The sequence below is a fragment of the Amblyraja radiata genome, chromosome 9 (genome assembly GCF_010909765.2).
Source record: "Amblyraja radiata isolate CabotCenter1 chromosome 9, sAmbRad1.1.pri, whole genome shotgun sequence".
Lineage (NCBI taxonomy): Eukaryota > Metazoa > Chordata > Chondrichthyes > Rajiformes > Rajidae > Amblyraja > Amblyraja radiata.
The window spans coordinates 15,143,367-15,282,708 of NC_045964.1; the positions used below are offsets into that span (position 1 = coordinate 15,143,367).

Genomic DNA, 139,342 nt, shown 5'->3' on the forward strand with positions numbered 1-139,342 from the left:
CTAGGCAGTATACAAGGAGTCGCTCACCTAGGCAGTACACAAGGAGTCGCTCACCTAGGCAGTACACAAGGAGTCGCTCACCTAGGCAGTACACAAGGAGTCGCCATGTTTCTGGCACTGACAGAGTTACAAAAAGTTAATCGATGAGTCTAGATTTCCTGGCAGTGGCCAACTAGGCATGCGGCTGCACGTGGCAGCAGGCAACCTCACGCCTGTTTACGGAGTATCATATTTACGTATCTCTGGAGAGAAGGAAAAGGTGACGTTTCAGGTCGAGACCCTTCTTCAGATCTGGCAGACTCTGAAGAAGGGTTTCAAACCGAAACGTCACCCATTCCTTCTCTCCAGAGATGCTGCCTGTCCCGCTGAGTTACTCCAGCTTTTTGTGTCCATCTTCGGTTTAAACCAGCATCTGCAGTTCCATACCGTTAGTCTTCTTTTTAAATTTAAAAAAAAATATTTTTATTATAAGTGATGTACAATAATATAAGATGAATAACATATTACATTTCATGTACAACTTCTTATTTTCAATTTAATAGTAGAAAAAAAAATTAAGGAAAGTAAGAAATATAGAGAGAGAGAATATTATATAGCTCGAAAAAGAAAAGAAGGTGATGTGCACTAAGCAAAAAGAAAAAGAATAGAAGAGAAAAGAGAAGAAAAAAAATAAAAATAAATTGAAAGGGATAAGCCTCCTTCATGTATTTACCAACCTCTCACCCGTTTCTGAAACACTTAATTTCTAAGGTTGTGTTGCACCACATGCTTGTAATAAGTCGATAAATGGAGACCAAATCTTTAGGAATTGGTCTGATTTGCCTGATAGGACGAATCTCATATCTTCAAGGTGTAACATTTCCGACATGTTTGAAATCCACATTTTATTGTCTTCTTGAGTGAATCTCACATCTGCATGTTGGATTTCAGTGATTTGTTTGAAAAGTCGCTTCAAACATCAACATTACCCAGTATCTCGCCATTTAAAAAAATCTATTTTTCTTTTTTTTAATAATATTTTTATCAGAAGCAAACACATATTATAAACATTTCATGTATATCAGTCGTACATTATTAATATTATCAATTGTGGATTGATTCTGCTTCTAGTTTTTTTAATATAGATTTTTCTATTTTTCTTGCTTTGCACGTTATCGTGGATGATCTCATTCACCACATGATATCCCATGTCACATTGTCAGCCAGTCGCTTACCTTTTCTCCATCCTCCTCCTTACTCGTAATTACACCTGCTTGTGTCATCTTGGAAATACAGTGTTTAGCCCCCCCCCCACCCTCACCCCCCTCCAACCCCCCAAGAGAAGTTGTCAATAAAATGTGAACTGCTAGGGCTCAGTCATGGTCGCTGTGCAACCCGCACTAGTCACAACATGCCAACGTGAGGAAAATATGTTATTACCACTTTTCCCTTTCCATCTGATAACCAATTCTCATGCTTCAACCTTGTTGACCCACCTCCTACAAGCAGCCTCAGTGAAAGACTTCTAAAAGTGTCAATACTGTATGCCACATCATGGTTTCCCACTGATCTCCATCCACAAATCTGCACCAAAGGCCAACACATTTTCTTTTCATTACTCCATGGAGATTTTACTCCAATCTGTTATTGCTTTCATGGGGCTTTAAAAAACCAAACCAATCCATCATTTCCCTGTGCATTTTCCCAGTGCCTGAGAGGCTCCTGTTGTGAAATATATCACCAATTTGACTGCAGGGTAGCAAATGCCTTATTTCCGAGGTTTGCTGATGATCGAAAGGCAGGCAGGCAGGTTGTGATCAAGATACACAGAGGCTTCGAGCCCTGAGTGTGGGTGAGAACATAGCAGTGAGAACATAGCAGAGAGAGCCAGTCTCCCCCCCCCCCCCCCCCCCCCCACCGGACATTCTTTTCCCCAGAAAAATTGCACTACTACTACTGTATGTACGTATATATATTTATTGCTCATTATTCTATGTCCGCTCTTCTGGGTGAGATGCTAACTGTTGTCTCTGTACTGTACACTGCACAATGACAATAAAGATTGAATCTGAATCTGAATCTGAAAAGGTGGAAAAATGTGAGGTGGTGGCCTTCTGTTTTATCATTTAAAAACTAGGAGTTGCTAAGCTGCTTAGATCTAGTTTTATTATTGTCACGTGCACTGAGGTACAGTAAAAAGCTTCATTTTGCATGCAAACCAACAGGTCAGGCAATACAGGTCCACCACTGATTTTCCGGCACCCTTGGTTCCAGAGCCTTGCCGGATTGTTCATTTTGCCAGACCAAGAGGCCATGTAATAATAATTCAACAATACACCTCTGACCCACTAATTATACCCCTCCCATCTCTCTTAAGCACCATGGACAGCACTCTTACCATCATTCATAGTTTGACTGTCACTTGGACCTTGCTTTGAAGCCAGAGTTTGGGTTAAATGTAAGCAAAATGAGCTAAGAATCGCACAATCAGGGATCACCGCCAGCAACTGTGGATGTAAACAAGTTTTGGGACGGAGGCACACGTTCTGAAAGACCGCTCGCCGTATGCGGCACCACCTGTGGCTGCCCAGTGAACGACTGGCAGCCGTGGGAATTTCAAGTACTTTCTTGGAATTTTATCCGGATTCAAGGAGGTTCCAAACCATCAATTGCAGGAAAAATGTTGGTGGGCCTGAAAATTACATACAGTAAATACAATCAAGTATAGATAGACAAAAAGAGAAGATACAGAATGCAGAATATAGTTCCCAGCATTGTGCCACATCAGTTAGAAACGTATGGCATCTCTGTGTGGTATCTCAGCTGCACGGAGGCGGAGAGGAGAGCACTTCAGCACGTCGTCCACAGAGCGCAGAAGATCATTGGGACACCGCTACCAGACTTGGATGGCATCTACCACACACGGTGCCTCAGGAAGGCCATCAGCATCCATAAAGACTCCTCACACCCTTGTAATGGACTGTTCGAACTACTTCCCTCTGGCAGACGTTACAAGGCCTTCTACGCCCGAACCTCCGGACTCAGGAACAGCTTCATTCCCAGAGTTATAGCGGCTCTGAACCGGCCCTGCTGAGTGCCCCCCATCCCCCCTGGACTGTCTCCCTCGGATGGTCACGTCGCACAAACACATCTGCACATTGGTCTGTTTGAACTGTTTTACTGTTGTGATGTTCTTTTTACAAACCATGTTTCTCGGGGTATCTAAATCTAAATGTAATTAGTTATTTAAGTTATGACATCGGATGGAAGCTGCAAACCTAAATCTCGGTGCACTTATGTGCAATGACAATAAAATATATTATTATTATTAGAAAATAGGTGCAGGAGTTGGCCATTCGGCCCTTCAAGCCATTCAATATGACCATGGCTGATCATCCAAAATCAGTACCCCGTTCCTGCTTTCTCCCCATATCCCTTGATTCCGTTTGCCCAAAGAGCTTTATTTAACAATTTAGTTCCAAAGACTCTTTGTTCCATAGACAAAGACCTATGTCCGCAATGGGGTAGAGGTGAATCAGACACTCCTCTAACTAATGGAAGGACCATTCAGAAGCCTGATAACATAGAAGATGCTACTGAGTCTGGTAGTGTGCACTTTCAAGCTTCTGTCCCTTTTGCCCAACGGGTTCAGAGAAAAGGGATGAGTGGGGTGGACATTCCTTTGATTAGCTTCTTTTCCAAGGCAGCATGAAGTGTAGATGAAGTGGTGGGGAGTCTAGTCTATGTGATGGACTGGGCTACATTTATTGTGGTCTTGGGCAGAGATGTTCCTCATCCAAAATGTGATGCAACGCGATTGATTGTATGCTTTCTAAGGTGCATCTGTAGAGATTTGTAAGAGTCATTGGAGACATAGTCATAGAGTGATACAGTGTGGAAACCGGCCCTTCGGCCCAACTTGCCCATACCGGCCAACATGTCCCAGCTACACTTGTCCCACCTGCCCGCGTTTGGTTCATATCCCTCCAAACCTATTCTATACATGTACCTGTCTAACTGTTTCTTAAATATCAGTATAGTCCATGCCTCAACTACCTCCTCTGGCAGCTTGTTCCATACACCCACCACCCTTTGTGTGAAAAGGTTACCCCACAGAGTCCTATTAAATCTTTTCCCTTTCACCTTAAACCTATGTCCTCTGGTCCTCGATTCACCGACTCTGGCAAAAGACTCTGCATCTACCCGATCTATTCCTCTCATGATTTTATACATTTCAATAAGATCACCCCTCATCCTCCTGCGCTCCAAGGAATAGAGTCCCAGCCTACTCAACCTCTTTCTACAGCTCAGACCTTCTAGCCCTGGCAACAACCTTATAAATCTTCACCGCACCCTTTCAAGCTGGACAATATCTTCCCTATAACATGGTGCCCAGAACCGAACACGAAACTCTAAATGGGGCCTAACCAAGGTCTTATACAACTGCAACATGACCTCCCAACTTCTATACTCAATACTCTGACTGATGAAAGGCAATGTGCCAAATGCCTTTTTGACCACCTTATCTACCTGCGACTCCACCTTCAAGGAACCAAGCACGTGCATTCCTAGATCCCTCTGCTCTAAAACTCTCCTCACAACCATCTTTACTATCTGCAAACTTGCTGATCTTGTCGTGTATGTTCTCATCCAAATCATTGATATAGATGACAAACAGTAATGGGCCCAGCACCAAACCCTGAGGCACACCACTATTCCAGGGCCTCCAGTCCGAGAGGCAATCTTCCACCATCACCCTCTGCTTCCTTCCATGAAGACAAATTTCTATCCATTCTGCTATTTCTCCTTGGATCCCATACGATCTAACCTTCCAGAGCTGCCTTCCATGCGGAACCTTGTCGAATGCTTTGCTGATGTTCATATATACACCATTTACAGCTCTGCCCTCATCGACCTTTTTGATCACGTCTTCAAAAATCTCAATGATGCCGAATTACCTCCATCTCCTGAAGTAATAGAGGTGTTGGCGTGCCTTCTTGGTTGTTGCTTCAATGTGGATGATCCACTAAAGATCATTGGCAATCTTCACACCAAGGAACTTGAACTCTCAGCCATTTCCACATTGGCACCTTTGATGTTGATTCGGGGTTGTCCTCCACCTCTCTTCTTGAAATCCATAACTAATTCCTTCATCTTTGGTCTGACATGGTTTGTTCCTTCCCACTGAGAGTAGGGAAGATTCAAACAAGGGGACATGACTTGAGAATTAAGGGACAGAAGTTTAGGGGTAACATGAGGGGGAACTTCTTTACTCAGAGAGTGGTGGCTGTGTGGAATGAGCTTCCAGTGAAGGTGGTGGAGGCAGGTTCGTTTTTATCATTTAAAAATAAATTGGATAGTTATATGGACGGGAAAGGAATGGAGGGTTATGGTCTGAGCGCAGGTATATGGGACTAGGGGAGAATACGTGTTCGGCACGGTCTAGAAGGGTCGAGATGGTCTGTTTCCGTGCTGTAATTGTTATATGGTTATCTTGCTGACATTGAGGGGAAGGTTGTTGTCTTGATACAGTGTTAATAAGTTCTCTATCTTCTTCCTGCATGTCATCTTGTCATTGTTTGTGGTCCAGCCCAGCACAGTGGTGTTATCTGCAACCTTGTTAGAGCCAAATGGGACCACACAGTTGTAGGTGTATAGGGGGTATAGTTGGGGATTGAGAATGCATCATCGTGGGGCATGGATATCGAAAATTATTATTCATGATATTGTAGCAGAATTGGGCCATTCGGCCCATCAAGCCTACTCTGCCATTCAATCATGGCTGATCCATCTTTCCCTCCTAACCCCATTCTTCTGCCTTCTCCCCATCGCCCTTCAGCCCATCTATCCTAGCCCACCATTCACTGATTATGGCTAATCTCCACCTTGACTCCAGTAACCTACCCTCGTTCCATACACCATGGTGCCCCCCACCACTCAGATCATCTCACCCTTTCACCTCCACACACCTGAGAGGGGGTGGGTTCCAGCTGGTCAGTCTGTTTTAGCACGGGCTGGCCCTACTTTTAAAATCATGCTACTGTTCTGGACCTGCCCAGAAGAGAAATGAGCAGGTCAGGCAGCATCTCATGAGAACATGGATAGGTGACATTTTGGGTTTCATCACCTATCCATGTTCTCCAGAGATGCTGGCTGACCTGCTAAGTTACTCCAGCACTATGTGTCCTTTTGTTTATTAACCAGCATCTGTAGTTGTTTGTACGGAAGAACAATTAGTTGCTCTACATCAACCCTTTTAATTCCTATTTGCAATTTAAATGCAATTGATCTTCCCTCTACAAAGAACCCTAAGCCACAAAGAAGCATTTGGTACACATTGACATCCTTGTGAAAATATAACTCCTGTTACACCATGCTTCTTCTGTTTACCCATGTGGTTTATTCTTCTAATTGGAAGTAGCCGAAGGAACATTTGATGAAGCAGATCTGGGCAGGAGCTGATGGCTGCAAGGATTAACCTGAAATAGATTGCTGTAAATATTTGAATTTGCTTTGCTCACTGCCAGTAAACGAGCAGAGCCGTCAGGCTGGAAAACGAGGGCATGGGTCTCTTTACTGGCGATGTCCACACGGCCACTGCTCAGCAGAGTCCCCTAGTGGCAGGAAGGTCCAGAGCTGAGAGTTCCCAGTGGGGAAGAGGTCCATCTGGTGGAAGAACGACCAATGCACTTTAAAGGCGAGTACGAGCCCAGTCCTGATTTCTGCTGGTGACTGCACTTGATTGTGCCCTCTTCTGGGAGAGCGAAAAATTGACTGGATTTTGCATCGGCTAAGCCGTGCCCCAGACGCGGGAGATCAGAGGCAACCAGAGATCCCAAGGCCGGGAATGAACAGAGAGAAGCCAGTGAACACACAGCCCGTGATAAAAAAACAGCGAAAACAAAGCGAGAGAAAGAATCAGATCCCAAGGACCACTGAAGAACCCGAGTAAACTTGCAAGATCAAACCAGAGGAAAACTAGAGAGTTTACAGCCCAGTAAATAAAACAAAGAAAACCAGGGCACCCATAGCCCAGCAAAGGACCAGAAGCAACTAATGTGCTCAGAGTCTAGCCAGCGGCTAAAAACAAATCCAGTGAATCCAGAGCTCAGCAAAGAGTCAAAGGGACCTAGTGGGAATCCTTCAGCGCAGAGTGCAGCAAAACTCAAAAAGAACCAACGGAAGCCAGTGAGAGATTGTGAATCCGTCTGGAGATGTGTGTGTGTGTGTGTGGGGGGGGGGGGGGGGGGGGGTGTTAGTGTAAAACCACAATAATAAATATCAAGATTACAAACATGCACAATTTTCTGCTCGGTGAACCTTTGAGTGATCGGCCGTATAACCCCTGGGGAACGAGAAGGAACAGAGAAAGAAAGGTGTAGGAATGAACTGCAGATGCTGGTTTATAGGGGGGTGTGCACGTAAGGTCACTGGGTCATAGGGCTTGACGCACGGAGCTGCTCAATCCATCTGGAGGACATCCGTAACTTCCGGTATATGTTATTAATGCAAGAAACGCGTACTTTCCTACATGTTAAAAACCGCCAAAATGTTGAATTTTTGCGCTGTAAAAAAATTGTGGAAGTCGGGGTAAGTGTGAGAGACATGTACCCAACTTTAGAATTCCAAAAGTGAAGCGAAATGAAGGTAAAGAGAAGAGAGAGGCGAAGGGACAACAACAGCTAAAGTGCTTGGTAAACATTGGCCGTGCAGATATCGGAATTGAAAATATTGGGAATTATCGCGTTTGCTCACTGCATTTCATCAACAGTAAGGCATTATTTGTGTTTTTTCTTGATTCCTTTGGTATCTAAAAAGTCTCAGAAGTGATAAATCTGGCTGTAAATTTTTCTTCAGATGCGTTTTCATTTTGTATGTAAAAACCCACTTGAGAACCATGGACGATTTAAAAAATTTACAGCCAGATTTATCACTTCTGAAACTTTTTAGATGCCAAAGGAATCATGAAAAAACACAAATAATGCCTTAGTTGATGAAATGCAGTGAGCAAACGGCCAATGTTCGCTAAGCACTCTGGCTGTTGTTGTCCCTTCAGCTCTCGCTTCTATCTACCGTCATTTCTCCTCACTTTTGGAATTCTGAAGTATGCTAAATGTCTCTCCCGCTTATCCCGATTTCCATAATTACTTACAGCGCAAAAATTGACAATTTCAGCGGGTTTTAACGGACCCGCTACGCTGGAAACAATGGCAAGTGCCTACCTGCAGTTCATCGCTTGTACTCCACTTGGAGTAGCGTGGCAACAGTACGGGTCATGGGTCGTGACCCGACTGCCGTGAAACCTCCCTATACCGACGATAGACACCAAATGCTGGAGTAACTCAGGGGGTCGGGCATCTCTGGAGAAAAGGAATAGGTGACGTTTCAGGTCGGGACCCTTCTGTTATATTGCTACAATTGAAACTGGGTTGTGACATGCAAATTAAATGCATGACATAGTTAAGACATCTGATTTAGATAGCGCGAACAGTTGCAGAATGAGAAGCCTGTTTTAATAGAAGCAACCAATAAAACAGAACTACGATACTAAGTGCTGTCTTAGTTCTTTATCTTGTACATAGACTTCAAGGAAACACAAAAAATTCCACCTTCTTCAGAAAGGTGTTATCTTTGTCTACCTTCTTCAGAAAGGTGCTTCTAGGTAGCGTGCAAGTCCCTGCCTCATCTCAAGCTCCTTGGGGAACAGCCAGGAGGTGGCGGCAGAGCCTAGGGCAGGTTGAACACAGACCCAAGGCTGTTTTCTGATCGTTCAGGAACCATGGGTCTTACTCATTAGAAACCTGTTTACAGGATCCTTGCATAACCTCGGAGCGCCTCGCTTGAGTTCACAGCTAAAAAAACAAACAGACCACAGATCCGTGATGTAATTCAAGAAATATGGCAGGTGATTTAGGCATGGCAAGATCCCACTAAATATTGAGCCCGTCACCTAAATGCCCCATGACCCCCCCCCCCCCCCAAAAAAAAACCTCTTGCAATGAGCCACATGCCATATTGCATAGGCACCGAGTTTGAAATTGGTGATAAAACCTGGCGCCTCTTGCATGCCGACTCAGTAAACTATTTCTGAACACTTTGCTAATCTGGGATGTGCTTAGGTATGACAATACTTTATTGAACTGTATGTAAGAAAATAATTTCACTGCGTTTGCACATGTGGCAAATAAAAGCTCCATTGAAGATTCACGCCAGGAGTGTGATGGAAAATAGTCCTCTTACCTGGATGAAAGAAACTCTGTCACACAAGCCTCATCCATGGCATCCCCCCACTATTTATTCCACAGCAAAAAAAGAGTGACTGGGGGAACTCAGCAGGCCAGGCAGCATCTGTGGAGGGAAATGGTCTGTCAGCATTTCATCCAAACTGCTGAGACTTCATCCAGTCTAGAGCAAGGATTTCGACCAAAATGTTGATTGTCCATTTCCCTCCACAGATGCTGCCCGACCTGCTGAGTTCTTCCAGCCGTTCTCTTTCGCTACAGGCTATAGTGTCTTCACTCTGCAGTCTCTTGTGCCTCAGGCCAAGTGTTTGAACAACTCTCCCAATGTACTGGATCAGTTTTTTGATATTCCGATGGCAAGTCTTTGAGAGATGGCAGGTTTACATCAAATGTGACCAGAGGACTTCCGTTTCAAGTGTGTTGTGTCACCTGGAACTCATTGTCAACTTGACTAGAAAATAACACTCCTGCCTCATCACAAAGGGACACAAATATAAAATAAATTGGCTTTTTTAAACAATGCATTCCACAGTCCCAAACCATTTGGAATCGATGAAGCATGTACAAAGCAGACCAATGTGGGGATATTGAAATTCCGGTCATAAAGCAACTCTACGGCATTGGAATTGTTCTGAGTGGCGGGACATATTTCAGGGGCAGCTGTGCTGTCTATTGTTTTATTCACAAATCCTGCTATTTGAGTGATTTGGTTGGACAGCACAAAAATGGGTACATCAGATATGCCTATCACCTTATCTATGTCAACCAAGTTCTCTACCTGGTCCATATCCCTTTAAACCATTCCTATAATATAATATAATCCCATTAGAGTGTTTGCTCTTTTCTTATTTTTATGCTCAACCCATAATGTCTCAGTAAAGGGCCTGTCCCACGAGCATGCGACTCCATGCGGCAAACGCGACCTAACGCGGTCGCTTGAGCCGTACAGCCTCGCGGGGCCAGTCCCACTTCGATCGCGGGAGACATCGGTGGTGGGGAAGATACTGGAGTCAATTATAAAAGATGTAATAGCGGCGCATTTGGATAGCAGTAACAGGATCGGTCCGAGTCAGCATGGATTTATGAAGGGGAAATCATGCTAGACTACTTTTCTGCAAATTTTTTGAGGATGTAACTAAGAAAATGGACATGGGAGAGCCAGTGGATGTAGTGTACCTGGACTTTCAGAAAGCCTTTGATAAGGTCCCTCATAAGAGATTAGTGGGCAAAATTAGAGCACATGGCATTGGGCACTGACATGAATAGAAAATTGAGTGGCAGACAGGAAACAAAGAGCAGGGATTTACGGGTCCGTTTAATAGCAGGCAGTGACTAGTGGGGTACCCGCAAGGCTCGGTGCTGGAACCGCAGCTATTTACCATATACATTAATGATTTAGATGAAAGGATTAAAAGTAACTAACAAATTTGCAGACGTCACAAAGCTGGGTGGCAGTGTGAACTGTGAGGAGGATGCTATGAGAGTGCAGGGTGACCTGGACAGGTTGGGTGAGTGGCCAGATGCAGTTTAATGTGGATAAATGTGAGATTTTCCACTTTGTTGGCAAGATCAGGAAGGCAGATTATTATCTGAATGGTGTCAAGTTAGGAAAAGGGGAAATACAACGAGATCTGGGTGTCCTTGCACATTAGTCACGGAAAGTAAGCATGCAGTCTCAAAAAGGCAGCCAGCATCATCATGGACCCAACACCCTGGCCACATCTTGAAAGAAGGTATAGACTGATTCCTGGGATGTCAGGACTTTCATATGAAGAAAGACTGGATAGACTCGGCTTCGTACTCGCTAGAATTTAGAAGATTGAGGGGGGATCGTATAGAAACTTACAAAATTATTAAGGGGTTGGACAGGCTAAATGCAGGAAGATTGTTCCCGATGTTGGGGAAGTCCAGAACAAGGGGTCACAGTTTAAGGATAAGGGGGAAATCTTTTAGGACCGAGATGAGGAAAACATTTTTCACACAGAGAGTGGTGAATCTCTGGAATTCTCTGCCACAGAAGGTAGTTGAGGCCAGTTCATTGGCTATATTTAAGAGGGAGTTAGATGTGGCCCTTGTGGCTAAAGGGATCAGGGGGTATGGAGAGAAGACAGGGATGGGATACTGAGTTGGATGATCAGCCATGATCATATTGAATGGCGGTGCAGGCTCGAAGGGCCGAATGGCCTACTCCTGCACCTATTTTCTATGTTTCTATAGGAGTCTGAAAACTGCAACATCCAGATACAGCTACAGCTTCTTCCCAACAACAATCAGTATTGAACACCACGAACTCCAACTAAACTCCGAATCTTCTTCTTCTTGCGTATGGCGTGCACAGCCTAAAGTTGTAGGACAACTTGTTCTATTTGATCTTATTTGATTGTGCACGCCAGGTTGATTGCATTGGTTGAAAAGGGCGGACCACGTGAAGGTTGCAATCTCCCACCCCAAACCCCGAATAATTATCTGCCTTGATTGCATTAGGGATTTCAGGATTTGTTTTTGCACTATATTGTTTTTTAAAATGTATTAAATGTCTTAATTTGTTTATATATTATCTATTGAATACTGTATTTACAAACCTTTGATTGTGCTGCAAATAAGAATTTCATTGTTCTGTTTCGGTACAATAACACACTTGGCTCTTGGAGGTTATTGCTGGGAGTAGACGTCAGAGGGAGAGTGCCACTGAGCACCAACGCTCACTAACAGGGTTACAATGTGGAGACATGTTGCATGTGCCAGTCCTGCAGTGTCCTGAATGCAAGGAATGAAGAGATGATCTAATTGCAGTGTTTACCAAGATTGGATGTTTTACTGACAAACTAGTTGGACTATTTCCTCCCACCATCCTTTCAGGCAGCACAACTCACTGATGTAACCTCCAGTTCCTTTGCTATCTATCAAATCAGTTTTCTTTGTTCACTAAACATTTTGGCACTGAAATCAGTTTGTCTTTTTGAAGTCGTCTTTCTTCTGTTGTCTCGGTCCTTCCCAAAGCTTTTATTCTCTCCACAACTCTAGTGACTGCCTTCTGCACCTCGATTCAAATGCTTTGTATTGTGATGGCTGGAAGCAGACATGACCCCAGCTGGGGTTGAAGCAATTTTATTAAGTTTCAGCATAACTGGTTTGCTTTTGTATTCTGTGCCTCTATTAGTAAAACCATGGATTCCACATGCCTTTTCCATCAACCGTCTCCAGCTGTACGGCCACCTTCAAAGGTTTGTGAGTCATGTTCCGACACCTCTTTTTTAAGATTGTACCATTTGGTTCATATTGTCCCTCCTCAGCTTTCACCGCAAAACTTACAACACCGTATGATTGTTAGTTGCCTCGTGCCTTTCTGAAGTCTAATAGCTTTCATACTCTAAGCCTTGAAATTATGCATATTTCCAAACTTAAGTATTGATGTATATAATAATAAGTAGGAAGGCGAGTAAAACTTCCTTACAGCATGAAAGCTATTGCTCAAAACTACTTATTGCCCCTTAGACAATCTACAGTGCTCTGTTCAGTTTTGATACAGTGTCCCGACCTGAAACATCCTTCTGCCTCCACAGATGCTTTTTTGCCTGCTGAGTTCCTCCAGCAGTTTGGTTTTTGCTCAAGATTACAGCATCCAGTCTTGAGTCTCCACACTGTTCTCAACCTATGGGTCCAATCTTGTTCCTCTGTCGGTGAGCAAGAGGGACGTCGGTGAAAGTGGATGGCCGTCGGAGAGCCATCGCCCGCATGAGTGCCGGTGACCGCACCACTGAGAACGAGGAGGATCTGGATGTAAAGCTCTAGGTGGAGCATCACTCAGCACGGACCTGATGTGAGGGAGTCTGCAGAGAATAAAGAGGGACTGAGGTGTGGGGGTTAAGAGAAGGAAGAGGGGCTATATTGAAAACTTTTGTAACTTTGTCACCGCCTTTTACGCGGCAATTCTTACATGTACTGTATGCAAACAAACAATCTCACTGTACCAAGCACATGTGACAATAAAATATCAATCAATCAATCCTGCATTACTCTGCAGGGGACCGATTGCAATTCATAATTACATATTAAATAACATGACATGCCCACATTTATAAAATGGGATTCAAAGTTGGAAACACCCCTTTGTTGCTTCCCATGTTATTATCATGACTACCTCTTCAAAAGTATAAAGTTTTGAAACGCTTTGAAATTCTTGTGGTCATGACAGTCTTTACATAACTGGAAGCCTTCCTCTTTTCATGGTAGTGAACAGCTATAATGTTCCTATTCATCTTTGGATACAATTACTGATGCCTTATGTAATGGGCTATTATAAATGTTATTTATACGATTTTTATTAGAATCTCATACACCAATTCTGACTGCCATCTAATTCCCATCACTAAACTGTTTAGTATTCACCCTACGCTCTGTTTAAAGCTCTCAAGAGTTGCAACCTATACTGTGGCACAGAGAAGCAGCTGTAGAGTTGTTGTCTTACAGCGCCAAAGAGCCAGCTTCGATCCTGGCTACAGGTGCTGTCCGTACGGAGTTTGTACGTTCTCCCTGTGACCGCGTGGGCTTTCCCCGAGTGCTCCAGTTTTCTCAAGCACACCAAACTCGTACAGGTTTGTAAGTTAATTGGCTTTAGTAAAAATTGTAAATTGTCCCTAGTGTGTAAGATAGTGCTAGTGTATGGGAATCGCTGATCGGAGCGGACTTGGTGGGATGAAGGGCCCAGTTCCGCACTGTATCGCCAAACTAAACTAAATAGTAATTTTCTCTCCTGGGAAGCTGCAAGATAAATCTTTAATTTCTCAGTTCAGGACCGTCCAAGAGGATTGGTCAAACCAACTCCATTGGAGAATGTTGGATAGAAAGTGATTTTAACAGGAAAAGTGATATCAATAGGAAGCAAAACTTTAAGTTAGGAGACAGTAACAGGTAAAAAAAGTTGATGTGCTTGGATAGAGTCAACAAATAGCAAAACTATCTGAAAAAGTGGTTTAATAGATTGTAATATCGTGCATATATATTTGTGTAAAAAACACAAGATGAGAGGAATAGATCAGGTAAATGCAGTCTTTTGCCCAGAGTAGGGGAATCTAGAATCATAGGACAAAGGTTTAAGGTGAAGGGGGAAAGATTTAATTGGAACCTGAGGGGTAACCTTTTTTTTTTACTCAAAGGATAGTGGGCGTATGGAACGAGCTGCTGGAGGAGGTAGTTGAGGCAGGTACAATTGCGACGTTTAAGAAACATTTAGACAGGTAGATGGATAAGATAGGTTTAAACTTTAGAGGGGTATTAGACTAAGTGGGACCCGTTGGGTCCCAGTCACATGGGAAGCCTGGTCCCCCCCCCCCCCCCCCAATGCAACCCGTTCCCCCAAAGCAATGTTTCACCACTCTGGGGAGGGGGTGTGTGGGGAGGAGTGTGGGAGAGGCGGAGTGTGTGGAGTGGGGGGTGTGGGGGAATGGGCTGTGGGTGAGGGGGGGTAGGGGGAGGGGGAACCTTCAAAATCTTCATAACGTTTGTACTATTTCACTAATCAGAACAAAACTTATTTGACTTGCAGCAGAGGAGAATGGCGAGTAAGGTGGCAAAAAATCGTAGTGCTATGGGGGATCGTTTTTGCGCAAATTTAATTACAACACAGACAGGAAGTGGTCAAGATGAGAGTTTTAGTAATATACTAGACCAAGTGCAGACCCGTTGGGTCTGCTCCCCCAACGCAGCCGTTCCCTACCCGTAGCCCCCACGGGAGACGTGGTCCTCCAACTCAAGCGGCTCAGGAATCAGCAGTGCGGCTGTTTTTAAATGCCGTCTTTGAGGCGAGATGCGGGCGCCAGCAGCAGTTATGGTCGCTGGCCAGCAGGAGGCGACAAAATGAGTGAGTGGGGTGGGGGGGGGGGGGAGAAGGATTTTATTAAAAATATGTACATAAACACGACGAAATTTAATGAGGAGTGGATACTTGGAATGAAAAGTGAAATCTCTACCGAAATGGAAAAAAACTCGGCGTTTCTGGGTCTGACGTTGGCGTAGCAACGAATCAAAGGCTGGCAGCCACGTCAGAAACACCCACAGCCAGCCAGACACAGTTTTAATATTATATAGGTATTAGACCAAGGGGGACCCGTTGGGTCCCGTCCCCTCAACGTGCGGTGGGGGGGGGGCTTCAGCATCACACACACTACCCCTCCCTCGATATGATATTATTATTCATTCGCTCCTTTTACCCCATCTCCCACCCTATCCGCTCACGCATAACCCCCACTTGCGCAGGCGCAGCTAGAGGGGGGGGGGGGGTAGGGGGTGGAGAGGGAGGGGGTGGAGAGGGAGGGGCGGGCGTGGCATCACAGGGTAGGGCTTTTCCACTGCGCTTGCCCGCGGTCGCACTGCGATAACGACCGCCGCTGCCATGTTGTAGAACTTGAAGGTCAGCAGAGCGCGCAGCACGGCTTGATCACATGTTCAACGGCTTCAATTCAGAGCCCGGGGGGGAGGGCGGCTGGGCCACGTAACTCGCAGCTCGTGGCTGCTGGTTGAAAACTCTGCGCAGCTGGCCGCGTGGAACAAAGGCATTGTTACATCATCAGCTCACTTCAGCACGTTAGATTTTAAAAATGTCAGATTGGTGAACAATTTTAGTAAAAACCTCGGGAAATAATGAATCAAATTTTCAGATGGGATTTTTGAAATCATGAGGTAAATCTCTGCCGGAATATGTAAAAATTTCACCGTTATCGCATCGGATTTTCGAGGAGATGTGAATCAGAGTTCAAGCAAGTAAAGATCCTCACAAGTAAACATCCAAGATCAGAGTTTTATAATATACTAGACCAAGTGCAGACCCGTTGGGTCTGTTCCTCCAACGTGTGGTTGCAGGGGAGCTGGGGAGAAATGTTTTCACATGCAAAAACACACACACACGCACACACAGAGCTTTTATAGATATATATATGTGATATAGATAGATGAATGAGCCAAACACAGGCAATTGGGACCAGTGTGATGGGGCATGCTGGTCGGCATGGTAAAGTTAGGCTGAAGGGCCTGTTTCCACACTGTTCAAGTTCAAGTGAGTTTATTGTCATGTGTCCCTGTATAGGACAATGAAATTCTTGCTTTGCTTAAGCACACAGAAAAATAGTAGGCATTTACTACAAAACAGATAAATGTGTCCATATACCATGATATAAATATATACACCCATGAATAAATAAACTGGTAAAGTGCAAATAACAGAAAGTGGTTATTAATAATCAGAGTTTTGTCCGAGCCAGGTTTAATAGCCTGATGGCTGTGGGGAAGTAGCTATTCCTGAACCTGGTTGTTGCAGTCTTCAGGCTCCTGTACCTTCTACCTGAAGGTAGCAGGGAGATGAGTGTGTGGCCAGGATGGTGTGGGTCTTTGATGATACTGCCAGCCTTTTTGAGGCAGCGACTGCGATAAGTCCCCTCGATGGAAGGAAGGTCAGAGCCGATGATGGACTGGGCAGTGTTTACTACTTTTTGTAGTCTTTTCCTCTCCAGGGCGCTCAAATTGCCGAACCAAGCCACGATGCAACCGGTCAGTATGCTCTCGACTGTGCACCTGTAGAAGTTAGAGAATCTTCCTTGACAATCCGACTCTCCGTAATCTTCTCAGGAAGTACAGGCGCTGATGAGCTTTTTTGATAATTGCGTTAGTGTTCTCGAACCAGGAAAGATCTTCAGAGATGTGCACGCCCAGGAATTTGAAGTTCTTGACCCTTTCAACCATCGACCCGTTGATATAAATGGGGCTGTGGGTCCCCCTCCTACTCCTTCCAAAGTCCACAATCAGTTCCTTGGTTTTGCTGGTGTTGAGGGCCAGGTTATTGCTCTGGCACCATATGGACAGTTGCTCGATCTTGGATGAGGAAGTCGAGGATCCAGTTGCAGAGGGATGCGCAGAGACCCAGTTCTGTGAGTTTGGTAACCAGTTTGGAGGGGATGATTGTGTTAAATGCCGAGCTGTAATCAATGAATAACAGCCTGACATACGAGTTTTTGTCGTCCAAGTGGTCCAGTGCGGAGTGGAGGGCCAGCGAGATCGCATCCACCGTTGATCTGTTGTGGCGGTAAGTGAACTGCAGTGGGTCCAGGTTTTTGTTGAGGTAGGAGTTGATTTGCTCCATGATCAACATCTCAAAGCACTTCATCACCACCGGCGTTAGTGCCACTGGTCGATAGTCATTGAGGCACGTCACCTTACTCTTCTTGGGCACCGGTATGATTGATGCCCTTTTAAAGCAGGTGGGGACCTCAGACCTCAGAAGTGAGAGGTTGAAAATGTCCGTAAAAACTCCCGCCAGTTGGTCCGCACAGGTTTTTAGAACACGACCGGGTATACCATCAGGACCAGGTGCTTTTCGGGGGTTCACCCCTCTGAAGGATTTCCTGACATCGGCCTCTGTGACAGACTGAAATACCATCACAGCGAATGGGGGATCGGGAAGGCACATCAGTATTTTCCCTGTCAAAGCGTGCGTAAAACGCATTGAGCTCGTCAGGGAGTGATGTTACACCGACATTCGAGCTGCCTCCTGGTTTCGCCTTGTAGGAGGTGATTGCATTCAGGCCCCGCCAAAGACGCCGAACATCTGTCTCATCCTCCAGTTTGGAGCAGAAGTCCCTTTTGGCCTTTTTGATGGCCTTACCAAGGTCGTATCTGGTCTTCATGTAGGCCACTGTATCATTGGAGGTGAATGCCCTGTGTCTGGACTTCAGGAGAGTGCGGATCTCAAAGTTCATCCAAGATTTCTGATTGGGAAACCCTCGGAAGGTTTTTGTAGGGATGCAGTCCTCCACACATTTCTTTATGAAGTCTGTAACGACTGTGGCGTATTTGTTCAAGTCCGTTGCCGAGTCCTTGAACATTGCCCAGTCTACAGACTCCAAACAGTCCTGTAGTTGTTCTTCTGCCCCCCCCCGACCAGCTCTGTGCTGTCCTCACTTCTGGGGGTGCGCTCTTCAATTGCTGCCTGTAGGCAGGAAGAAGCAGCACCGCAGTATGGTCGGACTTACCGAAGTGAGGGCGAGGGATAGAACGATAGGCATTCTTAATGGTGGTGTAGCAGTGGTCGAGGGTGTTAGGTCCTCTGGTGCAGCAGGAGACATGTTGGTGGAAGTTGGGGAGTGATTTCTTGAGGTTCGCCTTATTGAAGTCCCCAACAATGGTGGTAAATGCCTCGGGGTAAGACGTCTGGTGTTTGTTGACCACGGCGTGCAGCTCCTCCAGTGCCAGACGGACGTCTGCCTGGGGTGGGATGTAGACCGCGGTCAGGATAACGGAGGTGAATTCTCTCGGGAGGTAGAAGGGACGGCACTTCACCGCCAGATGTTCGAGGTGTGGAGAGCAGGAGTTGGACAGGACTGCCACGTCGGAACACCACGCAGAGTTGACCATGAGGCAGACGCTCCCTCCTCTCCCTTTCCCAGATGCCAAGGTACGGTCCATACGGTGGATGGAGAACCCTTCAGGCTGGACCGCTGAGTCTGGGGAGCTGGGGGTGAGCCATGTCTCTGTGAAACAGAACACACAGCATTCCCTCAGCTCCCTTTGATAAAGCAGTCTTGCCCTTAAGTCCTCCACTTTGTTTTCAAGGGACTGCACATTAGCCAGTAGGATAGTAGGGAGAGGGGGCCGAAGGCCCCTGCGCTTCATTCTGACCTGAAGTCCTGCCCAACGGCCACGTTTCCGGACACAATGGAGGCTTCCCTTTTGTTTCCAGCTACTGTACTTGCTGTTTCTGCGGACCTGCGCTGGAACGGGGATTCCCTCACAGACGGCACCTCCAGCTCCGTTGTTCCTGGGAGATCCAGCCCGTCGGCTCTGGGGGTCATCCCGGGGTTTCAAGGTGCAGTACCTGTGATCCACAGTCGGGTCGGGAGTTCCACAGCCAGCGTTGGAAAGTTTAAAGTCCGGGTCTCCCACAGCTGCGGGAGATCGCAAAATTGCGAGAGCCTTGAGGTGCTCAAGCAGCTTGTCCGAAACGGCACCGATTTCCTGATCCAGGTAAGTTGTTGGAAGTTGTAGTTGAGCCTTTTCTTTTCCGGAGCTCCACAAAAGTCGCCGCAGGCAGGCGCCATCTTGGCTCTATGACTATCCAACAATTGAGATTATTCAAAGTTAAGGTTCGTCAAATTGGCTACATTGCTACTATCCATAGCCAGAGCATCACCAGCGTTGGTCTCTCTTCTCCCACAACCGTGCATCTGGTTTCCCCAAGGACATAATGTTGTGCCCCTCCAGTGTTATTTACATACCTGTATATCCATCTCCCTCCACAGATGCAGCCCGACCATCGAGTTCCTTGAGCAGTTTGGTTTTTTTAAACTCAAAATTGCAGCATTTGCAGTCTGTTGTATTGGCATTTAGCAGGATCTGGATCTGATCAGTAGGGTCTTATTCATAGAAACTCAATGTGCAGATGCAGCAAACAATAGATTAATGACTGGAACCATGTCTTCCTTACAAGTATGCTTGCCTTCATAGGTTGGGGCATTGAATATAAGGATCAGAAAGTCATAATGCAGGTTTATAGGACTTTGTTAGGCTGCATTTAGAGTGTGTGTGCAGTTCTGGTCACCACATTAACAGAGGTATGTAAAAGCTTCGAGAGGGTGCAAAAGAGGTTAACCAGAATGCTGCCTGGATTAGAGAGTATTAGCTGTAAGGAGAGGTTGGACAAGCTTGGATGGGTTGTTTTCTCTCTGGAGTGTAGGGAAGACTTGGTAAAAGAATATAATATTAGGAGAGACATGTTTAGCATAGACGGCCACGATCATGTTCCCAGGTTAGAAATGTCAAAGATTAGAGGACGAATTGTGCTGGGCAAGGTTTTTTTTAAAAACTGAGTTTTGAGTGGCTGCAATGCGCTGCCAGGGGTGGTTGTTGAGGCAGATTCAATGGTGGCATTTAAGAGTCTTTTAAATGTGCAAATGGATATGCAGGGAATGGATTGAGTGTGGGCAGAGAAGATTGGTTTAACTTGGCATTGTGTTTGGCATGGACACAGTTGGTGAATGGTCTGTTCTTGAACTATACTATTCTATATATTAAATAGATCTCACCGGTTAACCTTGGCGGGGCTACATCTGGAGCACTGTTCAGCTTTGCTCTCTTGAGTCGGGGAAGAGTAAACGGCCTTCGAGGGAAAGCAATAAAGGCTCAAATGGTTGTTTTCTGGGGTGGTGGTGTTGGCAGATGTCCTATGAAGAGAGATGAGCCTATATTCACTATAGTTGGAGGAATAAGAGATTATTTAATTGTCATATATGGTTTAAAGATCTCAACAGACTATATACTCAGATACATAACTTCTCTGCCCAGAGACTAGAGGTCAGTGCATCTGAATTTTAGCCACTTGGGACCAAGAGAACATTTTCTCCCCCATTCAAAGGATAGTGAATTACTGGAATCCAGGTACTCTCTCTGCCCCCAGGGTGCTGTAGGTATTCAGAATGAAAGATTGATAACAGGTTTGAATAACCCGAGCATCAATGGGATAGCAAGATAACATGCAGGTGGATTAAACATGTTGCTCATACAGTCAGTCAGCCTTTCCCTGCCCTCAATTTTGTGTTATTAAATATTCAAGGGACTCAAGCACCAGACATTTACTGTACTGTTTTGAACTTTAAACTTAATTTAAAATTTGAACTTAAATCCATGGAATCATTTCTGTACTTGAGACTATTTGGGAAAAATGGATTTGTATTTAGGTTCTTTGAAAAAGCTTATCGGTTAATATTACTTCCCTGTTCTTATCTTGTAGCAATGCAAATTTGCTGTTCGAAATAATTAACCATTTGCTTCCTAAAGTTACTGTTGCTTCAATCTCTTTCACGTCGTTCACTCCAGTTTGCAAGGTGTACGTGACGAATCTCATCTTTCCCCAGATTCTATGTCAACTAATTACTGACTTTTGCAAACAAATATGGTTTCTGGCAAACTCAATGAGCATTGTTAATCACAGTTTAGTTGAATGAAGGTGGTTGGGAGGAAAGTATGTAAATATAGGAAGCAGTGGCTTGGCTGGGTAGCCTCTAACCACCTGGATAGTCAGGTTGACCAAGTCTCAGGGGAGACTAATCATGCAGAGAAACAGGACCACTTCCAAATGATGGCCAACGACCAATACTTATCTTACAATTCCACATGCCCGAAGATAGAGGGATCTGGTCATTTTGAGCTGTTTGAGTGGCCACTTTGCACATATTATTTCCTCCATTCTGTTACAACCAAGAGTTTAAAGAATGTCATGACAAAACAACATGAAATTAAAAAGGTATTGAAAATATACAGCTCAGAGAGAGAACTCTTCAAAAGTAACCAGAAATAACTGAGTAAGGACTTAACCAAGTGGGGAAGGGGGTAAATGCCAAGAGTGAGATATGCTTTACCTAGAAGATGCACTATAATAACTTACCAAGGCTCCTTAGATAGCACCCCTCAAATCCTTAGTAGCTGGCATCACCACCAGTATAGTCAGGCGAAGCAGGCTCACGACAATCTCACCATCCAAGTCACACAGCATCCCAGCTTGCACATATAATAGTAAGATTAAACGAGAACTTACCAGTTTGAAGTTTGATCGTTATTTTATGAGGAGTAACGTTGAGGGATTACGTGAAGAACCCTGCCAGGACGCATGCGTGTCATTCTTCAAAGCAGCGGTGTGAAATCACAGATAACTAATGACTAAACATAGTAAGATTAGAGAAGATATACCAGTTGAGTATATGATCAAGGGTGGGAGCGGAGGGCACGTAATCCCTCAACGTTACTCCTCATAAAATAACGATCAAACTTCAAACTGGTAAGTTCTCGTTTAATCTTACTATTTTACTTCGGAGTCACGTGAGTGACGTGAAGATTTTAAAGCTCTGTGATTTCATGCCGTGGAAACGAGTCCATGCATCACATCTGCCTTGATTATGGGGAGAATAGTGTTAACATCATTAGACATCAATACGATATTGAAAACCCAACGATAAATATATTAACACCAAATTATAGCCCCTATTTATGGGGTAAATTATATTACAGAACTTAAAATTGTTTCTGCAAATGTTCCAGGTTCAATGACTGGTTTGTTATAAAATCGTTGGAAAGTTTTCTCCGTTGACCATCCTGCTGTCTTGAGGATTTGGTCATAGGAACATCCAACTTCATAGCTGCCGATGTAGCTGCAGCCCTGGTGGAGTGAGATTTAAAATGCTAGTGTCTACTCCAGCCTTTATTAGAACCTGTTTTAGCCATCTAGAGATGGTCTGGACTGTCACTGTTTTGAGTGGCTGTTTGTAGCTGATTAAAAGTGACATTTCTTTCCCTCTGATGATCTTAGTATACTCCATATATAATAGTAAGTGTGTTACAATACAGAGACGATCATCTGTCGGGTAGGCCCTGAATTCTGTATTTAGGCCTGCTGACCCGTCTGTTCTGTTTGACTAATTTATTGATGTGAAAAGTTAAATTTCCAGATGAAATAGTCATGTTGTCCAGCCTTAGTTTCTGTAGTGACTGGACCCTTTGTGCTGTGGCCAAGGCCATCAGCATGACTGTTTTCATAGTCAGTTTCTGTAGGGACAGAGCTGTAGCTGGAGACCAGTTTCTTAACATGGTCAGTACAATGCTCACATCCCATATTTGGGAATACCTGGTTCTTGGGGGATTAACATTAAAATGCCCCTCATGAGTTTGGTTACCAGGGTGTGTCCCAACAGAATGCCACTCTGTTCCTTGCCACAGGTATGTTGACAGAGCACTTCTGGCGCAGTTGATGGCACTATGACTGAGCCTCTCATCGTAATGGAGGCTTGCCAGGAATTCCAGAACAGACGGGATGTTCATAGATCTGTGGGTGATGTTTATTGTTGTGACAGTACATCCCATTTCTTGATGACACCAAGTACTGTTTTTTGGTGGACTGTCTGTGGGCCGCTGAAATAATATCCACTGTTCGGTCCGTCAGTCCCAGGTGTAGTAGAGGTGCCTTCAAACTCTACAAATTAATAGGTTTATATACTTATGACATGGGTAACTTCCCCTTGTTGCGGGATGAACCAGTAAATTAGGTCTATGATGGATGGTGATGCATGGTTCTAATACCATGTCGAGTATCACTGGGACCCATGTTTGAGTAGGCCAATCGGGTACTATCAAAATACCAGACGCGGAGTCTTGCTGTATATTCCTAAATACCCGACTGATGAGGCAGAAAGAAGGGAATGCATAAATAAACAATCCCCCAATGCAGCGAAAATGCATCTGTTGCCACTGCCCCAGGTTCTGGTTCCCATGAACATAATTCGATAGCTGGTGTGAGCCTGGATGCGAATAGGTCGATATCTGGTGTTCCATACCGTGCTGTAATTTCAGCAAATACATTTTTATCCAACATCCATTCAGTGTTTTCATTGAATTTGCGTGACCTGTTGTCTGCCACTAAATTTAGTTTACCTGGTAAGTAGGTAGCTATATCCAAATATCTCTCTCTGGATACACTATTGCCAAATTGTGTTGGCCAGATTGTCACATAATGTCGATTTGTTTCCACCCATATGGTTGATATATGCTACCACAGTGGTGTTGTCAATTTGTAGTCTAACATGCTGGTGATACAACCCAGAACAATATGACTTAAGGCCATGGAAGGCACTTAACATTCCCAGGTAGTTTATGCCCAGTGTTTGTAATAATGATGCCTCCTGTGCATTCCATCTCCCCCACAGCGGGAGATGGAATTGGTAGCACCCCATCCAAGTCCACTGGCATCAGTTTGTAGTTCCAGAGACGGGTAGCTGATAATATTTGGATAGGAACAATGCCTAATGTTATCTTTCCACCATTTTAGTTCCATTATGGCCTCTGTTGGTAGCTTCATTGGTCTGTCAAAATGACCACCATAATTCTTGAGTGCTCGTATTTTAGCCCTCTGTAATTTTTGATAATGTAAAGGTCCGATTTGTGTGGCTGGAAACGCAGCCACTATTATGCCAATTATTCTTGCTACCAGTCTGATGGATGGTTTTGTGATGTCAATGATTTTGCTGCAAGCCTCCATTAAGGCTGTAACCTTTTATTTCGGCAAAGTCACTGACATGTGAACTGAGTTAAGGGTGAACCCCAGATGATCCATTGTGTGAAATAACATCCGTGGTCACCTCTAATGGGTACTGTATAGTAAGCATCTTTTAAAACGATGCTTGCCATGTAGTAACCTAGGAAATCAATTGCTTAGCAGTAACAAAGGTTTCCATTTAGTAATGAATATATAGTACGAAAGTATTCAAATTAGTCAAATCTATGATGATGCGGCAACCACCATCTTGTTTACGATAAAGATTTTGGACACGGATTCCTGTGATACGTGTTGGGTTTCCTCCATTACTCCTTTTTTATATGGCCACTGTAGTTCAGCATGCGCTTTTGATTTTTCTTTGCCTGTAAGCACGAACATTTGGTTCGGTACATGCTGAACTGGAGGATTATGTTTTTGTATAAATTCTATGGTATAACCCTATACTTCTGAAAATATAAGTGTCGGTAGTCAATTTATTCCATGCGTCCAGATAGAATTGTAATCTCCCACCAACCTCGTAAGGAACCAGACCCACCTACCTCCATGGTTACTATTGGTAGGTTTGTTACTTTTTCGGCATCCTCCGTGGACGTTGAGGCGCCGGTGTCTGGATCTGTAGTTGGGTCGGTGTTGAGGGTTAGCGCATTCCCCAGGAAGGCCGGTCTGGGCCATGGCCTAAAAAGACCGATGTTGAGTGCTCCTGGCCTTTGAGCTTTCACCAGTTTGTCTTGGCCGACTGGTGGTGCGCAGGGGTGCTTTTTCTGGCCGAAGTAGTTTTTAGATGTTGCTTTAATGAGCCCCAGGGTTTTACCCTCTTCGTCAAGTTCTTTTATCTGTTGTGATAAGTTGCCTCCAAATAGTAATATTGGTGGTTTGGAGGTTCCAGGTTTGCATAGGCCTGCAAATTAGGGTCTAAAGCCGGTTGGATGGCACTTCTTCCTAATGCTGTTTACTCGTATTGGTAGTTGCAAAATAAAGCCAGTGCATCCTGGTGATCTTGTGTCATGTCTTTTGTTTATTGTGCGGGCAAAAACCGTAATTCCCGCTGTTAGGACTTTCAGAACTTTCTGTAGTTTCAAGTCCCTGGCTCTGATTGAGGCTCCGACATGTTTTCAAATACACTGGTTGACACTGGGAACATTCAGTGTTTTGCAGTTCCCTGGTGATAAGTGTCTTGCTGTGGTGTCCAATAATGCCTGTCCTTATAGCTGGTTGAATGACAAGTAGTTGATACTTGCAGCTATTTTAGGTTCCAGGTTTTGGCCAGTTTGGTCGGGTTGAATAAACTGGGACACCATATCCAATAGGTTTTCTTGCACCCCATGTGCACTAGGGGTATGTTCTGCACCCCTCTTCAGGGTAAGCCCAGAATTGACCCCCTGTACTCCACTCTGATGAGGGAGAAACACTGTGCAGCCCTACAAGAGGTGCTGCTGTAGGACTTACTAGCTGCCCACTGTGACTAGTCTCCATCTCCCGGAGCCTGTCACTTTGGAGTATTTGCTCCAACTGGCTCCAACGCTCTCGGGCACTGGCCACTCGCGGCTGCTCTAGTTCCTGCAGCCGCTCCAACCGGCTCCAATGCTCACGGGCACTGGCCGTCGCGGCTGCTCTTGTTCCCCGCTCCCAGCCGCTCCAAACGGCTCCAATGCGCACGGGCACTGGCCGCTCGCGGCTGCTCTTGAAGCCGCTCCAACCGGCCCCAATGCTCACGGGTACTGGCCGCTCGTGGCTATTCAGAGTCGGACTCATCGGAGTCAACGACTGTTAGTTTTTTGCTTCGCTCTACCGCCCGGGGGAGCGAAGTCGGGCACAGCTGTTCCCATTACGGGAGATTGGCGTGCCGTTGGCTGCTGCTGCTGGCTGCCCGCAACTCCGCGGTTCTCCCCCGCCAGCTTTTTCGCAGCCTTCGTGGATCTGGTCCATGTCTCCACCTGTAAGGTAAGTGGAAGGAACGCAGAGTCTCCTTACCTGCTGTTCCCGGCTTTCAAATTCTGCCGCTAAGGGGAACGTCGTTCCCCCTGCTGTGACTCGTTGCAATGCGTGTAGCGATATGACACGCATGCGTCCTGGCGGGGTTCTTCACGTAGTCACTCACGTGACTCCGAAGTAAAATCACATTTTCATTGTTGCTTGGAAAGGTTGGAAGTCACAGCCAAGAATGTTGAGGGAGTATATTCACCAGATAGATCACAACACTTTAAAGCACCGTTGCAAATGTATTTTGTAAACATTAATGTTACTTTAATTTTAAAAAAGCTTAATGTCAGAGTGGTTTTATGTGGAGGGGGCCTTGATTCGGAGTAAAATCTACTGAGTAATAGTACTTGGGCAATGGTGTCACCAGAAAGTGGTTGGTATGGTTCCAAATGGAGCAGCAAGGGAATGGAGTAACAGGCAACAGCTTGATGCTATAAGGTATTAAGGAAATGTGATACTGTCCCTTAAGCTTGTACAGTTTGGCTTGATCAGGAAGTTGGGGAAATACTTTGGGGATGGGAATAAGGGAGATGCATTGACAAGGCACTGAGAATGATCCAACAGACAGGCATCTTGGATTTATCTGACATCAGACCTTGAGTAGAGGGGACTTAATTAAAAGCAGGATACACTTAACCCCCCAAATGGAAGAATTTAAGAGCTCTGGACAACCAAACGTGCAAGAAACAGATGTCACATCTGCTATGGTTACTAAGGAAATTGCCAGGAAATGAACTGGGGGGGGGGGGGGGAGTCTTCCTGTTCAAGGAAGGTAAAATCCTGTAGAGAGGAGAAAGCCACCAGTCAACCAAAAATAAAGTAAAATAAACAGCTGAAGAGAAAGGGTGCTTCAAAACATGGCAAGGAATGAGGCGTCAACTGTACAGAGTAAAGGTTGGGGAAAATAGAATCTCAACAGCAATGGTGTAGGAAGAAATCTAATGGTGGGATTCAGTGTGTTTTTCTATCTTAATTCAAGAAGGCAGTGGCACCAAAAGGGCTCAAACAGGCTAAAATGAATGCTGGTCAATGAGATTTTCTTGGCTGGAAGCATCCTAGTAATTTAATGCAACAGAGAAGAAAATTGCAAAAGTGAATGGAGTAGCTGAGTGAGTGGCCTGCAAATACCACAAGACATACATGCATGTTCCCTGCCCTCTATTGGGGAACGAGTTGGAGAAAATGTTGTCGGTAATAGTGTGGTGAAAACCGGATGAAGCCACTAATCTATTTCCAATTCCTATATCACTCCTTTCTGTATATTTCTCAAAATAATACTAATTTCAGTATGTTGTATGAGAAACTTTGAAGCTTAAAATAAAAGAGAGAATAAGCTGGAAGCACCGAGGCAGCATCTGTGAAGAGGGCAACTGTTTCAGGTTGATGTCCTTTCGTCAGAACTGGGAGAGAAACAGGTCAGATTTTGGTTGCAAAATGGTTGGGGGATGGTTAGAAAGGATAAAGGAAATGTCTCCGATATGTAAATGCTGCTAATGGGGATAAATTGCAGAGGTCATCTGATTGATGGGTTAATGGGAGCAGCCAGAATCTGAGCGAGAACATAAACAAAAGCTAAGAAATTATATCAGTTAGAGTACGAACATGAGGGAACGTAAAACTTGTGAAATGCAAGGCCATGCCAGGCAAGTTAGGTTGTGCCAAGTGAAAAAAAGTCTATATCAAAGATGAATGATTTACAGCAGAGATGACCAGTCTGACAAAGAACAAGTTACTTGAAATTGTAGATATTGATCGAAGTCCAGAAGGCTACAACATGCTTGGATGGAAGTTGATGTGCTGTCCCTAAAACCTTCCACGTGCCTCCTTGTGAGTGCAGGAGGCCAAATTCAGAATGCTATTGGACAGAGGTAATGGGATTGGGAATTGGAATGGTGACCTTACAGGTGGCAGCATGGTAGTCAAGAAAACTGTGGTGACTGTAGGCTTACAATAGATGTTTGTGGCTAATCTATCCTGAGATGGAGATATCCAGAAAAGGAAACATTAAAGTTGGAAAACCAATGATCACTTTGTAGAACCAAAGGAAAAGGTGAAGGGAGTTCAGGAGTGAGGAAAGCTGTTTACATCATTGGATGGACAAATTGTTTTGCGCACAGGCCTTGGCTAAACATCTTCATTGGTATTTGCAGGCATCTATCAAACTCCCAAAGTTTGAAAATTAAAAGTAGTGGTGAGATAGCTGCAGCAGTCCAAAGCTTTGCAATGAATGTTTGATGCTAGACCACCCCATGAGATGGAGAAACGCAGAATGGGAAGAGAAGAGTGAAATGCACCACATAAAGAGAGCATGTGGAACTAGGCAGCAAATGGAATGAATCTGAAATGTAATGAGTCTGTAGAAGGGTCTCGACCCGAAACGTCACCCATTCCTTCTATCCAGAGATGCTGCCTGAGTTACTCCAGCATTTTAAGTCTATCTTCGGTTTTATACCAGCATTGGCAGTTCGTTCCTATACGTAATGAAATACAAGTCCTATTTAAGTGCAGGAATATGTAGTCATAGATGTACTAGGTGTTAAGGAAAGGGACTGAATAGGACCAAGTCAGAGATAGTCCAACAGAAAGGTCAGACTCCCGAATTCCTGTGGCTACATTTTAGATTTGGATAAAGTGATTAGAGTTAGAAAAGTTATTTCATGCTAGAACAGGCTCAGCCAGCTGAATATGTATATCGATGGAGGGAACTGTTTACACCTCCATTTAAGGAAGAAGTGGAAGGCCCCACATCAAACTCCTGCTCAATTCCCCAAGCGGGGCTGCTAAGTCATATCCACTGTTCATGTTGCCAAAAAAGACCGTTTCTGTGTTGCTTCTTTCCATCTTGATTCTATCCTTTCTCCTAATTCAATTCACATCCATGCCTGATATTTTCCAGTTTGCATTTCCCTGGTACCTCATCTTTATCATGACAGCCAGACCCCCTACACATCCAACTCTCCCCAGCATATGCTGAACCCACTACACCTTCCTTCAATGGAGGCATAACCAATATTCATTCATGTGGACGAACGTGCTCACATATTAAACTACTACTCCTTTAACTCCAACTACCTTATTAATCAAAGCTATTCCCTCGTGGACATGGAGCCCACAATACACCTTTTTGTTGGATATAAAACAGTTTCAGTCCTTTTCATTTCCTTTTCCTCAACTCCTTCTGGTGCATCGATGGCTGTGTAGCTCCCTGCACTCAAATGTCATTACTTTTTCTTCCAATTTCCTCCAGCTCTCGCCTTCATGTAGTCCATCTCCAATTTCCCCTCTGGATTTCTCCTTCTCATGGGATGAGCTAATGATAAATAAACATTGCAAAACTAGTCTCCCACAGCTATACCTTCGTAGTTTTCAAATTGAAAACAAATTTCTGGCAAAACAGCACTGAAAATGTTAAGGCCCTTGTGAAAAACAATTTTGTACATATAAGCACAATTCCCCACCACAGATCCCACTCCAAACATCCCTCCCAGCCGTCCCCCCCCCCCCAACTGAATCTACAAATGTATTGGTCGCTTAATACTAAATTGGGCCCTGGGGGGGGGGGGGGGGGAAGAGAAAAATCAATCTACGTTTTCTTCAGTTTGAACCTAGACCCATTGTGCTTCTTCTGCATTTTGTTGTATTCTGAAAAGTTGTTTCCGAGTCATCAGGCAATGGATCAAAACCTATCCAGACACTAGAGCAAAATTTAGGATCACAGCTTACTGCACTATTAAAGTGATGTTGCATTGGGGGAAGTGCTATCTTTCATACTGTAGGTTGTTAAACCAAGGTCTTATTCATTCATAGCTTACAGGCAGCGCTTAACTGCTCCTTAACCTAGTGGCTAGATAGAACACCCTATATGATAGGCACGAGTCAACTGTAACTGTTGAGTTTAACTAGGTAAGGACGAGGGGCTTCTTTGCCCAAAAAGTGGTAACCTGGTTGCTTCAGTCACCATTACTAGCTTCTTGTTGTAGATTTAATGACCCAAGTTTAAATTCTCCAGCTGTAATGGTTCAGTGGTTCTTAATGGTCATGTACAGAGGTACTGTGAAATTATTTTTTAGCATACAGTTCAAAGTATTGCCATACCAAGCACAATCCCCAATTAGTACAAAATGTATAGAAATAATTCACTGTGAATGCAAGTCACCAGGTTATGGCACAATTTTCGAAGTCCAGTCCAGTCCGTGCACTTGCTCTTCTGGAGTGGCACCTGATCTAGGCGAGCCCCAGGCTGCTGCAGGGCCTCCAGCCATCACCTCCATCCAGATCATCCAGTGAACCATTATCCCTCTCCTTACCCGGTCACCTTTAGCTTTGTGCACCTCCCTGCAACCAACCTATAAGGCCCGACCCTGGTTCACTCTCTTACTGGCTCTTGCTCTCACGTCTGCCTCGCAGGCTCCATCCTGTTCAGCCATGCAGTAGGTGGATTTGAACCTTCATCTCAATGTTTGCACCCCTGGCTACCAACTAAATTACTTAGCCAATAAGCTGCCCTTTCAGGTTAATCTTTGTACCCTTGCATCCATACCTCAATGAACTCCGTACCCAAGCTGATTATGAGGTCTCCTTCCACTGCTTTCACCTCTATGCCCAAGGAACGGTCACTCCTCCCTCAAACAGATCCTTTCTCACTTCTCCAGTACTCTCCTTCTACTTGGGACAGCCCCTTCTGGTCTCTGACCTTCTCATTGCTATTTGCTAACATGACAGACAGTTTTGACTTCTCTGTTCCAACCGTATCCCATCTGAACAAGCAACACTCTACTCACTTCACACCAATCTCAACTTTGTCCTCAAACTTGCAGATAAGGGTAATGCTGTTTTAATCTGGTGCATTTGCAAAGAAAAGGTAGCAGCTCTTGGACACTTCTTCATACCATCCCCTGGACCATGAGCTATAAACACCATCCCCTGGACTGTTAGAGATCTTGCTGCATCAGATCTCTCCTCCCCAGCCTTCAACATTATAATGCCCCAGCCCAGTATTGCCCACTTACATCAAGATCCACCAACAGGGTTGTCTAAGTAGATCCTTTTTTTTGGCCTACTCTTGCATCAAATTTCTCTTCATATGTTGATTCCATCCAGTCTCCCCTTCCTACCTGCATCCAGAGCACCTCTCATGTCTAACAAATATTCACGACTTTCAATTCACTGGTCCCAACCTCACCCTGGACATTCAGACTCCATGCATCTCCATCCCCATTACAAAAAAAAATGCACTCTGTATCCAAAACACTATATTCTGCACTCTCTCTTTTGCACTACATGTCATACCTACGTATTTCCTTGGAAAGCAGCTTTTCATTGCCTAAGTAAACATGGCAATAGTAAACCAATAGCAAACTTGGAAGATCTAGGCTCTCCCACTTCTTTCTGGAACAGATCCAACCAGTTCCCCTTCCAGAACACTCACCTGCCAGGTAAAACCTGTTCTTACCCTCAATAACTTCAATTTGATTTCTCCCACTATTGAAATGAAAGGTGCAGTCAGTCATGGGCACTCGTGTGACAGCAAACACAAACAACATCACCTCATACTCTGCTTGGATAGCCTAGAGCCCAATTGTATTAACACCGAATGTTACCATTCCAGGTGACACATTTCACCCCCACTCCTTGCTGGGGTTCCTTTGCCACTCCCACCAGTAACCCAGGGTGGCCCTGCCCTTTTCAATCTCTTCACACATACCCTCTCCACCCTGTTACCAAGACTCAATCTCCACAGGAGGCTCCATTCATCAATCACTCACATACCCACACCCACAATCTGGGTTTCTTCTTCTAAGGCTCACCTTTCCTATCCCCTTTTCCATCTGCCCATCATCACCCCCCCCCCCCCCCCCCCCCCCACCAATCTGATTCCACCCATCACTTACCTGCCTCTGCCTTACCCCACCCCGCTTTATACTGGCCATCTTCCACGTACTCAGTTCTGATGCAAGGGTTTGACATGAAATCTTGGCTATCCCTTTGCCTCTGGAAATGCTGCTTGACCTGCAAAATTCCTCCAGCATTTTTTTCTTTGCTCCAAGCCGCCCTTTCTGTTGGCCATGAGAACTCCCAGAGCTTTATTCAGAGATTGGGGCAACTTGATTGAAATGTACCCCACAAATGAGCATTCAATAAAGTGCTTCATAGTCTTCCAGACTGCTCCCAATTTGAGGCAGTCACCTAGCAAAGCATTTTCAAATTCTTATTAATATCTCCTCAAACCCATCTCTTATTGTTTGTTCATTTAGCATGTGCCATTATCTCTAATGCCATTTATTTATCGGGTTGAAGTCCTTTTGTTACCTCAACTCAAGCATTGTTCAAAACCTGCTTTGCCAGTTCCACCCACCCTCATTCTGACTGACATAATATGCATTTTCTGTCTTTCATTTCAAAAGTACTTTCAATGGCTACAAAGTGCTTTGAGATGTTGTAAAAGACTACGAAATTGCTGGCTATTCTCCTGGTGCTTTACTGTCTTGGTATCTGGCCATTGGCGACACCAAGGTCATGCTGTGTTGGCTAAATCTGTGTACAGAGGCTGATGTTCATTTTTAAACCAAAGAATAACCAGAGCTTGGGCTTTCTGGCAAATCTCAATCAAAACCAGTAATGCTGAATGATGGTAGAAGCATCAGTGACGATGAACCTTAATGGTGAATGATAGGCCAACACTTCTTTTAAAGACCAAAACTAAGAAACTATGGTTCCCCCGAGAAACATCTTTAATTCTATTGGCCATGGGCCTAACACTTCAAACATTATTAAACCTTTCAAGTGAAAACATCAGAACATCAGTAGAGAAAGAACTATTTTTAAAAAAAGTCTCTTCAAACATAGCTATCAAACAAATCATATATTAATTTTTCTTCCTCAAAAGTCAATACATTTTTGAAATTTAATTCCAACAAGCAATTTTCTTTGAAATAATAATTAAATGAGAGGAAAGAGAAGAGAGAGAAAGAGAAAGAATTTGGAATGATATCCGAATTCAGATGTAAACATTTTAGTGCTGGCATTCACTGACTGCCAGCTTGGAAATTGGGCAAGGGTCGTGTGAGAAATAAATTGATTTGGAATATAAGTGCAATATTTCTTGTCGCTGTTTTTAATTCATGGAAATTGTGAAATGGGCCAGCGATAATTTGGGAAACAGGACTCGTTGTTAGTGGTGATGGAGGATGAGGATGAGAAAAGTGACTCGAGTGTTGTTATGACAGTCGAATTGGTTAGTGCAGGAACCAGCACTGTTTCCCAGGAGCCAGTTTTCGGTCGGTCACTGTCCTTTGGTATCCAGTCAACGTGATTGAACGGGTCATAAAAACTCATCTAATCTATGTACATAAGGCAAAGGTAAGAGTATCTGTTGTCCACCAGGATGGCTTTGTGGAATTATAACTCCAGTCAAAATCCATTCATTCGGGTTTCTTTCAGTTGCTGCGTGTGTTTGTTTTATAAGCCTGAGTTCTCTTGAAATCTGGGAAGTGCTATGAACTATTGCGGGTTTTTCAGAGTTCGCCCATGACGGAAGTCATAAACGTGTCTGCAAATGAAGACTAGATCTGGATCTGTGTTCTCTGGAACTTTGCGATGAGAAGGTGTGGAGTATTCTTCAGAAGGAGGAACCACTGGCCTGTGATCAGGAGACCCTTCCTCTTGCCATTTCGCCAAGGCACAGAATCTGTGGAAAAGCCAGATTGAGAACATGAATGAGAGCGACACAAGCCCTTGGGTTTCGTTACACCAGCAACATCCTGTACTGGATCCTATGCATCTCAGGGCCCCCAGCAGCAAGCAAATTTCCAGAGAATTACGTATTTTCATTCAATGCAACTTAAAACAATGATTATTATGCAAGCCTTGTTCAGACCCTATCTTCAGCACCATTGCTCAGAAAGATACATTCATCTTGGAGTAGGTACAGAAAAGATTAATCAGAATGTTACATGGGCAAAGATTTGGGGATGGAGGACAAAGACACGATCTATGTTTAATTTTAGTTTAAAGATGCAGTATGGAAACGTGCTCTTCAGTTTACTGAGTCCACACCGACCATTGGTCACTTGTTCACACTAGTTCTATGTTAATCCCACTCTCTCAACCACTTCCTACACACTAGGGGCAATTTTACAGAGGCCAATTAACCTACCAATCCGCACATCTTTGGAGCGTGGTAGGAAATACACGCAATCAAGGAGTGCATGTGCAAACTCCACCCAGACAGCATCCAAGGTCAAGATTAAACCTGGGTCTCAGACACTGAAGAAGCAGCTCAACCAGTTGAACCACTGTGCTATCTTATTCCAGGATTTTAAATGGCAAAATACTGTAGGAGACATGGAGAGATACTTCCATCAGGAAACAATTGAGTAAAATAAGTTTTGTCCTTCATACAAGGAATAGGTTACTCGGGAGAAAAATCTGAAACATCTTTCTCACATAAAGGGAATGGAAATTTGAAATATTCATTTCCCTCAAAAAGACACCCAAGTTGGGAAACAATCACAAAATTATTTTGCTTTGTTGGATAAGGTTAGCAAGTAGTAGTTAGATCAATCTTGATATGACTGAAGAGTAGAGCAGGTTCAAGGAACAGATTGGCCCACTTCTCTTGCCATGTAAAAGCATAGTAGAGGGTAAAAAAGAGAAAAACCAAAAGAAAACACAGGATGCCCACGAATCATTCTTTGCATTTGGAATCCCATCTGCTCATCTTACTACTATCCTCTTGCTCCCACGTTTCTTTCACCCATATGATTTTATCCAACTTCAAAGCATGAATACAACACAATTCAACCAATCTAGAAATGCACAGATCTGTATTCTAACACAGTCTGAAGGGTCTCGACCCGAAACATCACCCATTCCTTCTCTCCAGAGATGCTGCCTGCCCCACTGAGTTACTCCAGCATTTTGTGTCTTTCTTAGATTTAAACCAGCATCTGCAGTTCCTGCCTGCACCATCTTGGTGGACCCGTTGCCCCAGAATTCATTTTGTATTTATTTGCTGTCATTTTACATTTAAGGATCTACTTTAAGTACCTTCTCCAATCACTCTCGTCTTTCCATGGGCTGTAGAACTAGAAAGTCCAGAGCCACTTACCTACAGTACTCTGAGAATGTCAGCACATAGCATTTCTCCTCAATGCAGGCCACACTGTTCTCATCTTGGTGCCGGGATGCAAAGATCTCATTCTGCAGGGGGGGGGGGGGGGGGGGGGGGGGGGGGAGAAGCACACTAATTAATAAACCTGAAGAAAAGGCAATATATTCAGTCGCAGTGAACCAGATTCAGGAATAGTTTCTTCCCCACGATCATCAGATAACTAAACTGTGCTCCCATGTGCTACATGTGATCCTGATCTTATCACTTACCTTAATGCTGACCATGCACTTTTTCTGTAACATTGAAATGCTGCAACACTATATTCTGCACTCTGCATATTTCGCTATCTGTTGTGTTTGTATATGGGTTGATTATAGTCAAGTGATTCGACTGCATAGCATACAAAGCTTTTTACTATCTCAATATACGTGACAATAATAAATCAATAATAAACCAATAACATTGTCTACGGGGCAAGATGACACAACAACTTCAAGGGAGTTTATGGTTTCCCAGCTAACACGGCGGATGTTCAATAATTGTTCTTATCAACAAAGAAATCCCTCCTTTGCCACACAAGGGCCGCAAGGCACGTTCTCAATTGATATTTCAAATAAATGGATATAGTTTTATTTGGCATTCAAGGGCTGAGCTTTCTTTGTTATTAAAATTTTAATGAGCTATTTAGAGGTTCTCTTTTATGAAAAGTTAAGTAATCAAGGCTCTACTCAAGCACTTAGAAGAATGAAAATGGGATCTCACCTAAATGTACAAAAATTGAATTATCTATCGTGGAGGCATGATTGTGGAGTACAATTGAGACAGATCGATAGATTTTTTAAATATTAAGAGTTTCAAAGATCAAGGCGAGAAAATGGCTCATTGGGGTTAAATTTCGTATTCCTGTTTTTTCCTCAGACCAGACAATATTTATTGCCCATTTATTTGTTTCTAATTACACCTGACCATCATTCGCAACAAACTCAGGTTTTCAGCAGGTCCTGCCTCCAAATTGAATGGCATTACTATTCTCCAAATCAGTGACTTGGACAAAAATATAGATGCGTGGTTCGTATGTTTTACAAAACCACGTATTACAAAGATATGTGGAAATGCGGACACTGAGGAAGACTAAAGTATGCTGTAGAATATAGACTGGTTATAGATATGGGCGGAGAAATATCAGCTGGAGATTAAGTTTGAGGTGTTGAGCTTTGGGAAGTCGTATACAAGGAGAAAGTATACAGTTAATAGCAGGATCCTTAAAGACATTAATGTATAGAAGTCATGTTACAGCTTTATAAAACGGGATAGGTCATATTTGGAGTATTGTGCATAGTTCTGGCTGCCCCATTTTGGAATGGATGTGGAGGCTTTGAAGAGGGCACAGAAAGGTTTATCAGAATGCTGCCTAGAGTAGTAGGCATTAGATACAAGGAGAAGTTGGACACACTTGGACCGTTTTTTTTAGTGTTGCAGGCCGAGGATAGACCTGCTGAAAATGTATAAAATTATAACAGTCATGACAGGGTAGACAGTCAGATCTTTTTCTCAGGGTGGAAATGTCAAATGCTGGAGGGTACAGTAAAATAGTGATGTTTGAGTGTTTTAGATAGGCACATAATTATGCAAAGAGTGGAGGGATACGGAGCATATGTAGGCAGAAGGGATTAATTTAAGTAGATATAATGTTTGGCAAAGACATTGCGGACCAAAGAGCTGGTTCCTGTGCTGTAATGGACCAAGCCTCGGCCAAGCCCACCAGCAGGCCAGGCTTGCCCACCGCGGACAGAGGACTCATTCACCGAGGACGGAGGATCCTCTTGGTAGGTTCGGCTCGCCCACCACGGACTCAGAACTGAGCCTGCGAGACCCGGCGGGGTGCCACCTGCCGCCATGTGCGGTGGTGGGCAAAAGATAGGACTGTTCAGTTAACTTTTGTAACTTTGTCGGCACCAAAAACATTGCAACTCTTACCTAGTGTAAGTCTGCTGTATAATTTTACCTGGTTGTATGCAAAACAAAGCATTTTGCTGTACCTAGGTACATGTGACAATTATGTATAATTGAATCATTCATTTAAATTGAAAAGTATCATTGAAACATTTAATAATGTGGCAAAAATGTTTTCCTTAGTTTGGTGCTTGTCTACCACAGGCTCTGCTGCATAACCGTATGTGACTGTTGCATTCACTAAACAGAGTATTAAGATGAGGCCCGTGACTTTTTGCTCTCATTCAGACTGCCTAGCACCAGGAAGAAAGGTGACTCTCCCAATTCTTATGTAGACATTAATTGCTTGTCTGCTTTATACTCAAACCTGCGTCACTCAAACATGGTTATTTTTATGGCCTATAACACTCTTAATTCATTACAATGTTGAGCACCTTTCGTGGATATCTTCCTCTAATTTCATCTTCGTCGTTTCATTAAACATCGTTAAACAACTTCGTCATTTCATTAAACATTGAATAAAATTGCAATGAAACAAAAAGCAATGACCACTACAAGAAAGCCAAGATGAATCTCAATAAAGTACAGATAGTCAAAGCAACACAGGACACAGATGCTAGTAAGAGATTAATGCGGTTAGAGGTAGAGGCCAGGAAATGGAATCAGGTTATGTGGTCAAGATACACTGTAAATGGACAGAGCAAGAGGCAAGGGGAGTGGGTGAGGAAAGGATTGCCTACAAATTGTGTAAGCAAGGATGATGATGCTCACCTCACAGTGAATGCTGGGGTTTCTGCCCCCCTGAATGTGCTCAGGCCTGTAGTACCAGTAAAGGCTCATCATGAGTTCCCCTAGAAGAAAGCAACATTTTAATGAGCGTCGACTCAGGTGAAGGCTCCACTAACAATTCAAACTTGCACAATGCCCATGTTATCTTAAGGCATCTCCAGGGAATTGCTGAGCTCCCCAGCAATCGTCTGCATAAAATGTTTGCTGCTGACCAGTTATCTAGAGATTAAACCAAATTCCACAATATGCATCAGGGATTTGAATTTAATTATCTATAAGCAGCCAAACACTCAGCTCAAATGTCTCGTATCACTTTGTGAAAGAAATTTGACATTATTGCCTGCTCATCACTCTAGTCCTGGTTCATGTTAGAAAGCCAAAACCTCTAGCCTTTTATCATTCCAGTGTTATCCCCATTCTACCACATTGAGGTAACTCAAGCTGTGCAATAAATTTCAGCCTTGCCAATGACAAGTAGATTCCCAAAATATACAAACCAGAAAACTAATTAGTCTCAAATTCAGCACGAATTGAAGAAAACATTTCCATTTAAATCACAGGAGCAAAAATTATTATTTATATATTGAAAAACAAGGAGGATGCTTTGTGTATGCAGTCCACTATATAATTTTTCATATGTCATCTGCACTCCAGTAACCTTTGCAGATGAATCTTGCACAATGCGAATCTGGATGGTTGAGGCAGCGGAGATCAGATAGATGTTGACACAAGTAAGGGTCTGCTCCCCAGATGTAACACCACTGCAAGTGTTGCTGCAGTTCATAAATCAGTACACCACACTACATCTGCAATTCATAACTTCACTTGATCTCAATAGGATGCAATAACTGACATGGAGTCTATTTTAATAAAAAGGCTAGCAGTGTCATTTTCAAACTAATCCATTGACCACTATTAGAAAAATATGGAAACAATCATTGGGATGAAACTAGAATGAGCTCATCCATAACACTGTTCTATGGGAGAACTCCCTATTAATACCCAACTGTCTTGAGATCTCTATACACCTTTAGTTATGGCACATCCATTCCCAACGGCTTGTCATTTGTGTGCTGCTCTTATTACTTACTAGGCCAAGTGGGAACCGTTAGGCCCCGTTCCCCCAACGCAATATTCCACCACTCACCCATAGCCCCTTACTGCGCAGGCGCGGCTGATGGGTTCCCGTTGTGACGCCAGATCCCCATTGTGATGCGAGTCACGGCAACCCTCCCCCAACTGCGCCTCGCCATCCCTCTTCCTACCCCTTTCCTCCTCCATTCCCCCTCATCCCCCAGCACTCCCTCCCCCTCCCTCTTCTTTCCCCTCTCACCTTTCCCTCCCTCTCCTTTCCCCTACCCTCAGTCACTTCCTCCATAACCCCTCCCCCCTCCATAACCCCTCTCCCATCCCTACCCCCTCCACCTCTCTGCTCTCCCTCTCCTCACCCCGCATTGTGGGGGGGGGGGGGGGGGGTATCCCACCCCCCCCCCCACAATGTAAATCGTGATGTTTTTTCGTAAATGAAACCTCTCCCCCATCCTAGCCCCCCCCCCCCCCCCCACAAAGAAAAGCGCAATTGTTTTGTAGTAAATGAAACCTCTCCCCAAAGAATGATTCCGTTTTTTTTATAATCGTGATTTTTATGTAAATGAGATTCAGGATCCCATTGTGACGTCATACGCTGCTAACAGGCAGTGCAGGTGGAAATGACTTTTGTCAAAGTGGTTTTTGTAAAGTTTAAAATGTGAATAACTTGTAAAATATACCATCAATCTGAACGAAACTTGCCACAGCACACAAACGGACAATGGTGAGTAAGGTGGACAAAAAACTGTAGCGCTATCATGTAACGATTTGTTGTAATTTCAGGATCACACACGCATACAAACAAACAAGATGAGTTTTAGTAATATATAGATTTTCTGTCATCTGCTCAGCAAAGTTAACAATAGACTGGTATTAATATTTATGGCTAAAGTAGACCTGGAGCAGAACCAATTAGATATACAAATAATTTTTTTGTTATTGAGGTGCTCCATGTTAAATCAGGAATGTAAAATCAAAATAACTGGAGCTGCATCCAGAATGCGTTTGTAATGCTCATGTAATAGCTAAAACCACCATCAACTGCTTCATATTGCCATTAACAAAATTTGACATGGAGCCACTTGAATGGGATGTCACCAGAATCTTGCTCTTGAAGAGCATCTTTCAACAAAAAGGGATTGAAAGCTTTATGGAGGGAATCACAGAACTTCATAGCAGATATCGGACTCTCCAATCGTTGTGTGAAAGGAACTGGGAATGCACAGGTGGCCAGCACTTGAAGAGCACAGAGATCTGAAGGTTTGGAAAAGGCGAGATTGCAAGCATGGGTATAATATCCCTCAGTCCAAATGAAGTGCCAGCAGAGTGCCTGTACAAGTCTGTGAGCACATTAATAATGGAAAGCAGACTTAAGAGTTTACAGCAATTTACTAACAAAACTTCTACTGTACAGCAATTCATTGTGAAGCATCTAAATCTTAAGAGATCAGCAAAATCTAACGTTCAATCCTTAAACCAGTCTCAAGGTCACTGATCTTTCTTTAACAGATAGCGATTAGAAAGAGAATAAAATGAAAGTAGAAGATCAAATCACTATGGTAGTGGCAATTAGAAAAGCAGTTGCGCCTCACATCTTTGAGAATAGATAATGAGTAAAACGCACTACCATTTGGTGATCCCACCTTTACATTCTTGGCCATAGTAATGTTGATGGCAGTCATTTTATAAAACTGCTTTGTGGAAACCCATCTAGTCATGGTTAGTCAAAGGGGAATAGAATACCTCATTAACTCATTCTGCAAAGTAGTACACTGGGAACTTAATAAAATAAAAAGTTCCAGTGTATTAAGCTAAAAAATATTTCCATTTGGCTACATCCTTTGCAACTTGATCAGGTGGAAATCTTCAGAGAAGTGGAATATATTAAATACACACAAAATACTGGAGTAACTCAAGAGGACAGGCGGCATCTCTGAATAGAAGGAATGGGTGACATTTCTGGTCGAGACCCTTCTTCTGACTTGACACGAAACATCACTCATTCCTTCTATGCAGTCATGCTGCCTGTCCCACTGAGTTGCGCCAGCAATTTGTGTCTATCTTCGGTGTTAATCAGCATCTGCAGTTCCTTCCTACACATTAAATACTCATCTTTGCAGAAGACTTGCCTCACTAAATGCGGCAATTTTAGATCGCAGTACATCATACGCTGTTTTGTGAAGCACATGTGGTAGAGATCCATTCCACCATTTGTGATCCAGTCCATGTTTTGTGGTACATCACCATTTAATCATTTCTGCTTGACATCCACTTGTAATCCAATCCCAAGTTTTGTGACAGGTGCCTCAATTATCTGCTCTATAGATTATGACAATAACACTAATTGCATTTGATTCATTTTGATTTCACAACCTGTGCCAGACCCGTGCATAAACAGTGAACCCACTCCATGCAATTGGGTGTACAGAGCCTTCAGCTTCAGCTCTCCCATGTTTTGTCGTAAACACATCCAATTAACTTCAATGCAGTCTGTGATTGATGTGGTGAGTATCCTTGCTGACATATTCAGGAGGCGGTACAAGTAGAAACACATGGCTAACTAAGGTGATGATAAAAACAGCACACAGGCACAATGTGTTGCAACATCATTGAACAGAAATATACCTGCTGTCCTTTATTTATCGCAAACCAGAGTTTTCTAAAAAAGGAGAAAAATATCACCCGTTTTATTTTAGAAAGGAACTTTCAACCGGATTCTACAAGAAAATACAGCTAAAGATTAAACAAGCCATGATTTTATTTTGTTGTGAAGCTGGATCTCAAGAGTTAACTATCCCTGCTCTTGTTTCATGTTCTTGTGTTGAAATCTCACTCCAACTATTTAGGTTGGCAATCCTCTGCAGTATGATGGCACTGCAGCATCTAAATTGCTGCCCCTCAGTTAATGCACTGAACAACTAGGAGCTCCCTTTTTATCTGGGCGCATATTCATCCTTGAACATGAGATTATCTGGCCGTTGTGCTGGCTTTTCTGGGAACATGCAAAATAACTCTTGCATTTGCCATACTAGTGAATGTGCTTTAGAAGTGCTTTATTAACTGTGAAGCACTTTACAGATATCCCACGGGTGTGAAAAACCACTGTAAACATTTTGCTGAACTAGGACCACACTGACTTCCGCCCTGTGGGCTTCTCTCAGCCAACGGCAACTCCAGAGCAGACTGGCTAATTTCCCCAAAAAGACCAGGATATTTATTACACAATTCACAACCATTGAGCCAAAGCCTGTACTGTGGAGAATTCTTCAAAGCCACAAGCACATACAGCTGAACAAAACCTGTATGCTGCAAGGAGACAGGACTAATATTGGACTAAATTAGACAGGTGTGATTAGCACTCGGTGCCCGATTCACTAGGGTGCTTTAGTCACCTGCTTCCTCTCCGTAAGTTAGAAACATAAAGACCTCTATTATTGATGTAGCCAACCAGAAATAACTCAGTCACAAAAGACTGCTATTAAGAGTGCCAAAAAACGCGAAGATTAAAATCTACCACGTTTTAAAGAAGAGCTACATCTACCTTTTGATTCAGCGTGAAAATGTATTAACTGGATGGTATTGAGCCCTCAACACCAGAAAGACAGCATCAAGAACTGACATTTCAAGCAGCGATGTTTAGGAGCTCTTCCAAATAAATTATTAAGAAATATACTATCGTAGAGACCCATGATCATTACATATCACGGAATAAAAATGAGGAGACGAGATTGCTTCGCCAGTTCACCCTTTCATCGACTGAATAATGTCACGTGCCACATTTGAAGATGCGGCAAGGAAAAGATCAGGCTCGGAGCTGAAGTTCCTGGACCCCACAACGTTTTTGAACAATTTGTTGACTGTTGAGGTCTGAAGGCAGCAGTCACCGACGAAGCAAATTAGGAGCACAGGAACTTGTTTTTCAAACACCATAACTGAGCTGGCACTGCCGATTACCTTACACTTGCTCCAGAAGTCACCAGGTCAAACAAGCAGACCAGGAACAGTGGTGTGACAACAACAGCAGCCTCAGTTAACTGGATTGTTTAGATTTACAAATCCATACCAATGGAGGGACTATTACTTCGTTAGCACTGGCTAGTCCCTCCTTGTACAGCTGCCTATCCAGAAAGTAATGGAGAGTAGAAAAGATCCCAGACTGAACACACTTCTCTACAAAACAAAAATTAAAGTTGTCAATAGAAATCCTTAACCTTAGGTTAAAATGTTTCTGCGTGAATTGAGAGTAAAATGCTGAGGTTATAATGGCATCTTGCAAGTATTTCACTGGTTACATCATCATAAAACAGACACAATGGGAAACCAATTTAGCGCACTTTTCTCCTGCATTTTCAGAGGATAATCAGGTGCCGCCACATACCCATGCTTAATGCCACCTCTTTCGGTTATTTCATTATTGGACTTTAGTTTCTTTTGCACTACAATCTCTGCACCATTCTGCTATTATGCATTTGTTGTATGATGTATCTATCATTACCATTTGTATGCTGCTTTATGCAAACAAGGATTTTTGTTGCACCTTGGCAAGTTGGTGTAAATTATAATAAACTAAACTGAATTGTATGGCAATACAAAATACATAGTTGAGGGAAAGTTGGATAATCATGAAATCAGAGGATGCGGTGGAGTGTAAGCAGAGACTTGAATGGAATATACACCAATTGGGGAAAATGAATTAATTCTGTGTTGTAAATTCTAAGCAGTTCTATGCAAAGACTGGATCCAGCAGCACTCAGCTCACTAGCTGAACACTGAGACACGTAGGGAGATTTACAATGCCCTGGGTAATGAGTGCTTAATGTTACCAATTGAACAGTAGAGAGTACCACTTAACATCACAGTGGCAGATGTGTGAAATATTTATGACTAAGCCTCAAATTATGGAAGGACTGCAGATTTGCCAGCTATTTGAACACAACTCACTGGATGTTAGATTTGGGCTTGGCTACCTGATTTGAGTAAATACAATCTAGATGAACTTTAATGAGGTGGGAAGAAAGGTTTTCTTCAACCTATGTAGCTGCGATAATATGGAATGTATAGCCTGAACAAATGATGGAAATAGACTCAATACTAACTTTCAAAAGGGAATTAGATACATACTTGAAGAGAACAGATTTACCGGGGTGCAAACAAGTGAGACCAGCTGCATCGATGATTCCACCCCCCCCCCCCCCAAAAGAATTGCCACAGGCACAAAAAACAAGTGGTCTCCTCCTACCTTGTAAAGCTCTATGCTAGAGAGTGAAGACATAACTTTTATACTGAAACAAAAGATTAGAATACCTGCGTCTGCTCCTGCTGTCTTACATTACAGCCTATTGTCACAGTGCCACGATGGCATAGAGGGAAGAAACGGAGGGCTGAAATTAAGCCACACAAATCCGAGGATTTGACTCACGATGCCAAGTTTTTGGAACTGTACCAAGTCAAGTTTTTGGAACTGTACCAAGCCAAGAACTGAAGTGTTTTCCCCGACTCCTGCTTTTGGCAGAGGGTGTTCCTGGTGATTCAACTGAACATTTGAAGTTCAGACAGATGATAAATCAGCTGAGCAATGGAGTAAATGAATTTCTATAGCAAGCTCCTGCACTGGACTTGGAGCACAAAAAAGGGGGTCTTATTTCCTTACGGCTGCCTACCACCGACCATCATCAATCATTGGGATACTTCACAGGCCATCTGCCTTGCGCAACTCCCCTGACATCTTATTATGAGCACAATAAGCCTCCCAAGCAATAAACATCACTTCTCAACTCCCCAGCCAGCACTAAGTGACCGTAGAACCGGAGAGCTCTCAACTCTCCATTCCTATTAGCAAAGCGGAAGGCCATTTTTAAGGATTGCAATAAGCCAAAGCTAGAAAGGAGGACAGGCACAGGAACTGAATGCAATTCACTCCCACACCGCCTCTGTCCAGGTCAGTTCTGTGGGAACTCCGGAACCAGTTGTGTAGCAAACAGTGCAATGCTGTCTACAATGCTGGACCCCTGTAAACACATACAAACTGCTCGCAGCCACGGCTACTCGCCCTCAGCTGATTTTGCATTGATGATGATTTCCTCATTCTCAGGATCACTGGGAAGCGAATGTGGCATGAGATTCCCAACTCACGCTGAAGAACAATCACATCCCTACAGAGCCATCCTTGCAACAGAAGATGTGAACAGAAATAGCACATTTCAGAACAAATGAGATAAGGCAAGGCCAGCAGCATACTCAAGGATGAGTTGAAGTTGCACCCTGGCCACTCCCACTCCCTCTTTTCCCATCGGGCAAAAGGTATAGAAGTGTGAAAACACACACCTCCAGATTCAGGGACAGTTTCTTCCCAGCTGTTATCAGGCAACTGAATCATCCTACCTCAACTAGAGAGCAGTCTTGAATTACTATCTACCTCATCGGAGACCCTCGGACTATCGTTCATCAGTTTACTGGCTTTATCTTGCACTAAACATTATTCCCTTATCATGTATCTGTACACTGCGAATGGCTCGATTGTAATCAAGTATTGTCTTTCCGCTGACCGGTTAGCACACAACAAAAGCTTTTTACTGTACTTTGGTACACATGACAATAAACTAAACTAAAATGCACAACAAAAGCAGGATTTCATTTTAATCCACAGTTATCTGAGTGGTCAAGCACAAAAATCTAGCCTATCACACCATTGCAGAACAAGGAGTGCCACTCATTGGAAAAAAATGTGAGAAGCTACAATATATATAGAGGACAGAACATGTCATTGATAGAACTCATCTTTATGGCCAAAATCTATAGCAGCTTTAGGTTGCCCAGATTCTTCTGTCCAAAAATAAGAGGCCCAAAGTCTCCTTGCATCCCATGCTTTAGTTTTATAGATCAAATTGCTGACCTGATGTAGGATCCTCCCAGAGTGCAGAAACCTTGGCAACATATGGAATTGACTTCTTCCTAGGTCCCGACTTCAATAAGACAGTGTCCCGAACCTTGACCACTTCTCCGTCTCTTTGTACTGCTGGATAGCACTTGCGAATCAGGGGCTGCACTTCACCCTGTAGAGAAAAAAGACGTCAGAGAATCAACTGCAAGAAGCATGAATGGGAAAAAGCTCATTGACCCATTCCAATGATGCAAACTGAAGGTAGCATCATAGAGTTTGTAAAAACAAATCTAGTTGGAGGCATGCTAATTGGCACTAACAGTGCTCCATATTAGAAACTACTATATTTTCCATTGAGAATTAAACCAAGCACTCTCATTCATATTCTCGAACAAATACCAAAAACAAACACTATTTAAAGGAGCTGGAAAGTTCTTCCTGTGGAGCTGCAATAGATTCTGCCAACAACTCAAAAACAGATTATATGGACAAGATCACTTTGCTACTTTTGGGATATTGCTGTACAATTTTCACTGTATTCAGATTTGAGCAGTGGCTACAATTCAAACACACTTCATTAGCTAAGGTAGTCAAAAGTTAAGGGATCTTAACTTTGAGGGAGGTGCTTTATAAAATGCATGTTGTTTTGTAAATGTCATAAGATTCAAGATCAATTCAAGATCAAGCTCAATTCTGCATGGAAAATAATGCTGCATTCTCTGGTATTCAGTCTACCATAAGAACATATCAATATTGATATCCCCATTTTTCTCTTGTCAATGTGCAGAGTACAGCTACACAAAGCTTGCTGATAGTAAGCAAGTCTCAGGGTCAACCAGATTAATTCAGAATAGCACTTCCAACCTCACCACATTGTGGCTTTCTAAATGACCCCACCGTCTCCTACCAAAGGACTAATTTATGCAAAGTACTTTTCTACCCTACAAAATCTCACCTTAACTGTGTTGGCAGAATGTGCGATGGCAAAAGGGGCCTCCCCAGCTAATTGCAGTGCGATCCTTGACGACCAGATTCATTTATAGCGCTTCTTTAATTGCTCCGTAAACTGTCCGAGAGCATTTTATAGGGAGATTTATCAAACAAAAACTAAATTAAGCGACAAAAAGATACAGGCACAGATGATAACATTTAGCAAAATAACTACGTGTTACGTGGTGATTTAGAGCAGGGATTTAGAGGGGAAATTACAGATTTAAGGGCCTGTCCCACTGTACGAGGTAAATCAAGAGTTCTCCCGAGTTTTCCCCTGATTCGAACTCGGAGAATGTCCATAGCGGGTCCGTAGGAGTTTGTGAATGTCCCGTAGTGGCTCGTACGAGTAACGGTAGGTACTCGGGAAATCTGGTAAACCCGTGACTTTTTTTCAACACTGTGAAAAATGTCCACGAGTAAATTTTTAAAAACTTTTTACTCATACGAGCCGCTACGAGACATCCACGGACGCTACGGACATTCTCCGAGTTCGAATCAGGGAAACTAGGGAGAACTCTTGAATTACCTCGTACAGTGGGACAGGCCCTTTAAAGCATTAACGGGAGAAAGCCTAGAATTCACACTAGATTGGAGGCAAGAAATCTTAGATCTGAAGAAATGCAGAAGGGAAAGATTTCAACTTTAGCATGAGGAGTTTTAAAGTGCAAGGCACTGCTGGATCAAGAGCATGCACAGGGGTGGCAAGTGTGCGTCCACCAATAAATTCCTCTACCCACTGTAATCACAACCTAAATCAACACTCCGCCTTCAAAAATGCCTGAAGCTTTAATGCCAGGAGCCAGACAGGGATTAATTGGCATGTCGCAGCATAGTATGCAGGGAAATAACACGGTGAATGGGATTGGTCTGAGAGTTTGCATAGACTTGAAGGCTTCCTTCTAGGTCAAGAGCAAATATGAAGCAAGAAAAAAGGAGGTATTTGGCAATTTCGCCAGAGCCAACTCTTGTGCATTCTTCCTGCCACTATCAATTAAAACAAAATTAAACTTGGATATTGCATGTGCACTTCAGCAGCATGGTAGACAGGACATAAAGTAATAAAAGGCATTGAAGATAATTAACACATCGGATGGATTAAAGGACTAACTTCACCAACAGACAAAACATTTATGAACTTCAAATAAGATTTATGTTTATCCTGAGGGTTCAGAAATAAAATTGTTAGAAACTTCTGCTGAACACCTTGATGAAAATACAGACTCAATTCTACCTCAGAGAAACTAGATTAAAAATATTCTGTCTTGCCTTGCTACCACAGCAGATTGGGGAATCAGCTAAGGTCAGGCTACAACTGTGGGAAGAGAAACAGTTAACGTTTCAGGTCAAAGATGAAGGGTCCCAAATCTACATACGCCAAGCATTGTATGATGTGCAGGAAACTACCATCCATATTCCCGTCCTAATTGGACGTTGCATGTGCGGTCAACAGTCCTGCATGGAACTGCAGGCTTGGTGCATGCTGGTGCCTCCCATTTAGTCCATAATAGATTGTGGGCAGTTTATTGGTGAAAGCCAAATTCCACTCAAATACAAACTGTAAATAGTTGAGCAACCAATGATGACCTGGTATCACCCCACCAATAATATTCCATCAGCCAGACGGCAGCTCATTTCTTCTATAATCGGGTTTGGTTTCTTTAACTAATCTCTATTCATAATTATCCCCAATCCCGACATCCTTTCACCCAACATCAGCAGCACAAAACTTGTGGCATAAATCTTTTGGGCCCCAATAGACTTGATACATGGTATCAATCCACACAATTTAGCATCGATCAGTCTATCCTATCCTTTGTCCATGGTGCCTTTTTCCTGCTTCCCTTTAGACATGCTTATGCTTGCAAACCTCCACTATTGCACCGTTCCAATTTCTAGATTGTTGTTAGAGTAAAGATGTCTGGCTCAAATTCTGCACTGGACTTAGTGATGATTACATTGTAAAGATGATCCTTGTTTTGGATACAGTGCTATAAGTACTCAGATGTCTCACCTGATCATTCTTTTGGCTCAGAGGTGCCAAGGCCAAATGCAGTATTGTTAGGTATCAGCCAAACATGACAAACATGTTTACCATTTGACTCAACTCATTGCATAGCCACCTCTAAGTCAGGAAGATTGTGGCTTGAATATCCACTCCAACAACTTGACTATATAATCCACGCCTACAATCCAGTAACCACTGTAGGAGTATCGGATTAATTGATTCTGGTATTCAGTTGGAAATCTGAAATTGAAACTAAAAATGCAGGAAACAGCAGCCAGTCAGCATTTTTGGAAAGAGAAAAAGAATAACTATTTCAGGTTGGAGACCTTTTCTCAAACCTGGGAAAGATTTTTATATATATGGCAGAAAAGATTGTCTCAGACGTGAAGCATTAACACAGTTTCTGTTTCCACAGAGGCTGCCTAAGCAGCCAAGTATTTTCAGCATTCTGTGATAAATTCCGTTGTAGTGATATCAAAACTAGGTATGTGATGTTTGCTTGTAGAGGCAAGCACCAGCCCAGAATGTTCTCCAGTACAGTTCTCCAGTTGAATAGTTCACATTCTGCCCTCAAAAACATCACCAAAGCAGATCATTTTCCAGTTCCTCGTTGCTGTTACTGCAATTTAATTGTGAAAACTGATTATTGTATTTATGATTAGAATTGGTGCTCACTGGATTACAAGAGGCAATCAGACTCACTGAATCTGAAGAAGGGTCTCGACCCGAAATGTCATCCATCCCTTCTCTTCAGAGATACTGCCTGTCCCGCTGAGTTACTCCAGCTTATTGTGTCTATCTACTGAGTCTATACTTGCTCCGAGTTACAACAATGCTGTTCAGTTCCACTCCACTGCCCTCACCCGTGAGCCTGACAATTAAGGGCCTGTCCCACTTAGGCGATTTTTTTCGGCGACTGTGACAGTCGTTGCAGGTCGCCGCAAAAGCGGCGACTGGATCCTCCCCACGCCAATGTCTACGGCAAGCTGCGACAACCTACCACCTAGTCGACATCAAGCTACCGACAACCGGCGACCCATTAGGACGTCCACCTATGACCACACAGGCAACAACCTACAACAACCAAAGTCAACCTACGCCCACAAGCTACGACCCTGTCTGCGACAACTGAAAACAAATCAGTCGCCGGTACCTGTCGCCGTTTGACGCAGGTAGTCGCCAATGGAGTTCACCGAAGTCAGCACCCGGCGACAACCAACGTCACCTGGCGACAACCTGCATCATCCTGGCGACAACCTGCGTCATCCTGGCGACAACCTACGTCATCCTGGCGACAACCTACGACAGCACCTACGACAGGAGAAGACAAGCTACGTCAAGCACACAGTCGCCGAAAAGTTTTGAACATTTCAAAATCAGCGGCGACCAGAAAAGCGTTACGACTCTTTAGGCGACTTGACGAGACTACTCACGATCATACAGGCATCACCCCGAGACCATGTGGCGACACCCTAGTCGCCAAAAAAAAAAATCGCCTAAGTGGGACAGGGACTTTATTTTCATTGACAAGTGTCTCCATATACAAAGTTAAGAATCCTGGACCGTTTTAAAACCACTTTCTCAACCTGCCCTTTTGCTTTCATAAATGCAAGTCCACATCTCGCTGTCCTTTCACTTAGAATCGTCCCTTCTATTTTATATTGCCTTTTCTCATTCTCTATCAGAATTTTTCTCGGTATTAATGTCCATCGACCACCTATTTACCCATTCCATCATCAGGCTGCCCAAATCTTTCTAGTCTTTTACTATCCTACACTCAGTTTGACGGCACCAATGTCACCCACAGTTAGAAAATATGTCTAACACAAAATTAAAGATATTTTAGAATCAGTATTCTTATTACCCACACTTGGAACTGCATTTTCCTCCTGTTCTACCTGCGAGGTTAAAAGATACTGCAACATTAGTTTGAGCAGGGGAGCGCTGCCTGGCATCCTGCCCAAAATTTATCTCCAACTTAACAGTATACTGTTGTTTACTGCAATATTGGTGTGCACATTTGATTAAATTTCATAGTTAATTCATTGGTTTTGTTCTGGTGCAACTTACTGCAATATTCAGGAAACTTGACAGTGTATTTTCATAAGTTCTAGGAGCAGAATAAGGCCATTCAGCCCATCAGGTCTACCTAGCCATTCCATCATGGCTGATCTATCTTTCCCTCTCAACCCCTTCTCCTGCCTTCGCCCCCTAACCTCTGACACCTGTTCTAATAAAAAAATCTGTCAATCTCCACCTTAAAAATATCTATTGACTTGGCCTCCACAGCCTTCTGTGGCAATGCAGAATAGATATTCCACAAAGTAGCAATCCACCAATTTCATAACATAAAAGGGAGGTAGAAGTTACCGTGATGCACAAATAAACATTATTTACCTGAAATGTTTGCTCCATTCCCTACCACTGGTGCTGTCTAACCATTTTTGTGAGAAAGATCTATGTGTATTTCACAATCTCAAGACAACAAAGCTGATCAATGTGGAAAACAGGAGCCAATGTGCGCTCAGCAAGGTCTCACACACAGCAACACTTGAATGGACAGGTAATTTTGTTGCCGATTTAAAGATAAAATGACAATGTGAACAACAGGACAAGCTGCACTTTAAAAAAAAAGTGCCATGCGACACTGTGCTTCTGCCAATTTTAAAAGGCAACACTTCTGACAAAAACACTAATTGAAAGTTCATCATGGTAATTTGAAAATAAATTCAGCTTTTAATTATTTTGTTTTTTTTAAGGATATGTGGATGTGCACAGACAATCTCTTTATTGTTCATCCCTATTTGCCCTCTAGAAAACAGTAGTAAGCTGCCATCTTAAGACACGGAAACCAGAAGTGACAAGGAAGCAACATTTCCAAGTCAGGATGGTGTGACATGAAAGGGTATTTGTTGGCAACCAGGTGCCAGCTGGTTTTATTCGTCCCAATGATGAATGACAATAGCTTTCAAAATAAATGTAAAAAGGATTGACAGCGCATCTTCATATGGATATATACCAAAGCCATCAGTGCAGAGAGGGGGTCTGGAGAGGGGGTGGGGTGAGGGTGTGCATCGAATGTCAATAAAATAGGCTACTTTGACCTGATGAAATTGTACTTATCCAGGCATTCCTGACCTGAGCATTGTAGTTTGTGGGAAGGATTGGAAAGTCGTGCAGTGACAGGTATTATAGAATATCCACTTGAATGAGTAGCTGGTTTTAATCAAAGCCAAAACGCCCAGGTTATTCATTTAGGCCGATTTGACTACTTCAATGTTATTAGAGCTCCTTTAGGGCACACGCTCAGTCAAATGCTACCTTGACACTGAAGGCACCTTGCACCTGCAATTGAACTTCTTTGTCCACAAATTCTCGATTGTCCAATCTACCTCCATGTGGGTCATGCCTGTACTTTCTCTGCAGCTATAACATTATATTCTGTATTCTATTTATTTTCTCTTTTGCACTACCTGATGTACTCACGTATTTTTGCCTACAGCATGCAAAACAATTTCACTGTATCTCAGTACACAGGACAATAATAAACCAATATCAATATTTGGTTTACAGGCTATAACGAGGTCTGGAGTCAGTCCAGAGGAACTTTTACTGTGTGCTTCAGTGAGGTAGGAATTGTGATGACACCTTCCACTGCTTTGATTGATACCAGGTATATTCCAGACGGGGTGGGAGATGGGAATAATCCAGACAAAGATTGCTCCAAGCAATTCCCACCTCATTGGAAAGATATTATGTTACTGCTCTATTGCCTTAACAGGGATTGGACTGGAGCACAAATCATTAGCACCTCAACAGGGAATATTGCCAGGGCCAATTACCATTGTAGTAGCCAGTGAGCAAAGCTGCTCCTTGATATTAGAGTAAATATGATAATGGTCACACGAAGAGACCAGGATGGATGCGACTAAAGTTGATCACAAATATTTCAGTTATCTTGTATTCATGCTGGTCTCACTATTGAAGATTGGCAAACACATGTAACATTCACTCATCAGTTACTTAAACAGTCACTTACATTCAGGTTTGGGTATGCCATGACTAATTATCTTTGACCCGATCCATTTGTTGTACTCTTAGTCTAAACGATGTGTGCTATTTACATGTGTTGTAATATCACCGACACCTCATTTTTGGTACACTTAAGTGCTGAACATGGCATATTGTTATTCAATATCACCCCTTACTGAACCAAAGTTGATCAACTGACTTTATGGAAATAGCAGAGTGAAGTATACTGGACTGGAAGAGTTTACTATGTTCATAGAAACATAGAAAATAGGTGCAAGAGTAGGCCATTCGGCCCTTCGAGCCTACACCGCCATATGATATGATCATGGCTGATCATCCAACTCAGTATCCCATCCCTGCCTTCTCTCCATACCCCCTGATCCCTTTAGCCACAAGGGCCACATCTAACTCCCTCTTAAATATAGCCAATGAACTGGCCTCAACTACCTTCTGTGGCAGAGAATTCCACAGATTCACCACTCTCTGTGTAAAAAATGATTTCCTCATCTCGGTCCTAAAAGTCTTCCCTCTTATCCTTAAACTGTGACCCCTAGTTCTGGACTTCCCCAACATCGGGAATAATCTTCCTGCATCTAGCCCGTCCAACCCCTTAAGAATTTTGTAAGTTTCTATAAGATCCCCCCCCTCAGTCTTCTGAATTCCAACGTGTACAAGCCGAGTCTATCCAGTCTTTCCTCATATGAAAGTCCTGCCATCCCAGGAATCAGTCTGGTGAACCTTCTCTGTACTCCCTCTATGGCAAGAATGCCTTTCCTCAGATTAGGAGACCAAAACTGTACGCAATACTCCAGGTGTGGTCTCACCAAGACCCTGTACAACTGCAGTAGAACCCCCCTGCTCTTATACTCAAATCCTTTTGCTATGATTTGCTGTTCGTGCACAATACCTCATTAATGCTCATTTTTGAGCAGTTGGACCCTTAACAGTTAAATCCTTCCTCTTCGGCATAATGGTAGAGTGGCACAAATCGTCACAGTGAAGATGGGAGTGTCTGCACTCTTTTTACTGTATATATACACCCCAATATACTGCAATCCAGTATATCGAATACCTTTGTAACTTTACGTGGCAACTCTTGCTTACTTGTACTGTATGCAAAACAAATAATTATCACTGTACCAAGTACAGATGACAATAAAGTATCAAAATCTTTTAAAAACTTAAGTCACGAATAGCTACTACATGTAGAAGCTACATCCTTTTGGGCAAATAACCAACCCCCATGTCCTTGGTGTAGCTTACAGGCATCGCCAGCCCTAACTGCACTGAAAATCAAAGAATTGGCCTAGCAAATCCATGCTGTATGTTAACTTCTTACCACAGAATAGCTACTACATGTAGAAGCTACATCCTTTTGGGCAAATAACCAACCCCCATGTCCTTGGTGTAGCTTACAGGCATCGCCAGCCCTAACTGCACTGAAAATCAAAGAATTGGCCTAGCAAATCCATGCTGTATGTTAACCTCTTACCACAGAGGCAAGGGGACAGCTCACAGTCACCATCCCAGGTTGAAAGATAGTGGGGAGTAAAATACGTGTGAACAAAGCAGAGTAATTACCAATTACTGATCAGCTGCTGTGATGAGACAGAATGTCTCGGTTTGGCCAGGGATAACAGCATTTTACAATATTTGAGTACTCCTGTTTTGAAAGTGCCCTACAGGCATTAATTTTGCAGTTGAAAGACACAGAACCCCAATGATAATTACCATCTATATATAGCACCAACAACAAACTAGTCAGGACAAAGCGACAATGCAATGAATATCTTGTAGTTACATATTAAGCATTAACATTTTAATTTATAGTTTAAAAAAGGAGTGACGGCTTTAATTTATGTTTAATTTTAACCCAAAGGCATCACTGCAATTCTATTCCCACGTGTTTAGTAACTGCTCAGATCGCGAATCAATGCAATGAGAAGTTAATTTCTTGCAAAAATATCAGGAAGTAAACAAGCCACAAATGCATATGTGCTTACTGTTAAAACTACCATAGCTCACTGGTTAAAGTCAAACTGGAGGGTGGCCCCACCTGGGATATATTCATATCTCTAGGTCATACAAAATTCCACAACATAAGAGCAGAAGAAACAGGCATTCTGTGCTGGTGCCATCGTTCAATAAAATCGTGGTTCATCTTTTATCTTCGCACCATCTTTCTGCCCTAGCCCCACATCTATCGATTCACAATACCCAAAGTCTAAAATTGGCATAAAGTTCCAATATTTATTGCCTTCTCATTGAAGAAATTTGTTCTCCTCTGTCTTGAATGTTCAATGCCTTATGTTTTGATCTTGATCCTTGCTCAGGACAACCCAGTCAAGGGAAACAGCAGCTCTGAATTAACCCTGTCAAGCCTCCTTACAATTATGTATATTTCAATGGAATCACCTCATTTTCCTAAACTCCAGAGAATATCGACCCAGTCTGATTAAGATTACAAGAGACGCGAGATGCTGTAATCTGGAGCAAAAACAAATGGTTGGAGGAGATCAGTGCTTTGAGGAACATCTGTGGAGGCAAAGGGATGGTCAACGTTATGGGTCAAGTCCCGTATCAGGACTAAGTATAGAGGGGAGAAAGTCAGCACAAAGAGGTGCGAGGGAGGTGCGGGCCAGGGGCCGGCAGGCAATAGGTGCAACCAGGCGAGGAGGGAGATGGAGTCACGTAGGTGAGAAGTGGAGTTGGGAGACGGCAGCTGGTGGGTGATAGGCAAGGACACAAGCGGAGTGAATAAAAGGAAACGGATGGGGTCAGGTGGGTGGTAAGAGAAGATGTTGGAATCCATTAAAGAAAGCGATAAATTAAACCAGATAAGGGGAGGCATGATGGGCAGATGGAACCAGTTGAGGAAAGGTAGGATACCAAGTGTGTGGGTGATAGCAGATTGAATCAGGTTTGTGAGGGAGGTGTGGAAAGAGTTGAAACTTGGAAGCAGAGGCTGGAAAAGAAAGGGCAAAACCTGGGTGGATCAGGCAAGAAAGGAACACAGGGGGTGTGGGGTGTGTGAAATTGGAAAATTCAATGTTCATATCATTGGAGGTAGACAACCTAGGCAGAATCTCACGTAACCTTCAAGTTCCACGATTGCCTGCCAGCTCCTCCATCTTGCTTCTTTGTCTGACATCCCTCTGCACTCTAAGTTCTGATGCTGGATTTTGATCCAAAGTGTTGACCAACCCATTGCTTCCACTGCCTGACCTGAATTTTTCCAGCAGTTTAAAAAAAAATTAAATTTATGACGAACCTTCCACCTTCGAATCAAACTGGTAAACCTTTGTTGCACTTTCTCCATTACAAGCATATATAGGGAGACCAGATCTACACATAATATTTGAGAAACTGTCAAAGACATATATAATTAGAGCAAGATATCTCTTATTCAAATCCTCTTGCAATGGAAACAAACATACCGTTTGTCTCCAACTGATTGCCAAATCCCCATCACAACTTTCTCATTTGTGCTCCAGTACACCCGTCCCTTCGAACTTTCAGTCTCCAAACATTTAAGAAAAATATTTTCCATTTTTATATCCAAAGAGAATAGCCACCCAATTTTCCAATTATACTTCACTGGACATGGATGTGTTCACTTAGCTTCTTGAAATCAAAGGCTTCTCCTTTCATCTTCACAGCCTAAAATATCACCTGGCTTAGAACCAACAATATTACGACCACATCATCTTATCTTTAGCTCGCCTCCATTAAATTAAAATTAAAGACTGGAAGGTGACGAGTAGAGACAGGAGGCTGCAGGTGAAATCTGAGAAGGAAGGTAATTAGTGGAACCAGATAGGGGAGGGATGATGGAACAAGATGAGGAAGTGGAAGGAAGCTGGGTGATGGGAGGCTGCGACGGGGATTGAGAGAACCTGCATGAATCAGAAGGAAAAATATTGGAACTGAAGGTGCAGGTTACTCAACCTTGGTATTCAACATTCATACCATTGGGCTGTATATTATCTACAAGAAATGTTGGTCTTCTAGCTTGTAATTTGCCCTCACCACAACATGGGAGAAAACAGAGGAGAGGTGTGAGAACAAGAAGAGAAATTGAAATGACATGTAACCAGGTCAGAATGGCCATTGTGGAGAGAGCACAGGTGCTTTACAAAATGATCATCTAATCTACTCTTGGTCACAACAATGTCGAGGAGGCCACAGAGTGCACCGATTGCAACAGAATCACAGACAAAGTTGGAGGTGCATGTGAATCATTGCCAGACGTGGAAGGGCTGTTGAGGTATCTGGATGGTTGCAAAGGAGGGGGTGCAGAGACGTGTGGCATCTCCTACAGTCACAGGTGAAAATACCAAGGGACAGTGAGGGTGTAGGGATAAGCAAACTAGAGAGTCACAGAGTGGTCCCTGTGGAAGGCAGAGAGAGAGAGAGAGAGAGAGGAGGAGTATGTAATTAGTGGTGGGAGCCCAGTGGATCAGGCAGAATGAAGTGTGGTGTACTGGAAGCTGAGGTTGGTAGGCGAAAGGCAAGGGCCAGCTAAACTTACCCCTGCGCTGTCCGGGAGGAAGAGCGAGTAGAAGTCTGGGAAATGGAGCACATGTGAATGAGAGCACCATGAACCACAGAGGGAAAACCACGTTTCCTGAAAAAGGAGGCTATTTTACATGTCCTGGAACGAAGAGCCTCATTTGGGAAGAGATGTAGCAGAGATAGTCACTGATAGAAAGGGATCATGTCCTTGTAGGAAACTGGGTGGGTGAAGATCTAGTTAAGATAGCTATGGGAGTCATTGGATTTACAATAAATATAATTAGATAGTTTGCCCCCTTAGATGAAGGCAGCGAGATCCAGAAAAGAAAGATGTCATAAATGGTTCAAATGATTTTGAGGGCAAGATGGAAGGCAGTGAAAATCTTGGTTTTGTCCACGAGTGCAGGAATCCATTCCAGTGCAACCATCAATGTGGCAGAAATGAAGTTGGTGAGTGCTGCATTGTAGTTTGGTATGTAGCTCATGTAGCTATTTGTTTTAAATCGTCCGCAGCTCAGGCCTGCATCCAAGTGCTTACTTCTCCATGGCTACTTTATATTTTAAAACTTACCACTTAAAAACCACTGAGTTTTAATTCCAAAACTACCATGTGAGGATTTGAACATGGGACGTTGGATATTTAGTCTAAGAATAACAGACATAAAATGTTGGAGTAACTCTGAGTCAGGCAGAACAACAACTTGGAGAGCTGCACCACCCACTACATTACACCAGTGAACAACTTAAATTAGGGGTGCAGAGACAAGAATCGATGGAGCACAGATCTTGGTGGATAGTTTGAGGTTATAGAGATCACAATCCAGCAGATTGCAAAAATACTTGCATATCGTACTCATTAGCTTGTCTGTTCAAAAGTTATTTTCTTTGGTTATACCAACCATAACTTAAGGGATGAAACACTGATCGGAAACATCAAGCCCATTTCTCTCTCCAATTATGATGCCTTACCAGTTAAGTATTTCCAGCATTTAATTTGTATTTATTCTACAATTCAAAGGCAAGTCCAATTGTGTGTATTTTGGAAAAGACAATTGATGTCAATTGCAACACAGGTGGGAGCTACCCAACATACCGTAAGTACATATTTAGGAAACTAAACAAAAAAGGTCCAGATTGAGATTCCAAATTTAACCGAACCATTTATCCTTGAAACAAGAATGGTGTAATTCAGATTGTCTGAAAAGCATTTAACAGAGAGGAGATAGCAACCCCATTTTTGTTGGGACTTAATTTTAACTTTATGTGTTAATGATCAGATCTAATCCATGTTCCCCCTTTCATGTGGCCGACTTGCACGCCAATTGGATGACTAACCAGCAGAACAAGTACAAAGCTTCATGTTAAGTGCACTGTGTGGTTAGCCACTGAGGAGCAATGCCAAGCAGAGTTCTATTGCTTGCAGAAGGTATAGTCAATTATTGCAACTCATGCCTGCATTTACTAACATCCTTCTGGGCAACAGAATCAACTGGCCCTCTCCACATGCGCCTTTGTGTATCGTTTGTGCTGGAGCCAAATCATGTTTTGGGACAGGGAACTAGGAGGCTGTCTAGTCCTTCAAACCAGCTTTAATTAGAATGTAGTTAGCATATGGCTTAACTACAATTACTAGCTTTAGTTCCCAACTCTTAATAAGAAACTTACAGTCTCAGTTTAGAATGTCCAACTTTCCGGGAGAGTGTTCCATGCTTTCCACCCCTTTGTGTGGAACATGTTCTCCCTCACAACTCTTGTGAATGACCCAGTTCTTTGTAATCCTAGTTGAGAGATTGGTTAAGAGAACCTTTTTTTCCAGCAATGCCCCGAAAGGAACCTCTATATAACATCTCAGCTGTAAGATGCACTTCCAACAATGCATTCCTCCTCTCCCCAGACCATCATCTATACTAACCCTTCAGACACGCTGTAACAGAAAGAATAAACAAGACATTATGGAAGCTTGCTCTGCACAAAATGCCTACAGTTTTGCTTTCCCCCACATTAGCTCCCCACTCTTTGAAACCATCACATTAATTGCAAAGTTCACTGCCCAATTTATGAAAATTGCTTTCAAATAAAAGTTATTTATTCTAAAACATTATAATTAAGTTGACTTTCTAGCCTCTGTCTTTTAGCCTTATTGAAGAGCCTTATTGAAGACAAAAACGTTAGAACAGCATCTTCCAAACCAACTCACCACAACGTAGACAGGTTTCTCGTAGGGCTCTCCTACGGGGAGCCAGCCATTCGTGCCTCGTCTCCTGCTGATTCTCTGCTGCTTACTCTCCGAGTGGCCTGTGCCAGCTTTACTCTGCTGGGCAGGTGAAGAACGGCTGGACTTGGAACCGCTGGGTGGTTTGGAGCTCTGAGGGCACTCACGGGTCAGCTTCGGCATAGACAAGGTGTGGGGTCTTGTGGCTGAGGTTATGTCCAAACCAGGGTGCTGGATGTAGGGGACAGTTTCAGCAGCAGAAGGAGCTGTGGGGACAGGGCAGCCCGAGAGAGGATTTGCTGGTGACGCTGGATGACCCGTGACTGGCGTGGTTACACTAAGTGGCTCCAGGGACTTGTACTCGTCTAGAAAGCAAAAGAGAAAAGGATTAAACATCAGTCTAAAGGTTTCCCAGTCAAAACATCATATGTCCATTTCCTTCCAAGGATGCTGCCTGATCCACAGCTTCCTCATTTGTGTTTTGCTCAAGATCCCAGCATCTGCAGTCTCGTGTCTCAAGATTTAAACGCGAATGGTTTAATTTCATCAACGTAAATACAAATGGCAGCTTAGTGTTCGTATACAACATTTTTGGCTGGAAGTTCCTGTTAGGACTTCCAGCCAAAAATGTTGTATACGAACACTATAATACTACATATCTTGCCCATACCACAAAATTATTAGCTGTTGGATACCTCATCAGATACCATCACCCAAACACTGCTTACATAAACGTGCAGTTTCTCTTATCCCTAAAAAGACATTGAACCTCATTATTTGCACAAGAGGTAGCTGTGAAGCTCCCAGTCATTTTACACGTGCTGCAATGCTGTGGAATGGCCTTTGCATTACAGTGGCTTTGTTATACATCAACCATTTCTTTAAAAGGTAGACAAAAATGCTGGAGAAACTCAGCGGGTGAGGCAGCATCTACGGAGCGAAGGAAATAGGTGACGTTTCGGATCGAGACTCTTTTTCAGTCCTGAAGAAGGGTCTCGAGCCGAAACATCACCTATTCCTTCGCTCTATAGATGCTGCCTCACCCGCTGAGTTTCTCCTGCATTTTTGTCCACCTTCGATTTTTCCAGCATCTGCAGCTCTTTCTTAAACATTTCTTTAAAAGAGATATTTTGTGACTTCCAATTGCTTCCCTTCCCATCACATACTAGAGGGTGGAGCACAATTCAATGCTAGGAATAAGAACAAATTCTAAATTTAGTACCCTCTCACCAACGGTGGGACAACTTTGTCATTCAACTGGTCACTTAGCATTGATGCAATTTAAGTCAATTTATGTGCCAAGCCTTAGGTGATGGATTCTGTTTCATGCAAACCAAAAGCCCTGGGGATTATTCTAAATGCCAGTAGCTAACTTGTTCTGAGGTTACAGTTTCGTTACATTACCTTTAGGACCAACCAGACTTCAGAATAGTAATTGGGTGCAGACAGATGCAGGCTTCATTGCAGGTAATAATATGGCTGATGCACACAGATCTTGCTGTGATTAAAGCTGGTGCAGAACAGCAACATATTACAAAACATTTTGAAAAGGGACAACAGGAATGATCCTTTTCAATTACTAGCAACTGAGGAACAGTACTCATATGTTCAATAAGTTTGAGTATGCCCAGGCCCAAAGGACTGGATTTCTGATGTGCGTGTGACATGGCCTCTCCTGCTTGCCATCATCAATTCCTTCTCTGGACATGACGTCAAACAATGAAAGTCTAAATCCATGCTCATGCTATCCCTCAAAAGGTGGCAACAGTAAATTCTTAAAAAGGTGCCCATATTCAAGATTGTTACCCGTAGCTTGACAATTTCAATTCTTATATTTATACCACTGGAGGCACAAGAGATTGCAGATGCTGGTACCCATAGCAAATAAAGGGTGAGTGGCTGGAGAAATTTAGCGCTTCAGGCAGCATCTGTGGAAGAAAATGCACAGTCGATGATTTGGGTTGAGATCCATATGGAATGAAAAAGATTAGAGGGGAAGTAGCCTTTGTGTTCTCAACGTGATCTCTTATACACAGGTAAGACGCAAACTAGGCGATCGCTTTGTGAGTGGTGACCATTTGAATTTCCCGGACACTGGAAATTCGGCATGTGTCAAAAATGACTCTTAAAGTTTTACAGATGCAGCATAGAAGGCATCACAACTTGGTTTGGGAACAGCTCTGCCCAAGACCGCAAGAAATTTCAGAGAGCTGTTGATGTCGCCCAGTTCATCACCCAGATCAGACTCCATCTACACTTCATGCTGCCTTGAAAAAGCGGCCAACATAATCATAGACTTGTCCCATCCCAGTCATTCCTTCTCCCTGCTCCCATCTGGCAGAATGTCCAGAAGCTTGAAAGCAGGCACCACCAGCCTCGAGAGCAGCATTTCCCCCTCGTCAGGCCTCTGAATGGTCCTTCCATAAGTTAGAGCACTGTCCAATTCACCTCTACCACATTGCAGCCATTTGATTTTGTGTATGGTACTGATGCACCATAATGCTGAGAACTATATTCCGCATTCTGTATCTTCTCCTTTGCTCTATCTATTATACTTGAGTTTGACGATTGTATTTACATAGAATCAGTTACTGATTGATAGCATGCAAATCAAAGCTTTCACGGTACCTTGGTACATAGTACAATAAACCACCCAAATACTAAACCTTCCTTTCCCGAGACGGGGCCCAATAGGTGACAGGGGTAGAAAATTGGTGAAGGGGTAGGCCATTCGGCCCTTCGAGCCAGCACCACCATTCAATTTCATCATGCCAAAAATCAGTACCCCGTTCCCCGAGACCTTCTTTGTGCTCCCCGCTCTCCTCATCTTTGACTATGTTATCACTACTTGGCCCTCATCTCACCCTTCCCCTTCTCTTGATACTAACCACCTTCCTTCTCCACTCAGTCCTGATGCAGGGTCTCAATCCAAAACATCAACGATTCTTTTCTCCCCACAAATGGTATTTGATCCACTGAATGCTTCCAGCAGTTTATTTTTGTGCTACAGATTCTAGCATCTGCAGCCTCTTGTGTCTTGAAATTGGATGAGGCTTCTGTTAACTGTTTGCAGCTCCGCAATTCTCTTTTTACTTAAAGAAACTATTAATACCTGTTCCTTTGGCACAACGTTTTGTTCTTTGTCCTATACGAGAACCAGTCCTGATGGCCAAGAATTTGATCAACTCCCCCCTATAGCACTTCTCCGGTCATGTACATGTGAATAGAGGGAGTAATCTTGGATGCCAAATTGCGGGGTCTAATTCTTTAACTTTCTCTCTCCACTCGAATTATTGGTTCCAATCTAGGTCAAGTTCTCGTTGTTTCATATCCTGTTGCAAAAGTATCCTGTATCCATTCAGTGACATCGTGTCTCAGAAGGTGCCACATAAAAGCTGCAGCCATCGTTTCATTCAGACCTGGAGAGAGCGAGCCACAAGTCGCATCTGATACTGTTTGCAAGACTGCAATATTTCTGAAGAAACTTAGTGATCTCAAGCAGCGTGGCGACTCATAAGAATATTAAAGATATTGAAATGAACTTTTTCAATCATTCGTCAATGAACCCAGCAGAAATTCAGTCGAGCCTGCCCAGGCAGGATGGAGCTAGGATCCCATGTTGGAACACTGCCTGTAGTTATGAAGATAATTTGTATTCCTTTCACTGACTCAGGTTATCCTCGAGGGCATCAAAAGGTGATAACGTATAGAAAGCTGATCAAATTATGTTTTAATGATTTTCAGGAATAAAATATTGGCCGGAATTCAAGATCCTCAGACTTCAGGTGATGCCATTAAATTGTATTTGCTCTTCTGGTGCTTTGAATTAATATCTCATCTTAGAGTTGCTACCTCCACTAGCGCAGCCAGTTCCCAGAACAATAATGGAAGCATTAGCATAACTTTTATCCTGAAATGTCTGCAGTCTAATTTGAACCTGCTGCAGTTGCACAGGGCCTTGGTGAGACCACACCTGGAGTATTGTGTGCCGTTTTGGTCTAATTTGAGAAAGAACTTTTGTTATTGAGAGGGTGCAGCGTAGGTTCACCTGATTAATTCCCAGGATGGCAGGGCTGACATATGATGAAAGAATGGATTGACTAGGTTTATACTCACTGGAATTTAGAAGGATGAGAGGGTATCTTATAGAAACATAAAATTCTTAGGGGATTAGACAGGCTAGATGCAGGAAAACTGTTCCTGATGTTGGGGGAGTCCGGAACCAGGGGAGTGGACCATTTAGGACTGAGTTGAGGACTTTTAGTCATGAACCCCTGGAATTTGTTACAGAAGGCAGTGGAGGTCAATTCACTGGATGTTTTCAAGAGAGTTAGATATGGTTCTTAGGGCTAACAGAGTCAGGGGATGTGGGGAGAAAGCAGGAACGGGGTACTGATTTTGGATGATCAGCCATGATCAAAGGGCCGAATGGCCTACTGCACCTATTTTCTACTATCACTGCCTTGGAACCCAGACGCTACCAACGATGTGCCATGGTTGGCACACCTAGCATGGACTCAAAAAATTAGTTCTCAAGTCAGACTTTGGAAGTTTGGTACACAATCCAACAATTGGTCATTGAGCAAATTGGTTGAGATCATTAATTAATTGAACATTACATTTGCAAATTGCTAATGGTGCAGGAAAACAGGAATCACCAAATCTCAGAACCAGGTTCACGCCTAGAAGTTTGATAATAGGACCATCACAATCACTCCACATTTACCCCCACAAATCCCAAGAGTCAAATTTCTGTCCCAGCATCTTAACATAGCACCATAACCCGGAAAAAGGTCCCAAATAAAGAATGGCAATCCATTCACTGATCTTTGGGGTCTAATGCAGCAATTATTATACATCTGAATAACATTGCTGCAGTCACATTGATGCATTTGAACAGTCAGCCAGTAATTGCCACCCTACAGAAATAGTGAAGGGCTTGTCGCACTTAAGCGATTTTTTCCATGACAGCCAGAAAATAGGTTGTCGCCACATGGTCGCAGGGTGAAGCCTGTATTGTCGTGAGTTGTCTCCTCAAGTGACGTAACTTTTTTCTTGTTGCCGCTGGATTTTGAAATGTTCAAAATCTTTCAGCAACAGTGGGCTTGACATTGCCCGTCTTCTCCTGTCGTAGGTGCTGTGGTAGGTTGTCGCCAGGATAACATCAGGTGACGTTGGTTGTTGCCGCGTGCTGACTGCGGTGAATTCCATTGGCGACTAACTACGTCAACCAGCGACAGGTACCAGCGGCTTCAGTTGTCGCCGAAAGGGTCATTGCTTATTGTGGGTGGATGTTGGTTAACTTCGGGTGTCGTAGATTGTTACTTGTGTGGTGGTAGGTTGTTATAGATGTGGTCTTAGATGGACGTCCTAAGTCACGACGATTGGGTCACCAGTTGTCGGTAGCTTGCCCTAGCTTGACGTCGACTAGGTGGTAGGTTGTCGGTTGGTAGGTTGGTGGTAGGTTGTCAGAGACATTGTCGTAATGTGGGTCCAGTCGCCGCTTTTTCGGCAACCTGCTACGACTGTGACAGTCTCTGGCAGTCGCCGAAAAAAATCACCTAAGTGGCACATTCATTTACCTCTCTCACCGAATTGGCTAAATATTATTTCCTGATTAAAAAAATGTAATATAATCCTAATAGCTGCCTCCCCTTTAAACTTTATGTAATCCATGGATTTTTAGCACCCTATATTGGACAGCATGTCAGAGTGGTCTTTTTAATAGATGTAAACAGCAATAACAATCCTTAATCGCTTATTTCATTTTCTCCAGTACAGAATCTCTTTAAAATATTTTATTTTGAGAACCTTGATCTCACTAAAATGAAGTTAGGATCTCTGCTATCCTAGATTTGACATCAATACTGGAAACTCACTTTCATTCCATTCTTCTTTTCAGAAAATTTCCATACAACTAACCATTGGAAATGTAACATTTTAAATCAAAATATTTGACTCCCTTTTACTAGGCTAGAAGAGTTAAGTCAACCATCTTGGAATTTGAAGGCTCAAATACAAAGCACACAAAACGAGGCATTAAAGGTTAAAATTAGAAGACCAACGATCTACAGTTGGTTTATACGTTATGAATTATTCTATTTGTGTGCGTCATTATGTTAATGGGCCTGTTAAGCTGCAGCAAGTAAGAACTTCATTGTTCCACACATGATAATCAAGTATTCTTGATTCTCTTGACTCTTAAGCGAGAAACCACATGGCAAATTGAATACACTGGAGACATTTTTTTGTAAAAGTTTTTTTGTACTGCATTATCTGCGAAGCAACCCCAAGCCCATTATTTGTACTAGAAAAAACGACAAAGGAGCAGGTACATAGGCTGCATGTTCTTCTCCAAGTTGAATTCAATCCTAACCTGGATACTGGAGATTTTTATTGTGACTGGCTCTATATCCTGGAATTCCCTATCCAGAAAATCCCCATCCAGCAGCAATATTGTTGGGGAGGGCTAATCTGATCAAAACATTTAATGTGTTAAACGATGGAGGAAATAGAGAAAAACTATGACCATTGGCACTGGCCCATAGAGTTCGTGCAATTGGAAAAAAAATGATGAAAAAACAATAGCAATGCATTATGACCTGAAGTGTGTAACATGAGAAAAGATGATGGGCACCATATCCGAGGAAGGATGTGCTCGCTCTGGAGGGGGGGGGGGGGGGGGGGGGGGGGGGGGGGGGCAGAGGTGGTATACAAGAATGATCCCAGGAATGAGTGGGTTAACATATGATGATCGTTTGACGGCACTGGGCCTGTACTCGCTGGAGTTTAGAAGAATGAGGGGGGACCCCATTGAAATGTACCAAATAATGAAAGGCTTGGACAGAGTGGATGTGGAGAGGATGTTTCCACTAGTGGGAGAGTTTATGACTAGAGGTCGTAGCCTCAGGATTAAAGGACATTCCTTTAGGGAGGAGATGAGGAGGAATTTCTTTAGTCAGAGGATGGTGAATCTGTGGAATTCTTTGCCACAGAAGGTTGTGGAGGTTAAATCAATGGATATTTAAGGCAGAGGTAAACAGATTCTTGATTAGTAGAGGTGTAATGGGGAGAAGGCAGAAGAATGGGGTTAGGTGGGAGATATAGATCAGCCATGATTGAATGGCAGAGTAGAATGGCCTAATCCTGCTCTTATCATTTTTGACCTTATGATGGAAGCAGAATGAATTTTAGAATAAAAGACCTGAAAAATAAAAAAATAAACTGCAGAACTAGCAAGAAAAGGATGTACGAATAACGGATAGCTCTTTCAAAAGAATCCTTTCTATGCTGCAAAATTCAGCTTATTTTCCACAACGGAACTGTTCAGCCTTCTCTACCATCCGCAATGTTTCAGTTTTCATTACTCTCACATTTTATCACCTTTCTTCAGCACACTCATTTCCACTCCCTTTAGGCAAAATGCAATAAATAGGGAAGACTACTGGTTTATCAATTCAACGCAAAATATGTTGGAATCACATCGAGACAATTTAAGATTTTGGGATCCGGCTGGACAGCAAGGATATTCCTTGGATTTCGTTACTTAAAAACCATCACATAATGCTTATTTTCTTCATGTTTCCTCCAACAAAATCAGGGAGCTCATGGACTTCATGGCGTCATACAGCAAGGAAACAGGCCCCTCTGCCAAACTCATCTATGCCCAACCAAGATGTCCCATAAGCTAGTCCCACTTGCTTGTGTCTGGCCAACCTAAACATTTCAAGGGTCCTTTAAATGCTTTTATAGTACCAGCCTCAACTACCTCATCGGGCAGCTTGTTTCATATGCACACCATCTCCATAAAAGCAGCACAATGTGACAAGTCCAAGTTATATAGCACAGATACAGGCTCATCAGCCCAACTTGTCCATACCAACGCATCACCGGTTCCTCACTCCCCTCCATTGAGTCTGTCCAAAGCAAGCGTTGTCTGCGAAGGGCGCTCAGCATCGCCAAGGACTGCTCTCACCCCAACCATGGACTGTTTACCCTCCTACCATCTGGGAGGCGCTACAGGTCTCTCCGTTGCCGGACCAGCAAGTCCAGGAACAGCTTCTTCCCGGCGGCTGTCACACTACTCAACAATGTACCTCGGTGATTTCCAATCACCCCCCCCCCCACCAGGAAAACACTATGACTGTATGCATGTAAATAGATGTATTTATTGTCATATTCTTTGTCGCTCTTCCAGGGAGATGCTAACTGCATTTCGTTGTCTCTACTGTACACTGACAATGACAATTAAAGTTGAATCTGAATCTGAATGTTTAACTGAGCTCATTACATTTACGCATATTCCTCTAAACATTTTACAATCTATGTACCTGTGTAAATGCCTTAAAAATTTTGTGATTGTTCCTGCCTCTACAGCATCGTAAGGCAGCTCTTTCCATATACCCACCAACCTGAGAAAAAGCTGCCTGTTATCTTTCCCCTTTCATTACATAGAATCATAGGAAATAGGTGCTGAAGGAGGCCATTCGGCCCTTCTAGCCAGCACCGCCGTTCATTGTGATCATGGCTGATCGTCTCCAATCAATAACCCGTGCCTGCCTTCTCCCCATATCCCTTGATTCCACTAGCCCCAAAAGCTCTATCTAACTCCCTCTTAAATCCATCCAATGATTTGGCCTCCACTGCCCTCTGTGGCAGGGAATTCCACAAATTCACAACTCTCTGGGTGAAAACGTTTTTTCTCGCCTCAATAAATGGCCTCCCCTTTATTCTAAGACTGTGGCCCCTGGTCCTGGACTCGCCCAACATTGGGAACATTTTCCCGCATCTATCTTGTCCAGTCCTTTTACAATTTTATATGTTTCTATAAGATTTACCTCTCATCCTTCTAAACTCCAGTGAATACAAGCCTAGTCTTTTCAATCTTTCCTCATATGACAGTCCCGCCATCCCAGGGATCAATCTCGTGAACCTACGCTGCACTGCCTCAAGGATGTCCTTCCTCAAATTAGGAGACCAAAACTGTACACAATACTCCAGATGTGGTCTTACCAGAGCCCGATACAACTGCAGAAGAAATTCTCTACTCCTATACTGAAATCCTCTTGTTATGAAGGCCAACATTCCATTAACTTTCTTCACTGCCTGCTGTACCTGCACGCCAACCTTCAGTGACCGGTGTACAAGGACACCCAGGTCTCGCTGTACTCCCCCTTACCTAACCTAACCTAACAATAATCTGCCCCCTTGTTTTTGCCACCAAAGTGGATAACCTCACATTTATCTATATTATACTGCATCTGCCACGCATCTGCCCACTCACGCACCCTGTCCAGGTCACCCTACAACCTCCTAACATCCTCTTCACAGTTCACACTGCCACCCAGCTTTGTGTCATCCGCAAACTTGCTAGTGTTGCTCACAAATCATTAATATATATGGTAAACAGTTGCGGTCCCAACACCGAGCCTTACGGTACTCCACTCGCCACTGCCTGCCATTCTGAAAAGGACCCGTTCACTCCTACTCTTTGCTTCCTGTCTGCCAACCAATTTTCTATCCACGTCAACACTCTAGCCCCAATACCATGTGCTCTAATTTTAGTCACCAGTTCTTGTGCGGGACCTTATCAAAGGCTTTCTGAAAGTCTAGATACACTACATCCACTAGCTCCCCTTCATCCATTTTACTTGTCATCCTCAAAAAAGTCCAGTCGAATAGTCAAGCATGATTTTCCTTTCATAAATCCATGCTGACTTGGACTAATCCTTTTACTGCTATCCAAATGCCCCATTTAATAATTGACTCCAGCGTCTTTCCCACCATCGAAGTCAGGCTAACTGGTCTGCAATTCCCCATTTTCGCTCTCGCTCCTTTCTTGAAAAGTGCTATCCTCCAATCCACAGGAACTGATCCTGAATCTATTGAACATTGGAAAATGATCACCAATGCGTCCACTATTTCTAGAGCCACCTCCCCGAGGACCCTGGGATGCAGTCCATCAAGCCCAGGGGATTTATCATCCTTCAGTCCCATTAGCCTACCCAATACTATTTCTCGCCTAATGAAAATGTCTTTCAGTTCCTCGACCCCCTTAGATCCTCTGTCCTCCAGTACTTCTGGGAGATTGTTTGTGTCTTCCTTAGTGAAGACAGATCCGAAGTACCTATTCAACTCTTCTGCCATTTCCTTGTTCCTTGTTCCCCATAATAATTTCACCCGTGTCTGCCTTCAAGGGCTTCAACATTTGACTTTGCTGCTCTTTTTCCCTTAACATATCTAAAGAAGATTTTACTGTCCTTTATATTCCTGGCCAGCTTCCCTTCGTACTTCATCTTTTCAGTCCGCATTGCCCGTTTTGTTTCCTTCTGTTGTTCAATGAAAGTTTCCCAATCCTCTGGCTTCCGGCTATTCTTTGCTGTGTTATACATCTTTTCTTTTAGTTTTATTCTATCCCTTACTTCTCTTGTCAGCCACAGTTGCCTCCTACGCCCCTTAGAATCTGTCTTCCTTTTTGGAATGAAATGATCCTGCATCTTCCGGATTATACCCAGAAATTCCTGCCATTGCTGTTCCACCATCATTCCTGCTGGTATCCCTTTCCAGTCTACCTTGGCCAGCTCCTCTCTCATTACTTCATAATCCCCTTTGTTCAGCTGCATCACTGCCACTTCCGATATAACCTTCTCTTTCTCAAATTGCAGATTAAATCTAATCATATTATGATCACTACCTCCAAGCGGTTCCTTTACCTCGAGTTCTCTTATCAAATTTGGTTCATTGGACAACACTAAATCCAGAATTGCCTTTTCTCTGGTCGGCTCCAGTACAAGCTGCTCTAAGAATCCATCTCGGAGGCACTCTACAAACTCTTTCTTGGGGTCCTGAACCAACCTGATTTTCCCAGTCTACCTGCATATTGAAATCCCCATCACCGCAGTGGCATTGTCTTTATTACATGCCAGTTTTAACTCCTGCTGCAACTTACACCCTACATCCGGGCTATTATTTGGGGGTCTGTAGATAACACCAATTAGTGTCTTCTTGCCTTTGCAATTCCTCAACTCAATCCACAGTGACTATACCTCGTCAGTCCCTATGTCTTCCCTTGCAAGGGACTGAATTCCATTCCTCACCAGAAGAGCTACCGTCCCTCCTCTGCCCACCTGCCTGTCCTTTCTATAGGATGTATAACCCTGAATATTAAGTTCCCAGACCCGATCCTCCTGCAGCCACGTCTCGGTAATCCCCACAATGTCATATCTACCAACCTCTATCTGAGTCTCAAGCTCATCTACTTTACTTCTTATACTTCGCACATTCAAATACAGTACTTTTAATTCCTTACGCATCTCACCATTCACATCGATTCCCACTACACTTGGTCATACTCTCCTATCCCTTTGGGAGCTTTCTTTCCTGTTAATTCTGGGTTAGTCATTAACTATCCCTTTAACTCCATCCTTGACTATCCCATTTGACCCCCCCAAACCCCCTTATTCTTCCAGTTTAGACTCCCCTATCTCAAGAACAGAGTAGTGACCATCCACCTTATTTATGCCTTTGCTTCAGATTCCATCAACTGCAGTCTTGCTTCTGCACCCTTTCTCCACATTTTCTTACAGAGCAAATGACAGACAAAGCCATTACCATAAGTGCCAGAAAGTTGAATGCCCTTATCCTTTATTTGTGTCACATGCTCCATCCACTTTCAGACACAGCTGAAGAATATTTGCATACACAAGACATTGAAGATGCTGGAATCTTGAACAAAACAAAATGCTGGAGAACCCAACAGATCAGGCAGCATTTGTGGAGGGAATGGACAGACGATATTTTGGATCAGGACACTTCTCAGACAGATAGAAGAGGAGGATGGGGAAAGAAAGCTGGAAAAGAGGGGGCAAAGCCTGGCAAGTTTTAGATGGACACGGGTGTGAAGGTTCAAAGGCTAGAGGTGAAGAGGCAAAAGTCAAAGTGGAAACACTTTTTCACACAAAGAGTTGTGAGTCTGTGAAATTCTCTGCCTCAGAGGGTGGTGGAGGCCGATTCTCTGGATACTTTCAAGAGAGAACTACATAGGGCTCTAAAAGATAGGGGATATGGGGAGAACGAACAGGGTACTGATTGGGGATGATCAGCCATGATCACATTGAATGGCGTTACTGGCTCGAAGAGCCAAATGACCTACTCCTGCCCCTATTGTCTATAAAGTCAGTCAATGGCCATACTAGCCTGAACACGCCTGATCCCGTTTGATCTCAGAAGCTAAGCAGGCTCAGGCCTGGTTAGTACTTGGATGGGAGTCAGATAAGGAAAAGAACGGAAGTTAAACATAAAGCCAGTAATATATTTTTTTATTAAAGGTAATCAATTACAATGCTTCAAACAACTTTATATCAAATTAATTCAATTTGCATTAAGTAAAACACTAGTAATACTTATCTACTGTTTTTTTAGAAATAATGATAGAGAAAGAATAGAGAAAGAATAAATCATTAAGAGAGTGATTAAATAATAATTTGATTATATATAAGAAAGAAAAGAGAAACGAAAAAAAAAAAAAAAAAAAAAAAAAACATTTTTAGTAACCACAATATGTATTATTAATAACACTACTACAAGTGATAGTATCAATAAAGACATATATGTAATTCCAATATAAAAATGAATTATTCTCACCAAATCCCGCAGGGTGCACGTCGAGCTGTGTTGCCAAGAACAGCTACTTCTCTAAATACTGTATATATGGAGACCATATCTGTTCAAAAGAATTATACTTGTCCAATAGGACAAATCTAATTCTTTCCAGATGTAACGTCTCCATCATCTCTGTTGCCCACATTTTGGTTGTGGGGGATAATGTTCCCTTCCAAAATTTCAATATGATTTTTTTTCCAATTATTAAACAGTAATCAAAGAAATTTCTTTGATTTACTGTAAGTGATAGATGTAAATCCGGAATTCCAAATATTATTAGCTTTGGGTTAGGGTCCAATTTAACTTTGATGACTTCAGAAATAACTTTAAAGATTTCTGTCCAGTAATAATTCAATTTAGGACATGTAACGAAACTATGTATTAAATTTGCCTCTGCTTTCTTGCACTTATCACAAATAGCGGAGAGATTCGGAAAAATACTATTTAATTTAGTTTTCGAATAATGTAACCTATATAATACTTTAAATTGTATCAGTATATGTCTGGCGTTTAATGAACACCGGTGTATTCGTTGTAGACTTTCTTCCCAGTTTTCTTTTGTTATAGCCAATCCCATTTCATTTTCCCATGCTTGACGATATACTTCCGTTATTGGATTCTCCTTATCCAAAATGATGTTATATATATAGGCTATTAATTTTTCTGTATTTGGATATAAATTAAACAGTTCATCTAACAATCCTGCTTCTTTATTTTTATAATCTTGTGTATTGGATTTAATATAATCTCTAATTTGTAAATACCTAAACAAATGTTGTGGAGACAATCCATAAATATCTTGTAACTCCTGGAATAAAAGAAATTTTCCTTTTCTATACAGATGTTCTATCCTTGTAATTCCTAAATCATCCCATTGTTTAAACCCCCCATCTAATATAGCAGGTTTAAACGAAGAGCCAAATGACCTACTCCTGCCCCTATTGTCTATAAAGTCAGTCAATGGCCATACTAGCCTGAACACGCCTGATCCCGTTTGATCTCAGAAGCTAAGCAGGCTCAGGCCTGGTTAGTACTTGGATGGGAGTCAGATAAGGAAAAGAACGGAAGTTAAACATAAAGCCAGAGGGAGAGATGTGGTTGGAAGAGGATGGGGGAAGGTGGGAAAGAGGGGATAAATGGAAATATACTATATGGGGATGGGAGAGTCTGGAATGGTGAGAGACTTGTGTGCGCACATGGTTGGAGGGTATTATTTGGATTTGGAGCATTCAATGTTGATAATGTTGGGGATTGTAGGCTACCCAAGCAGAATATGACGTGCTGTTCTTTGCGTATGGCCTCACTCTGGCAGTGGAGGAGGCCAAGAACAGAAAGGTCAGTACGGGAACGGGGCGCTTCTGCTGGCCTTAGTGGACAGAGTGCAAGTATTTTGCGAAGCAATCTCAGTCTATGCTTTATCTTGCTATCAGGAGCACCGAATACAATAAACAAAGTTGGAGGAGGTACACTGCCAGAGTCCATGGATGGAAATGAGAGATGATGATGATGATCAGATTCTGTATCAGATAGAATGATACAGATCTTTGATGAGAATGATGAGATCTTTGCATTCTGTATTATTCTGTACAATAGAACTTTATTTATCCCAGGAGGGAAATTGATCTGCCAACAGTCATAAAACACAAGATACATGAAATATGAAATTAAAGTGACGAATGGAAAGCATTGGGGATGTGCAAAGATGGGGAAGGGGGGGGGGGGGGGGGGGTCAGTCTTGGTCTACCCCACAACAGAAGGGAGATGAGTTGTGCAGTTTGAAAACCACAGGGAAGAAAGATCTGCTGTGGTGTTCTGTACTGCATCTCGGTGGAACCAGTCTGTTGCGGAAGGTACTCCTCGGGTTGACCAGTGCGTCATGGAGGGGGTGAGCTGTATTGTCCAAGATGCTCTGCAGTTTGAGGAGCATCCTCTCGTCCAAGACCACCTCCCATGAATCCAACTCCGAACCCCGGACGGGACCAGCCTTCCTGATGAGTTTGTTAATCTTGTTGGCTTCCGGGGCCTTTGCCCTCCTGCTCCAGCACACATCTGCCATTGCAAAAATCTCCACAATCTGCAAGTGGTTGGACTGTGCTTCTGCCTCAACTAAACCAATACTGAAATCATTATTATTCCACTTTACGCCTAGCCACCTAAACACGCTTGTGGTCATTCCCCGTCCGTTCTAACCCTTTGACCATTTCCCTCCTCTCTTGACTAATATTGACTTTACACTTAAGGCCACCTCCATTTTTATGTTCTTTAAATTTGTGACAATTGGACAAAAACCTGCAGATTCACAAAATCTAGTGAGTTTAACAACCCTTTTTGCTGGCACTGTCAGCACACTAATTGCATTTATAAAGTTTAAGTAAAACTAGACTAAGTGTGACCCATTGGGACCCAGTCACACGGGAGGTCTGCTCCCCCAACGCAACATTCCACCACTCAACCATAGCCCCAATTTGCGCAGGCGCGGCTCATTTCCCCATATCTCCCAGAACTCCTTCATCCTCACTCTTCTCCTCCCCTCCCCAAACCCTCCCTCACCACTCCCTCCCTCTCCCCTACCCTCAGTCACTCCCTCCATAACTCCTCTCCCTTCCCTACCCCCATTATCCCTCTATCCCCCCCACTCCTGACCTCCCCTATCCCTCATCACCTCCCCCACTGCCCTCCTCTCCCTCTATTCCCCATTCAACACCTCCCCCCCTCCTCTCCCTGTATTCCTCTTCTCCCACACTTCCCCTCCTCACCTCTCCCACTTCCCCCCCTCTCCCTCCCAAACCCCATCCTCTCCCACAATCACCCCACTCTCCCTGCTCACCTCCCCAGGATCTCAAGGTTGCTGCTCCTTTTCCCCGGAGCAGCGGTGGCTCTGGCTGTGGCCCACGGCGGTGGCTGTGGCCGTGCAATGCTGGGAGAGGCCGGCGCCGCCGGTGAATGACAGGACAGGAGACCAATCTGCCAGAAGAGACCAATCTGCGCATGTGCATTTATTATGATTTTCAAACCTTAATAACTTTGAAACTATACCATCGATTGAAACAAAACTTGGTGCACTTGAGCACAGGAGAATGGTGAGCAAGGTGGCAAAAGGTCGTAGCGCTATCGTGCACCGTTTTTACGCAAAGAGAAAAAAAACCCACAAACCTGAAGAGCACAAGATCAGAGTTTTAGTTATGAATAGATTTAAAAACAACTGAGTATGCTGGAAATCTGAAATGGAAACAGAAAATGCTGGAATCACTCAACAAGACAAGCAGTATCTGTGGAAAGATAAACAATGAATGACTACAACCTTTGACTGTTTCTCTTTCTACACATAGCTTGACTTGATGAATGTTTCTAGCATTTTTGTTTCACTTCCTCTACATTTCGACACTTTGAAAAGTAGTTAAAGTAGGTTCAATTGATTTGTATGTTGCAAGAATGCAAAAGCGCTGCATGAATGAATATTCTTTCTAGTTGTTCAAAATAATTCTCATCTCAAAAGTGGCTTGCCTGATTTGCAACAGTTGTGTAAGTTTACATCAAAGAAGGGGCATATTTTCTCACAGGATATGGAAAATAAAGAGAATCCCATTGCACCAAATAGCCAAGAACGTGGTATGATGAGCCAGTGAATATTTAAAACTAGACACAGGGTCCTATACCTTGAAGCCAAAATCAATCTACAGCTGTCCATTTTCTAAGTCCCTACCTGGTCGGATGGGTTGCCTTCCTCCGAGCAGCGTCTTCGACCTGTCCTCGCGGCCTACCAGCGGGTCCTGGAGCGACGTTTCCCTGAGGGGACCTGGCCAGAACGTCGGCGTTGGCGCAGAACATTGGCTTTGGCGGCGGCGCAGCGCTGGAGCGCTGTCGTGGAGCGGGCGATGCCTTTCCTGGGTCGCCGCGCTGGGACTCCAGTATGCTTGGTACCGCCGAGGAAAACATCGTGGAGCCGCGGTTCTGCGGAGCGGCCAGCTGCGACGTTGAACTTACATCTCGCCGAGATCACCAGTGTGCGGAGCTCCGTCTGGCGTGGTCTGTTGGCTTGGAAGCCGCAGGCTCCGGTGGGAAGGCGGCCGTTCCTGGCACCCCAAGCCGCTGGGGGTTCTCCCGACGCCGGAGTACCATCACCCGGCGAGAACATCGGGCGCCGTGGCGGTGACTGTGGAGGCCTCAATAGGCCCGACTATGGGTGGACAAGAGGATGGGGACTGGACTTTGTGCCTTCCCCCACAGTGGGAATCACTGTGGGGGGATGTTTTTATTTTTGGTGTTGAATTTCTTCATGAATACTGTGTTGTATTTTTATTAGTGTGCTGCAAGGACATCAGAATTTCCCCTGAATAAGGGGATTAATAAAGTCTATCAATCAATCAATCTATCAATGTATCCCTCCTCCTACCAAAATGTATTCCATTTTCAATGGACTGATACCAAATGCATTCCAACTTCATTAATTTGCATGGTGAATGAGTATTCAACCAAAGGATCTGGCTTCAATTCTTCCTTTAACTCAATAGCTCGTTAGCACGCAACAAAAAAATCTACACCAGCTCCTAATCAGTTTCTTCACTTTCATAATCTAGTTTACTGAGAATAACTGATAACTTATTTTAAATTTAATGTTTCAATTATTGTAAAAAATGTAATTGTTCGGCTTCATATCTGGTGCATGACAAGTAAACACTCGACTATTGACGTCTTTTGTTCAGTTCCCTGTCTGAAATTGGTCAGTTAGTAAACTATCCAAGTAACTTTCTACGATGGGTCCTCCCAGTTGCGGAATGACTAAACAAGCAGAAGATTACTTTTGCAAGTCGCACGCATTAGAATTGCATCATTGTCAAGAGCACCCTGGAGTCAGTGGCGCTCGCTTGTCATTCTCCAGCAAGTTCATTCCTTCTTGGCCAAAACCAGCTACTATTAACAGATGATTTGGCTCTTTACTACATAAACATACAAATAATTCAGCAACTATCAACTAGATGGAGCTGGAGACAATAATATGCAACTGATCAGCACAGCCTAATCACAGCACACTGAGAGAACTCTTGAGATCCTATTGCACAATCTAGCTGTTAGCATAAAACCAGACAAGCCTTGGAAGTCACAACAAGAAAAAAAATTCAAACCCCGAGGCCAACAAAGTATTTAATTCATATAGCACTCTTAAAAGGAAAACACGGCACTGCACAGTTGCATGGTCAGGGAAAATTGACACCAAGCATCCTACAAGTCACTAAAAGTTTGATGAAAGAGAGCTCTATGGAAGGGGATAAAAAAGTGGACAGGAAAAAGGAAATTCCAAAGTGCCAGAAGGCACTTGAGCACAAGAGGCAACATTTTAAGTGCAGCCGTTATTGGAATGGTAACCAAAGTGCAGCTTCGGATGCACTAGATTAATAGAATTTGGTGCAAGCTTGTTAGCACGTGAGGTTGTGGCCAGGGAGACAAAATTAGTGGAGAAGAGAGTCTTCATCTGAGCTGGATACAAGACCAGTGAACATGTCACAGGTGATAGATTAAGTCAAAACTCAAAAGAACTGGCCATTCAAACGAAAATCCTATGCAAGTGTTTATCTATCTATACATAACTAAAACTCTGATCTTGTTATCTTCCGGTTTGGCGGTCATTCTATTTGCGCAAAAACAGTACGCGATAGCTAGCTTACTCACCGTTCTCCTGTGCTGCGATTGCACCAAGTTTTGTTCCGATCGGTGGAAGCTGGTAAGAGTTATCGAGGTTTAAAAAACTTTAAAAACGCACATGCGCAGATCGATTGCCTCTCCTGCAATTCAGCGCCGCGCGGATTGGTCCCTTCACGGGACGGTCTGCCCCTTCTTGCGCCATTGTGTCTTTACAGCAGCTACGGGAAGCTCTGGATGGCCGGCGGAGGTCTCCAACCGGACACAAATTTCGGAGGGAGGCACCGGAAATGGCCCGGCCCGGCGCAGTCGGACATGTCGGAAAGCGGAGACTCTGATCCCAGCGGAGAACGACCAGCAAGCGGTCAGCGACCGTTGTAAGTCCCCATGGCAAAGTCAACCACTTCCCCTCTGGTCCCCCACGCTGGCTCCTGCTCCCCTCCCCCTTGATACCCCACTCTCCCCCATGGCTCTTCCCCGTCTTTTCTCCGAGCTCTCCCCCCTGCCCCCACACCCCTCCCACTCCCCCGCCCACACACCTCACACAACGCCACACCCCTCCCCGCACAACCCCCCCTCGCTCCCCACAACCCCCTCCTCCCCCCACACCCCTCCCCCCCCACACACCCTGCCCACAACATCCCCTGCCCACAACATCCCCACCCACATACACACCCTCCCCTCCACCCCCCCCCCCCCGCCCACACACTCCCCTTCCCAAACTACCCCCCCCCCCCCACACACACACACCTCCCCTCCTTCCCCCACATCCCTCCAACCCCCCCTCACAAACCCCTCCCGCCCACATACATACCTCACCTCACCCCCCCCCCCCCACCCCCATGGTGACTGGGACCCAACGGGTCCCACTTGGTCGAGTACTCCATAAAAGTTGCTTCCCAGCTGATTATCTAATAGGAAATACTATTCCTTCTTTGCATGACTGAAGGCAATTTTCAATCCAGCCAAACAATTTGCCTCAACTCATTTGTGCTATCAAACTCCAAATTGTAACCATTCTTCTAAATGCAGCTTTTCCTGGATTCATTAATTGACTGTACATATTTATACCCCACAATATCAGTGCCCCAAAACAATGAAATTCAAAGCAAAACTAAAGCTTTCATTCAACTACTTCAAATTTGCCCAACACAAACCCACCACACCAAGATGATATTTAAACTCCACTAATGGTGAATCTTCCTACCTGTTTTCTGTCCCAGCTCGTTCTGACAGTTGGTCCGATTTGAGTTTAAAGTCCTTCCAACCACGTCCTGGTCCAGTGATGGATGAAGCATTCTGCAAAAGTCGTAGTCAGAAACACCCACGCACTGTACAGAGGCTGTGTCTCCCACAAAGCAAAGGGAGTCCCTGCATGGAGCATGTGAAAAAGGGACACCCGAGGGTACAGTGCTCTGCGAAATGAGGAGGGTACCTTCATCGTCCGGTGGGGTACAACAGGAGAAACTGGCTGAACACATTGAGCAGCCGTGTGGAGAATTGCATCCAACGGGCAGCAGGTCATTTCTATCATAGTGTAAGTAGAGGTCGTCCACTGGAGAAGCAAGACAGACATCAGGAGGCAGAAACTCGTAGTGGTCTGAAGCAGACACAAAATTATCCAGTAAAGTCAACTTAGAGTGTGACTGGAAAGGTTGTGCAAAGTCAGCACCTGAGGCACGGTTCTCCTCCACGGTCTGGTACTTGGGCTGAGTCATGGCTTGGTCGCCCATGAGCATTGAGAACTGACGGAAGTATTGTTTGGTCTTGTCTGCACACTGACAGGGAAGGTCCACGGTAATAGGCAACCTTCTGGCGTGGTGCACCATGTTGGTCGACTCATCTTTCTGTGACACTTCACAGCCTCCAGTGCCAGCATCTGGCGATGGTACAGCTGAGACACTATTCCTCAGGTCACCTTTCTTGGCCTGCGGGCACTGTTGCCCAGCCTGCGGGTGAGAGATGGGCAGCCGGGTCCCCCCGACCCCCCTGGCTGGTTTGCCCTCCCTGTCTGTCCGACTGCGACGGCTGGCTGAACCGTCCTTGGTGTTGCTCAGCTTGAGGAATGCAGCAGCATTGAGGCTGGCCATGCGTTTCTTAGTCGGCCGCTCAACCGACACACTAGGGCAGCCATGACTGGCCAGTGCAGCGCCGCTCTCGCCCTTGGTAAAAACGTCTCCATCTGACGAACCGCCCAGGTTACCCGTCTGTTTTTTGGCTGGGAGTCCAGTCTTGCTCCCAGCATACTCCACACTACAGCTGGTGCTTCTCCGGCATCGGCGGCTCGATGACGGGTAGTCCTCGCGCTCCAGCAGCAGGTTATTGACGGCCTCCGCGTTGAGGCTGGCCAACCTTCGAGGCCGCGGCTCGGCGGCACGAGGGGCCACAGCCACTGTCCTGTCATTCTCCTTGCCAGTGTCTTGTGTTCTCTCCTCCTCGGGCCCTTCCACTCGCAGCCTGTCCTGGTTGCCCTGGTAATCCCAGGGCTCCGTGATATTCTGTGTAGGACTTGCTCCATCAACCGATATTCCTTCCAGATCTTTGGCAATACCCAGGGAAGGGATATCGCCAGATTGACAGTGTATCCGCTTCCGGAGCGGATACGTTTTACGATGCTTGGGTCGATACTCTTGCTTGCTCTCACCATCGGCAACCCGATCTTTATATTCTCTGCTGCCTCGGACTCCATTGTGTCCCAGCATCATCTTTCCCATGGCTGTGCCGCTTAAGTTGGTCAAGTTACAATCAGTGCAGTTCATGTCATACGACATCAAGAGGCAGGACATTTCATTATTAGACCTGTAAAATGTAGAACACAAGATTTAAAATATATCAAGTACAAACCAAACATCCCAACTGCACCACACTCCTGTATCTTCTTGAAAAAATATCTTCGGATGTTACCTCAATCTTACTAAACAGACCCTCCCTACCCCCTCCCTCCCTTCCCGTGTTGCGGTTCACTCCAGGAAATAAACCTCAATTTGCGCTTCCCAATGCAAGGTGTTTTGACATCAAGTGAACTTGGGCAATGGGATGTTGAAACAGACCAGTTAGTACACAAAGTCTGTAGGGAATGAATTGAGGGAGCTCTTGTATACAACAAAGGTGTCCCAACAAAGATGCTACTGTTTTAGGCCACGGGTAAAAAGTAAAAAATGTGGGTAGATTAAAATGCGTTACTTGTAAAGACCGGCATTTCAGGGCAACACTTCACATCATACTCTTTGCAAAACACAGCACTGATTGGCACATATGAAGCTCAGATTAAGCTAAGCATGGCTCCAAAATGACCAGACTTCCCCGAAGAGTGACCTTGGCTTGGGTTGAGAGAATTTGAGACAGATCACCAACAATTTTGCAGCCATGGCTGAAGAATTGCCCTCATCCTCGATGTCAAAATGCACACGGCTCGGTGTGTTAGAGCCACAAATCGTTAAACCAAGTGTGCCCAGAGCAGACATGAGAAAAGTGCTAACCTGACCGTAGTGATGTATGCTGTTGTAAATTGGCAATAGTGACCAATAACAACATGCTGCTTCATGGAAATACTTCCACACTCTTTCCAAATCACTAACCTGCGAGTAGAATTATATTCACCAGTGTTATAGTTCATTCTTGTAGCATGCCCTGTTATTTATTGCCCACTTAAAGTCACACAACATAACGGCTTGGATATAATGGAATGGCTTCCTCAGCCATGTAGTGCTGCAGTGGGACAGAGTCGTTGTTAGGCTGGGCCAGACTAGCCCAGGATACTTATCCCCCCAAGGGCACGAATCAAATAGGTAGCCACGATTTCAAAAATGTAAGAGTTATGTACACACTTACTAATGACCACTGAATTTCTTTAAAGAACTGAAGCCGTGGCAGGAATGCAACCTGCAGGCTCTTAAAGTACAATATCAAATGTTTTTATTTCTATGTTGGATAACCTGTTGTACAAACCAAACAATTAATGAACCCAAGGTACTTCAGCATTGGTAAGATGCAAGTAGCTTCAAATACAAGTAATTCTGCTATAATGTACATACAACATGAATTGGATATAATGTGACTGGTGAATTAGGGAACAATTGCATCATGCAGGCCAAATTGGTTATAAAATGATTTTGATCAGGAACGATCAAACTACTTAAAAGGTAGTGTTGTTTCCTCCTCCAACCTCATGTACAGTATCGGTTGTTCAAGATGTAGGCTCTTATACATCGGCGAGACCAAACGCAGACTGGGTGATCGTTTCGCGGCCCATGTGAACCAACCTGTTCTCCCAGTTGCCGGACACTTTAATTCTCCTTCCCATTCCTACACAGACAATTTCTGTCCTCGGTCTCCTCCATTGTCAAAGCGAGGTTAAACTTAATTTGGAGGAACAACATCTCATATTTTGCTTGGGCAGTGGTATGAATATTGATTTCTCACTTCAGGTAGCCCCAGCATTCCCTCTCTCTCTCTCTCTCTCTCTCTACCCCTCCCCCACTCATGTCGCATTAGCATCTCATTTTCTACCTACAAACAGCTTACAGTGACCTGTTTCCTTTATCATTACTTTTTTGCATATCTTTCATTCATTGTTCTTTATCTCTCCATATCACCGTCCATATCGCTAGTTTCCCTTATCCCTAACCAGTCTGAAGAAGGGTCTCGACCCGAAACATCACCCATTTCTCTCCAGAGATGCTGCCTGTCCCGCTGAGTTACTCCAGATTTGTGTCTATCTTTTACTTAAAAAGTTACTTTGGAAATCGACAAGCAGAATTTAAACTGTACAAGGGAATGAACCCCACCCCTCCCCAATTCCATACAACCTCCCCCTTTACCAGGCATCATTGCCTTTTAACAACACTACTACTTTAACCATGGGTGGGCATGAAATTGACAAGCAATTTCTTCTATTGACACTTATGCAATGATACTCAATTAAACAACCACGTTTCCTCCTATATCCCATAGACGGGCGAGTTTGTAGATTAATTGGCCTCTGCAAATTGTCCCAAGTATGTGGGGAGTGAATGTAAAAGTAGGATAATATAGATAGAGTGTGCAGGCGATCGATGGTCGGCTTGGACTCCGTGGGCTGAAGGGCCCATTTTAATATTGCATTTTTCAATCAATGTAACAATCAGATTTCAGTATTTTTTATTGCAGCAACAAAAATAAATTTGTGCCTATTAAAAACATTTATTTTTGAAAATCCTGTGGTGGTAAAAATAACTTATTGTTGTCTGAAATTCTCTCACCCTTCACCCTCTTCCCCCCACTGCCACAATTGCCTTTATCCCTTTGTTTTTCAATAATAAGGTTTCTTAGGAATGTAACTATCACATTATAGAAGTATATGTAAACAAAATTATACCACTTTTGAGGGAGACATAGGAGTGGGGCACAGACAAGGATGAAAACAAAACAACAAAGTGAAGGGAAAGGGATGAGCGAGGGAAAACAGAAAACCACTCCAAAAAAGTCCAAGCAGCTTAATGAATGTTAAGATTCCAATACAAGTACAAACTTACTGGCATGAAAGCAGACTGTCCACCTCTGAGCAACAATCACAGTGGAGGTAAGCGTCAGATGTACAGAATTTATTTAACATCATGCAGCGAATTGCTTGCTGACAGTCCCCACAGAATTGGTGGCGTCTGATGTAGTTGATGCTTGCCTGGGGCTCCATGCGAACGGAGTGAAGACATCATTACAGATCACCAAATTCAGAAACCATTTAAACAAACAACGGTTTATGTAAAGTTTGGGTTGTAAATATCCCTTGCTGAGAGGATGTCAGCTGCAGCAATGCTGTGAATCAGTGGTAATTTCCATTAATTACTCCGTATTAATAACTAGGAAACACTTTTAACTTGCAGCTTAGGCTTCAAATGAGGAGTTTACGCTAACCTTTCCCAATTCATTAAAATGAAAAACAACTTGAAACTTGTCAAGGCATGACCTAATTTAGGGTGTTTTATGATGATTAAGGGGATTTGGAATGGTAGATGGAAAGGAATATTCCCTGAATTTTCAGGGGGTGGGGGGAAATCCACAAACAAGAGGGAAATAACATGTCAGAGCTGGGCTTCTTAAAGGGATCTCAGGATATACAGAAGGTAGTGGAAACGGAACACTCTCTCACATGAGCTGTGGGATCAGCTGACTTATATTCAGAATTGATTAGCAAGATTATTTATTGCGTAGGACATTTACGGATGTAGAGCGAAGACATACAAATGGAATTAACTTACAAAATGTGAATGAACAGTGCAACAAACTCCATGGGCAGAATACCCTGATATTGTTCGCTGTGCACCTCATGTTCTCTAGTTCATCGATTTAGGACTCATGAATCTACCTGACCACTAATCCCACCAATTGCAACCACAACAACGTCTCAACTTTAAAATAGTCACCTATTCCTTCACTCCATAGATGCTGCCTCACCCGCTGAGTTTCTCCAGCATTTTTGTCTACCCTTGATTTTTCCAGCATCTGCAGTTCTTTCTTTAACTTTAAAATAGTGGTCTCTCCCCTCTCCATCCACAACAGAGTTAATTATACATGCTACCTGGCAACTGCTTGTTTGTGGTAGTATACTCCAGCTGTACTCAGGTAGTTTGTGTTTACTGTTTAAAAAAAAAATTGTTTTTGGAAGTATTGGATTTTGGGCAAACTGAAATAACTTCAAAGCTCCAAAATCAAGATTCAGTAATTGAGAATGAACATGCTTTTGACACCTATATGATCAAGACTTCAATGAAGGTTTCAACTGAGCGATGTGCCTGAAATGTATTTTTAAGCTAACTTACACTATTTTTATTAGCACTCACTTTTTTTAACCGTGCAACATGATCCTTAAATGCACCTTGCCAAGTACAACCCAAGTTTCAAAGCTAACACTGCACTCCTGAGTCAGAGCACAAAAGGTCAATTGGACTTTTGTGCTCTCCGATTAGCCTCAATTCTTTGTCATTAGTCTGTTACTTCCACAATCCAATACATATATCCAATGCCCTTTGGAACGTTTCGATTGAATCTATTTCCATCACATGTGCAGGGAGTATATCCCAGATCACAACAGCTTGCTTCTTGAAATAATGTCGTCATTTAAACATTCAGGCTTCTGTGCCAATGATCATAACTCTGGTCTATGCTTACTTTTTACCAGAACAAACATTTCTCTGAACTCTCATCCCAGAAGCCCTTTTTTCCCCCAGCAGCTTCATCAAATCAGTTAAACTTGAGAATATTCGTAGTTTCTTTTAGTTTTGCCAGACAACTCAAGTATTTTACCCCTTCACTGAAGGTCTTGGCATTCTTCCAGTAATGAATTGTCCAAAATTAGAATGCTCTAGCTGAGGTCTTTAAAAAAAATAAAATAAACCACTTGTTGGAGGTATTCAAGAACTACAGAAAAATTCAAATCGTGATATCGTGAAACCTCATTTTGATGAGTGCACAGTTGTACATCATGTGAAATTTTCTAAGGAAATTTCAGAGATCAAAACTGGCAAGAAACACTGGTACTCTCCAATTGCACAGAGAAGGTTAGTAAAATACTTCCCAGGGAGGTTTTTTTGAAAAGCTATTGGTTCAGGGTTTATTGCTGGCCTTTAGTATTCCAAGAAATGAAATAGTCTTTTCATATTGATTTTGTGAGAAGAGATGGAACTCGCTGGGTGATAGTGCAGACCACCAGTTGTCGGAAAATCAGTAGTGGACCTGTATAGGTAATTTCAGAGTCATTGGAGGTGGCAGGCAGACACTTCTGCGAGTGACAATGGACATCAGATTGCAGGTTTGCAATGCTATTCCCCGGGGCCAGTGTTTTTATTGACAAGTATTAATGACACCAATATTGATGAGCAGGGCAAAATTTCAAACTCTGAAGATTATAAAACTTGCAGCTCTGGTAAATTGCGAAGAAATAAATTTAAAAAAGAGTAAAGGGCGCACTGATGAACATGGAAGATGAGAAGGCAGAATTACAACAATCACAGTCTGGACTTATTTGGCTAAATGGTTTGTTCTGCAAAGAATCTTCAGCACTGAATATAGAACTCTACAAACTACATTGCTGGGTCAAGAGCAATGACACAAAGTCAAAGAGCAAGTATGCTTCATTTCTAATTAGAATAATGCTCTGCCATTATACAGTAACTAACCAATTAAGTCCTAAAGCAATGAAGCAGCAGCTGACACGGTGGGGAATGAATAATACACTTCTTGGTGTTAATTTTAACAAAATTAATTTATCCAATATGTCTAGTTATGGAAGAAACGGCAATTCACCTTGAGAAGGTGGGACATCATTTTTCTACAGTGATGTTAGATTGGGAGATAAACCCAATGATAATGAAGCAGCAGTGATATAATGTCAAGCCAGAATAGTGTGCAATTTGGTGGGGAGCATACAAGCGATAACCTCTCTGAAGCAGAAGCCATATTCTTATCTGTACAGCAGAGAGACCACAGTAGCAGACAGTAACAAAGGAGCTACAAGCATGAGGAAATTGATAGCACTGGAAATGGGTGAGACAAACTGTATAAACGTATTTAAGGGGATGCTCGATAAATTTGATGGTTGGAGGATTGCACTAATGAGAGGTTTAATTGGGCCATCAACTCAACAAAGAAACAGACAGTCGTCTATACAATTTGAGCTTGTTTGCACGCAACAAAAACTTTTCACTGTACCATGTGACAATAAATGAAACTGAACAAGAAAGAAGTTCTCCCCACAATTCTATGGAAAATCTTAAACATTTATTTATTCAAAACTAAGATTGCCAGAAAAATATAGCTGAATGTAGAACCCAACAATAACTACATTTATATCGACATATACAAATCCAGAAGGACTACACAATTGCCAGGGGGCACTGGAGATCCATACTCTCACTGGGGAAGACTGGCAGGAATCACAATACAAACTGTTGCCGTGCGTTTGCATTACACGGTTAAAATGGCAACTGGTGAGATTTGTAACCTTCATCCTGATCTTTACAAGATTAAAACAGATTTTTCCTGATAAAGCTTCAATGTAAATACTTGCTTTAGATCCAATCAGCCACTGAGCAAATTTGCCACAAGCTCACGGAGATAGGTTTTAAAGAGCGTCTCAGGGAGGAGATGGGCAGAGATGTGGAGCTTAGAAATAGAATTCCAGAGCTCAAGCCTGGACAAACAAGGGGCATTTCTAGACCAGAAACAAAGAATCACAGTAAATTTGCTCCTGTGGCGTCATTTTGCACTCGTGTGAAAAGTACAAACGAATGCGCTACTGAAACATGTCCATATTGTCTCGGAGAATCAAATTCCAATCCCAGTCAATTCCTGTTTGATTAAGTAAATCTCTGGCCAGATCACTACAAAGTCTTGACAAGGAGTGAAAATGAGATATTAGCTTTTTATAACATCAAAATATAGCAAATCGCAAGCTTTCAACTCAAAAATACATTTCCCTGATAGTATCTCTTTCAGCAATGACTGCATGAATGGGGTTCTCCAGGTGTCCAGATTTCTCCAATTGTTTCTTTAGCCACATTATCTATTCAGATCTTACATTAAATAAATCTTCATTCAATTTCCTCCTTCCCCCTAGAAACTTGCTAACCTTTCTCTTCTTTAAAACCTACACCTTCTTCACATTCAACCATAAAACATTCCATGTACTTTGCAGCCAATGAATAAGTGCCAGTGCAAGAAATGTGATGTGTGATTTAAGCACAAGGTACATTTGTCCAGGTATTGGATTTATTGTGTTATAAAAAGATGTTGACCAGTCCACAAAGTGTTCCCTTAACCCCCTTTGAATTATGTAGTGAACTCTTGTGCCTATAAGGAATGGAAGACAAAGATATAAATTTAACATCACATCAGAAATATGACCTCCGACATTCCAGCTATTCTTCATATTCGCAACAAATTCACACATATCTCCAAAATGTAAGTGGGACTAGTGTTACCCGCCAAACATTGCCAGGTTGTCCATGTGGAGATGCTCATTTTCACATGATGAATCAAACAGAAAATGCTGGAAATACCCAGCAGATTTGGCGATAGTTGTGGGGAGAACACACCCACCCCTACAGCAACATTTCTCCTTTGAGAGAGGACATGCCCAGCCTGACCAGCTAGACATGTCCTCCTGCTCTGCATTGCACAACACCCACATTCTTTTGTCAATTGTGTCACTTTAACTATTCCCGTTCGCTCATTGACTAGATAACCTATTTACAGCTTATCCGCAGGGTAAAACTGGGATGACCACATCAGTGACATACTCCATAGCTTTGCAAGCTTCTTTTAACTCTTTTTCATTTCTGATGAAAGATTAACTGCTTCTCTTCCCACAACTGTGAATTAACCTCTTAGTTAGTTACAGTGTGCACTTCTATAAACTCCTTAAATTAATAAATTAGCTCATGAGACCTTTTTACTTAATAGAAAATTATCCAAAAAAAAGAGGCTACAGATTTAGATTAGCAAATAAAACATCAGTCAAGCGGATAAGTTTCATAGAGAAAACTGGAAGAGAGAGATTTAAGAAGACATCTTCAGAATGCAATTGGCAGCTGTGCCTCCAGCTGCACAGGCATTAAATGAAGACAGGCATGTCCATGTAAGTGAACAAAAAATGGAGAATACCAATGCAGGAGTTGCAGGACAATACAAAAATAAGGAGGTAAAACTATGAAATGGATTATTATTCCCCTTAGTCTTCCTGTTTAATAACCCATTTTAGAACAAAATGCATGAAGGTTTCAACTTAGCACTCTGTTCACTTCCCATCAAGACATGCTCCAATCTTCAAAGATTGCAGAGTAAGTTGCAAAAGAGCATTCATAACAAACATATGTGGCACATGGAGTCCTTTAGGCCAAACACTAACATTGTTTAGAATTCATGTCAGCAAAGTAAATCACAGCTACCAAAGTTCATTGAAGCTACTTTCCACATTAGGTACAATCTACTTTGGACTTTATTCAATTAGTTTCATATAGAATGAAAATGTTTCTATGAGTTTGTTTCTTGCATGTTCTGAATATCAAATCTTAAGCCTCCAATATAAACATTTCCACAAGCATTTGTAATCTGGGGTGAGGAATTAATTATAAAGGAGAAGTTAGATATTTTTGTATAGTTCAATTAGTTAAGAAGTGTCCTGACAAAATATCAAGACAATGGAGAAATCAGGCTTTTTGTTTTAAACTTCAGGATGACCCAAAGCATCTTAAAGCTGCTGAAATAATTTTGGAACAGTCAGTTGTAATTTAAAAAAAAATCAGGAGGAATACCTTTAATGCAGAATGAGGAATTTGCTTCCCAACCATGGCAAATCAAACTGTCTTTTTAAAGGGAATTAAACAGCCTGAAAAATTATGAAGGATTATCAGGAACAACCGGTGTTTGGAGATATGAACTTGATATCAGTGGCATGTTTCTGTTTTGTAATATTCTACATGTTCTCTTGTCCTAAAACTGAAACATTACTCTGTACAACATGTGTATCTTTCCTTGTTCCAATAAGATTCAGATATCATTCACGATAACATCTAGTTAAGTGAAGTCCCACTACAAATGCTATAACACAATTGATACAGCTTTGTTTTCACTGCTGTATTGTTTAAAAACTATCCTTTAGTTTAGACATTACAGATCCATCTGCCCATTCAAGGGAGCATTAAACTACATTTCAAAAGTACCACACGGGATGCGAAATGCCCAGAACATTGAGGCTGTTTCCATCTCTTTTCACCTGTATCCTACAATGTCTCCTACTGGAACTCAAGTGATTAGCACTTTTAAATGTTTAAGAACTGCAGATGCTGAAGAAGGGTCTTGACCCGAAACATCACCTATTCCTTCACTCCATAGTTGCTGCCTCACCCGCTGAGTTTCTCCCGCATTTTTGTCTACCAGCACTTTTAAATGAGCACTGAACGCAATGTTGATGTCCTCGCCCGATCTCGCCACTAAAATGCCTAGGAATGGTCAGAGCCATGATAAAGAGGTCAATGCAAGAAATCACTGCCATCAATCACAAGCAGCTTTTACACTTCATTACACCTCCTGCTCCAATCCTAGGCAACCATAACCATCACCAAATTAATTGACCTGCCAGTGTCTCCAAGTTTAAAAAAAAAAAAAGTAGATAAGAGATGGTCTTGGCATCATGTTCATTGTGGGCTGAAGTGCCTGTTCTTGTTTTGTATTATTCTATGCTTCAAGAACAACAACAGCTGTTAGAGGAAACAGCCTAACCTCAAAAAGATCAGCCATTTAATCCTAATCTAGTTTCATTCATTCAATTTGACATTTTTTGTCTTTTCACGACTTCAGAAAATATCAGGATCATCAGGCAATGTCCAAAGATTCATCATGTAATCATAGAGCAGACCCACAAGCCATTTAGCCTACCAGGTCCATGCCAACCATCAATAATCCATTTGTACTAATCTTTACCACATTCCCATCCATTTCATCAGATTCTACCACTCATACTGGGGGCAATTTACAGTGGCCAATTAACCCATGAACTAGCACATCTTTGCACAATACAGCACAACAAAGTGCCATTAATAATTATAATAATGGATGGGATTTATATAGCCCCTTTCTAATACTCAAGGCGCTTTACATCGCATTATTCATTCACTCCTCAGTCACACTCAGTGGTGGTAAGCTACTTCTGTAGCCACAGCTGCCCTGGGGCAGACTGACGGAAGCGTGGCTGCCAATCTGCATCTACGGCCCCTCCGACCACCACCAATCACTCACACACAGGCAAAGATGGGTGAAGTGTCTTGCCCAAGGACACAACGACAGTATGCACTCCAAGCGGGATTCGAACCGGCTACCTTCCGGTTGCCAGCCGAACACTTAGCCCATTGTGCCATCTGTCGACCATTACTATGGTCTAACCCTTAGTTGCGCAAGATCAATTTAGGGTATTTGCTACAGGACACATTTCTTTCAGCTATGGCTGTTGTCAGATAGCTCATCCAATTTAGATATCTCCAGATGTTTACAATGACTTTGCAGATGTCACTGTGCTCGGAGTGACTATATCCAATTCTGTTGCCTCGATCAATCCTGGGTAGTCAGTTCAATTTTATTTTTCTTTCGACATAAAGATTTTGATATAATTCAATGGTGTGATATGCTCGAGGACAGTTAAGAATAAACTACACTCTGTGGAACCAAGAGAAATTAGAAAACTTAACCATTTACCTGATATCAGTAGTAGTTGAAATACTAGAATCTGTAAAGCGAGTATTTGGAAAATACTGAAATCTGGGACCAGGCAGTCAATATAATTTTTCATAGATCCATGACTGGCAGAGCTATCAGTTTTACTGAGGACGTGAACTAGCAGAGCAAACAAGTGTGAGCCAATGGATATGGTGCACATGTGACTTTAAGAATAATTCAAAGGTAGATAAAAATGCTGGAGAAACTCAGCAGGTGAGGCAGCATTACTTCAAAAAATTCCACATGGTAGGCTAGAGCAAAAGGTTAGATCGTATGGGATCCCAAGAGAGTTAACTATCTAGAAACACAATTGGCTTCAGGGAAGGAAGCAGATAGTGATGGGGAAGATTGTTTTTGGGCTGGAGGCCTGCAACTAGTTGCAACTAGTTCGCCATCTCCAACATGACCCCACCACTCGCCACATCTTCCCATCTCCCCCGTCTGCTTTCCGCAAAGACCGCTCCCTCCGTAACTCCCTGGTCAATTCTTCCCTTCCCTCCCGCACCATCCCCTCCCCGGGCACTTTCCCTTGCAACCGCAAGAGGTGCTACACCTGTCGCTTTACCTCCCCCCCCCCCTCCATTCAAGGACCCAAGCAGTCGTTCCAGGTGCGACAGAGGTTCACCTGCATCTCCTCCAACCTCATCTATTGCATCCGCTGCTCTAGATGTCACGTGATCTACATCGGTGAGACCAAGCGTAGGCTTGCCGATCGTTTCGCCGAACACCTCCGCTCGGTCCGCATTAACCAACCTGATCTCCCGGTGGCTCAGCACTTCAACTCCCCCCCCCCCCCCCCCCCCACTCCGAACTCTGTCCTGGGCCTCCTCCGTGGCCAGAGAGAGCACCACCGCAAATTGGAGGAACAGCACCTCATATTCCGCTTTGGCAGTCTGCACCCTAGTGGCATAAACATTGAATTTACCAATTTCCGGTAGCCCTTGCTGTCTCCTCCCCTTCTCAGCTCTCCCTCAGCCCTCGGGCTCCTCCTCTTCCTTTTTCCTTTCTTCTCCCTCCTGGAAATGAGCTCCAGCAGATCAAAAATAAAAATAATTGGCTGGGCGCAAGACTGCAGGAACTGAAGACACAGCCCAAAAGATTCACAATCGGGATCAAAATTAAAAAATGAGAAAATCTAATGTAATGCAAAGCTAGATGGCAGAGTGAGCTGCAAGGAGGATCTGAAGAGGTTTCTGGGGAAATCAGCAGTTTAAATTAATAGGCATGGATATGATAGGTGGAATATGTGGAAAGATGCAAGCTCATCGACTTTAGTGGAAAAAGATGATGTTCTATTTAAATGGCAAGAGTAAATGGAGGAACATAAAAATTATGTAGAAACAAGGAACCGCACATGCAAGTTTAGAAAAAAGGTACAAAGGAACTCCCTTTCCCATTCTGACCTTTGTCATGGCCCTCCACCATTGCCAGAGGGAAGCCACATATAAACTGGATATTCCACTTGGGTACCTTACAACATTTAAACTGCATATTCCACTTGGGTAGCTTACAACACAATAGTATGAACATTTAATTCCCCAATTTTAGGTAACCGAACAACAATCTCCTTCTCCTCCTCCCCCCCCCCCCCTCCCACCCATCCTATGATCTCCACTGATGCTACCTGTTCTGCTGAGTTACTCCAGAATGCAGTAAAGGTTCACCAGATTGGTTCCTGGAATGATAGGTTAGCTGCATGAGAGATTAAGCCAAGCAGTCCAGATGCTCGAGTTTACAAGTACAAGAGATAATAATCAAAATAATTGTTACTCCACTGCTCAAGAAGAGAGCAAAGTAAAAAAGTGGAAACTATAGCCTCGTTATCCTGACTTGTGGTTGGTAAGATTTTACAGTTCATTATAAAGGATGGGTTTTCAGAATGCCGTATTTCCATAGATGAAGATGCACCTGCGTTAAAGACGAACCCCAAATTTAAGTTGCTAAATTTTGAAAAAAAGGATGGCGGGACAGGATTAAGGGTTTGGTTTAGTCCAGGGGTCAGCAACATTGCCTGTGTGCCCCGGGACTGGCCGCAGTTCCCAGATCCCTCGCGTCTGCAGGATTGGCTTCAGTTCCCTGGTCGCCTGCGAGTCCCGGGTCTAGCTGCAGTTCCCAGGTCGTCTACCCCAGGACTGGCTGTAGCGCCCAGGTCACCTGTCCCGGGACTAATAGAGAGCGAGCCTGGGACGGAGCAGCCAGCCTTCTGCCCAGTAGCTACCCGCCAACCACCACCTCCACTGGTTGCACCTGTGCTGAAGGACACCGCTTCCCATCAGCTGCCAGCAATGAGAGATAGACTTGGATATCCCTCAGTACAGCAACTTCATTCTTGATGTTGCTGTACTGAGGGATATCCAAGTCTATCTTTCTTAGCTAACAACCTAACCCTCAGCCTCCAAGACGCTGGTAAATTTTCGTGCCTTTTTTGGGTTTAAAAAAATAGCATCTTCATTGCTGGGAAATACGATACTTAGAGGCACATGATAAAATATGCCAAATTAAGCAAGGTTTTGTGAATGGGAGATCTTGCCCGACAATGTTGGAATTCTTCGCGGAAGTAAATGGCAGGAAAGAAAAAGAGTCAATAGTAGTTTATCTGGAATTTCAGAAGACCTTTAATAACATGCCGCACGTGAGGCTGTTAAAGAAGATGAGAGCCCATGGTAACCCTAAGATACTAACATGGAGAGAAGGTTGGCTGAATGGCAGAAAGCAAAGAGTGGGAATAAATGAGGCTTTTACTGGTCGGCTAGTGCTGTTCTGCGCGGGTCGGTGTTGGGGCTGCTATTCTTCACACCACCTTGGAAGAGACAGCAGATGAGAGGGGAGGGAGGATATGTGACTGGCGAGGGTCCAGAGTCTTACGAGAATGATCCTGGAGATGATTTGGTTAATGTATGATGAGCATTTGATGGCACTGGGCCTGTACTCGTTGGAGGGGGTGGGAAACACCCTAGTTGTAAGTTATCAAATAGTGAAAAGCCTGGATCGTGTGGGTGTGCAGTGAGTGTCCAGAACCAGACAGCACAGCCTCAGAATAAAAGGACGGGGATGAGAAGGAACTTCTTTAGTCAGAGGGTAGTGAATTTGTGCAATTAATTTACACAGAAGGTTGTGGAGGCTAAGTCACTGGGTATTTTTAAAGTGGAGATTGACAGATTCTAGAATGGTTAGGGTATCAAAGGTTATGCGGAGAAAGGAGGAGAATGGGGTTGAGGGGGAAAGATAGGTCAGCCATGATTGAATGGTGGAGTAGACTCGATGGACTAACTCTGCTCCCATGACATAAAAACTTATTCATATGGATTTTGACAGAAGAAACAATATCATTCAGGTTAGTGATTCTTTAGAAATCTCTTCCCAAGAATGCAGTAGGGCCCAGGTCACATTGCATATTCGAGCCAGAGGTCAATGGTTGAGATGTAAAGGGAATCACGAGGATTTGGGGTGCATAGGGAAAAATATCAGCCCGAAGGGCCTGTCCCACTTACGCGACCTTTTGGCGACTGCCAGCACCCGTCGTAGGTCGCCGAAGATTTTCAACATGATGAAAATTCAGCGGCGACCAGAAAGACGCAACGACTCTTTGGAGACCTCTCAGGACCATAGGAGACCACAGGCTGTATGGTCGTGAGAGGTCTCCTATGCTTGTGGGAGGTCGCTAGGGGTCGCCGTATGGTCGTGAGAGGTCTCCAAAGAGTCGTAGCGTCTTTCTGGTCACCGCTGAATTTTCAACATGTTGAAAACTTTCGGCGACATATGACGGGTGCTGCAGTCGCCGAAAAGGTCGCTTAAGTGGGACAGGCCCTTAAATATTGTGTCACGGTAGAACAAGCATGAGAGACTTAACAGCATACTTCTACTTATGTTTTTGTGGAGTAACATCGAAGTCATACATGTAAGTGCAGAAGACTTGAGTAAATTAGTTACGTTTTTACAATCATCTGGTAGTTTCATTGTCATCAGGTTTGGTCTTTTACCATTTTTTATTTTGCTCATATTGATTTATTTTGTTCCTGCATCCACACATGGTGATTTGATCTCAAAAGCTGTATTCAAAGGCAGGAGAACTCACAAAAGTTTATTTTTCATTGTTAAAACTTGTTTGGTCATTTATCTGTACAGCGACTTAGTTTCAGCTGGACTCTCAATTACACCTCCTTTAAAACTAACAATGGAATTCCCCCCATGATATTTCACAAAGCCACTAAGGCTTGGAGTTTCATTGACACATTTAGTTCCAAACCTATGCGGTCCCTTTCTTTTTTCACAACCATTTATTGTGAAGGTCCAACAACAGTACCTTGATGAAAGTTAAAGGAATTAGGCTTCAGGTCAAAACCCAAAGTCAAATCCTTCACTTTCTGTTTTGCTCCCACAGCAAAACTGTAACAGAAGCCAGAATAATGACAACACATCCCCTCCAGACTGCTGTTAAAGAAATTATATTTTGACAAATGCATTGACTGACTGCACCACCTGATCAAATAAACTACAAACTACAGTACCCTCCATAATATTTGGGACAAAGACCCAACATTTATTTATTTGCCTCTGTACTCCACAATTTGAGATTTGTAATAGAAAAAAAAATCACATGTGGTTAAAGTGCACATAGTCAGATTTTAATAAAGGCCATTTTTATACATTTTGGTTTCAACATGTAGAAATTACAGCAGTGTTTATACATAGTCCCCCCATTTCAGGGCACCATAATGTTTGGGACACAGCAATGTCCCGTGAATGAAAGTAGTCATGTTTAGTATTTTGTTGCATATCCTTTGCATGCAATGACTTCTTGAAGTCTGCGATTCATGGGCATCACCAGTTGCTGGGTGTCTTCTCTGGTGATGTTCTGCCAGGCCTGTATTGCAGCCATCTTTAGCATATGCTTGTTTTGGGAGCTAGTCCTTTTCAGTTTTCTCTTCCGCATATAAAAGGCATGCTCAATTGGGTTCAGATCGGATGATAGACTTGGCCACTCAAGAATTTACAATTTTTTAGCTTTTAAAAACTGCTTTGTTGCTTCAGCAGTATGTTTGGGATCATTGTCTTGTTGTAGAATGATCCGTCGGCCAATGAGTTGAGGCATTTGTTTGAACTTGAACAGGCAGGATGTGTCTATACACTTCAAAATTAATTATGTTACCATCAGCTGTTGTATCATCAATGACAATAAGTGAGCCAGTACCTAAAGCAGCCACACATGAACAGGCCATAACACCCCCACCACTGTTTCACGGATGAAGTGGTATACTTTGAATCTTGGGCAGTTCCTTCTCTCCTCCATACTTTGCTCTTGCCATCACACTGATACAAGTTAATCATCGTCTCATCTGTCCATAAGACCTTTTGTCCAGAACTGTGGTTGCTCTTTTATCTACTTCTTGGCAAACTGTAACCCAACCATCCTATTTTTGCAGCTAACCAGTGGTTTGCATCTTGCAGTGTAGCCTCTGTATTTCTGTTCATGAAGTCTTCAGTGGACAGTGGTCATTGACAAATCCACACCTGACTCCTGCAGAGAGTTTTTGATCTGTCGGACAGGTGTCTGGGGATTTTTCTTTATTATAGAGAGAATTCTTCCGTCGTCAGCTGTGAAGGTCTTCCTTGGCCTGCCAGTCCCTTTGCGATTAGTAAGCACACCAGTGTTCTCTTTCTTCTTGATGTTTCAAACAGTTGATTTGGGTATGCCTAAGGTTTGGCTGCTGTCTCTAACAGGTTTATTCTTGTTTCTCAGTCTCATAATGGCTTCTTTGATTTTCATTGGCACAACTTTGGTCCTCATGCTGATAAACAGCAATAAAAGTTTCCAAAAGTGATGGAAAGACTAGGTGCCAAGAGCTCTCTTATGCCTGCATTAAGGAGGCAACTAAACAAACCTGAGCAATTACATACGCCTGTGAAGCCATGTGTCCCAAACATTATGGTGGCCTGAAATGGGGGGACTATGTATAGGTATGTTGCAAAGCCTACCTGAAGCGTCGCTGAAAATCTGTCGCTGCGGGTGTGCGCAATTTTGGCGCCGTTTAGAGGGGGGCGGGTTTAAAACAGCGATTTTCTCTAGGCTGTTCAAATCGAAGATGTTCAGCCTAGTTAATTATTAACGAAAAATCGCTGAAAGACCCCGTCGCAAAAGCTATTATTAGTTTTAAAGGCCTCGTATAATAGTTATAGTAGTTTAAAAATCAATCTCTAAACCCGCGACCACGAGCAACCGCAGGGTCTCATAAAGCAAATAACTGAAGGTATGCTGTATATTTTTACATTAAAAAGGGCTTCTAAAGATCCCTTTATATAAAGTTTAATATTGCGAGTAGCTCATTTTGGGCCCATTATATCCCGCAGTATTTTTCTCGGCATTTGGGGGCACAAATCTACCGCAATGTGAACGTTCTAAACCAGCGCGTTCACAGGATCCCACTGGAAAGCTGATTTAAATGGGCATTTATTTACAGCAATTGAACACTAAATTCCTTCCATTTGGTCTATAAATTAATGTAAATGAGATTTAAAAATCATGTTTTATTGTGAATTATTTGTGAATATTATTTGGACATTTAGGCTATTTAAAAATGTTAATCATTTATTAAGAAATGGATAGATGTTTAGATCTAGTAATTGAAGTCTGAAATTAGCTACAATTAGGTAACTAACTAATTATATGCTTTAATTTCAGGCCATCCAAGTAAGATTATTTTATATTTGTTTCAGAATGGTTCAATCTATGATAATTGAAAATTTCATTCAGTTCTCTTAATTTTTAAGAAAGTTATGGGCTTTTGACTGTTCACGATCACAGCTTTTTTGTTATGTCCATAGAAAATCAATAGGGAACAAGATGCTCATTTCCCAGTATGAAAATGGCCATAACTTTTTTAATACTTGAGATATGAAAGTGAATTAGGTGTCAAATTAAACTTATTTTTATGCTTTATCTGATGGGATAAATTGCAGACTTGATTTTTAAAATCTCAAAATTTTGTAACATTGCTACTATGTATAAACACATCTGTAATTTCTCCGTGGTGAAACCAAAATGTATAAATATGGCCTTTATTAAAATCTGACAATGTGCACTTTAACCACATGTGATTTTTTTTCTATTACAAATCTCAAATTGTGGAGTACAGAGATAAATAAATAAATGATGGGTCTTTGTCCCAAACATTATGGAGGGCGATGTATATGCTTTGTTCTGTTCAGAGACGCCTGCCATTCACCAAAATTGAATGCATTTTCCAATGATGTCACACGGGACATCAATGGACGGTAATTAATTATCATTTACTATTCGTCCATGTATTACCCAGTCAGCTTGATAAATAGAGGGCACATCCACTTCAATTTATACCTTTTGGTTCATACTCGTTTTGATTCAATTAACATCCATTTCAGAGAAAAAATATTGAGCAGCAAGCTATTCAGGTAAATATGTGACAGATCACTTAATAAAACTCTGCACAAAAGCCAGATCAGATAAAAACCAAGCTATTCTCTCCAGTTCCTCACACACAAACTTCTTGACCCTTTATCATTTAATATACCAACAGAAATTTGCTTCAGAAAATATGCTTTGCATAATTGCTAAAATAATAATTTTAAACACCCACTAATAGTATTTTAGACAAAGATTATAAGTCTGAAGTGTCTCTACAGATCAACAATTAGCATAAGCACACTCTGTGATCAATGAACATGTTATGTAAACTCAGTAAAAAAAATGAACCAAACACATTGACTAAAATGCTCAGGTCAGCTTGTCACTATTCAAATCTAGGAGTAATCTTACAAGCAGAAACATGCAGGTCATGGTCCATCTATAAAGAGTAGTCTCTCTGAATAGATGCGAGAATGGATGTGAAAGAAGCCGAATCCCACAAACTCTCTATTCAGAGCTGGTCCTTATTAGCATGAGCTCACCCCACATCACATGACCTTATCCCTAGAGAGTCTCCGATCTAATATGGCTTTAGCTTACCTAGCCCACATCCTCTAAGAACAGACCACCTTACATCAGGTCATGCAGACCACACAGAAACTAGGAAATACCCAACCATTCGGGATTGAGGCAAATCTCAAAATAAAGCAGATAGGTTTTACAGAAGTGAGATTCTGTACAGTTTATTAATTTTGTAGCTGATTTGAATGTCTCGACGATAAATCAACACCACTCATTGAATCTATGCTTCCGATTACCTTCTCATATTACTAATTTAAAAACTAACCTTTTCATATGCCACTCTCCAGATAATTCTGCATTCTCGAATTCACGCCAGGAGCAGAGCTTGTATGGTGATGACTAGTTCTTCATGCAGCCTATCACTATGTCTATGTGTTTGATTGACTATACAAAGGTGCAGGGTAGAAGGTCTCAAAACGTTTTGGCACCTCAGACAAGAAACATGAAAAGTGAGAAAGAGCAAAAGAGAAAGCGCAAAGCGAGTGAAAATTACCAGTTTAAAAAAAAATGAAAGCATAAAGGGAGAACCGTCAAGGGATAGCATGAGAGAACATTAGATGTTCAGGAATTCCCGACCTTGAGTTAGTCACAATGTTTAACATCAAATTATATGATTTTGAAAAACACAACTGCCCATTTGCACACAGCTCCCATAAACAGCAATGTGTATGTCTGATAATTATTTTATGCCATTTGCATGTTATGAAAGTAATGGATGTGGAATATTTCTATTGATTTCTCTCTCCGAAGATGCTATCTAGCCTGCAGAGTATTACTAGTATTTTCCATTTTATTTTTTACTTCCCTCACCTGATGTTTCCTTCTTGCATGAGCAACGCAGAAGAATTGCCCCACTATAACACCAAGGGATTTTTACCCGTTAATAATTTTAAAAAACAGTTTATTCATTTTCTGTAAACTCATTGCTGGCAAGGCTAGCATTTAACCCCCATCCTTAAGTGCTGTTGAGAAGGTAGTGGTGAGCTGCCATCTTGAAGTACTTTGCTCAAGTTGTTCATGATGTGCTGTTGGGAAGGAGTTCTATAATAAAGAGCCCATGCTGAAGGATCAGCAGTTTGGTGTGGACTTGGTTAGAGCACTGCAACTAGTGGTGCTTTCACCTGCTAAACTGTCAGTCCTGGAGGTAGAAGTTGCAGATTTGAGAGCTGGTAGAATAGCCTGAGCAAGTAACAATGTATTTTGCAGCTTACGTGTACTCTAGCGACTGTGCACAACTGAAGGATGGAATGACTGTTAAAGGTGGCGGGTATGATGACAACCAAGCAAGCTTTGTCACGAATGGCTTGAACATTTAAACTGATGGAGCCATACACATGGAGAGTATTAAATTATGTCCCGATACATGTCATGTAGATAGTGAAAAGCTTTTGGTATCAGCAGTTGAACCATTCAGCAAAAATACCCAACCTCTAACTTGTTCTTGTAACCACTGTATATTTGTTGCTGGTCGAATTCATTTTCTAATTTATGGCAAACATCCCACACCAATCCCATCGGTTGATGGCAGGGCAATGGCAATGCCATCAAACATTGTGTACATTTCCCTCTTTGGAGATGGTCATGTAGCATGAACAAATCTTACCATGAGCTTCATTTGAAGATGTGTTACAAATAGAATTGATCATTGTGAAATCATTGATGACATCCTCACTTTTCATTTAATAACGGAAGGAAGGTTATTGATGAAACAGTTGACAATTATTTGTAGGCATAAGAAACTTCAGATGCTGGAATCTTGAGTGGAAAAAATGTGCTGGAAGAAAACAGGTCAGAATGCATCTGTGCATGGAATGGACAAACGATGCTTTGGTTGGGACTTTTCTTCAGACTAATTTTGATCAATGTGTAGGAAAGAACTGCAGATGCTGGTTTGAATCAAAGGTAGACACAAAATGCTGGAGACTGAAGAAGGGTCTCGACCCAAAACGTCACCCATTCCTTCTCTTCAGAGATGCTGCCTGTCCCACTGAGTTACTCCAGCATTTTGTGTCTACTTATTTTAATCAATGGTCTGTCCCTGTGATGGAGATAGATCAGGAAGGGAGAAAGATGCATCAGAGATAGTCCAGTGAATTAAAGGACTAGATGAAACTTAATAAAGCTGATGAATGACCAAATTCTGCACTGATGCAGTTGTATGTTGCCGAGGAAGAGTTGAGGATTTGTACTGGAATACATATGCAACAAGGAGTGTTCAATGGAACACACACAGGCACAGCTGGGGCTCCTGCAAGTGCCCATGGCTGACCTCCGACTTAAAGTGAGAGGAGACAAAAGAGATGCTGTTAAAAGGCAAGGTGGAAGAGAGTGTTGCTTGCAGGGAACTAATTGGATCTTTGTTTAAGGAAGAACCATTGGACATCCGTGGAACAGATGTGGTGATGGGGGCCTTGGAATTGGAAATTACTGAAGTAGTGAACAGCATGCGACATGTCTCCGATGTACACTGGTCAAGGGTGAAGGGGGTGGAAGAAACAAGGTGGAATCAAAGTACTTAGAGGATTTCGGTAGGGCAGGCGTCCCGATGTAAAACACTGTCTGTCTGCTATCTCCAGAGATGCTGTCTGATCTCGTTCTTGGGATCGGCAAGAACGATTCTTTTTATTGTAGATTTGAATTTGGGATACTGTCCCAAGGCGTGCTGAAAATATTTCCTGTGACCTTGAACAACAACAACCATCTTCTGTGAGATATGATTCAAACTACTGGAATGATTTCCTTTTGATGCTCACTCACATCACTTCAGCAAATCAACCTTCGACCAAAACTGTGATCAGATTTGAAGCTGAGTGGGCCTGATAAAACTAGTGAGCAGATGATTGGTGAGTGTAGTGTCCAATTGATAGCACCATCATTGACACTACACTTTAGCTGATGATTGTGAGCATAATGATTGGGTACTAACAAGATGAATTGGATTGGGTCCATCTTTTTGCCTGCATATTTGCCATATTGTCGGGTAAGTGCCAGTGTTGTACATGTATTGGAATGGAACAGCTGGTTTGGGAGGTCAGATCTTCAGTAATACAGCTGAAGTAATCTCATCTTATAACATCCGCTGCATCCAATGTTCAATATTGGGAACAGATTTAGCCCAAATCTACAATACAGGAAGGCTAGGTGCATAGAGCCAATATTGGACCAAAAAAAAAAAATCTCTAGCCTAACCACATTTATAGATATTCAGGTAACGATTCTCCAAGTACAATCCCTGGTGCTTTATGAAATTTGTTGTGGTAATGGTGACCATGAAACTATTGAATTATCGAGAAAACCTATCATGTTCACTGGATGTCCTTAGTGGAAGGAATTATGGCATCATTATCCAGTATAACCCATACATGACTTGAGATCCACTCTGAGCTGCCATCTGAAATGTCACAGCAATCCATTCAGTTAAATGGTAATCAGTAATGGGGATAAAAAGCTACACCCACCTGAATGACTGAAACAAAGCACCAAGTAAACCAAGCACCAAAGCACCAAGCACTATTATGGTACTTCATCTGAGTTTTTGATCTGAACAGACACGGGAGGTGGTTTTAAGAAAAACACAAGTTACACCGGACTCATGAGGCAATGCCTGGTAATCAATTACAAAGCAGCACTGTTGCAGCTCGAGATAGGTTCCGCTGCTATTCTTGCCAGCTGGGCATGATCACAAACATTGAAAGGACAGAAAACATCAACTTCAGCCAAGAGAAAGATCAATTTTACTTCAGAAAATTGCTACTTTATCTTTTGCTTACTCAATTGCAAGGTCAGCATCTAATAAATAAATAATTAAAACCACGTGCTTTAAACCTTAGAGTTCTTTACCATGGTTTATGTCATGGTTCCACACCAAGGTAACATTACAGCACCAGTTAGTGTTAACCTGGTGATCAGTCCTTCCCACAAGGGGGGAAAAGACAAATTTCACCATTTTTACAGGGAATTTTCTAGAGGTCAAACCTCAGGTGCAGGAATTCCTGCTATCCTAATACAACATAACTTTTGAATTATGGCAACAGTTCTTTACAGCAAACAAAAAAGATGTTTAAAAGAAAATGGCTATAATTTCTTAAGAACGGTCTCACCAGGCAATTTATATCACCCACTTCAGATTTGTCTTCATCTAGCTATTTAAAAGAATCCAAAAAGTATAATTCTTCCTCATAGAAGATTTGAGGTGAAATGGATTAACATGATCCCCAAATAACAGCTAAATTTAAAAATATTTCACTGGGTGTAAATGGTTTTGAGGTTGTGAAAGATGCAACGGAAACATGTATTTTCTGTACTAGCCAGGAGAAAAGCAATCTGCACGAAAGGTCAGTTCTGGATGAGAATCAACACACCTATTCAGGTGTTTACTGAATGCAATTCATTCCATAAACTAGAGTGCATCATTTCAGCACAGTGAGCAACGTCTGACTTAACCGCAGTTGGCTTGAACTGTAAAATTAGCAATTTACCATAAAGTCATTGTAAAGTTGCAAAAAGAATGACTGAAAGCAAAACTTCGCTTAAATAAAACTTTCAGCATCTCTCACATACACATTCTTAATTTAGTACAGAGGTGAAAAACTCTAATGAATCACACAGCAAGTCTGCAGTCAGTAGCGTGGGGCCACACTAACATTGAGACAGAAAACCACTTAAAATAACTCATCATGCCAAGTTTTCAAATCGTTTTAGCCCACCCGACATCAAATCCACCAGGATTAATCAAGCTTTAAAATCATCCTTCTTAAAACAAGCTCAAACTCCAATCATAGCAGGTACATACATTCTCAGTATAGGAAATGGGAATTCTCAGTACAAAAAATTTGTCCGCGAAGATAGGTAGAAGTGAAGATTAAATCAATTATATTTGAAATTATTCCATGCATGCATGGCAACACATCACTACATCTTTATAAATCTGAAATATTTTATCAGCTGAAACTTGAGAATAGTGTCAAATTTTTGAACTCGGCTCAACAGGTTTCTCTCGCCTCTCATAAAGGTATAAACTATTCTCCAGCAGCCTCCCAGGTGCCAGCAACTGTCTTGCACCTTATTTAAATGATCTTTTGTCCAGAGAGTCTGGATAATACAATACACCCCTCTCAATTCACAACCTTTTAATTTAAATTCAGCCAAGAACAACACCTTATGGCAAGTTGTTCAAATCAACATTTATAGACAAAAACCTGCCACCATTTTTGTTGAACTGTACCATCAGCACCATACCATCATATATGCAGAAATACTGCACGGTTCACGAGAGGGGTGATATACTGCACGGTTCACGAGAGCCAAATCAGATCACAGCCTAACCAAAAGAGTGCGCGTGAGAATAGCTGGTTGACAGTTTGAAACAAGTCTTCATCACACTCATCCTATGTTCTTCAAATTCATTCCAACAGGGAATCACTGGACACAACGCAACCAACCATTCTTCTGTCATCTCTATCTTGATGGAACAGAATCAATTTTAGCAACAGGCTGCTGAAATTAGCAAAATCTGAGGTAAAATCTGATTAATCTTAAAGGCCTGTCCTACTTTCATGGGTTAATTCACAAATTCTCCCGAGTTTCCCCCTTGATTCAAACTTGCAGAATGTTCGTAATGAGTCCGTAGGAGGTCGTAGATATATCGTAGCGGCTCGTTATGCTAGCCGTAGGTACTCGTGGCATCAGGTAAGTCGGGACGTTTTTTCCAGCCCGATAAAAAAAATGGTCAGGATGAAAGAAATTGCAACTTTTTACTGGTAAGGAGGACATCGAAATAGTCGTGGGAATTCTCGTAGCAGTTTGTGAACATAGTCGTGGGAGTTCGTGAACATAGTCGTAGAAGGTCGTAGGAGTTCGTAGATTTTTTTTTTTAGGTCCTTTAAACTCGGCAGAGGTTTTGAATTAAGTCGTGAAGGTGGGACAGGCCCTTTACTGGTTCACCATTAGAAATAGTGCACAAGTTAAGTGATCAACAAATTTACATCTTCAAGCTCCAATCATATTCTCAGCAGATCAAAAAATGTCACATCCAAATAATTACATTCTAAGAACAGCCGTTATTTAGGTGGGCAGGATAGCTAATTTGTGCACAGCAAGAAAACACAGACGGATAACCAATTAATTTCCTTTTGCTGATTTTTGCCGAAGGAGTACAGTCTCATCAGGACACAATACTCCCTACTCCATGTTCCACTCTTATGTCCACTGTCATAGAGCCAATGTCAAACAGCATGTAAACAAGACCCGCAGCCCAACATACCAACACCGACCAACATGTCCCATCTAAACTTGTCCCACTTGCCTATGTTTGTCCCATATCCCTCTATACCTGTCGCATCTATGTACCTGTCTAAATGCTTAAATATTGCGATAGTACCCGCCTTCACTACCTCCTCTAGCTGCTCGTTCCATATATCCATCACCCTTTGTGTAAATTAAGTCAACCCTCAGATTCCTATTAAATCTTCCCCCTCACCTTAAACCTATGTCCTCTGGTTCTTGACCTGGGCAAGAGATTGCGCGTTTACCTGATCGATTCCTCTCATGATATTGTACACCTTTATAAGATCACCCCTCATCCGCCAGCGCTCGAAGCAATAGAGTCCTAGCCTGTTCAACCTCTCCCTATTACTCAGGCCCTCAACCCCTGGCAACATCGTAAATCTTCTCTGCACCATTTTCAGCTTGACAACATCTTTCCTATAACACACAACCAAAACTGAAAACAATGCTCTAAATGTATAAATGGCATTAAAAGATTATACAACTGCAATATAACCTCCCAACTACTATACCCAATATTCTGCCCGATAAAGGCCAATGTGCCAAAATACTTTTTGACCACCCCATCTACCTGTGATGCCACTTTTAAGGAACTATGTACCTGCACTCCTAGATCCTTCTGCTCTATAACCCTCCACAGAGTCCGACCATTCACTGTGCTTATCCTGCACATGTTAGACTTCCCAAAAGACAACACCTCACATTTCTCTGTATTCAATTCCATCAATCATTCCTCAGCCCACCTGCCCAACCAATCAAGATCCTGCTGCAATTTTTGACAACCATCGCCACTATCTACAATAACACCCACTTTTATGTCATCTGCAAACTTAATAATTTTGCCGTGTATGTTCTCATCCAAATCATTGATATAGATGAGAAACCACAATGGGCCCTGCACCGAACCTTAAGGTACACAGGGCTCCAGTCCAAAAAAAAACCCTCGCCGTCACTCTTCATTTCCTTCCATGAAGGCAATTTTCTATCCATTCAGCTATCTCTCCTTTGATCCCATGTGATCTAACCTTCCAGAGCAACCTATCAAGCAGAACTTTGACTAATGCTTTGCTGAAATCCATAAATACATCTACTGCTCTGCTCCCATCATCCTTTTTGGTCACATCTTCAAAAAACACAGATTCATGAGATATGACCTCCCACATACAAAACCATGCTGACTGTCCCTATTCAGCCCTTGACCATCTAAATGCAGATATATCTAACTCCTCAGAATAGTCTCCAGTAACTTTCTGACCACAGATGTCAGGATCACTGGCCTGCATTTCCTAGGCTTTTCCCTGCAGCCCTTTTTGAATAGAGGCACAACATTTGCTACCCTCCAGTCTTCCAGAACCTCTCCTGTATTTACTAACTAATGGTAAATCTCAGCCAGGGCACCTGCAATTTCCTCTCTAGCTTCCAACAGTGTCCTTTGATACATTTGATCAGGCCCAGGAGATTTGTCCACCTTCATTTGCATCAGGGCCTTCAGCACCTCTTCAACAGTAATATTGACTGGTCTCAAGACACTTCCATTGACTGCCCCAAGTTCACCAGTCCTCGTATCTTTCTCCATGTTGAAAACAGAGAAGAAATACTCGTTGAGGACCTTGCCATCTCCTGTGGCTTCACAGAGTTGACCACTTTGATTCCCGAGTGGTCCCATCCAACCAAATTGGTTTGTTTCTTCCACATGCACCTTCATTTTCTACTATGAAAAAATCCCACTATTCCTAGATAAGCATCTCTACATGACCAGAATTAGTGATCGAAATACAAATTTAAAACTCACATAGATCACAAATGGAGATAATGGGCATAGAAAGAAGGTAGTTGAGGAGGTATGACTTCTGAACTGAAGGATGATAATAAAAATGAATTTGGTCTGAGCAGTAACACCTATATACTAAAGGACTATTTATTTTACCTTGCAGTTTTGTAAATATACATTTTGAATGAATTCCATGATTAAATTGGTCATACAATCAGCATTCAGGTGACATCTTCAAACACAATGTCTCCTTTTAATCTCTACCGCATGTCCCACCTAAAACATGCACAAAAAAACACATCTATTCACTGTAAAACAGCTCCAAGTAATACAGAACTAATGGCAGACAATATTAAGCACTTGCCCTAAGGGAATCTCAACTGTTGGGACACGTTTATTTCTGTATTTCTCAAATGAATACATAGCTTCAAGATAATTTTTTTAGGAAAAAACGATCTAGTCTAAACTATAAACTTTGTATGGAGACTACACAGTGTACATTGGAAAACCAATACATTGTCTGACAACACATACAAAGCAAAATCCAACAACATTCTGGTAATGAAGAGAACAAAGTATACAGCAATGTATACCACATTCCTACAATAGTTTATGCTCGTTGTACAATATGATACATACACACGCCTACCCTCAAATGTTCATCACCAAGTTAAACTGATGAAGTTGGTAAATAATTCTAGTACAAGGCCAAAAAAGAGTTGAATTGATTCTCAGCATTCTATATAGAAACATAGAAAATAGGTGCAGGGGTAGGCCATTCAATATGATCATGGCTGATCATCCAAAATCTGTATCCCGTGCCAGCTTCCCCCCCACCCCCCACCCCCCCTCATATCCCTCGTTTCCCTTAGCCCCAAGAGCTAAATCTAACTCTCTTGAAAACTATATTGTATAAACAGATTTTACATAATGCTGAATAAGCAAAGCAGTAGCATTCCACTGCAAATGTATTCACCCATTATTAACTTCCATGATTTCAAATTATATCATCTTGATTACTGACTATACTACTCCACCAAGTTATTGTTTCATCCCAATTAATAAACTCCTACATAATGGTCACAGAATACAGAAGTGCTGCAGCCTTGAAAGTAGAACCTTTATAGATAGGGTATAATTTCCCTTTGCTATTCCCTTTGTGTGTGTTATTGTGTGCCAAGAGATCTGTTTAGGAAGAAGAGATGTTTGTGCCAAGAGATCTGTTTAGGAAGAAGAGATATTTGAAGTGTCACAATTGTGCACTCCAGGTTTACGAATGAGGCCAATTACCTTAAACCTCCAATAATCTGCTATCTGTCTATTTAAAAACCCTGATGGTTCAACATCCAGATATGTGCCACATTTCATTCCAACCCAGGCTCATTGGAAAAGGTATATTATGTAACATCTAAAAAGTTAATCCAAATACAATAAATTGTGGACTACTGTAAATTGAAAACAAAATTGCTAGAAATGCTTAGCATGGTGGGCTCACTCCTCCTGGAAGTGCATGGTGAAGGAAAGATCGAACAGAACCTTTATAATCTCTCTCATCAACAGGGTCAAATATACTGACAACATGAGATTAAATTACTGGCAGAAACCCCAAAGATGGATCAATGCCTAAAGAGGCAGGTTACACATTTGAAATGATGAAACTCAACATCACAAGTCTTACAGAATTCAAAAGTCACCGCACAATAGTACCTAAAAAAAACTGTCAACTAAAATTAATTGATCTAGCAGAGATTAAAGCATTAGAAAGTCTACATATCACTGCAAATTAAAGTTCTTATCTCACCCACCAAGTTTAATTCTATTAGTAGGACTCATTGCAATCTCAGAATCAGCCACACAATCCTCCCAAATTTGGAATATATCCAGACTACTGCTGCCTTAAACCTTCATCCTGTAGAAATCTTGAGCAAAGAAACACAAGTGTTCGAGGAACTCAGCGCATCGTGCAGTGTCCATAGAGGGAAAAGAACAATCGGGTATCTTCAGACTGATGGAGTAGAGAAGGAGACAGGGGAAGGGATGGCCAAGAGTTGGCCAGTGATGGCTGGATCCAGGCAAGGAGGGACTGACAGGCAGACAAATCGAATGGAGATTGCAACTAAGGGTAGAGGTGATAAGCAGGAAAGACAACGGGTCGCAAGGAAGGTGGGGAATGAAATTAGAACCAGAGGGAGAGATATTGAGTAGATGGGAGTTTGGGAGGGACAGGGTTCAGTGGTAATGAACAATAGAAAGTCACCAAGTAAATCAAACACATCCTGCAGCACTTCTGCTCCCGACTGCAGATCTCAAACACTTTAAGGAAGCTCCTTTAAAAATTACAACCCTGCTGTGATTCCATCCTGTTAAATAGCCAGGGAATTTGAATATGCAGTCACAGCCTGCACCTAGAGCAATTTAAACACAATTTCTAGCTAAATGCAAGGAGAGAGCATGTTAGCGCTGTGTCTAAAAAAACCCATTCTCCTCAACTTCCTGTTTTGTTGAAACTGACTTGCACATCAAGCACACACTTGAGCTACTTTCACATAAGGTCCAGTTGAGCAATTAATTCAAAAGCAGTGGGCACATTAAAGTAGTAATCTGCAAATTAGACTGCAGCACACATTTGCACAAGGACACATCTTCCTCATTTTCCCTGCAAATATTCCATTAAATTACTTTGCATAAATTTTAGTTATATTTTCAAGGTAACTTCACACTGATCCCATGAGGTCCCTTACATTCCACATTGCGATTCCATTATATTTGATTCTCCTTTCAACCTCATGGGTACCTTGAAGGCCTTTGAGATGTCAAAGATGTCAATGGTTGCTTTTATTCAGAAGTCTTACTACTTTAACATTCTCACCTGTTCACCTGCTTCATCTCTCATTTTAACTGGAGTCGTCTCTTGGTTACTCATCTATAACTGTTCTGCAACACAAGCCCCCCCCCCCCCCCCCCCCCCCCCCATTCCTGCAATTGCACTTTGATACCCCTCTATCCCAATTTTAATACACAAGTTTGTCTGCTATTCATAGCCTCTCCAATTTTTTCTGAACTTTCATTGGTCTACGAACAAGTTATTTTCAATATTGTGGACTTCAAAAATGTCTCAAATTTAACTAAATAACCTTTCCTAATTTTTTAACATCCACATACTCCACCCATGCCCACTTTATTAGACAATTACCCTTCCACAAACAATCTTTGAAACTTCTAAGAATTTGCAACTTCTCTCACTCAAAATCCCTGTCTAAGACTTAACATGCTTTGTTTTAAGAACATGAACGTTACCCAGTAAAATCCCTAGTTGTAACACAGCTCTCATGATCAACCAAATCTTAGCTCTGCTCTTGTTACCTTTACATTAGAGAACTGTAAATTCCTTAAATCTTCAAATATTCATACTGAACTGTAACATCAAGTTCCCAAATGTTTTCCTTGCCCAATTCTCACCCATTTTCCTTATTCTGCATGAAGCCGTATAATAGTCTTAGAAACGTCACCCTGCATTTTCAGTCCTGAATGCACCATTAAATTCCCCAGCTAATGATGTCTAACTTTTCCTATCGCCACAGGACATATCACCTCAGCATGTCACGTAACCATCAGTACAATGCAGTACCCATCAATCCAAAGGATGACCTGTCTGTCCCTCTCCAACCATCATACTCCGGATGCAGTAGGACCATCTCAAACTCATTTTTGTTATTCTGAAGCAACAGATTGCTGTTTAAATCAAGCATCCAACTTGTGTTTTTAATGCCTTTGTCAACATTAGGTAACAATGTATTTTAATCAACATTTCTGCCAGTACAATAAATACCTTTATCATTTGATAAAGTCCCCAAAGATAGGCTGATCCAGAAGATTAAGATGCAGTGACTTGGTTGTATGGCCTCGGAACTGGCTTCTTTATATATATGTAAACATAGATGGGTTGGTTAGTAAGTTTGCAAATGATACCAAGATTGCTGGGGGAAGGCCATCAAGGTATACAGCAAATATAGATCAGCTACTGAAAAGGCAAATGGAATTTAATCCGAGCAAGTATAAGGTGTTGCACGTTGGGAGGCAAAACGCATGGGGAAAGTATACAATTAATGGCATGACCCTGACCAGCATTGATGTACAGAAGGATCTTGGGGTCCACGTCCAGAACTCTCTGGAAGTGGCAACATCAGAAGATAGAGTGATAAAGGAGGCATATAATGTGCTTGCTTTCATAGGTTGGTGTATTGAGTACGAGTCAGGAAATTATGAAGGTAGACAAAAATGCTGGAGAAACTCAGCAGGTGAGGCAGCATCTAAGGAGCGAAGGAAATAGGCAACGTTTCGGGTCGAAACCCTTCTTCAGACTGATGTCAATTATGTCAGGAAATTATGATGCAGCTTCATAGGACTTTGATTAGGCCATATTTGGAGAATTTGATGCAATTCTGATAGCTCCATTGCCGGAATGATGTGAAGGCTTTGGAAAGGATACAGATGAGGTTTACCAGAATGATCCCAGGCAGAGGTTGGACAGATTGGATTGTAAAGGAGGTACAATTGTCTGAATGTCATGAAGCAGCTTTATAGGACTTTGGGTAGGCCACATTTGGAGTATTGCATGAAGTTTTGGTCATCCCACTACAGGGTGGATGTGGAGGCTTTGGAAAGGATGCAGAGGCAGTTTACCAGAATGTTACCTGGATTAGGGGGTATTAGCTACAGGGAGAGGTTGGACAGATTTGGATTGTTATGGTTGAGATGGTCGGGGAAACCTTTTTTTAAAAACAGTGCCTGGAACGTGTTGCCAAGGTTGGTGGTTGCGGGAGATAGGATAATGACATTTAAGAGACCTTTGGATAGGCAGGGAGGAATATGGATTATGTACAGGTAATAAGAGATGATCGAGGCATCATGTTCAGCACAGATATTATGGGCTGCAGATCTTAGCAGTAAGATCTGCAGCAGTAAACATCTATCATTCTGGTTTGCCACTGCCAGACCTAGCTTCAGCACCTTACCCAATTAACTCTCCGAGCTCCATAATCCTATAAAAGGAAAAGGCCAGAGAAAGAAAAAAAAATCCTTCACTTCTCCATTCCTCAATTCCCACATCCCCTTCCAGCTCTACATAATCATATAACACAAATGCGTGCACACTTCAGGGTCTTGGTAAGTTTTCCTTCCACAGGATACAACTTCAAATCTGTTGCATGCAGCCTTTCATATTTGTTTTGACAAGAACTCACATTTCCCATCATATACTTTTTAAAAAGAATCCACACATTATCCTAATTCTGCCTCCACATTCCCCAAGGTAGACACAAAGTGCTGGAGTAACTCAGCGGGACAGGCAGCATCCCTAGAGAGAAGGAATGGGTGACGTTTCGGGTCGAGACCCTTCTTCTCAACCCAAAACATCACCCATTCGTTCTCTCCAGAGATGCTGCCTGTCCCGCTGTTACTCCAGTAGTTTGTCTACCTTCGATTTAAACCAGCACCTGGTTCTTTCCTCTACATTCCCCTACCTCCCCACCCCCAATCTTTAACATACTTCTCATCTTTTCAACATTAGTCTTGTCCCTTGCATTCCCATTTTCAAGAAACTTCCTTTTTTACCCATCACACTTTTTCCTGGAACTATTTCCTCCTACCTCAATGTTCCAGTTTTCTCTATTCCGTATAATTTACATCACCTTTACATTCAATTTTGCAGAATCAGAGGGCTAAAATAACTTTTCAACAATTAAACCTTTGACCTAATCAGTCTCAATCATTCAGCCCATCAATATCTCATTCTCATCTTAGCTCCTTTCCTTTGCTCTTTACTGTTTTTTTTTATCATGCCTCCCACTAATCTGGTCCTTTAATTTTTGTTTCAGCCCACTCCATTTCTTCCTCTACCTTCCACCACACTAGCTCCTTTTACTTATTTCACCTCCTTCTCAAGCTTTTTCTCCCCACTACCCATTTCAGTAATCTTCCTTCAAACTTCTTTCTCCTATTACTTTGCACTCTTTTCTACTTATTTAACTCTGAATACAAATATTTGTTATTACATCTGGTTTCATACCCCTGCCCCACTCCCTTTATCTTCTGCCCAAATCCTATTATTTTATTGTTGTATCCTGTCCTCTATCTTTCCCTTAGGGGCCTTTTCTCTCCCTTATTTGTTTTTCTCTAGATACTCTTCTTATTCCCTTGCCTTTCCAAACCATTTACCCATCTATTCCCTGTTATTAGTTTTGTGCTTTCTTTGTGAAAAATTTGGAGATGACGACAAAGAGTATAATGGCGGCAGTGTTTGTGGAAGTAAAATTTAGTTGATGAACTGCAATTTTAAAGGAATAATATCTGACACCCTTACCCAGCTTCTGTGTGACCCCCAGACCAACAAAAATAGTTAAACAAGTTACAAGAGCTTAACGTCTGTGGTTGGAAAATTACTACAGAGTATTCCGAGGGATAGGATAGATGTGCATTTAAATAGACAAGGACTGATTAGGGATAGTCAACCTGGTGTTGTACGTGGAAGGTCATGTCTCACAAATCTGATTGAGTTTTTTTTTAGGATGTTACCGAAAAGGTTGATGAAGTCAGAGCTATAGACATTGTATACATGAATTTCAGTAAAGGATTCAACAAGGTTCCGTGTGATAGGCTGCTCAGGAAGGTTAGATCCCATGGGATCCAAAGAGAGATAGCCGAATAGATAGAAAATTGGCTTGAGCTATAGGGAAGGGTTGAGCAGGCTAAAACTCTATTCCTTGGAGTGCAGGAGCTCGTGCACAAAATCATGACGGGAATAGATTGGATAGATGCACAGTCTCTTGCACAGAGTAGGGGAATCGAGAACCAGAGGACATAGGTAAAGATGAGGAGGGAAAGATTTAATAGGAACCCGAGGGGTAACCTTTTTTTTTTTTTTTTACACAAAGGTTGGTGTGTGTGTGAAATGAGCTGCCGGAGGAGGAAGTTGGGGCAGGTACTACAGCAACGTTTCAAAACATTTAGACAGGTACATGGATAGGACAGGTTTAGAGAGATATGGTCCAAACACAGACATGTGGGACTAGTGTAGTTGGGACATGTTGGCCAGTGTGGGCTAGTTGGGCCATAAGCATACGAGTCTGGGAGAAAATGGGCCTTATTGCTCTTTGTCACATTAAAAAAAAAATGAAATAGAAACAATGTCTTGAGTGTTTGACAGCGAGAAGGAACACTTTAGATTGCAAGAGGATGGAGATGATAAGGTCAGTCGGCAGAAAAATGACAAATGGAATTTAATCTCAAGAAATGAGGCAAGGCATTTGCGACTGCAACAGACAATCGATTAGCTAAATAACTAAATATATGAAGAAAGGATCTTGAGAGTGTATTGAGTTACATTAAAGGTAGCAAGATAAGATAATAAGGTGGTTATACTTTAGTAACCAAACAGGAGAATAATACTAGAATTTCAAGTACTGGGCACCCTATTACAGAAAATATGTAATTGTGCTGGAGAGGGTTCTAGATGTTGCCAGGACCGGCAAATCGCATCTTCTAGCACAGATGGGATAAACCAGAATTGTTCTCTTTTGGAAAAAGGGAAATTGAGGAGAGTTAAGTGAGGTATATAAATATATAAGTAACTTCTAAAATGCAACAAATTATCTATTTTACTTGGCTGAAGGGTCAAAAACAAAGATACAGATTTAAAGTAACTGGTAAAAGGATTAGAAGGCAGGCAACTTTTTAAAATCCCACCCAGAGTATAGCAAGAATCTTAACTTATTGCCTGGAAAGGTAAAGAGGAAGAGACCCTATCACATTTAAAAAGTACTTGGATGTGCACTTGAGTTAGTTCTGATATGCTGGGCAAAATAAACCTATTTTTTCAAGGTACAATTAAGCTAGTTTGCACTTTTCTCAACTGGCAGACAAGAGCAAATGGTCCTCATCAGTCCTTAAAAAATATATTATTTGAGCGTATTGCAGCATTCCTTTTATTCTCCAATTCTTGTATCTTCACTTCTCCCATCTTACTTTTCTCTCCTCGTTCTATCACCCTTACAACCTCCCATCTTTAAACTAAGCAATTCATTTCACACCCTCCTTATTTCAACCTTCTTACACCACCTTCCTCAAATCAAAGCATTCATTTTCTCTCATCTTTCAGACTTCTTCTCAGCTCCATTTCACATTTTCTAGGTTCCAATGCATTCCCATCTTCTCTTATTTTCACTCACACTTTTGGTTTCTGTTCCCTTTGCTTCCTTCACTTTTTCCATATACTCCTCTTTCCATGTTACCTCTACTTATATTGACCCTCCCAACTTTCTTTCTTTTCTACTTTCCTCATATTCCCTTTCTATATTCAACTTTTGTTCTGTTACCATACCAAAGTTCCCTCTTTTTAATTGTTTCACTCCTATTCCCTCATGCACATGCATTCCCTTAAGTCGCCAAATAATTTCTCGTTTTCCCTTTCACTGTGCTTCTCCATTCCCTTTTCCAACTACCACCTGCCATTGCATCTCTCCCAACTAGTTCAATGTCAATGGGTCTTTTTGCACCTTCACTGTCTCTAACTTTGCATTCTTGAACTCTTTCTATAATCCACTTCCCCCACCCTGCCTATCTGTTACCACCTTATTTTCCTTTGAGCGCCACTTCTCCCTAGATTACTCAACATCCTTTCCTTCCTGACCCAACTACTACTCACCGAGTTATCCCCTCCATTCTTCTAACACCTCCTGCCTTCCAAGCTCCTCCACTAGCCCTCCTACCTACTCATCCCTCTCCCAGCTTCTCCTTCTTCAGCCACTGATCCCAACCCCCTTTGCCTCCTCCTCCCACCACCGCGCTCCGCTTGGGCTCCAGAAGATGGCGGGGGGGGGGGGGGAAGAAGGGAGTCACGGCGATGGGGCCGGCCTCGGGACGCTGACTTCTGCCCGGTCTCCGGTGCCGGGACTCCCGACGCGGGCGGGATGGCCTCCAGCCCCAGGCGTCCGGCTCTCCCGGCCTGCGAGAGGGCGACGGCCGCGGTAAACACCGGGATCCCAGGACACGCAGCTGGTCCGAGCCCGGGGCCAACCGCCACCGCGCGCGCCGCCCGCTCGCCCGCCCGCCTCTCTCCATCACCCACCCCGGCCATCTATCCTCAAATTGCTGGCTTCTCCTTTAAAATAACCGGAAACTTAGCGAGTGCAATCCACCCGCCTCGCTGCATTGCATTCTCGTTGAGTGGCGGACACGGTGCATCCTTGCAACACACACACAAAAAAAAAACTTGTTTGCTTTAGGCCGGTGCATATAATGTTAACAGCGCGGCGCCTTTCACGGGTCCAGCCCCGCGCCGCGCGCCGAGCCCGGATCCCCGGGCATCCACCAGCTCCGAAGTCGCTGACTGACAGCCTGACACTTACCTGGGGCTTTCGCGCCGCCAGTCGACACGTTGACCAAGAGTACGAGCAGCGCTGTATTCCGTGTGTATGTAATTTCACCTCCCACTCTCCGCCACCCCACAACCCCCCCAAAAAAAACCCAGCAACTTTTCAGCCCAGCTCCGGCTTGCCCTGCGCCATGTTGTTTTTTTTTGGTGGGTAATATTACGTGTGCAAAAGAAAATTAAATTTGCATAACAAAAGTAAAAGTAACGGTTGCCATATGGTCCGCGGTAATGGGTAAATAATGAAGGAGGCGGAGACACTCGGAAGAGGACAGGGGGTGTGCGCTGAAAGTGCACCCCACGATGAATGCGTGGGGACCCAGCCAAGGTTTACAAAGAAGAGAACCTTCTTCTCTCCGTGGAAAGCCCAGCTTTCTTCCTGGAATTAATACAAACTCAAGGAACATATAGGATATCGGTGGGATCGCTTCCCGATTGCAATGATCGATCACATCGAAGAATCGGATTTTTAGCATATTCATCAAGCTGCTTGGAGAAGGAAAGGGAAAACGACAGGTTTTTCCCGTATCTTTGGTTCGTTATGAACATTTGAAACATCGGTCACGAATAAAACGTATATGTACTCGCTCCCCACTTAAACGAAGTAAAAGACTTGACTTTAGACAGGCCGATTACTCAAGTTCAGCCCTAGCAGAAAGAGCGCATATTAACTGAAAACATATCATTCGAGTGGAAGATATACCTTGGATCGAAGTTTAGGCAGCCGAGATGCAGCGTAGTACGCAGTTCAATTTTGAGAACATTCTCTCCCTTACTCCCGTCCCCTGAGCGACGTTAACTCCAGATGCTGGAAGAGTTTAATGGCAACGACGAAAAAAAAACATGTCATGCTCCGCTTCCGGGAACGTGACTTCGCTGCGAGCTGGAATGCAACATTCTGCAAATCACGCACACGTCCACACGTCCCTTATCGGGGCGGCCAAGGACCTGGAGATTAAAAAACACCATGAAAATAAAGTGCAACCAAAGTGAAGCTAGCAAATAAGAAGGCTCCAGAGAAGCACGCTACAACTTACATGATTTTAAAAACAAGCTACCTAGAAAAGTCTCTGTGCGATTATTTACAGAGCATCACTTCCATTCAACTGATAGACAAGTCATCCCTAACTCCTTTGCCTGCTTCGCAATACTGCGCCACCTCCGGACACCGGCAAAAATCGGATTGTCCCACTTTCCACCCGAACATGCAGTAAACACGCAAACCAGTCTCCACCTGTTTTATCCAGTGTGCATTGTTTGCTGCGCGGGGCAACATTTGCTCACGTTGTCTGCAAACGTAAGCAACAGAATGAGGGAACACACGCAACCATCCCCGAGAGGAGCCTTTGCAATGCTTGGCAAACCTTATAATCTTGTTTTGGAACGCACCACGTGTCGGAACACACCATCGGGTCACGTACGCGACGTCACCGCGATAAAAGTGACACATGACTTTTCTGGCCCTTATCCCATATAATAGATGAGGAGTCTGTTGAGATGCGTGGTCCGATAATATAAGCGCAGTCCGTTTGATGCAATTATCGTGCATTCATGGGCACCCAACCCCCAGAGTGATAGCTGCCGCCGTTAATTTAATTCCATTGTCCCATCGCAGGGCTGAACCAACTCGGCCACCACTTGACCCTGCATTGAGTATCCAAACCCTACCCCCCTCACATCACAACATCTCCTTCCATTTTGCACAATTCACTCGTATCAATCGCTTCGGCCATTCCTTCTCTCCAGAGATGCTGCCTGTCCCGCTGAGTTACTCCAGCATTCTGTGTCTATCTCCGGCGACCTCCCCTTGACCTCTCCAATGCCCATCACCTCCAATGCCCATCTTCTCTAATATTAGCCTCTGGTTCCTCATTTCGAAAAGCAGCAGCGGAGACACAAAAAACGGCAGATGCTGGAATCTTGAGCTAAAACCAAAGGAGCTCCGCGCATCGGGCAGCAACTGTGAAGGGGAATCTGTGGAGAAAATCAGTTGTAAACACCCTAATCCTCCCATCGACTCCTCTGCCTCATCTCAGTACCATTGTCTACGCAGCATTGCAAATACTGATCACTCGGTGGCCGTCCCTTGCAGCCGATCCCTGTGACCACACTACCCACCTCATTGCATGATCTCGGCTGACTGTCCCGGCCTGTGCCGAGGGAGCGCCGCACCGCCGGCAGCACTTTTGAAGAAACGACCAGTTTTAACAGTCCAAATTAACTCAGCGAGGCAACTCCTGCAGGTCAAGCAGATTATAAAGGGTTTCTGTCAGCCTTGCCGGGGTGCATTCAACGAGGGAGTGTCAGTCCCCTGCAGTTTCGGCGGGAAAGATTTCCTTCTGAACCTGCCCCCACGTTAAACAGCACACGATGAGTAACTTCAGCCCTCGTTAGTTTCACGTATTTTACTTTGTTTTTAACGCGAACTTAAAAGGTATTTAATTGTCGGCAATGTAATTTTATGCAGTTAATTGTGTAATGATTTTTTTAAAAACAACTAATTAATATCAAAATTAGTAGCATGATTAGTTCCTGATTTTTTTCAATGTCCTGTACACATCAGAGAGGTTAACAAACATTATAAACTGCTGAAGGGTTTTGACAGCTGGTAAGCTGGTGTGTGTGGTTGGAGTGAGGTGGGGTGGGGTTGTAAGGACTTACCAGTTGTCAATACATTTCTGGGACAGGACGTGTATTTCCAGTGAGGGACGTATTGAGGCACTGGACAGACATCAACAGATGTACCTCAGTGCTTGTCCGTCCATAGTCTGCAGACTATGACAATAACGAGCACAGTCTCGGGTCCTGCCGCCACATACGGACTGGATCCCGCATAACAGCCTCTCAAACACTTCATGGTTGTATTGTTTAAGGAGAAAGCATGAGTGCCATTGACGTGTTGTAAGAGAATGCTTTGAATTGATGTTACTGTGAAGGCAGAGCCATGTCCTGTTTTATTTATAATGTAAAGGGAATTTTCTGAAAAATATATCATCCCCACAGTGAATTTTCAGCAGCAACTAAGCCACAATAGGTTCAATGATGATTGTAATTATGTACTGCTATGATAATTTTTGTCTTGGCTATTTAAGAAGCAAGTGGGCTGTTTTTGCTGGTAACTGCAGGTATGAGAGCAGCAAGTACTAAACTGAGTGCCCTCGCAGCTGAACGTAAACAATCTGAACATAAGAACAGTGGATTCTCCCCCTCCCCCCGTTATCCTACCCAATATTTATCCCATAACCGATTTCACAAAGATTTCCTGGTCATTTATTGCTTTGCCATTGATAGGACCTGCTGTGCACAAATTGGTTGTCACGTTTTCTGCAGATCTACGAATGAATACATTTTCTAAATTACTTTATTAGCTCCGAAATATCTTCAGGTCATGAAAAGGCTATATAAACGCAATCTATTTTTTCTACAAATGATACCGCTTAGCTGCATGCTTCACTCAAGTGTCTTTCTGATGGAATTGTTTTAGAGAACAATGTTGTGTTTGAAAAGAGGAAGTAGTGCACAATCTCCGTACTCCTCAGAATAAAACAAATTCATATTTGTTCGGTTTAACTTTTAATGCTATTCTTAACCAAATTTTCCATAGGCTTTTAAAACATGGATTAAACAGTGGGATATTGATTTCACAAATTGGAAAAAGCTTCAATTGCTCATATTTCATTATCTGCAGTATTTTTGCATTCACGTTATTTACGTGTTTCAGTGGTGTTCCTTAAGTGCTAAACTCGCAATTTAAAATGCCCCCTGTGTCATTCATTTTAAACAGAGACATTCTGTTCATTGAATCTCATCCTAAATACCAGAGTCATCTTTGCTGAATTCTCTGAACCTCTTCTACTGCATCAATACTTCTTGAAGGCAGGATGATATGCTGATTCATGGGCAACAAAATAATCTATTTTTGTCATAAGTAAAATAGCTTATGGGTACCTTCCTTTAATAACACACTGACTAAATTCTTGTGTCATCCAGTTAGTCATGTTCCATTAAGTTATCCTTGCACCCTTGATGACCCCAAAAGCCCATCTCTAACAAATGACTGTTTCTCTTCTTTCAGATCTGCCTGACCTGCTGAATATTCTCAGCATTTCCTGTCTTTCTGATGGAATTATTTCAGTGAAAAATGTAGTTTTGTTTTTTTGTTTGAAAAGAGGCATCATATTATTCCACCATGAGTGTGAGACAGCATCTCCTGAATACGTCAGTCAGCAACAGCAATACCCCTTGGTGCAAACGTTCTGGCTTTCCCTGTGATGTACAGATGTGGCCGGTGCCTTCAACATGTGCATGCTTCACCGTGATTGCTAGGACTTCCAATCTGCACAATTAGCACACCTATCTCAACACACCCTGGTTTCTAAATAATATTTCTGCAGAGAACATGAAAATTATACAGACACCACTCCTGTTTAATTTTATTTCAAAATATTATTGAGCTTTGAAATCATGGAAGGAGTGTCTGGAGGAATTTCAACCTTCAAAACCGGGGTGGATGAGAGATAGTGGCAATCATAGATTAATACAACACAGAATCCTTCAGACTTTATTGGACAAATAAAGTTATATCTTTGCACTAAATGTGGTGTTAAATCTTTGCACTAAATGTGGTGCCCTTTATATCTTGTTATATCTTTGCACTAAATGTGGTCCCCCTTATCATTTGTCTTTGCACTGTGGACGGCTGGTTTGTATTCATATATAGCCTTTTTCTGGATTGGATAGCGTTGCCAACAAAAGCTTTTCACTATATCTCGGTACACATGACAATAATAAACTAAACTAAAAAGGCCCCTTTGGCCTAACAACAATGCATCGAGTATCAGCTGTCCATTTACACCAATCCTACATGTCCCGACCTGAAACATCATCAAATCCATTCCCCCACAGATGCTGAAGAAGGGTTTCGGCCCGAAACGTCGCCTATTTCCTTCGCTCCATAGATGCTGCTGCACCCGCTGAGTTTCCCCAGCAATTTTGTGTACCCCTCACAGATGCTGCCTGACTCACTGAGTTACCCCAGCATTTTCTGTTTTTTTAATATGTAATCCCATTTTATTCTCTCACATTCTCCCTGACTTCCCCCAGATTCTACCACTTACCTATACAAAGAATAGCTGAAGGAAGGTGAGGGCTGATAAATGGTTGGCATAAGTGCCTTTTCAACATCTTCATACTTCAGAGATACAGTGCGTAAACAGGCCCTGCAGATCGCAGAGTCTGCGCTAATAAGTAATCTCCCCATACACTAATCCACACACGCTAGGGACTATTTTACAACCCACTGAAGCCAATTACCCTACAAACCTGTATGTCTTTGGAGTGTGGGAGGAAACCGGAACACCCGGAGAAAACCCACGCGGTCACAGGGAGAATGTACAAACTCCGTACAGATAGGACCTGTAGTCAGGATTGAATCTGGATCTTTGGCACTGTAAGGCAGCAACTCTATAACTGCGCCACTCTGTCACCCCTATAACGCAAGAAGAACAGGCACACTTCATCAAGGTACCTTATTAACCTGGCCTTGATAACATGAAATTCCAACCCCCGTCACTCTCAATGCTTTTATTTCTTTCCTGAGCTAGCCCCTTGCCCTCCGTGGACCCGGCCCTTCCCCACAATGATATCCTCCTTCTTAATCTCATTCTTTCCCAAATAATGTCTCCCTGATCCTCAGTTTCTCTCTTCCCATTACACAGCTAGTCAGCTTCTCAGATAGAATCATGGAAACATGCAGCAGAGAATCAGGGCCTTTGGTTCAGCATCTCCATGCCACCCATCAAGTACCCAGCTCACCTCCTTCCCTACCTGAGTCCATGTCCTTATTATCCTTTACCCCTCCTTGGTCCACCAATCACCTCTGCTCCTATCTCACTGCTGCCCCTAATATTTATACTAGTTATGTCACACTCCACTCTCAGTAGCAATGTTACAAAATTTTGAGATTTTAAAAATCAAGTCTGTAATTTATCCCATCAGATAAAGCATAAAAATAAGTTTAATTTGACACCTAATTCACTTTCATATCTCAAGTATTTAAAAAGTTATGGCCATTTTCATACTCGGAAATGAGCATCTTGTTCCCTATTGATTTTCTATGGACATAACAAAAAAGTTGTGATCGTGAATAGTCAAAAGCCCATAACTTTCTTAAAAATTAAGAGAACTGAATGAAATTTTCAGTTATCATAGATTGAAGCATTCTGAAACAAATATAAAATAATCTTACTTGGATGACCTGAAATTAAAGCATATAATTAGTTAGTTACCTAATTGTAGCTAATTTCAGACTTCAATTACTAGATCTAAACATCTATCCATTTCTTAATAAATTATTAACATTTTTAAATAGCCTAAATGTCCAAATAATATTCACAAATAATTCACAATAAAACATGATTTTTAAATCTCATTTACATTAATTTATAGACCAAATGGAAGGAATTCAGTGTTCAATTGCTGTAAATAAATGCCCATTTAAATCAGCTTTTCAGTGGGTTCCTGTGGAACGCGCTGGTTTAGAACGTTCACATTGCGGTAGATTTGTGCCCCAAATGCCCAGAAAAATACTGCGCGATATAATGGGCCCAAATTGAGCTACTCGCAATATTAAATTTTGTATAAAGGGATCTTTAGAAGCCCTTTTTAATGTAAAAATATACAACCTAACTTCTGCTATTTGCTTTATGAGACCCTGCGGTTGCTGGCTGTCGCGGGTTTAGAGATTGATTTTTAAACTACTATAACTATTATTCAAGGCCTTTAAACCTAATAATAGCTTTTGCGACGGGGTCTTCCAGCGATTTTTCGTTAATAATTAACTAGGCTGAACATCTTCGATTTGAACAGCCTAGAGAAAATCGCGTTTTAAACCCGCCCCCTCTAAACGGCGCCAAAATCGCGCACACCCTCAGCGGCAGATTTTCAAAGGCGCTTCAGGTACGCTTTGCAACATACCTACTCTCAGTTCTGGTGCAGGGTTTCGCTTGGAAATATCAACCCATTCTTTTCTAGCCACAGCTGCTGCTTGACCCACTGGTTTCCTCTGGCAGATTGTTTGCCGCTCTAGATCTCAGCATCTGCAGGCGGGTTGTGTCTCTATTTTACTACTCTGTATGGTATGCTGACTTTGACGACATTTTCCTCCTGTGCTGTCAGACCCTCTACACTGCTCTTCCTCCAAGGTCTCTGATACTCACCTGTCCTTCGACCACATTCTGACCAAAACTTGCCACTACAGCCATGTATCTGTCCTCAGCAGTAGTCTTTGCCTTGTCTTGTCCAGTCTGGCTTCCAATGTTGTTTCCAGGCCTCCAAATTCCACCCCTCACCCTCCCCTTCTGGCTCCATTTGCCCATCACCCTTCACCCCTCCAGTCCACCAGTCACCTCCAGCTTCTCCCGCCTCATTCCTCTTTGTCTTCACTCTGCACTCAGTCAGTCAGAGGGTCAGTCTGGATCTGCAGTTTCTTGTATCTCCACACACCCAACTACAAGATACCAGAGTACCAACATTCGATATTTGTATTGATTTATTATTGGTGTGGATTTATAGCTGTCACGTGTACTGAGATGCAGTGAAAAATGTTGTCTGCATGCTATCCAGTCAAATCATAACATACCTGAGTACTATCAACCCAAACACAGGTACAATACGTAGCTAGTGCAAACAGATAAATAATGAAAGGTCAGAATATAGTGTTGCAGTATTATAACTGCAGATAAAGTGCAGGTAAAAGAATGCACGTTTTGTATTGAGTAGATTGGGTGATTAGGACTACATCCTTCACCTATGAAAGGACCATTCAGTCGTCTGATAATAGTGGGAAAGAAACTGTTCCTGATTCTGGTGATATGTACTTTCAAGCTTTGGTATCTTCTCCCAGAAGAGAGAAGAAGAAATTAGACCGGCACAAGACTTTCACAGTGAATGGTAGGGGCCCGGGGAGTGTTGTGGAGCAGAGAGATCGAGGAATGCCTGTATGCATGACAGTGGCGTCACAGGCAGATGGAGTGGCCAAGAAGGCTTTTGGTAAATTGGCCTTCATCAGTCAGTGTATTGAGTGTAAAAGATGAGATGTTATGTTACGGTTGTATGTGGGTGAGGCCGCATTTGGAATATTGTGTTTAGTTTTGGTCACCCTGTTACAGGAACAATGTCTGGAAAGAGATAGAGAAGGTTTACGAGAATGTTGCAGGACTTGAGAGCCATTGAGAGAGATTGGGCAAGCTGGGACATTAATCATTTGAGTGCAGGAGGCTACGCGGTGATCTTCTAGAGGTGTATAAGATCAAGAGGGGAATCAATAGGGTGACTGCACAGAGTCTTTTACCCAGGGTAGGGGAATCAAGAACCAGAGGACATTGGTTTAAGCCTAGAAGGGAAAGATTTAATGAGGAACCTGAGGGGCAACCTTTTCACTGAGAGGGTGGTGGGTATGTGGAATGAACTGCCAGAAGAGGAAGTTGACAATAGATAATAGGTGCAGGAGCAGGCCATTTGGCCCTTCGAGCCAGCACCGCCATTCAATGTGATCATGGCTGATCATCTCCAATCAGTACCCCGTTCCTGCCTTCTCCCCATATCCCCTGACTCCGCTATTTTTAAGAGCCCTATCTAGCTCTCTCTTGAAAGCATCCAGAGAACCTGCCTCCACCGCCCTCTGAGGCAGAGAATTCCACAGACTCGCCACTCTCTGTGAGAAAAAGTTCCTCGTCTCCGTTCTAAATGGCTTACTCCTTATTCTTAAACTGTGGCCCCTGGTTCTGGACTCCCCCGACATCGGGAACATGTTTCCTGCCTCTAGTGTGTCCAAGCCCGTAACAATCTTATATGTTTCAATGAGATAACCTCTCATCCTTCTAAACTCCAGAGTGTACAAGCCCAGCTGCTCCATTCTCTCAGCATATGACAGTCCCGCCATCCCGGGAATTAACCTTGTAAACCTATGCTGCACTCCCTCAATAGCAAGAATGTCCTTCCTCAAATTAGGGGACCAAAACTGCACACAAATCTCCAGGTGTGGTCTCACTAGGGCTCTGTACAACTGCAGAAGGACCTCTTTGCTCCTATATTCGATTCCTCTTGTTATAAAGGCCAACATGTCATTCACTTTTTTCACTGCCTGCTGTACCTGCATGCTTACTTTCATAGACTGATGTACAAGGACCCCCAGATCCCGTTGTACTTCCCCTTTTCCCAACTTGACGCCATTTAGATGGAGGCACGCACAACAACAACATTTAAAAGACAGAGATGTGGATACAAGGAACTGCAGTTGCCGATTTACAAAAAAAGTCACAGTGCTGGAGCGCTCAAAGTGTTCAGCGGGTCAGGCATCATAATTTAAAGGCAATGGACAGGTAAATGGATAGTAAGGGTTTAGAGGGATATGGACCAATTGCTGGCTTAGATGGGGCATCTTGACGAGTTGGGCTGAAGGGACTGTTCCCGTGCTGTATGACTATGACTGAGGGAATGACTCAGGTGTGAGTGGTCTTCATTAAGCAGCTGTTTTCTCGTTGCAACATGAAGTTGCATCATGAGTTGACTTACGGGGGTTGATGGGAGGAGGTAATGCTGGTTTGTATAATGGACTTTCTGCAATTTCTTGCTGTCTTAAGTCGAGCAATTGCCAAACCAAGTGGTGGTGAATCCTAATTGTGCGCAGCGGTAGAGTTGCTGCCTTACAGCGCCAGAGACCAGGGTTCGATCCTGACTACAGGTGCTGTCTGTACGGAGTTTGTATGTTCTCCCTGTGACCACGTGGGTTTTCTCCAGATGCTCAGATTTCCTCCCACACTACAAAGATATACAGGTTTGAAGGTTAATTATCTTCTGTAAATAGTGTCCGGGGCAATGACTGGTTGGCATGCACTCGGTGGGCAGAAGGGCCTGTTTCCACGCTGTATCTCTAAACTAACACCAAACTAAAGACAAGGAGGAACAAATGAGACAGGCAAAGATGTTACACAGAGGCCATGGGACTAAAATGGAAATACGTTTCTTTAAAAGCTAGAAAGAGGAAGAAGAACAGAAATACTTATATTCTATTAAAGTAGAAATTGTAGCAATCTGGTAAAGTTGGGAGAAAATGTTGACGCAAATACCCACTTTTGTTGAGTAACAACTGTCCAGGATACATTTAATGACGTGCCATGATGAGTAATCTGTCATTTTCTCTAGGGTGAAATGATCACTTTGTGACCTATTGCACAGCTAATAGTTACTAAGCAAGTTCCTGTAATGTGCTCACAACAATAAATGAGGACAATGCGAGGAGTCAGGAGTGCTGAGTTTCCTGCCTGCGCAATATGATTAGAATCTGTGCACTTGTATTTTCAGAATTTAAAGATCCACAGTGAAAGCCGATAACACGAATTGGCTTCCCGGACAAAAGTTATCATAGAGTATAACACTTACGCTGATAGTTTTTAAACCTTCAACCCCAAGTTAAAACGTAGCGTGTTTTGATGACGTTAATATTGATGCTCCTGGGTTAGATGTGGCTTGTTAAAATTGATTTCCCATGTAATCACTTAGTGTGCCAAATCATCAACTGAGGGAAAGTTGCAATGTCGGAACATAGAACTGTACAGCATAGGAACAGGCCTTTTGGCCCACAGTGTCTGTGCCAAGCCAAACTTTTATTTGCCTAGGAGGTATCATCTTCGGCTGATAAGTTAAACTGAGAGCCTGCTTGCCATCTCAGGAGGAGATAAAAGACTCCATGCCCTTGTATCAATGAAGAATGGAAACGTTCTTACGCAGTGCAGCATTTAATCCTCACCCAGCATCTCTATTTAATTTTTTATCACATTTTTACCAGTTTTCTTCCCCTCCAGCTGCTGCCTGACCAGTTGGGTATCTCTGGCTCCCAATGACTGCAGCATTCTGTATCTCACCCTTCCAGCATTGATTTCATTCATCAAAGACCCACAATTAAGATATCATCATGTGATTGACGTATATTAATTTTCATTGCTCTTGAGAAAGCAAATTGGAAATATCAGGACAACTTGCTGGGCAACAATCAGAGAGCCACAAGAGACAAGCGATGCTGGAATCTTGATTAAAAAGCACAAGACATTTCCCTCCACAGATCCTGCCTAACCTGCTGAATTTCACCAGGGCTATATTTTCTGTGGAATAATTTATTTATCCACCTCTCCCTCAACAGAGGGCTCGAGGCCCCTGACTGTGAGAGAACAAAGAAAGGAAGAGATTGACATTTTTTCGCCTTCCATCACAGTGAGGTATGTGGAGGAGTCACTGTGGTGGATGTCCATGTTAAAATGTATTTTGTGTGTTTTGTTGCTTTTTATTGGTATGCCTCTATGGCAAATCAAATTCCTCATATATGTTGCTAAACATACTTGGCTAATAAAGTAAGATTATGATTATGATCTCTCTTCCCCCCTCTGTTTATGTACAGAGAAGATGGGTAGAAGAGGGATGGGTGGAACAAACAGGATAGTTAGACACAAAATGTCACTTGGTCTCAGCCTATCCTTTGTTCTACCCATCCCTTCCCGACCTTATCTACTACCGAAAACTAACTTGTTTTCTATCTATCCTGGTTCTAACAAAGAATCTAGTGCAGATTTCTCTTTCCACACATATTGCCTGACCTGAGTATTTCCGATGCTTTCTGCTTTCATTACAATACTTGTACTCCCTCAGTGGCACAGACCCAGCAGAAGTGGTGGCACTGTTGTGAGATAAAGTAGACCTGCAAGTCCTTCAAACCTCTTGATGACTTCTAGCAGCATTTTACATACAAGCAGGGAAAACGTCTGATTACAAACCAGTGTCCTTTCCGTCATTCAGTGAAGAATGAATCTCCTTAGTGAGGAACACGTGTATTCACCGTCACACCATGAGGAACAAGCTTGTGTTGGTCCTAGGATTCAACACCTCTCTCTGCCACTGGATCATTGGCTTCCTGACCCATTTACCACAATCAATAAGGATAGGTGACAGAACATCCTTCACAACAATTCTCAACAACTGGGCCCTGCAACCATGCATTCTCAGCCTCTTAATTTAGTCGGTCACCGTGCTTGTCGGAAACCAGCACCACTGTGTCGCTAATGTTTTCAATGATGATGAATGAATATACAGTCACAACTATGCTGCCAAATTCTGCTTTAACTCAATTTATAAGTCTACAGACGACACCGCTAGAGTGGGCCGGATCACTAATAATAACGAGACGGAGTGCAGGAAGGAGCTAGTTAGTAACATGGTGTCAAGACAACAATCCCCCTCCTCAATGTCAGCAAGATGAAGGATTTTGTCATCACTTCAGGAAGGAGGTGGAATACACACTCCAATCTACATCAGCGGTGCTGAACTTGAGATGGTCGAGTTCTTAGGCAGAAATATCACCAACCATTTGTTCTGGTCATCCACAATGACACCATGGTCAAGAAAGTGCACCAAGACTGAGGACATTTGGCATGTCTCCAAATGACCGTTATCAATTTCTACAGATGCATCAGAGTAAGCACCCTAGCAGGATGCATCATAGCTTGCCCAAGCCACAGCTCTGCCCAAGACCACAAAAAATTGCAGAAAGCTCTGAACCGAGATACAGTACATGCACTGTACATGCCAAGAAGCCTTCTGTACCCCTCTCAATCGATTCCATCGATTCTTCAGGCTCCTCGGGGAGGTAGCAACATAATCAAGGACCACTCACGCCAGTCATTTCCCCTTCTCCCCTCTCCATCAAAAGATAGAAAATCTTGAAAGCAAATTCAAGAAAAGCTTCTTCCTCATTGTTATCATACTCTTAAATGGACTTCTCATAAACTATGGATGCATTCCTGATCTCCTAATCTACTCCATTACAGTATACCTGCTCTTTCTCTGTAACTGTTATACTATTTCCTGTACTGTTTCCTTTTTCTTTTTGCACCACCTGTTGTATGGTTTCATTGTATTTATGTACAGTACGATTTGCCTGGATAGGATGCAAAACAAAGTTCTCATTGTATCTGTGGTAATAATAAATCAATACCAAAACCAATCACTGACAAACACAATCATGCTTAACTTCACCCTCCGAGGAACACAATCCTCATCTTCTCTACTCACTGGGGTAACTCAATCCTCTTCCACTTCACTCAGTGAATAAAATAACAGACAGGAAAGAAAGAACAAAGTGTAATAGCAAAAATTGGGCGGCATGAGAGATTAATTATCTTAAATCTGAAAGCACATTGGTAATGGGAAAAGTAATGGAACAGTAGCCAAAATTAAGAGAGCTTAAAGTGGCAATTGTAGATTCATTATTTACAGCTGCAAAATTGAGTGTTTTTTGTAAGATGAGACATTGATAATCTTTGCAATGACTCCTGATGGCTGAATTTGATTTTGATTATTATAGCCACCACAAAGATAATAAGAATGAAACCAGACATATCATTTAATTTTGACCCGGTCATTAGGGTTGGGTGCATGCTCAGACCAACTGACCCTGCAAATCCCTTATGCAAGCATCTGGCAGAATGCCTAAACTGGAAGAGCTAATAGGGATGTCCAGTTTATATGGATTGCTCCCACCTCTGTTTAAATCAGATGGATTAGGATTTGACACACACATTTGAAACTCCTTACAGCATTAACAAGTGTAGAGCTGCACTCCACCATAAACTAACCCAATGTGTTCAGTGAGGAGGAGGGAAGGGCATGTTGGGCGCATCAGAGAATGAAGAGCTTGAGGCTGCAACATGGTCTTAACATATGCTTGACAGAGAACTAGTATGCGTTAGGTTGTGTGTACATACTGTATACAGCAACCTGCAAACACTTTTACTCCACCACCAAATCTACAAGACTTAACCATTTGAACAGACAAGGACAAGTTGACACGGAGCAGTGCGGTGGCACAGCAGTAGAGCTGCTGCCTTACAATGCCAGAGAGCCGTATTTGATCCTGATAACGGTTGCGGTCTGTACGGAGTTTGCACGTTCTCTCTGTGACCGTGTAGGTTTTCCCCCCTGAGTGCTCTGGTTTGCTCCCACACTCCAAAGACATACACGTTTGTAGGGTAATTGGCTTCGGTAAAGATTGTAAATTGTCTCTAGTGTGTAGGATAGTGCTAGTGTACGGGGATCGCTGGTTGGCAAGGACTTGGTGGACTGAAGGGCCTGTTTCCGCGTTGTATCTCTAAACTAAACTAAACTAGTGTAAAAGTCTCCAACTCCACTTGTTGGAAATGTATTGGCGTTCCTTCGTGTCATTTGGATCAAATTTGTGCATTGAGGGAACCCCATCAGTGGCTGAAGAAAGTACTTTCACAAAACAACTAGAACTTAGCCAGACTGAAGAAGGGTTCCAATCGGTAAGGTCACATGTTCTCCAGAGATGCTGCCTGACCTGCTGAGTTACTCCAGCACTATGTGACTATTTTTTTAACAAGAACTTAGCACTTGAATTCTGGCTTTGTCAAATGTCTACATCCTGTGAATGAATAAATGACATACATGACCAAATAAAGTACTTGTGAAGTCTTGGTTTCCTGTTCATTTCAGATCAGGATTTCAAACCCCGCATTCTGTAACTCACCATGACTGCTTGGATCTGCTCCTGCATTATAGCTCGTCTCTATCCACAGCACAATGTCTCGGTAATCAGTTCCTTTAGTATCTCTTTGGTACAAAAGGGGACAGATGCCCTTTCCGCACTCTATTTGGAGATACAAGTGTTTGGACAGGTACGCGAATGGGAATGGAGCCGAGGAATACGGGCCAAATGCAGGCAAATTAGATTAATGTTGATAGGCATCATGGTCCACATGCACACAGTGTGTCATGTTCTCCAGAGATGCTGTGTGACCCACTGAGTAACTCCAACATTTGTGGGGCAGATGAGCCTATTAGTGTGCTGCACGATTTTATGAGTACCAAGCATAAGACTCAGTGAGAAATAAGCCTTTTACTTTTAGGAACATGTTTCTGTATGTAGCAGGGCCTAACCTTCCTTGCTGAGGACTTTCATGATTCCAATAAACTCTTTACTTGCTGCATTTGAATAGCATCCATTGCAAGCCGCACCTTTTCTGGACTGTTATTTTGAATCAAGGTGTGGCCTTTGTTTGCCGTTTGCCCCAGGCAATGCAGAGCAAATAGTTTGGGATGCATTCCATTGGTCTGTCCAAATTATGGAAAATGTAAATCAACAAATGTATTTCAGCTCAGGCAGATTTACATACAATAGATGTCAATTCCTCATCATGGAGAAATCAAGTCCTGAAAACGAACTTGCACATTCTTGTATAAATGCATTGATTCACAGGCTGATTTTACTATTTTTCATATGAATTTCTATGTCTTCCATTCGTTCTTATATTTTTCTGAAACCCTATAAATATCTAATGGTAGTTTTTCATTCTCCGGGTATTCATTTCCAGTGATTTCTGTGAAATTTGCCTTCGGTTAGATGCATTATAGCATCATCCCAGTGCAGCGTGCAAAAAATAGAGTAAGTGTTGTTCAGTGACAAATCAGAAAGCAACAAATGGAGGAATCCAACAGAAATAGACTAACCTGATTCCCAAAAAGAACCAGTAAGAAGTCAAGAGTTTGAGGATTAATAAACAATGTGGTGACTAGAATAATAATGAGCAAGAACTAAAGAATCAGGTATGATACTGGAATGCATGAATGCACCTGGATGAGGATGGTCTGCAAATGAAGACGTGTGGAATGTATGTGATGAAATGGTAAACAAAGATATCTATAATTTAACATGTGACTGGAAATATAAACAAAGATGAAGCAAAACTGAAGGACTAAAGAAGGACATTCAAAAGAAGGACTAAATAACCAAGCATTGCGTCAGTATTGCATCCTCCGCCCACTGTTTCGTTGTCATTAGAGAAGAACTCATCAAGCAATTTACAAATTGGATATCACGCAATTACTGGAAACATCTTCTCCACATCCACTCTATCTCAGTCTTTCATTATTCAGTCGGTTTCAATGAGAAATCCCCTCATCCTCCAGCAAGTATAGTCCCAGAGCCATCAAACACTTGCCATGCATTAACACAATCATCCCCGGGATCATTCTTGTAAACCTCCTCTAGACCCTCTCCAACCCCAGCACATCCTTCCTCACATATGGGGCTGAAAACTGCTTGCAATGTACCAAATGTAGCCTCACCAGCCAGCATGTTATAAAGTCTCAGCATTTCACACTTGCTTTTATATTCTAGTCCTCTCAAAATGAACGCTAACATTCCTCAGTGTGGACTCAACCTACAAATTAGCAATTCACAAAATGGGTACCACTCCAAGGAGGCGAACAAAGATCATAACCTCCCATCAGCATTGCTCAAAGTTACAGTGAGAGATGGCAAACATGGTAGGGGTGAGAAAGCTTCTGGATTATCAAGCAAGGGGATGAAACCGGATCACTATCGCTGAAGACGACAGGCAGGTGTGGCCACCAAAGGAAGACATCTCCAAGAGATGAGGCCTTGCTGATCATGAGATCATATGACAAAGGAGCAGAATTAGGCCCATCGAGTCTGCTTTGTCATTCAATCATGGCTAAACTATTTTTCCATCTCAATCCCATTCTCCTGCCTTCTCCCAAATAACCGTTGACACCCTTACTAAACAAGAAACTATCAATTTCTCCTTTAAAAATACCCAGTGACTGGGCCTCCACCATCATCTGTGGCAATGGATTCCCCAGATTCACCACCCTTTGCTTAAAGAAATTCCTCCTCATCTCCTCATCTGCTGTACTCTATATTCATGATTGTGTAGCCTGACATAATGCAAACTCCATCATCAGGTTCGCCGACGACACCACTGTTGTGGGACGAATCACAGATGGTGATGAGTAAGAGTATAGAAGTGAGATCAACCGATTGACCAAATGGTGCCAGTACAATAACCTGGCTCTCAACACCAGCAAAACCAAGGAACTGATTGTGGACTTTGGAAGGGGTAGGATAGGGACCCACAATCCTGTTTATATCAACAGGACGATGGTGGAAAGGGCTAAAAACTTCAAATTCCTGCATATTTGCGTATTTCTGAAGATCTTTCCTAGTCCCAGCATACTGATGCAATTATAAAGAAGGCACATCTGCGCCTCTACTTCCTGAGAAGATTATGGAGAATCAGTATGTCAAGGAGGACTCTCAAACTTCTACAGGTGCACAGTAGAGAGCATGCTGACCGGTTGGATTGTGGCTTGGTTCGGCAACTTGAACGTCCAGGAGCGGAAAAGAATGCAGAAAGTTGTGACCACTGCCCAGTCCATCACTGGCTCTGACCTCCCCACCGTCGAAGGGATCTATCGCAGTCGCTGCCTCAAAAAGGCTGCCAACATCATCAAAGACCAACACCATCCTGGTCACACACTCATTTCTCCGTTGCCATCGGGAAGAAGGTACAGGAGCCTGAGATCTGTAACATCCAGGTTCAGGAACAGCTACTTCCCCACAGCCATCAGGCGATTAACTACAACACCAAATAAGCTCTGAACAATAACAGTCTGTTATTACTATTGCACTTTATCTGTTATTTATTATGTATATATTGTCCATGGTCTAGAGATACACTGAACCTTTATCTCCTGTTCTGTATTATGTTTACATATTATGTTATGCTGCAGCAAGCAAGAATGTCATTGTCTTATCTGGGACACATGACAATAAAACTCTCGTGACTCTTGACTCTCTTGTAAAGGTACGTCCTGATATTCTAGACTCCCACTACTGGAACCATCCTCTCCACATTCAGCTTTTCATTATTAAGGTTTCAACGAGAAACCCCCAGATCCATCTAAACTCCAGCGAGTACAGGCCCAGAGCCATCAAATGCTCCTCATACATTAACCCAATCATCCCTGGGTTCATTCTCGCAAACCTCCTCTGGACCCCCTTCAATGCCAGCACATTCCTCAGATATGGAGCCCAAATTACTCACAATATTCCAAATGTGGCCTCACCAACATGTTATAGAGTCTCAATCAATCAATCAACCTTTATTATCATCTTGCAAAGCAACAGTTGTACAGTGCAAAATGAGAAGACGTTTCCCAGGGAATACCGGAGCATCGCACATGAAACTTAAAACATTTCACACATAATAACAGTAAAAACAATCCAGTCCCTGATGAAACAGTATAAATAGTTAAAAGCAGGTAAAAGAGCAACATTAAAATACAGTAAAAACAATCATTAAAATGTCCAGGGCAGCTGATTTGAGTGGCCAGTGCCAGAGTTATTAAAATGTCAGTGCAAAGCCGCAGAATCAGGTGACTGTGAGTACAGAGTGACTGTTTAGCAGCCTCACAGCCTGTGGCAGGAAGCCGTTTAGCAGTCTGGTTGTCCGGGCTTTGATGCTACGGTATCTCTTGCCTGATGGCAGGAGATCCAGATGTGTGTGGAGGGGGTGCAGTCTGTCCTTTGCTATTCTCAGAGCTTTTTTCAGACTGCGGCTCTGGAAAAGTTCTTGTACCGAAGGTAGGGAGACGCCAATGATCCTCTCTGCTCCCCTCAGCATTACATACTTGCTTTTATATTCTATTTGTGTTTGCCTTCCTTACTACTGAATCAAACAACAAATTAATATTTTGGGAATCCTGCACCAGCACTCCCAAGTCCCTTGGTACTTCTAAATTCTGAATCCTCTCCCTGTTTAGGAAATAGTCTACGCTTTTATTCCTTCTACCAAAGTGCATGACCATACACTTTGCTATGCTGCATTCCATCTGCCATTTCTTTTCCCACTCTCCCGACCAGTCCAAGTCCTTCTGCAGAGTCCCTGCACCTTCAACACTACCCGCTCCTCCGCCTACCTCTATATCATCCACAAACCTGGCCACAAAACCATCAATTCCATCATCCAGGTCATTACCATATAATGGGAAAAGTAATTGACCCACACTGACCCCTGCGGATCATCACTCATCACCGGCCGCCAGCCAGAAAAGGCCCCCTTTATTCCCAGGCCCCCCTTTATTCCCAGGCCCCCCTTTATTCCCAGGCCCCCCTTATTCCCACTCTTTCCCTTCTGCCAGTCAGCCAATCTTCTGATTTGGGAAAGTAAGAAGGATCTGAGAATGCCAAGCAATGCCCTGAAGAAAGATTTGGATGCAGCAGCAGTCTCAATATGCTCAAACACCATGCACTAAGGCCTTATTGAAGTCGGTTGTGTAGCCAGAAGGCCAATGAAAAATAACTTCTAACTGCTGAGATGAAGAAGAAATGGCAGCAGGGGTCCCTGATCTACGAAGATTAGACATGTGAGGACTAGAGAGAGCTATTTCCTGGTTCTGGGTCAACGTAGCCAACATATTCAGAGAGAGTGTGTTGGCACAGTTGCCCCACAGTAGAATTGGTGTCTTACAGCGCCAGAGATCCTGGTTCGATCCTGACTTCAGGTGCTGTCGGTACGGATTTTATATATTCTCCCTGTGGCTGCATGTTTTTTTCTCCCGATGCTCCAGTTTCCTCCCACATTCCGAAAGGCATTTAGGTTTGTAGGCCAATTGGCTTTTGAGAAGTGTCTGGGGTGATTGCTGGTTGGTGTGGACGCGGTGGGCCGAAGGGCCTGTTTCCACACTGTATCACTAAAGTCTGATTCAGTCAATGAGCTGGTGAGGAAAATGCCAGTTCGTCCAATATCCTGAAAAGATGCTCTGGGGTTGTTTCAGCGCTTCATCTAAGGTGTTGATACGTTACACCCACTTGACCAAAAGATACGATCACCACAATATATCGATGTATTGCAGGGAAAGTGGTGCTGGAGATGGTGAAGGTTATTTCCAGATGGATCTGGGATATTTCAGCAAGACCTTTCACCGTGCCATACATCAAAGATGGTGACCCAATTTTTCCAGCAGAAGATGATACGTGTCTTGGACTAGCCTGGTAAATCGCCTGACTGGAATTTAATAGAGAATTTGTGGTCAATTATCAAGGAGAGAGTGAAAGGAAAGGACTGGACCACAAGGCAGAACTCATCGAGGCAATAATTCATCTGTGGTATCGAGATGTAAAAATCTTCCGAGACTGTCGGAATCTGGCCAGATTGTGTCAAAGACTTGATAAAGAACTGTGGTGGACATATAATGTACTAAAATGATCATTTAGTTAATTTAGTTTAGAGATATAGCGCGGAAACAGGCCCTTCGGCCCACCGGGTCCGCGCCGATGAGCGATCCCCGCACATTAACATTATCTTACACACACTAGGGACAATGTTTACATTTACCAAGTCAATTAACCTACAAACCTGTACATTTTTGGAGTGTAGGAGGAAACCGAAATCTGCAATTCTTTCCTACACAGGAAACCGAAACTTGGAGAAAACCGCACAAAGTCTGCATGGGTACAAACTCCGTACAGACATCATCCGTAGTTGGAATCGAACCCGGGTCTCTGGCGCTGCAAGCACTGTAAAGCAGCAACTCCACCGCAGCGCCTCCGTGCGATGCTAATGAACAAAAGGCAGCCCTGAAACATATATATTGATCTGTTATATCTGAGTGTATGCTTGATTCAATGAACTTGCATTAGGTTGTACTTTAAATTATTTGATGAGTTCAAAAATAATCATATATGGAAATTACAAGTGTTCTTTAACCACAAGCTGAATGAACATTGGACTGGAAAATTTCCAATGACCTTAGACTCCCCTGCACAGAGTGCAATAGGAAGGGGATGGGATAAATATTGCAGAGAATAGTTTACGTGTGGAAAGACCAAGTGAAAATATAACTGACCCAGGCAGCTTCTTACAACATGCAAAACAAGCTGGTTTATTTTCTTTGGCAAAAGACGGAGGAAATCTCAATGCTTTCTCAACAGCTCAATGTTCTGTGTTAATTTCTTCTGGATGGGAAGTAAAATATACAACTTTGTCTGTAGTCTTGTTTTGTGCTCTGAGTCCATGTGCTGGGAATTGGGTCTATACACTGCCCTTTGGGTCCACACTGTTATATCGGAACATGAAGAAGGTGGAGCTTGCATTTCACCCCTAAGGAAGTTTATCTAGTTTTCCTAAGCCCGTTGGGTGCAGATTTGCAAACACACCCTTTACTGAGTCTGCCAAAGATAAAACAGCGATGCAAGAAAACATCCCAAAACCATAATGACATGCATTCTTGGAAGCCAGCGGCTACCCACTATATACATTGTCTCACACAGAATTAGTGGGGCTTAGAGATGGGCAGAGGGGGCCCAGCCAGCCAGTAGGAGTTTAGTCTGGCAGCGTGTGCCAGACATTGGCAGTGGGGTGCTCAGACTGTCAGTGGAGACCCACGGTCAGTATGAATCAGACCTCTAGTGAAGCTCTTATTCTGCATGGGAACAACAAGCAAATGTAAGGGGCATAGTAATAAGAGTGGACAAACAGCAAGAGAGAAGTTGTCATCTTTCTTCATTAACTTTGGCACTGTGGCGCAGCAGTAGAGTTGCTGCCTTACAGCGCTTGCAGCGCCAGCGACCCGGGTTGGATCCTGACCACAGATGCTGCCAGTACGGAGTTTGTACCTCCTCCCCGTGACCTCCGTGGGTTTTCTCCAAGATCTTCGGTTTCCTCCCACACTCCAAAGACATAGAAACATAGAAATTAGGTGCAGGATTAGGCCATTCAGCCCTTCGAGCCTGCACCGCCATTCAATATGATCATGGCTGATCATCCAACTCAGTATCCCGTACCTGCCTTCTCTCCATACCCCTTGATCCCTTTAGCTACAAGGGTCACATCTAACTCCCTCTTAAATATAGCCAATGAACTGGCCTCGACTACCCTCTGTGGCAGAGAATTCCAGAGATTCACCACTCTCTGTGTGAAAAATGTTTTTCTCATCTCGGTCCTAAAAGATTTCCCCCTTATCCTTAAACTGTGACCCCTTGTTCTGGACTTCCCCAACATCGGGAACAATCTTCCTGCATCTAGCCTGTCCAACCCCTTAAGAATTTTGTAAGTTTCTATAAGATCCCCCCTCAATCTTCTAAATTCTAACGAGTACAAGCCGAGTCTATCCAGTCTTTCTTCATATGAAAGTCCTGACATCCCAGGAATCAGTCTGGTGAACCTTCTCTGCACTCCCTCCATGGCAAGAATGTCTTTCCTCAGATTAGGAGACCAAAACTGTACGCAATACTCCAGGTGTGGTCTCACCAAGACCCTGTACAACTGCAGTAGAACCTCCCTGCTCCTACAAGTATTTAGGTTAATTGGCTTGGTAAATAGAAAAATTGTCCCTAGTTTGTGGGGGATAGTGTTAATGTGCAGGGATCGCTGGTCGACACGGACCCAGTGGGTCAAAGGGCCTGTTTCAGCTCTGTATCTCTAAACTAAACTAAACTAAACTGTGGTTTCCTGTCGATACTCCACTTTCCCCCCACACTCCGAAGACATGCACATTGATGGATTAATTGGGCACGGTAAGTGGCAGAATCTAAAGGGTCGGATTAAAAATGGGTGCTTC

The 139,342-nt window shown here is 42.9% G+C and overlaps 1 protein-coding gene and 1 long non-coding RNA gene across 6 annotated transcripts; one reads left to right on the plus strand and one right to left on the minus strand.

The window, feature by feature from the left end:
- Positions 1-32,994: 32,994 nt before the first annotated feature.
- Positions 32,995-119,063, minus strand: bahd1 (bromo adjacent homology domain containing 1). Of its 5 annotated transcripts, none has more exons than XM_033026767.1 (8): positions 118,973-119,063; positions 117,558-117,802; positions 79,371-80,962; positions 59,852-60,231; positions 46,122-46,281; positions 38,123-38,202; positions 35,396-35,487; positions 32,995-33,973 (listed from the first exon to the last, which is right to left on the minus strand). In XM_033026767.1, the coding sequence occupies exons 3-8, from the start codon at positions 80,947-80,949 to the stop codon at positions 33,787-33,789; spliced, it is 2,478 nt and encodes an 825-aa protein (XP_032882658.1). In that variant the 5' UTR covers positions 80,950-80,962; positions 117,558-117,802; positions 118,973-119,063; the 3' UTR covers positions 32,995-33,786. The 5 variants fall into 5 exon arrangements, with proteins under 5 accessions (XP_032882658.1, XP_032882657.1, XP_032882654.1 ...); XM_033026766.1 differs by lacking the exon at positions 118,973-119,063 and adding an exon at positions 118,089-118,187; XM_033026763.1 differs by lacking the exon at positions 118,973-119,063 and adding an exon at positions 117,913-118,011.
- A 50-nt stretch (positions 119,064-119,113) lies between these two features.
- LOC116976818 lies at positions 119,114-121,450 on the plus strand. The gene is made up of 2 exons (XR_004413056.1): positions 119,114-119,288; positions 120,930-121,450. It is a non-coding gene; the product is annotated as an uncharacterized LOC116976818 (long non-coding RNA).
- Positions 121,451-139,342: the final 17,892 nt, after the last annotated feature.

Bases quoted from the DNA above. Each gene is read 5' to 3' on its own strand.
- bahd1 (XM_033026767.1), bottom strand. From the start codon at position 80,949: ATGTCCTGCCTCTTGATGTCGTATGACATGAACTGCACTGATTGTAAC. The intron at 60,232-79,370 runs GTAGGAAGATTC...TTTGCTTTCTAG, and splicing joins CGAGCTGGGACAGAAAACAG to ACGAGTACAAGTCCCTGGAG. The intron at 35,488-38,122 runs GTGAGCATCATC...CCCCCCCTGCAG, and splicing joins ACCCCAGCATTCACTGTGAG to AATGAGATCTTTGCATCCCG.